Raw genomic sequence first — 125,590 nt, 5'->3', positions numbered from 1 at the left:
TGTACGGGCCATACTTTTGTTTACAGTCAATCAGCTGTAGTAGTCGTGAGGAAAAGAAAGGAAGGAAGTGGTTAAAGCTGGTTTGTTGTCTTCCTGAGAGTTGGTGAAACCTGGAAGAGTTGCCACAGGCTAACAAAGGTTCACCAAGAGCCAGACTCCCCCAGCAATACCCCCCCCCCCACCTCCTTACCCAGCAGCCTTTTTCTGCCTCTGCGTAGACCAATACTTAAACCAATCACATTTTCCATTCAGTCACGTCTATAACTTTTATAATTCTTTGTTTTCTATTTGATTGTTTCTCTGTTTAAAGCTGTGTGTTTATGATGCTATTTTTAACTAGGTCCTCATTATAAACTTTTTTTTCCCCCTGAGGTCAAGTTTTCTGGATTAAGACTGTTGTTAAAAAAAAAAAAGAAAAAAAAAAAAGAAGACGAAGCTCATAGACGATGAACGCATCAATGCTTAACCTGCTAAGCAAACAGGCACTGACGTCAAACACACCGTCTCTACACAATGAGCTTGTCTTTTCTCCTCTGGAGTGTCACTGTTTCTTGATTATGTGCTAAGATGTGTTTAGAGTGCTTTCAGACACACAGGACAGAAACAAAAAGAAATGAATGGGTCTTAAAGAACTCATACGTCTTGAAATAGAGTATTTTTCCTAAGTCACGGCATTGTTACATAGTAATAGTGCTTTGCTAACGGAGGCCCTTTGTGTGCAAATAGTGCAGAACATGCAACAAATGTATGATTCCTCTAAATTTGTCCTTTACAATCCAACAAACCAACTGTAAACATTTCCCCCGTTAATCTGAAGGGAACCACTATATGCTTAACGATAATCCTGATAATATACGGTATTTATATATTTTTTCAGATATGAGAGAAAGTTACACAAAGGATGATATAATCCGAGCAGTAAAATGTATAGTTCTTTGCAAAGACAAAGAAATTGTCTTCCCCCAAAATAGAGAGAATATATTTGCTTATAGCAAGTGAGTTTATTGACATTTGCCAAAGAAAAGGGAAAGATATATTCAAATGGAAATCCTGCTCAAAAAAAAGAAAAAAAAGAAGGAAAGCTTAGAATAAACAGTTGCACTGCATTTTCAAGGTGTATAAAATCTTCAGGTAACAATATCAGCACAATTCATCCTGTGTATCTAATGGGATTTCCTTGGTGTTTGAATCCAGAGTTGGAATGATGTGCAACAAAAGGGCGCTCACTCAATGCCTCTTTTAATATACAGTATTTGCACCTTATGACCCAAACCAAAATGATCATGGTCTTTGAAGAAAATATATAATTTTTACCCTCTCTACGGAAATTATGCATTTTAAACTATTATATATGCGAGAATCCAGTCAATAACAAATCTACACATCTATAAAACAGCCATAATACTGTCATCTCCTCATCCCCTCACTTTTTCTATCTAGAAAATGCTTCTATAAAGTTGAAATTCCTATATTAGTTACCTAAATGACTATAATACCCTTTTGTGCTAGTACTGTCTTCTTGAATGTAATCATTTTGTACCTGTATTTTTCTAATTCAGTCTTGATTGTACTGTATGTATGCTATGATGGTATACTGTTCCTTAGGTGCATAGTTCGTTAACAACCAACAGTTCTCACAACAAGATAGCTGCTGAGCTGCGAACTCAATGGAAACACGTGTGGAGGCTTTCTGTACCATATGAGCATCCATTAGACTGAGAGCTTGAGAGATTCTTGCATTCTGAGTGATGGGACAATAGCTAAACCTGCTATTTCTTTTTTTTTTCTTTTTCTTTTTTTTCCCTTTGCAGTAAAAGTGAAAGTCTGTTCAGGACAGTTTATAAAACAGGGACGCTCCTGCAATCAGATAGAACAATTGAATGCTTGAGTTTCAACTTATTTATTACTGTTCCTTTTTTATAGGTTTAGTCAAATAAAGAAAACTGAATATACAACTGAATATGCATCCATTTATACATGAACATGTATAAGAATATCTACCCTTTACTGGAATGTAGATCATGGCTTCCTTTTGGGTTGTTTTTTCTTTGTTTTTTTTGTTTTTTTTTGTGAAGAAGAGTTGATGCCAGATCTTTTAAAGTCTCTTTCCTCTGATAGTTTGTGCTTAATCTAATTTATGTTCATGGTAATCGTCATGACAGATCTGTTTTTTGATTGTTACAGCCCAGTTGTTAAATGCAGCCTTGCCTTACTGGAACCCCTGCTTAGTGAGGGATCCCTCAGCCACCACCCCCGCCCCCTCCCCCCTCCATCTCCCTGCCCCCCCCCTCCCACAACTCCTATGTCATAACACTGTTTGCTGATGCAACTATTATTCCTTTTACACTTTCTGCTGACGCAACTATTACTTCTTGAACACCTATTAAAATAACATCTATTACATCTGTGCATCTGTGTCAAAGGATTTGTTGTTGATTTGCTAAACAGTGTTCCTGTCGTTGAACATCTGTATGCACCTGCAGTTATACTCTAAGTGGCTCATTATTTCAGGGGGTGCACTGATCCCGATACTGATATCTGGGCGTTGGGTATGGGCTAATAACAGTGTTTAATGAATAAGTTGCATGTCTCACTGTGTGGAAGAGAATGGGGTCATTCTTAAATGTGTAATCAGGCTTGACATAAACACTGTCACCTTTTAAACAAAATATAATAAATACATACATTCAATACCTGATACAGCTATTTGAATCAGTATCAGACAGATATCCAATATGCATCTCTAATTATTTCCTCAGTTTTTGGGCAGCCCCTCAAATGGTCTGACAAGCTTCCACAATGTAAGTAAGTTATATGTTAATAATTAATACTATTGATGATGATGGTTATATTTTGAATCAGCTGTTGTAATAACAAAAACTAACAAAGAAATCAGCTCATACAAGAAGATCTCATTTTGCTACAATCTATGGATGGATGGATGGATGGATGGATAGATGGATAGATAGATAGATAGATAGATAGATATTACTACAGTAAAGAGAACTCCCCATGCACAGTGTTATTGATCAGGTGCTGGTTGGTTGCAGTAACATCTTAAGTCAAGGGTGTCAAACATATGGCCCACAGGCCAGAACTGGCCTGCTAAGGGTCCAATCCAGCCCACTGGATAACTTTGCAAAGTATGAAAATCACAGAAAAGTAATTCCAATTTTTCAATAAAATGCACCTCTAATGCTATTCTCACTTATTTTTGCTCACCATTCATAGTCAAGAACATCTGACTTGAGATAACTGACTTGCAATGTGATTCAGATTTGAAAGACAAATGTGCCTCGATGGCTTGGACGCATTTATCAGTATCTCTTATCAGCTTGACAGCCCTGGCTGCAAAGATTTGTGCATGTTTGGGATGATTTATCTATTTTGAACAAGCTTTTTCTGTGATGAGCATCAATACAACAAAACTAAGTTCACACACAAGCACCTGAATGATACTGAAAATGGCAGGTTTCAGGATTTGACACATAATATTGATGCACTTGTGAAGGCTGAGATTGTTGAAATTGGACTCATTCTTAAGACATCTGTCATCTGTTTTATGAATAGATGGTTAACTATAGTAAAGTTATATATAATATTATATAATATAGGATATTAAGCAATGGTTTTACTGGTTCAGCCCACTTGAGATTAAATTGGTGTATGTGATCCTTAAATATAAAGAGTTTGACACCTCTGACTTTAGCAAAAAGAACTGAACTGACTATAAATTGCAGCATGAGCATCCACAGGTGTGATAGGGCTTAAATACACATGGGTTACATGACCAATAAAGCAAGCCATCATTTTACAAAGGACACAACAACAAGAGGCTATAATACAAAATACATCCCTGAAAACATTATAAGGTAAATATTACACAGTTCTAAGAATTACATCATTTTACATAATATAAACTCCATTAAAAAAAACATAATAGACTCCTGTTAACATAACTGAACAGGGTAAGCTCAATTTCCTCACTAGAATAAACTATAGGTATGACAGCTGTCTCTCAACACCACTAAATGTGAAGAGCAGAGTACCAGCAGACCTAGTGGCTCATCTCGTCCAAATGATCTGTTAATATTTACATATGATATCACACACAAGAACTCAAATCATGTGTTTTCATTCATCATCAAGTGTCATTCATTAATTTTCATTATATAGCCCATATTATTACATTTGGCTCTGATCTGACATTTAATGGCACAATCAGATTAACAAGGAATAAGAGGCAAACACATAGTTAAAAAGAAGTAATACATTTGTGAAAGTAACTGTTTACTAATGAAATGTGAGGTTTAACAAATCCACTACGATCATGGATGGTACAATATGTGATATAGGCTTCCGGTTTGCTCATGTGACCATAGTGTCACATGACAGCGATCTAGTCGCTTGCTAACGCTAATACAATGGCAGCGTTTCTACAGTGGAGAAAATTCGTGTTCTTTGACAAAGACACGGTGAAGGATCCTGGAGATAATGGGAAAAACTTTGCTCTTCCAAACGGAATATCTGCATGTGACTCAGGACGGGGTCACATTGTTCTGGGAGATATCCTTTAACACAGTCAGCAGCTAGCTCTGCTAATGACAGCTGATGCTAACCAGACTCAGCAAAGGTGAAAACAAACAGTCAACTGTAGAAATGTGTTTATTAATGAAGACGTTTATATGAACAGTAAATGAGCAGACAGAGACAGGCTATGTTCTGGTATATGGGACACACGGGCTAATGTTAGTCTTGTTGTGTCTTTATAGTTGCAACCAGTTCGGCTAACATGTAATACACTGAAGAATAGTTAGTTTAATAACTACTATTAATAAGTGTACACCCCTCCTTAATAAAGTTACTATAGAAAACGTAAACAGTGGAGCATGAGGAGACTGTACTGAGTGTTTCTAAAAGAGCAGTGGGATTAAATAATATCTGTTATTATTGAGAAGCAAGCCAATTAAATGAATATGTGACTGGAGTTTGGTACAGCACCACACCTAAAACTAACTGTTTACATGCTTCTGTCATATCATAACTGTTTTTGAATTTGTCAAAATGAATACTATTATTTATAATATATACAGTATGTTAAAAGACGTACTATAATACATTAATTAATAGCAATATATTAGCAATATAAGTAGCATTATATCATATTTATATGTACTGTCACTTCATGTACAGACACTGCTTGTGTGTGTGTGTGTGTGTGTGTGTGTGTGCGTGTGTGTGCGCGCGCGCGCGCGTGTGTGTGTGTGTGTGTGTGTGTGTGTGAGAGAAAGAGAGTGAGTGTGTGTATAATGTACTACTCTCTGTAATTATATTAGGTTTTACTTGTGACCTGCCAAGGGACTGCAGATGTAAATTAGCTTTAAGCTAACTCTGGTGCAATACATCAAATGGCAACATTTATGTTTAATATTGTACATGGTCCCTTTACAAATAAATTAAAATAAATACGTTAATAAGGCAAACTATTAAATAATGAAACATGTTCTATTAAAACGACTATACCAATGTTCACTGTTGAATTTCCACACATAGCATATGTGTGCAGCTTGCTCTAATTGTATATAACTGTCCTTAACTCCCATAATGTTACATATGGAAGGCAAAATCTGGCTTTTGACACGCTCCCTGCAGTTGGCGTCTTTTCAGGCCTATAAGTTGCGGGTGACACATCTCTACCAGCTGAAGCAGCACAGCATCCTGGTATCAGTGGGGCAGGATGAACATGGAATAAACCCTCTAGTAAGTGTGAAGTCATCCAGTCCTCCTAAAACACAGAGCAGTTGTTTTCACTACCACTATACTGAGTCTGTATTCATTCCACAGGTGAAGGTTTGGAACCTGGACAAGAGAGACAGTGGGAATCCTCTCTGCACTAGGATTTTTCCTGCAATTCCTGGCAACAAACCGACTGAAGTGTCTTGCCTCAGCGTGCATGAGAATCTCAACTTCATGGCTATTGGTAAGACTCAGGGAAAGGTTTGCTCTCTGTATGTTGGTCCAGGTATCACAGTGTATCACAGTAACACACAGTGTTTCTCAACAGGCTTCACAGACGGCAGTGTGGTTCTGACTAAAGGTGACATCACCAGAGATCGTCACAGTAAAACTCTGACTCTGCACGAGGGGACCATCCCTGTCACAGGCCTCGCCTTCCGCCAGGTGGCAAAGGTCACACATCTATTTGTTGCCACTCTGGAGAAAGTCCATGTAAGTGTGGAAGAACACATGGGATGCATGGAGAAAACCTTTCAACTTTACAGCAGCCTTACATTTATTTTTAGCTAACATGTCAGTTTATGGAGTTCTATTCTCTGACCTTGCTTCCTCTGCCTTGACTCTCTCCTCTCTCAGTGCTACACGCTGTCCATCAAGGAGTATCCCAAAGTAGAGCTGGATACACATGGCTGTGGGCTGCGCTGCTCCTCCCTCGCAGATCCCTCTCAGGATTCCCAGTTCATTGTGGCCGGAGACGAATGCGTGTACCTGTACCAGCCCGATGAACGAGGGCCCTGCTTTGCCTTCGACGGAACCAAACTGTTGGCTCACTGGCATCGAGGATATCTGTTCTTACTGATTAAAGATGCAAAGTCACCCAACAAGTAAGGACAGCGCTGAGTAGGTTAGATGAAGGTGCAGCGATCGTTGTGAGGATGGCGTCAGGGTTGATCAATAACAGGGCTTAGGCTGTGTTCAGCTGTGCTCTGTAGGTGATCACAGGCTCAAAGTGACACTTACAAAAACACATCTTGAACATTAAGTTTTAAAGGCATGTGTTACTGTGTGTTATAATGTTACAAAACACAAGTAGAGCAAATGAGTCTTTTTCTGAAATGTCCAGTTATTATAATGTAATGAGAGCTGAATCTCATGTATATGTACTTTATTATACTCAAGATGTTCAGCCATTATTTAATGTCAGCTATGTTTCAAACAGAGCATGGTTACGTTAGTGATGGTCATGTTTTTGTTGACAGTATTGAGAATGATGTGAAGGGTTATGATTATAGGTTATTAGAATCACTTCTGCTGCTCCTTGGTTTGAAGGACTTATAATTAATAATCAACTTTCCCAGTCTAGAGAATTATAAGATTATTTTCAGTATCATTATTTTATTATCTTATTTAATAATGTCCATTTATTTTTCTTCATTAATTGATTCAGTTCTTTGTTCAAGTTTAAGTCCAAGTTTATGTATTTGTCATATATCTATTTAATACATACAGTGGAACAAGAGTACATAAGACATAGAATAAATAACAAAACATAGAAAAGGAACACATAAGAACAATTAAAGATAATAAAGCAGCAGCAGTTAAAAAAGACCGTTGCTATACTAAAATAAAGTGCCTAATAATATCTTAATAAATTAGAATTTAAAAGGTAGCTGTTGTGTAGATGTGCAAAAGTGCAGTATTATGCATTTAAAAGTATTATATATACTTGTGACTTGGTCTATAAAGTGTTAAAAAATGTTGGTCACTGTTTCCCAAAGCCAAGGGGATGTCCTCTAAGGTTGTTTTGTCTCTATCAGCATTAAACAACCCAAAGATATTCAGTTAACTGTCATAGAGAACTAAGAAAAACTGAATATATTCACATTGAATGAGTTGGATTTGTTCTTAAAAATGACTCAACAAGTATTTGATCATCAAAATGTTTGGTGATTAATTTTCTGATTGATTATTTGTCTTCATTAATTGTTGTAGCTCTACTGAAGTCTCACAGACAGATGCATGTTGACAGTGTTGATTTTGTGTTCAGGACAGCGTTTGGCAGCAGGGAGAGCTCTCCATCAGACAAACAGCTTCTGACCATCTATGACCTAGACAACAAGTTCATCGCCTACAGTGCCTCTTTTGATGATGTCATCGATGTGGTGGCGGAGTGGGGATCTTTCTACATCCTCACCAGAGACGGGAAAATGTTTGTTCTTCAGGAGAAAGACACACAGACCAAACTGGAGGTGAGTGTAAAACCTACCAGCTCTGTATCTGAAAGGACAGGTTCACAATTTTCATATCAAGTGATATCTGACACATTTAAAGTCTTTTTAGCATCAAATTCCCTCTTAGTGTTTCCTATTGAGCTGTGGTGGAAGTATAGTAACAAAAAGACTTTACTAAAAACACTGTAATGTTGAAACATAGAAGATGAAGATTTGACTCATTTGGACGCTGAAGCTTCATATTAGCTTCACATCAACTTTTAAATACATTTTTACACAGAAAGAGGACTGTGGATTTAGTCAAGAAGATCTCATCAGTGGCATCACTTATATTATAAAGCGATTAAGTGAATTTTTAACCTGGATTAGGATTAATGAATGATTATCTCCACCTTTGATGAACAATAATGTATTTTCACAGTTTCTTTAGTTTAGTATTTTCCACTGCTGCCCTCACACATGAGTATCTTTAGGGAGGTAAAATAATGATGTTTTAAGGTGTGATGCTGTGGTTAATGTCTAGTTTACTTGATTAGAACTATGTAAAGATCATGGTTTGGGTTAAAATGATCACTGGAGACAAGTGTTCAAATTCCTTAAAGATATGCAACCTTTGCTGTCATGGCAACAGTGAACACCACCATTAATTAACATGAGCAAGATTAAGTTGATTAGAGTTTCTAAATGTCGGTTTCGATTATTTTTCGATTAATTGCCCAGCACTAGTTGTAGTGTGTATGGAACTGCAACTGTGGTCCACATACAAGTCCACAGATGCTCATGTGGTTCCACACATAGTGCAAGTGGGGGTCTGCAGACATGTGTGCCGTCTGTTAGTACTACAAACTGCTGTTTAAATGCAATAATCTGTTACTCCAACTTGACTTAGAGGATCATATTTCATTGTCTCACCTGTCTCATTTTAAACATCACACCCATCACATGACCACAGCCCCTCGTATACTTTTACAAATACCTGTTTTCATGCTGTGAGGTTTTCCTGTATATAAAGCCTAAAAAAGGAATGAAAATGAAATCAGAAATACAGTACTTTCATACATGGTCACATATGGTCCCAAATTTTGGTACTGCAAGTGTGAAGGAATCTTCTAATAGTCAGTATGAACAGGAGGAATGATTCATCAGTTTCATTTTAAATCAGACTTGAAAAATGGCGTCCTTTTAAAATGATAACTAGTTACTAGCAAGTACAGTGTGATTCTACAGGCTGCAGAATGTAGGGACATCACACAATGTTCAGCATTTTATATCAGAAATACAACACAAGAGCAGCTGGTGTGTTTGTTGTGTCTGTTTCTTTTGATTAAGAAGTCAGTCACTTATCTTTTTCCATCTTTTTACATGCGAGTCATTTTCCATACAACAGCAGCACACAGTGAAGAATTGTCCACCTTGCTGAGGAGTTGGAGGTGTGCAACCTGTCACCTGCAGCTCCTGAATGTTCCATTATCCCCCTATAAAACAAAGACTGATTGGCTGATAAAAAAAAATACAGAAAATAATTGTTGTCTCATGTTGTAGACTCAAAAACAGGATTTTTGATTTCATGAAACTCATAAGACTTTTGCTGATGCATAACTTGTTGATGAACAGTAATAAAGTGTTGGATCCCTTCTAAATCAACCTGGTGACTGTTTGTTTTTGAAGATGTTGTTTAAGAAGAACCTGTTTGTGATGGCCATAAACCTTGCTAAGAGCCAGCACCTGGACAGTGATGGACTGTCAGAGATCTTCAGACAGTATGGTGACCACCTCTACCTGAAGGGAGACCATGACGGTGCCATCCAGCAGTACATCCGGTAATTACATCATGTCAGAGATTGATTTTGAATGTAGCACTGGTTGCTGATCAGTCTCCCATCAACAAACTTCACATTGTTTTCCCACAGCACTATTGGGAAACTGGAGCCATCTTACGTCATCAGGAAGTTTCTGGATGCTCAGAGGATCCACAACCTGACAGCGTATCTGCAAGCTCTGCACAGACAGTCTCTGGCCAACGCAGACCACACTACACTGCTGCTCAACTGTTACACCAAGCTGAAGGACAGCTCCAAACTGGAAGAGTTCATTAAGGTGAGTGCTGAGGACAAATACATCCTAAAAAAAAACGGTTGGACTTTATTAAAGCCAATATGTGTTCTGAGTTTGACATACCACAGAAAAGTGTGTTGTTAACCACCCTGCCAAATTTGAATGATTAAAAAAATCACCAAATATATGAAATTAGGCTTCAAAGTTGTGTAAAACTCAGTCTCTTTCTCTGCTCCCAAACGCTGTGGGAGTGCCTGCCGAGTTCACTGAAACCCCGCCCCCTACCAAGTGTCATCTGTCAATCAAAGTCACCACCTCTACCAGAAACATGGACGCTATGTCTGAGACCTTTCGGCAGCTAGCTCGGCGGCTAACTGGCTAACTGTAGACTGTAGTCGTAGTAGTGTGTGCTGAATGTATACCTCTACAGCAGCAGGGGCAGGTTTATGCTAATCACGCAGCTGTGATTTTTCAGACCCGCCCACTAAATCCTGAACACAGATATCTTGAAACACAGTTTGTGAAGCCTAGCTCCACAATTCAAATCTAAATGGTTGAAATGCTTTTTACACCTTTTTTAGAAATACATTTATGACCTATTTAATGTGTTTAGAAGAAAATGTCTGAATTCACTTTACACTGTCTTCAATGAACAGATCATTCATGGCTTCTGTACAGTATTTTAACACCTTCATCTTCATATTTACTGTATGTTCAACAGAGCAGTGAGAGCGAAGTCCACTTTGATGTTGAAATTGCCATCAAGGTTCTCCGGCAGGCGAGCTACCACAGCCACGCCGTCTTCCTGGCTGAGAAGCACATGCACCATGAGTGGTACCTGAAGATCCAGCTGGAAGACCTCAAGGTAAAAACCATGACAGTAGATGTACAAACCTTCATTAGAGAAATGTATGGAGATTCACCTGTCTGTGTTTAGATGTTCTTGTCCACTCTGTGACCAGCTGACATTAGTGACAGCTTTTTTGGTTAGTATGTCTGATCCAGTGATGCTGAAGCTCTTCCTTGTTTCTCCATTACCCTATAAATAAGGAATCACTATGAATATTTCACTCAGATATAAAGAGATAATGCACTCTGATGAGATGTAAACAGCATCCAGATATGCTGCCAGAACATCATTTATTCTCTGAGTCATACACCAGTCAGATCAAATCACACAGACACTGCTACAGTCAACTTTAAGAACGAAGCGTAAAAGCATTTCTCAGCTCAGGAATCACTCTTATCCTGGTTGATATTTAGGAAAGCTCCAGATGTGTCCTAACCTGTTCGCTTGATGAGAATAAATATATTGAAAGATTGATTTTTACAAAAAAATTGTAGCAGGGAACATGCAGCTTTGCAACAGTGATGAATAACGGTTTGATGACTCTTATACAGATGTTGTGCATGTGAGAGTGAACTGAAATCTCTGGATAGGCAGGTTAATCTCTGAAATTCATTACAACTATGGCCTGACTGATACTGGATTTTAAGGGCAGATGCCAATAACGATATTAGGGAGCAAAATAATTCTGATATTAATATACATGTACAGAATATATACATAAACACACATTTTCTTTGCAATGATCCCTCCAATGTGGTTATCAAACACTTGTGACACAGATATGTAATGGATATTGATATTACAGTTTAATAATACACCTTATTGTATAAAGTGACATCCTTATACTGAAACAGGAAACTACACTGCTAATTTAATGACAATAATTAAACACAGAACAAAAAAACATGCATATATTAAACTTGAATTAGGAAATAAATAAATCTTATACTTAAAATTCTGCCTATATAACCTAAAAATGTTTTTTTTTAAATATTGGCACACATCAGACAACATATTTCAACTCCATTATATATTTTATATACTGATTTCTCACAACTGAGTCACATTAGACCTGCTTTTATTTTAATTCATATAATTATTACAATTATTATTTATTTATTATACATTATTATTGGATCACAACCTGTCAACAGTCCTACAGGATCCCAACATGGACAAAAGTCTTGAGTTTACAATACATTTACAAGTAAAAAAAGAGTAGTAGCCTACATATGTTTATCACCTTACTGTTCCCCTCCTAAACTCAGAACTACCATGAAGGCCTGCGTTACATTGGACGTTTACCTTTTGAACAAGCTGAGAGCAACATGAAGCGTTACGGTAAGACTCTGATGCACCACGTTCCTGAAGGCACCACGCTGCTGCTGAAGGGTTTATGTACCAACTACCAACCAAGTGGAGACACTGCTGAGAGAGAAAGCCTGGACAGACACCGACTCAATAAGGTCTGTGTGCAGTACTTTTATGTTTAATATTTAACTCCTGTTATATTCACATGATGGTCCTGAAATAACCATCCTATTACCTAAACATCCTATACTGTACATCCTACTACCTAAACATCATATACTGTACATCCTACTACCTATACATCCTATACATTCAAAACCTGCCTGTTCAGCCTGGCTCTTGATTAAGAATAGTTTATGTCTGTTTATGTATATTTATTCTATTTTTATTTAATTTGTTTTGATGTTTTCAAATGTTCTACTTTTTATTTTATGTTACTTTGTTATGATTATGATCATTCTACAAGTTTCTATCTTTTTATTTAACCTTCATTTAATCTAGCTTTTATTAAACTTTATCTTTTTTATTTTATTTTTACTTTTGTCTTTTTATTCTATTTTAACCTTGTTTTTACTCTAACTTTTAATTAACTTTTTTGTCTTCTTCCCTCTTATTTTTATTTATTCATTTTAGTTTTTTAAAATTCTTTATTGAAGTGAGCAAGGACACAATACAAATAACCTTCTAACCTTCCTTAGAAATTAAATGACATACATTTGATAATATTATCCTCACCCACTCAATTATATACACACACACTTTATAAAAATAGTATGCATTTATTTTTCTATTTATTTAACATTTATATCATTTTTACTTTCTCTTGTATGTATTTGTCTCAAATTGGTCCCTTTTTTTCTTTTTAATTTTTTTTTGTTCCTTCATCATTTATCATTTTTATTTTTTTCTTAATGTAGTCCTCAGTCTACACTTGTTCTGTCTTGTTATCAACTGTGAAGCACATTGAACTACATTCACCTGTATGAAAGCTGCTGTATATATAAAAAAATATTTAATATAAATACAGTTATTGTGTGTGAGACATTTCTCTGAGTTTTCTACAAAGACTGTCCTTTTTCTTTTGTCTTCAGGCCAACTCTGAGGAATTCATACCGATTTTTGCAAACAACCCTCGAGAGCTGAAAGCATTCTTGGAGCACATGATCGAGGTGGACCCCCACTCTCCACAGGGTGTTTATGACACACTGCTGGAGCTCCGACTGCAAGACTGGGCACACGAACAAGATCCTGAGGTCAGTGCAAAACACACACACACACAGAGTAGTCACAAAGAGCAAAAAGATGCAAAAATGGTGTTTAACAGCTGGATCTAAACATAATTCAGTTGCTAATGATCTCATTTTCTTTGGCAGAGAAAAAAGGTCCTGCAGGTGGAAGCTGTGTCGCTGCTGAGGAGTGACAACACAGTGTTCGATAAGGCTCTGGTCCTCTGCCAGATGCACAACTTCAAAGAAGGTGTCCTTTACCTTTATGAGAAGGGCAAGCTGTAAGTGAAGGAGAAGCAGAGCAACACCTGAATATGCATGAACGGATGTGTATGAATGAATATGTATGAAGCCATTAATGTGCTAGTGAAGCACATCATAGCATCTCTTAACTTCTGTCATCACTCACTGCTTCTATGTGGCAATTAATACTGAATGACAAACCTAGAGGTGTGCCAGTAATACATTACATTTAAAGACCGTGTAAAGTGAATTCAGACATTTTCTTCTAAACACATTAAATAGGTCATAAATGTATTTCTAAAAAAGGTGTAAAAAACATTTCAACCATTTAGATTTGAATTGTGGAGCTAGGCTTCACAAACTGTTTCAACATTTCTGTGTTCAGGATTTAGTGATTAGCATAAACCCGCCCCTGCTGCTGTAGAGGTATAAATACATTCAGCACACACTACTACTACTACAGTCTACAGTTAGCCGCCGAGCTAGCTGTCGAGCTAGCCGCAGAGCTAGCCGCAGGAAACTCTCAGAAGTAGCGTCCATGTTTCTGGTAGAGGTGGTGACTTTGATTGACAGGTGACACTTGGTAGGGGGCGGGGTTTCAACGGGCACTCCCACAGCGTTTGGGAGCAGAGAAAGAGACTGAATTTTACCTTATACAACACACTTTTCTGTGGTATGTCAAACTCAGAACACTTATTTATTCTTACTTTACACAGACTTTAACTCAAAGCTGTGTTTGTTAGACATTTCTCTACCTGTTACTTTACTGATCATTACTAATGATACATTATATATATTTGCATTCATGTGCAGGTACCAGCAGATTATGCACTACCACATGCAGAATGAGGAGTATGGGAAAGTGGTGGAGGCTTGCAAGCGCTACGGAGACCAAGAGGGATGCCTCTGGGAGCAGGCACTGGGATACTTTGCTAGAAAAGAAGAAGACTGTAAGGCCTACATCAGCGAGGTCCTGCATCACATCGACCAAAACAACCTGATGCCTCCGTTACTCGGTGAGACAATGAGAATTAGATTTCATACTTAAATGCGTATTTGTTTGGATTGTGATCAGAATGTCACATTAGGGAGTGCCCTCGTTGTTGAGTGGTTACAGCACATATTATATACTCACAATGTCCCTGGTTTACATCCAGCAAGGGATATTTGTTGCATGTCATACTCATTTCTCTGCCACCAATAAAGGCAAAAAAGCTCCAAAAATAATATTAAAAAAAAAGAGTTCAAAAGAAAGTCACATTAGATTCAATTCAGGTTAAAATTATCAGTTGTTTGTTCTATAACATGTCAGAAAATGGTGAGAAGTATCAATCATTGTTTCCCAAAGTAAAAGGTGTTATCCTCAAATGTCTTGTTCTGTCCCTTCCAACAGTCCACAACCCAGAAATATTCACTTTACTGTCAAAGAAAAATCACATTAAAGAAGCTGGAAGCAGAATTTAATAATTTTCCTCTTAAAAATGTCTTTCAATGAATCATCAGAATAAATGGAGATAAATTTAATAGTTGGAAACTAATCAATGAATCGTTGCAGCTCTACTTTGCACAGTAGATGGGAGATAACTGTGTGTGTGTGTGTGTGTGTGTGTGTGTGTGTAGTGGTGCAGACACTGGCACACAACTCGACGGCCACTCTGTCCGTCATCAAGGACTACCTCATCAACAAGCTGCAGAGGGAAAGCCAGCAGATCGAGGACGATGAACGCAAAATCCGACAATACCGTGAGGAGACGGCTCATCTCCGCTCAGAGATCCAGGAACTCAAAACCAGGTGGAATTTACAGGAATCTTACTTTTGTACTGCAAGGATGAATGTTTATTATTTATTCAAGCTTTTTTTCTGTGGTAGTGAACAGTTCTATGACCCTCACTGCAGTGACTATACTGTTGTCAGTTACAGTCCCTATAGCTCAGAGAGGTGGGATTGGTGACCGGTGATGGTTGCCAAACATCTTGTGCTGATGTCATCAAAAAAGAGTCATGGGTTGCCTAATACAACTGTAAATCTTAACCTCAATATTTCCACACAGTGCCAAGATATTCCAGAAGACCAAGTGTAACATGTGCAACAGCCCTCTGGAGCTGCCCTCCGTTCACTTCCTGTGCAGCCACTCCTTCCACCAACACTGCTTCGAAAGCTACGCAGAGAGTGAGGCGGAGTGCCCAACGTGCACGCCAGAGAACCGCAAAGTCATGGACATGCTGCGTGCACAGGACCAGAAAAGAGACCTGCACGATCACTTCAACAGACAGGTAACAGTACATGAACCTGGAACTCGTTTCATTCATCATCAGTTGTCTTCTGTAGTTTTAGAAAACAAATTAATCCACAAGGGTTGAAATGAGTTTATAGTGTAATTACATTTCAGTTCAGCAGTTGACAGTGGTGCAGTGTCACATACAAACACAGCAATGTTTGAACAAATGCAGCTTCATGTTTCTTTTCTCTGTTTTTCAGTTACGGAGCTCTAATGACGGTTTCTCAGTCGTGGCTGACTATTTTGGTCGAGGAGTGTTTAACAAACTGACTCTGGTCACTGACCCGCCTGGCAGCAAAACAGTTGGGAGTCTAGAGGTGAACCTGCAGAGAGACCTCCTCATCCACACCAAGAGAAACTGCTAGAAATCCAGCTTGTGATTATGGTGTGAATACCTGAGAAGGCATTTTGTGTCCAGCTACACATCACTGATCACATGCTCTGCTGCATGAGATGCCACTTTATTTAGCAGCAGTTGCTGCTGCCTGCTTTTAGTACCTGTGATGGACTAACTTGCATAAACGCTCCTAGTGTGAGTCATGATTTATTGAGGACGTGCAAAAAACCTTCTTTAGGTTCAAATGTGTAATTCTGTCTTAAACCCTTTCTGAAACACATCTTGGAGAGTTTTGCTTTGGTGTGTTTGCTTGTATGTCATCTTGCACACAACACTGAAAAATCATTCAGTCATCTGTCACTAATGAAATAGTTAATATCTGTCAATCTAAACTGATGAATAAAATTGTGAATAGTCTCATCCTTCTGTGTGTTTCTTTCATACAGTCTTGTCTCTTTGTTAGACTTCTGGGGTTTGCAGTTTGTTCAATCTGTTCTAAAAATACACATAACTTGTCATATGATGACATCATTCACTTTATTACATCCATTATATGATTATCATATATCAGTTCACATGACATTACATAAGTGTCATTTGTCACTAGGTTACACTGCTGTAATGCTCTCTGTTCTGAATCAAACTGGTTGTTCAGGTTCTGACTTGTGTGTAGGACGTTTGGATCACAGGAAACCAGCCTACAGGCTTTTTATTGACCTTTCAGGAGCTTCTCTCCATCAAACCTGATTCACAACTTGTCCTTTCATCCTCTTTTCCATATTATGGAAAAGCCACGCTTATTGTTGCAAATGAGCTCTGTTTTACATTTCAAAGTGTGAGTTTACATGAATGTACATGTTTAACACAGTCAGTGCAGTTCTTTGTTTTCTACATGTGTTGGAGAGAGATGCACCAAGCTTGTGGAACAGCCTTCTTAACCATCTGAGACACTTTTAAAATAGACCTAAAAACCATTTTATTCAGAAAGACTTTTACATCTTAACTCTTGTTTCTATTACTATCACTTATCGATTTTAGTTTCACTATGATTGAAAAGTGTGTTATTAATCACATTTTCGTTACTAAAGTTGCACGTGTACATAAGCTGATGAAATAAACAATTCAATCAGTTAACTTCTAATGTAACTTGCATGTGGTTTCCTCAGACTTACCTGGAAATGTCGTCATTCGGTTTACGCCTACTATCTGAACGTGGACCAATTGGGTACAGTCAGAAATCGTTTCACAACGTCACTCACCTCACGTGGACCAATCATAGGGCAGTGCGTGGAGCGTTGTGGGCGTGTTTTAGATTGGAGGGTCAGTGCTGGTTGTTGCATTTGACGTCAAAGAACGCGGCTTAACTACCGGATGCGAGTGGTCTGCCTTTCAAAACAAGACCATATAACTTGTCACAGCTAGAACAAGAACAACCCAAAATAAGTGTGATTTGATTATGAATTGATATTATTTTGTAAGCTGTAAGATATAAGACACTGGGTAGTTACTTACCACCCTGTCTTCCCTCGAAATGTTGATTGTAAGGCTGTTTATTCAAGTTATAGTCTTGTGAAATACTTTGATTATGATTATGATTAAGGCTAATGGAGTCTATGATAACAACAGTTTATTGTGATTAAAAACATAATAATAATTTTGTTATTTATAAGTCATTCCCAATTCACATCATTTCTTCATTTCCAGTCTGGAATCTTGTTTTCCTCAAAATAAATCTTAATCGAAAACACCTGCACGTTTACAATGTATTTTACTCTGAAATGCTAACCGGAAATACTATGTCGTGTTGCGTTGAACTTGACGATAGTTTTCGTCCCAGCAGCGGCTTCAGTGGATCCAATGAGGTGACGCCGCGTTCCGGGCCCGACTGCTGAGAGCAAGCCGGTGATAAGAGGAACTAAAAACTACCAAGTGTGACAACAAAGAGGCTCACAAGCAGCGCTGAAAAAACGGAAACTAATCTCACAGGCCGCCCGGAGGAGTACACGCTGTCGGTAGTCCCTTCACACTTTCATTTGTCCCGGCGGAGTGAAGGTAAGTTCCTCCCACAGCAGAGTGTGTCAATCATGCTTTCTTATTGATGGTGTCAGACATGCAGCTAGCTAACAGTAGCTGTCAATTTCTCTTCTCGATATTTCCTCCAGCTGAACACAGCTGCTTGTGTGTGTGTGCAGAGGTTTGCAGATGCTCAACGATGTCTCTGAATGAGAAGGGTTAACGGTTAAAGGTGTAAAGCTAAACACTAATCGTTGTGTTTGTCAGTATAATACAGAGCAGTAAGTTGTCCTGTGGTTAGCCTGTGTATGCACTGGTTTCTAGAAGCCGGCACAATGCTCCTGCTGCTTATTAATCAGGAGGATTTCACTCCTGCATCCATTTTGCATTCGTGCGTCACAGCCTCACCGGTGGGCTAGAAGTTTCCGTGCAGATTGCCTGTTGTTTGCTCCCTAAAACACAACCCTAATGTTAAGCTCTGGCTACAGTGTGTAGTGGATCTGCACCCTTGAACTTGAAGCACACACTGTCCTGTTGAGTGCAGAGTGCAGACACACTGTGACTCCTTGTAGATATGAAAGCGTTAACCAGCCCTAAAGCCTGACAATGGCATTAATGCCACGTGTTTGCCAAGTGTCTACACCTTTGTAGGTGGGGCCAGGTTCATTGGATGCTTTGCATATTCTTGGATAAAGGCCATGTCACTACTTGGCAGTGGCACACTGATCTCACTTAAAGTTAATCTTAACCTCATTAGCATCTGTGAGGGAACATACACAGAGATTGGATATTTCTCAGAGTAATGAATGATGAAACTGGCCTTTTTTAAACTACAAACTTGCATGTACAAGTAAAAAGAGAGAGAGCAAGTTGGACGTCATCCTGTTGACCCCCACCTCACCTGCTCACACTTTATGAATGGAGCGACAGATCTGGACAGAAGGTGGATGAACAAAGAGAGAAGCAGGAGATGAAAGGTGGTGTGTGATGAGGTTTCTGAGCTGAAGCTGAAGCTTTAGCACAAAGGGCAATTATGGACGAACAAGCATCTGTTAATATCCACTCACTTGATCTCACATGAATGTTTGATTTGTTCATCTTCACAGCTCATCATGGCGGGGAGGAAGCTGCCACTGGTTGCTCTCTTCTGCCTTGTTCTGGCGATGTTGCCTTCACACACAGGTAATCTGATCCATCAGCATACATGAAACACTGTCGGTAGATTTCTCTGCTAATCACACACTGTGCCGACTTTAGCTACAGCACAGTTTTACAGTGTCGGCGCAGCAGCGAATACACAAAGCTTTTATTGATCAGTGTTTGGAAATAGATAAGCTGGATCGTTGCTGCCACTCTGCTGCTGTCCTTCAGGATGTCTTACACATGTATTTGTGTCTGCAGATACTGTAGCTGTCATGTCAGTCGACCTGGGCAGCGAGTGGATGAAGATGGCCATCGTGAAACCCGGTGTGCCGATGGAGATCGTTCTCAACAAGTGAGTATGACTTTGTGCAGCTGTGCAGTGAGTGTGCACAGCTGGGTTTGCTTGTTGAGGAAATGTAAGTTTTCAATTTCACTTACATGCAAGCTAAATGAATGTACAGAGGAAGTAAAATGAAGGTAGTGTGGTCATGTCATGTTTGTTGTGTTTTATCTTCAGGGAGTCGAGGAGGAAAACACCCAATGTTGTATGTCTGAAAGAAAATGAAAGACTTTTTGGAGATTCTGCATTAGGAGTGGTATGACATGTTCTCAAATCCACCCCCCCACACCCCCCCAAAAAAAATCTGATCACTCATGTCAAAATCATATGAGTCTTCTTCTTGTATGTTATTAATTGTTGTGTGTGTTGCATGTGTTTCAGTCTGTGAAGAACCCCAAAACTGTCTTCAGACACCTGCAAAGCCTCCTGGGCAAGAAGCACAACAACCTGCAGGTGGAGCTCTACCAGAAACACTTCCCTGAGCACCAGCTGCAGGAGGACCCGGTCCGAGATACTGTCTACTTTAAAAACTCAGAGTAAGAAGAAGATGATGAACTGTTCTCTATCTATCTGTTGTAATGTAGTGTCACACTGTGCTATCCTACAGAGTCCTTATTTGTTTTCACCTCCATTACAGATGTTTCTAATAACATGACCGATCAGGGGATGCTGGTCAGGGTTACAATAAAGTTGTCATGGAAACATCAGGAGCAGATTATAGACAGGAATATAATCTTTCTGCTTTTTTTCCTGTCAGAGAGCTGCAGTACACACCTGAGGAGCTTCTCGGGATGATGCTCAATTACTCTCGTGGACTGGCTCAGGACTTCGCAGGTCAGTTCAGTTTGCTTGTGAATACAAAGCATCACTGTACGTATATGACATGAAGTGTATTCATTTGTCTTTTTTTTGTCACTCCTCCTGATTTAAAACTCACAGAACAACCGATCAAAGACGCAGTGATCACCGTCCCAGCCTTCTTCAACCAGGCAGAGCGCAGGGCCATCCTGCAGGCTGCACAGATGGCAGGTCTAAAGGTCCTCCAGCTCATCAACGACAACACGGCCGTGGCCTTGAACTACGGGGTTTTCAGGAGGAAAGATATCGACAACACGGTCAAGGTGCAGAGTCAGCGTTACTCCCAAATTACACACTGTAGAGGACGAGTCTTTTTTTTCCTTATGTCAACAAATGAATGAATGAGCATATGCAGACTAGAACCCCAAGCTGCACTGGGCTACATGTTTCATCATTACATCAAAATAGTCTCCTCCTGTGTGAGTATGTACTATAATGTACAGCTAATATAGGAAATGATGAACTATACTCTCACTGAGCACTTTATTAGGAACACCTGTGCATTCTACTTGATCTAATATAACAGCTCTGTCATTAATTCTGCTTTTATGAAGCTTCTACATTTGCTTCTACAAGTTTTTGTTCAACATGAGGGGGACAATATATTACAAACACCTTTCAATATAATGCAGTCCAGTCCACCACCACCACCACCACCACCACCACCACCCACTATAGCTTCAGTAACCACTGGCAACCACTTTTTCATCTTAACTCTTGTTATTTTCATTGCTATATATTTTTAATACTGTAGCACTTTGAGGTTCATTGCGAATGAAAATTCATGTGAACAGTTTTACAAAATGTACAAATGTTCAGTAGGAAACAAAATATAATAATATAGACTCACCAGCTTGATCATTTCCAGGATGAGTACTTGATAAGAATCTGTCAGTCTGCTGACAACAGCTTTATATCGAGGTCATGTTGGCATGAATGTCTCTGTGTTTAACAGTGTGTGAACACAAGCTGCACTGAGAAGTGACTACCAGTGTGTGACAGTGTGATGTGGTTGTTTTTCAGAATGTCATGTTCTATGATATGGGCTCAGGCAGCACCACGGCAACCATTGTCACATATCAGACAGTTAAAACCAAAGAGACTGGCACCCAGCCGCAGCTGCAGATCCGAGGAGTCGGGTGAGTCCACTGATACACACTCATACAAGCACAGTGTTGATTGTGTCTCATGTACAGAGGGAGAAGTCTGTTGTATTAAAGAGGGGTTGAAATTTAGAAAAGTGAGGTGATGAAACATTTATTTAAAATCATAAGATAAGATATTCCTTTATTAGTCCCACGATGGAAACATTTGCGTTATTACAGCAGCAAAGTGAACATTAAAATAGAAGAGCAGCAATAAGAAAGAATAAAGAGACTAGTAAAGGGACTACTTTCTTCATCTTCTAGAAGATTTGACATCTTTTTAAGACAGAACAGTTTGGTGTGAAAGTGGAACTCTGAAATGTTCAGTATTAAATAAATAAATGTTCTTTGTTAATAATAAATGTTATGATTTACCTCTTAAAAATTGAAATGCTTTGTCATCATTCAATGTTATTTTGACCCCCATTATCTACATAATAGACATGTTTCTAAAAGGTTTCCCGTCACATGGTCTCAGTCTTCACCTGCTGCCAAATGTGGCTGCAGTAGCTGCTGTTAGTTACATCAACAACAATGAAGAAGTCATTCAAACAGCTGGAGGCTGCTTCACGTTAACACAGTACAGATGTTCACACAAGACAAACAGCACTGAAAAGTAAAGGCACACTTTCTCTGTGGTTATTGGAGTTAACAGGAGCTAGCTGGAGATAGGACGGGGCATGTGATACAGAACTGAATTTTCCTGATTATAATTTTAGTTGTAATTCACTAGTTCTTACTTATACTGTATATTTAATGTTCTTTATTTATGTGATTTTTATTTTATATTGAATACTTTGTGGCTTTATGTGGAGAAATGAAAATGCAGGAGTAGTCAGCAGTCAGTAGCTTCAGCTGTAAACATGGAAAGATAAGAACTCTACAGGATGATGTTCTTTAGTCTATCTCAGCCTCCTCATCCTTTCTGAAACTTTAAAAACAGGAAGACACATCCAGATAAGAGTCCACACACACACACACACACACACACACACACACATACCATGCAGAGATATCGACTTCCAGCTGAAGTGTAGCTGCAGATCAATATCTTGTAGATCAAGATCTTGATATCTTGTAGCAACAGTACAAGTGTGATGTGTACTCCAGACAGCTGTGACTGAGTGTGTGCTGTGTGACTGTGTCAGTGTGTCAGGATGTTTCTGTCCACTGCAGATGTTAACATGTGGTCTGTGGAGAGACAAAGATGAAAATAAATGTATTTTCTGAAAGGTGAAGGAAGGAAAAACTTTGAGTGGTTCCAGAGAAAAGGAAGTACAAATGAAAACCACAGATAGTGTGCTGTTTGTATCTTACCTGCTTCACTATGCTCACACTGGTTCCTAAGTACAATCAATAACTCATCATAACCATGACAGCAATACTTATTATGACATGAAATATTACAAATCTTTCTAATATAAGCTACAGAGTGATGATGACTATATAAATAATACGATAAGGTGTCACCTGGTGATGCAACATAATAACAATGAATTCCAGCTGCTAGTACCTCCCACTCCCACTAATAACACTGAACTGTCCTTACTGTTTAATCCCAGGGACATTGCACATCAGGAATGTATGTGTATTGTAGATTTATATAATTAGATCATTTTACATAGATTAGATTTTTTATTGTATATAATATTTAATTTAAATTAAATTAAACTTAAATTTTTTAGATCACTTTCACCATTATGCTGGTGTGAATTTTGAATTTCTCCCTTGGGGGAATCAATAATACCTTCCATCCTATAGCAATTAAAGTACATCAATAACAATATTTACAGTACAGATTTAACTCATTAAAGTATATTGTGGTCATTTTTAATTGATAGAAAACTCATAGATTAAAAATATATAATTTTTCATTTCAAAATCTCTCAAATAATACGTGATAAACGTATACACAGTGCAAAGTCTGACTGTAGATAAAGCAGGGTATGTATAATGTTACATTCATTTTGAGTAGACTTAACATCTGCCAGCAGCTGTAGCAGTGTGATAATATAAATCATTTCTAAATGAACACTGAGCTTTAAGTGACACAATCAGGATTTTGTTAGAGATTTCTTGACATGTGTCTGGCTGCCTGGCTGAGCCATTAAAACTCTTAATGAATATCTACACACATGGGATTATTAGAGATGCTTCATGTGGGTGTTTGATTATTGTGGGGCTTCTTTAAATATAAATATTGTAAAGGCAAACCTCCCAAATTACATTTCACTTTCTCAGAATATAACTTCACAAGCATCCATGCCAACTGAAGCGTTGTCTTGTTCTGGCTCTAGATTCGACCGTGGGTTGGGGGGCTTTGAGATGGACCTGAGACTCCGGGACCACTTGGCCAAGCTGTTCAACGAGCAGAAGAAGAGTCAGAAGGATGTGAGGGAGAACCACCGAGCCATGGCTAAGCTCCTCAAAGAGGCTCAGAGGCTCAAGACGGTGCTCAGTGCAAACGCTGAGTTCATGGCTCAGGTGAGACGAGTGATGTGATCTTAAAGTCAAGTTTGAGGAGCTTCGATGCATGTCGATGATTTTAAAATGATGCGATGATCATTGTAGTGAAAGAATCAATGTGTTTTCAGGTAGAAGGTCTGATGGATGACATTGACTTCAAAGCTAAAGTGACCAGAGCAGAGTTTGAAAAGCTGTGTTCAGATCTGTTTGAAAGAGTTCCTCGACCGGTGCAGGACGCCCTCACTTCTGCAGAGATGAAGCTGGTCAGTATTCTCACTGCATGCACCACAGTCTGTGTGTAACAGGTCTGATGTTAGTCATATCAACATATAGACCCCTGTATACTCTACATATGGTGTTTATGAGGGGATGACATAACCTTTTAAGATTGTTAAACTCCTCAGTCACTGTCACAATGAAGTGTTGTACCAGATGTTAGAGCTAACTTTATGTTGTTGGGTGGTATTTGGGTTTATAGAGGGAGCAGCTTTTCCCTATTCATTTTGATGTATTAATGTATAACTAATATTATAAAGTACAATATATCATTCTAACCTTATCAGGATAGATTGATAAAGTCCTGGTCCTATTTCCATCATTGCCCCTGATGATTTTTAAATGTTTATACTGACTCTATAATCCTCAGAGGTTTTAATGATATACACTGTAATACACTGTAATATACACATGTATATACAGTAGAGCCACTTACAGGTGTTTCCTGTTTGGTGGAGATGTAATGTACTGCCTGCTTCATTTGCTGTATTATTATTATTATTATTATTTTTATTTATTTTATTTTTTTTAAAGTTTTAATTTAAAAACTGGTCATGAAAAACATATTTAGGCAATAGTTTTAGTAATTAGAAAACACATTAGGTGAATAGAAAATGGAAATGTGTGATTAAAACCATGGTAATGAATGTCTGTTTCTTTTAAATATAAATCCATCCATCAGCTGAATATATCTAACCTCACTGTGACAAAGTGATAAGTAGCACAAAAACAAATGATGGCTGTTTGCCATCTAAAAATGTGGACTGATGAAATGTCTATGTAGGCACTGAGTGAGCTAGAAGTTAAGTATATAAGGTAATCTGATCTCCTCTTTCTGCCAACAGGATGAAATCGAGCAGGTGATTTTAGTAGGCGGCTCCACCCGTGTCCCCAAGGTTCAGGAAGTGCTGCTCAAAGCTGTGGAGAAGTGAGTGTTAACCACAGAGACGTTACTCTCATTTGAATGACTTAATTTTAAACCATGTAAATAAAGATTTCCAGTCCTCCGCGTGGCTGTAGTTGTAACTGTGTGTGTGTGTGTGCGCGTGTGTGTGTGCGCGTGTGTGTGTGCGCGTGTGTGTGTGCGCGCGTGCGTGTGCGTGCGTGTGCATGTGTGTGCGTGTGCGTGCGTGCGTGTGTGTGTGTGTGTGTGTGTGTGTGTGTGTGTGTGTGCGTGTATATAGAGAGGAGCTGGGGAAGAACATCAATGCAGATGAGGCAGCAGCCATGGGTGCAGTGTACCAAGCTGCTGCACTCAGCAAGGCCTTCAAAGTCAAACCTTTCCTGGTCCGAGACGCAGCTGTGTTCCCCATTCAGGTCAGTGAGGTCATCACTGCTTCATGATCAATGTCAATTACATCAGCTTACAAACAATGGATTCATCTCACTGTGACCATTAGTCATATTTGAAGCAGATCCTATTCATTGTTCACTGTTGCAAACTTGAATGTAAAAAGATCTCCTGAATGCAGGTGGAGTTTAACCGTGAGACGGAGGAAGAAGGGACCAAAACAGTGAAACACAACAAGCGTATCCTCTTCCAGAGGATGGCGCCCTACCCTCAGCGTAAGGTCATCACATTCAACCGCTACAGCGATGACTTTGCTTTTGACATCAACTACGGAGATCTCAGCTTCCTCTCACAGGAAGACCTCAGGTTGGATAGCTGCTTGTTCAGCACTTTTTGCTTCCTGAATGACAATACTGCACAGAGATTAGATCATTTCAACTGTATTCAGGACAGTTTGAGCTAGAAATGGAAATTAAAAAAAGAATAATAATAAAAAAACAGATTTAGATTTAAGTATATTTGATTGTAATCCTTGTTGTTGTCATGTGTTGCAGTGTATTTGGCTCTCTGAACCTGACCACAGTCAGACTGTCTGGAGTGGGAAGCAGCTTTCAGAAGCACACAGACGCTGAGTCTAAAGGCATCAAAGCTCATTTCAACATGGATGAAAGTGGTGTTCTCTTGCTGGACCGGGTCAGTGACACGTTTTCATCCATTCAGCTCGTTGAACATTCACACAAGCAAACTGAGAGAAACAGTTACTACATGCTCCACTGGGGGGAAAAAAGCATTCAGCATTCTGTGGTTAAACAACAGCACACACCAGTATCACATGCTGCAGGTATGAAAGAACAACGTTGTATGTGGATAACGGGCACAACTCCCTTTTGTCTGTAACAGCTCTCATGTCAGACATATTGGTTTAGACTTGGTTGCCATGGTGTTTGTGAGGCTTATTAAAATTAAAGCCAAACACACTTGACTTCAAGAAATGAGATTAACTCAAAAGTAGATTAATTTAAAAAAAGAAAAAACATCAGAAGATTTATGCGTACATAATCGTATAAATCAACAAGTGAGTAAACACAAACACAAACACAGGCACAGCACATGTACACATCATGCACTATGAAGCCAGGCTTTATACACATGCTCTCAGCAACAACTTCTCTGGGCTGTAATTATGGAGTTAATTCACAGAATCTAATATTTATAGTTGCATTAATCAGTCAAGTAATATTTTTTCATGGTTGTGATTTTCGTCCACAGGTGGAGTCTGTCTTTGAAACCATTGTGGAGGAGAAAGAAGAGGAGTCTACATTAACCAGTAGGTTTTGGAATGTAACATCTGTAACATCTGTAACCTCAGCTGTGCAGAATGTACAGTTAGTGACATTTCTGGACTTATTTTCATGGTGGTACAACTCCCACATTTCCTGACTTTGAAGCTTGTTTTTCCGTATGTGTGATAAATATGGTTAAAGCAGTGTGTGTTATCTATAAATGAACATGATTGATTCTTACAGTATCAGTTCATTAAATCTCTGCAGCATGTGAAGGCAGCAGGACTGTTCTGTTCTGATCCTGCAGCACAGAGTCATTACACACAGCTGTCCACAATGTTTACTTTCATTAAATATTACTCTGACACCAGGCTGCAGAATACACACACACACACACACACACATATACTCACCTGTCTGCCTGCTTTTGTAGAAGATGTCAGATTGCTTTCATTGCCTCCTTTCCAACTTCCAACTAGTTTCATGTGTTATTCTTGAAATGCATTACAGTGCACATACATTGTCTGTATTATTATTATTATTATTATTAGTATTATTATTATTATTATTATATGATGTGACCTTAACTCTGACATACTGTTCATATACTCAACAACAATTCACATTCATAAATTCTTATGGAAAAAAGACATTCACAATCACTATTTTATGATGAATACAGCAACATGTTTGAATGCTTATTTTTGACCTTTTTTTATAAACACAGGTCAAATTTGTACATTTGCATAATAAAAATGCATATCAGCTGCACAAAAGTATAAAAATGATGCATTTTATTTATATTTCTGTATATTGGGGGTAACAGGAAAATTCCAGCTAAAAGAAATGTCCATAGGTTGTTTTACAGTTCTAAAATGTAAAAAAAGAAAAGAAAACTCAGTATGTAATATAATGGTAAATGCAATAATATTACAACATAAACATTGTTCGATTCATGTGATTATATAAACAGCTTCACCAAACTATCATTCTGTTATTTTTAAATTTTATTTAAAGTTCAAATATTATACCATCTATCAACTGAATGCAGCTAAGAGCTGTTTGTATATTACAATATTATTTAGAGAACAGCTGTTAATCCACTATGATCAACCACTATTCTTCTGTTACCTGATTTATCTAGAAACAGCAGTTGGGTGATCAGCAGTGATAAGATACAGGACTAACACATTGTAACACAACATCCTGTATTACTGTGTATGACTGAGCCAACACTGTGTTGTCTTTCAGAACTGGGAAACACAATCTCCACCTTATTTGGAGGAGGATCCTCAGAACCCGCCTCCAATGGAACTGAACCTGTCCAGGTAAGTGCTGAGCTGTAAAAGACACAGTTTATCATAGAGATGTTTACTAGGATTATAAAAAAACACACAATACTATATTTATCACTACTGTACTTCCATGCAGTAGCTTTTACATCATCATTTCCCAACTTATCAATGAACACATGCTCCCTGATCGATTCCAGGATGAAGAGGAAGTGCCTCCAGAGTCTGGAAGCGAAGGCAAGGACGAGGACAGCAAGGACAAGGGTCAGAAGGAAGAGGCTCCCAAAGAGAAGCAGGAACAAACAGAGAAAAGTGAACCAGAGGAGAAAAGCCAGGAGAAGAAGGATGACGCAGGCAGCAACACTGATGACAAGGTAAGATCCTGTCACATCATCTGTGCTGCACACTTGATTATACCTTTTGTTTGAGAGACACTAGGTATTGAAAGTAAGCATTCATCTGTTTTGGTAAAGGAGGAAAAGGACGGAGAGAAACCTGCAAATGCCGAGGCAGAGAAGGAAGCCGAGAAGAAGGCAAAACCTCAGAAGAAGAGCAAGATCTCTGAAGACATCGCAGTGGAACTCATCATCAACGACATCCTCAACCCCACCGCTGATGATCTGTCTTCCTCCAAAAAGAAGTAAAGCAGCTTTTTTTCTCCATTCATTTTCAGCTCTTATCTGCCCTCTTGTCTGTCTTATCAGCTGTAAACAAGTCTGTGTATGTTTTCAGGCTGCAGGATCTGACAGACAGAGACTTGGCCAAACATGAAAGAGAAAAGACGCTCAACAGTCTGGAAGCTTTTATCTTTGAGACTCAGGTGAGCAACAAAATCTGAATAATTGTCTGTAAGTTTAGGAAGTTGCGGTTAAGCTTAGATGTTAGATGTAAAAAAAACAATACAGCCAGTAAAATCAGAACGTAGGCAGCAAGAGGAGAACATGCACCTCACCAAAAGCCTCCGCACTTCTTCTTCTCCCTCCAGGACAAGATGTACCAGGATGAGTACCTACTGGTGGTGTCGGAGGAGGACAAGGAACAGATCTCCGCCAAGCTTCGCGAGGCATCTGAGTGGATGGACGAGGATGGCTACACTGCTACCACCAAGCAGCTGAGAGAGAGGCTGTCTCAGCTGAGGAGCCTGTGTAAGGACATGTTCTTCAGGGTGGAGGAGAGGCGCAAGTGGCCCGACCGCCTGGCCGCCCTGGAGAGCATGCTCAACACCTCCAGCTTCTTCCTGAGGTGAGCAGCACGTGCGAGGAGGGCAGATGTAATTTGGTGGTTGTTGTTGTTTTTTTCTTCTGTGGACTGATTTTTATGTATTTTCATTCAAAGGAGCGCCAAACTGATTCCAGAAGACGACCAAATCTTCACAGAAGTCGAGCTGAATATGTTAGAAAAAGTGATCAATGAGACGACGGTAGGTGGTGAAGTTTTCCCAGCTGTGGTTGTTGTCCATTCATTTGTTGTTTTTTAAAGGGGTAATCCGGAAATCTGTTTCTCTATAACATAAAGTTGCATCACGTGAGACGCAATGGTTCAAATAGAAGCAGCAGAGGCTGAGAGACCCAACCTTTCAGTCTATAAGATGGGTCAAACTCCAAAAACAATGGATCCTACATTTCCCATAATGCAGTTGAATAGTGTCTCAAACCTCCAGAGGCCTGTACTACGAAGCTGGATTTTCTCTTATCGAGGTAACTTCAGGGTTTCAGGACATTCAGACTATCCCTCATGTGCAACCAGGCTTATTTTTCAAATATATATTTTCGTCTATCTTTTACATGTACAATAAATAAATAACCTCCAGTTTCAGAACTTGTGTCAGGAAACCTGACAAAAAGTCTCAATAAGAACATCTTGAGAGTAATCGCTGCAAAAGTGCACAAAAGCAGCATTCCTTCCTGGCTTTTGCTGCAGCATCAGTGTTGCTTTTGGCCTGGATGATGTGAATTCTTCATATAGTTGAAGAATAATTGTCTGCTCCTCCATGGTAAAGTAGTCTGCTCTGCAGGGTTTCTCCATGTTTGTGATTGGTCAGACGCTGCAAACACCTCCCCTTTATGTGAGCGCTCAGTGATCCAGATTGGAAAACCCTGGGTTCAATTACCGAGTTGATAACCAGCTTCATAGTACAGTTTATCCTAGATTGTGAATGTCTGGATAAGTCAACCCAGGTAACGGAGAGATATCCTGGGTATGTTAATCCAGCTTCGTAGTACAGGCCTCTGGTCATATTGCACGTTGTCAGTTGTATATTTGAAGCCTGCATGCTCAAGTTGAGAAAAGAAATAACCCAGATGACATCACTGGGTTTAGAAAGCTCCTCTTGAACCGTAGAGGAGATCTAAAAACTTATCGAGCTCCGTAGTATTCCTGTAACAGATCTATAAAATTTGAAGGAGTGCCCCTTTTTAAACCTCCAAATGAACCCACACACTCCCTCACACACTCTGTCTGCTCCAGACGTGGAAGAACGAGACCATAGCCGAACAGGAGAAACGCTCCCCGAAGGAGCGTCCCATCCTGCTGTCCAAAGACATCGAGTCCAAACTGTCCCTCCTGGATCGAGAGGTCAACTACCTGCTCAACAAGGCCAAGTTCGCCAAGCCAAAGGCTAAAGCCAAAGCCAAGAACAGCACGAGCTCTGAGAAAAGCAGCAAGACCAACAGCACAGCCGAGGAGAAAGTCATCCCTCCCACAGAGGAGACAGACAAAAACAAAGGTGGGTCATCATGCATGTCATAAAAGTTTATTGTTCTATTATAAAGTGTAATAAAGCATAACATCCCTTCTAATATATTTCTTTATTCAAATACAGAAACTGCAGAGGAAGTGCTGCCAGGTGAAGCCCCGCCCACTGAGGAGAGCCCCAAACAGACAGATTCAGATAGCCAATCACAACCCACAGAAGAAACAACAACTACAGGTCGGTCCGCCAAACCAGCAGGTGATGATGCTGGAGAACTTTAGGGTATGGACAAAATAATTGAAACACATTAAACGCAATACAATACTAAACTTAGAGGCTCATAACTCATGTGTTTCTTAATCCAATAATAATAAGATCCAGTCAGTGAGTTTATTAATCCTTCAGGGTGCCAACTGCTTGTTTTTTAACATGATCTTTAATAAACTACAGCTGCTGCAATAAGTAAGTAAGTGAAGTCAATTTAAAATAACAGCTTTCACAGAGCAAGTGCTTCACAAGAGTAAAACTGTATAGGACCATAAAAATAGCACAATATAAGATACAATATAACTTAAAACACACAAACTACAAGCACTAGACACTATGAGGTGAGACAAAACTGCAGACTCATTTATTCAAACTGGCCTGTCTTTTAAAGATGTCAGCAGAGATCATAGATAATGTCTACAGGAAGACTTCCACAGTTTTAAAGTCACAATCACATTTAGAGAGTGAGGGACAATCAGGAAGCTACGCGGCTCAAACAATGACGCTGCAATGAATTTATGGATTTTTCCCGGTTTCACAAGCTTTGTTGAAATCTTGCGCGATATTTTGACGATGTTTACAACTTTAGCAGTAGCAGCAGAGTAAAAGTGTTTATTTTAATAAATTCCTGGTGTACTTACAAACTTTCCAATGCATCGATTTATGAGTAAAGACCCTATTTATACTACTGTAGATAGATATATACTTTATTGTCCCCGAAGGGAAATTTGTCTTGGGCTCGGCTGAGACCACTGCCGCCATAGTTAAAAGAACAAAGAAAGAAAATAAAAGTAAAGTTGTACATTTGCACAACAATAAATGATATAATGCTACCTGTTGACTCAATAAATACATACATATAATAAGTACACATATTGCACATTCCCACAGGGGATTACACCAATCATAGCAGCATCAACATGACAGTAATGCATACCTCACACTGTTTACAAAGTCTTACTTATTATTCTAATGGACGTAGGGATGAATGAATATTTAAATATGTAGAAGTTTGATAACAATCCAGGCATTATTAGTGGGGTCATTTACCAGATACACTGGTGGTCCTGTTAGCGCCTGTACTAAGACATTCAGCTGCTGGCTCTAACTCCACTATTTTATATTAGATAGACCTCATGGTGCATATGACGCTAGGTCGAAATTACGCCGAGCCATCGCTTTAAAGCCTGTGTAAAGTTCTTTTGTTTCAATGTAGGCACCTGCGGCTTTTAGACATGTGCAGTGTATTTATGTTCAAAATAAATATTTTTTTAAAAATTCAGTGGGTGCAGCTTATATTTAGGTGTGCTTAATAGTCCGGAAATTACGGTAATAATGGTGCAGGTTAGAGATGCACACAGTTGCCTGACCATGCACTGAAGTACATGTGAAAACAAGAACCTTAACATGAATTCTAAACCTGATAGGAAGCCAATGTAAGAAAGATCAGATAGATGTGATGTGAGTCATGCTGCTGGATCTTGCAGTAATGTGATGAACGGGCTTATGATAGGTTGCATTGAGGTGCATTGTCTGATCAAATATAACAGGTTTGTAAGATTAGACTGTACAGCTGAAGAAAGGGACTCAATACACCGAGCAACCTTAGAAGGGATGCTATCTGAAACAATGATCAGGACTTAGATTTATAGGTTATATAGGAATACACTGATCTGCACGGTAACTGCAGTAACTATCTGCACATGAAAATTGTTGATTTTCTTAAATAAGGGATATGAAACTATCAGAAATGAAATGTGATCACTTGTGGATAATGAGTAAAAAGAAAAACCAAAGTGTCAGAACACCAAATTATGATAGATTGTGTTTCTGTTTTTAAATCTGTTCAAAAGTAATAAAACATCACAACAGCAAAGCATTGAATTATATTCACATCTCATCCAAAAGAGACTTTTTAATTTGACATTTTAACAAGTTCTTACATCATTTACCAGACCAAAAAGAAATAAAAACAGGAACTGATGAAACATGCATTACTTTGGTGCAGAAAGTGATGAACACAAAGCTGAAGCTCATTGTCCTCTCTCTGTTATGACAGATGTAATGTAGCTGCCCAGCTGTGGCTTCATAATAAAAAGTTACAATTCATTTCGTAGATTAAATTCTAAACCTGATACTAATGCATTTGAAAGTATTTGTCACAGTCACAATGAGATGAGTGTAACATCAGCAGAGAGGGCAAAGCCTCTTCTCATGTCACACTGGTTCAGGCTCAGCTAAAAGGTATCACCATAGCAACAGCTTCTGGATTGGCTGTGTTAAATCAGTAAGCATAGGATTGAGTTACTCAGCAGAACTTGTGCTTTTCTGTAAATATGAATGCAGTCGATGTAATCTCACATCTCTCTCACACACACACACACACACACACACACACACACACACACACACACACACACACAGAGTGTTGATTTTTTTCCTTTCCTGTCCTCTCTTCCAGGACCAACGGAGAAGGCCGAACCTGAGAACCACATAGGGGATGAATTATAACAGCTGGAACTGAGAAAAAAAAATCACTATATTTATTGACAGTGTATAAATGTTCAAGTTCCCCCTCACTCTTTTATCTGTTGGGTTTTTTTTCCTTTTTTTTTTTTTTTTGTCTTTATGCCCCTGTTTGTTGAACTGCTGAAAGCTGATTGGATAAGGATTGGAGACCACTCATCTTGCCCCCCCGGCCCCCTCCCCACACACACACACATACACACACCTCTCCCCCTCCTCCTTCACTTCCTGTGCTGTCCATCTCCCCTTCTGTCTTTAATGGACTCTTATACAGCGAGAAGAAGCAGTTTATCAAATAGAAAGCAGAGACTGATAGATGCTGGGGGGGTCAAGACAAAATCACTTCCCTCCTATAACATATGACGGCGTCAGTGCTGATACGGTGAGGTGTGAGCAGTGTTCGGCTGCACTGAAATAGCTAAATGAACACTTGATAAATAGATGAGTGCTCTTATACTCATTCATGAACAATTCATGTATCTGAATCTTTGACCACAGTGTGTTTTCAGGTTCATATTTGTCCTAACGCCTGCATTCTTTATTCATAGCCGCTGAGTAAGTGCGCAACTTGTTGGGGGTTTGGTGGCTTTGGAGCTGATTTAGGGTCCTTTGGAAGATTTTGTTGCTTCATTTGAAAATGAATTTGGCCATTGGACAAAAAGTGTACACATACATTCTAAATATTGAAAACTTAAAGTACAGTTGATAAGAATGAAAAGCTTCTTTCATCTGGTGAATCAAAGCATTAACTATAATCTGTCTTCATCATAATTATTAATGCTGTGGCATGGTACGATTTGCCATGTCATACTGCAGTAACTCAACAGTGACTGTCAGATTAGAAAGACTAAACTCTACTAATAATATCTTACATCTTATGTAAAAGTTTGGAAAGTGTCTGTTCCTCAGTCAGAAGCCACTTTCACTTCTTTTTCTGGTATGTTTACTTGATGGAACTGATGATCCCCCAACTTTATAAACCTGCTGAAGTGTAACTACCACACCACCAGCATTTACAGTTTCTAATGACTTAATGGAAGCATTGTTACTGTTCCCTACAGTGCAAAGAAGCAGCAGATGCTCAGGTGCATCATCTAGCAGGTAGTGTTGGAGATGCACGCTGAGAATGAATTATAAAAACCCAGCTGCCAAACCGTGGTGTTTAAACATTTAAAAACCAAGTCTTCACATTTCATCTTTCACCACTCCTCTGACCCGGCTGAATGAACTAGATGTAATTCATGAGTTAGTTGTTTTTTGTTTTTTTTTCTACTGATGCCAATTCAATCCTTTGAAAAGTGCTTGAATGTGTTTCATACTCCATGTTTTCAAAGACTCATAAGCTGCTAAACGTTGTAGAAGAGGTGGTGCGTTAGTGTTGGTCACTGCTCTTTACCTCCATTTACCCTGTGGTGCAGATTCTCGCTCAGATGTTCAGGGCTTTTATTTTCCCTCACCAGGGCAGGAGGAGGAGGGGTGGAGGGATTTGGATCAGGACTTTGTGTCAGCTGTGTGCTTGGGTGTGTGCAGCACTCTGGATCATTTTGAGGGGGGAGGGGGGGGGTTGATGAAAACAAAAAGTCAGGAATGGGAGATGCAAACAATGTTGTGTTTCTAAACTGTTAATAAAAAAAAAAACTTTTTTTGTTTTTAATTTGATGTATTAACATGATAATGTGACTTTACTTTGGTGTTGGTGGAGGGAAGCAGACACAAAACCCACAATCATGATCACACGTTTTTACAGACAACCCACCCCATTGAAGTGCAGCTGTTCCTTAGAGGTACCCCACCCCTTTATATGAATAGTTCATCATCTGTAGCTTCTCAGTGGTTCACTTTGCTCCAGAAATAATTAGCAGAGAAATTTGCAGTCATTAGATATATTAGATGTATTTCACACACAACAATATATTCCTCCATTGCTGTCCTAATGTAATAGTTAGTTTGTGTGCCATTTTAATATTATTCATACTTTATCCTCAGTTTCCAGTAACATTAGTAAGATATGTTATCAGGAGGTTTATGCTACCTTGCATGGGACATTTCAGTGCGGGCTAACTTTGTGCTAGGTTTTGTAGAGTTTTACCTTTACATACAGTATCTGCACCCCTAAAGCTAAAATATGGGTCTGTACTGTGTGTACATTTTCATCCCACTAAGTGCAAATTCAGAGAAAAGGAAAAGTTGCTGTGGAAAATGTTACTGTATTATACAGTGTATACAGTCTGTGTTCTCAATGGTAAAATCATTTGGATTTTATTCCTGCTATCAGGAGATTATTCAATTGAAATCTCTATTCCGTTAATACCTATATTGTCCCAGTTTGTGTTCATGGATGCTCCAGTATGTAAGAATGAGTCACTGATTGACAACCAGTAAATGAAGGGCCCTATTTTAATGATCTATAACGCATGGCGTGAAGCGTGTGGCGCAAGTGCCTTTGGGGAGTGTCCAAATCCACTTTAGCTATTTTAACAGAGGAAAAATGTTCACTGCGCCAGGCGCATGGTCTAAAAGGGATGGACTTAAGTCCCCTCATTAATCATAGGCATGTTTTGGGCGTAACACGCGGTAAACCAATCAGAGTGTCATCTCTCATTCCCTTTAATATCCAGGAGCGCTGTCACATTGGTGGATTGCTATTATAACAGCGCATTTACCCAGCAATGTTTCAACAATATAACATGACTTACTTTTGCTGAAAGGAAAGTTGGCTGATGAGCTGCTAACCTCACATTTAATTCATATAAAGGAAGAATATGGAGATATGATGAGTGTAGAGGTGTGTGTAGTTATACTGCAGCAGCCTGGTGTCATCAGCTGATTTAATAAACAGTGATCACCTGTGTGTAATAGCACTGTGCTCTGTGAGCATCAGAGGCTACAGACTTTCATAGGTTGTTAGGACTGTCCACAACGGCGCTCTCCATTTTTTACAATTAATTAAATCTGATAAATATTATTATTTATTATTTTAATTATTATTTATTATTAACTAATATCACATGTATTTTTAATATGTTAATGTACATCATAATACAAACTTTTATTTGTAATGTTTTGCATGTTTGTGTGCTGCTGTGCGTCTGTGTGGTAACAAGCACAGTGTCTGCTCCTATATATCCACCTATATAGGAGCATATAGGACTCTTGATGATGCTCCCTTAAATAACAGTAACATATGCACCAGCGACTTTAGACATGTTTGTTTTTGGTCAGTAGCTCAATCACTTTCCTCTGCCTAAAAATAGCAACGCACCACCAACGTGCCTGACCACACCTCATCTAGAGACCAACACGCCCATAGACGCACAGACTGGTGTAAGTGCATTTGCTATTTAGACAACGTGGGCGCAGGAAGAGAAAATGACAACTGCGCCGGGGGAAAGACACATGTGCCACGGTCTCGCCGACCGCAAGATGGGGCCCGAAGGATGAAATCTGACCTGAAACTAATAAGAGCAAATCTTCACAAAAACTGAATAAAAGTAGTTATACTGCACTCTGTTTTCCAGTAGAGGCACACAAATGACACATGACAGGAAGGTTTGTGACACTTTTTTGGGGGGCTTGGTGGTCAGTTTTACAATCTGTGGATCATGGATTTGTAAATAAGTCTACTTCCAGATGTTGACTTCATGTGTGCTTTATAGAGATCCTCAGCATTCTGTACAGCAGGTTCTCTGCACTGAACTGTCTCAGATCATTATAATGTCAAATGCAGCTGCAAGAGTGAGAGCCAATAATGCTAGTAAAATAATAAACCCACTTTTATTAAAAATAGCAATATAAAAGCACAGGACTGCAGCCTTATCATTATTGTAAAAGGATTATTAAAAAACACCCAGAAAATGCACCATAATCCTTACCAGTTATTTTATTAGAGATACAATTCAATTAAAAAAAACTCCTGAAGCTTTAATAGTTACAAAAGTATATAAAAAATCCCTGAATGTGAGATACCTGCCTATTTGCTTTAATAACACAAATAATCACAGCCCTTTTTCCAATACCAAATATTACATTATAAAAGGAATACATACACCTGCAGCAGTGTGCAAGGGTTCAACTGTACAGTGCATGTGCATGTTTAGTACTGTTAACTGAACCACTGAAGCATGCACATAACACTCTATATGTATATATATATATATATGTTATGTCTGTTCTTCCAGGCTACATAAAGTTTTATTGGAAATACTTGTTTCAATGAACCTGCATCTGCAAAAATGCTTTATCACAATGCTTCCATGGTATTATAAACAAACTTAATGAGTAAATACAGGACAGAGCCTTTGCAAGCTGTCTTGACCTTCTGTCACCCTTGTGTGAACAGACTTCTGTTGTTGAAACTGATGTTGGAGTAGTGAATGTGGTAAACAATGAAAGCCACCAGAGAAAAGCAGAGAGCTCCAACAATGGCTGCCACGACTGAAACAGCCAGCACAGCACTGTCCACATTAGTCTTCTGAACACCTGGGAAGAAAAATGACAGTAATTATTAGATCATGTAAAAGCATTAGAGTTTATACTGATGACTAGAATGGAAATATTTATATTCAACATTTATGTATTGAACTGCCAAGACAACTGGATCACTGATCATACACACTGGAGTATACAGACAACATAATCAACTTTTCAACTTTTTCATTTCTGGATTCTTTGATTGGTAACTACTATGGTATGAATACCATAGTTTCCTGAGAGAATAAATAGAAACATAAATAATAATATTTGACAGCTGCTTCTCCCTTTTTTTTACCACTTACACTTAAACTGTCATGATTGCAACTGCCTTTTTCTGTTTACATAAGCAAAATTAAGGTTTCACAAATCTGAAAGTGGGTTTTCAGTTTTTACTATGATATTTGACACATTTTCATAAGTGTCAGTGGTAAAAATGGCCAAAACTGAGAATCAGCTGCTAAATATGATTCCATTTGTTCTCTAAGACAACTGCCTGTCTTCAACTGTCAAACCAAACAGCAAATCAAAGGTCACTGCCAGTGTATTAGCATTGGTCAACCTCCTTTAATCATTGGCAATGGTGCCACCTGGTAATAGTCAGCACCTGAGGTCTTGGAAGGAGAACAGCAGAGGATGGTACTAATCTGCCTGCCAAGGATGAGAATCTCTCTTAAAAAGGACCAATACTGAGCAGACAGGGAGAAGGCTGGGAAGTGTGTTCTGGGTTATAAATGGTAAGTGACTGTTAGGCTACGTTCACACCGCAGTTAAAAGTGACCTGAATCCGATTTGTTCGCTCAAATGTGACCCACATCTGATTTGTTTCTGACAATGTGAACAGTACAAGTCGCATTGAATCTGACACTTTCAAATCCGATTCAGGCCACTTTCAAATGTGGTACTGAATCAGATACATATCGGATTTTTTTGAATGCGATTGCAGTCGCAGGTGGCATTTAATGTGACTTTGACGGCGTTATTCTGGAGCAGCAGACATCATCACACAGCTAATGCTCCGCTTCCTTTTTAACATCACTCGCTCACAAACACACTGTTTTTAACATTAGACCATGAATGGGACCACCAGTAACTTCACCAGCTGTTGCTGTTGCCATGTTCGCTTCCCTAAACACCTTTCTGTGTGTGACGTCATGAATGATCAACTGAGCATGCGGGTCACTTCAGGAGTGTGAGCTGTTCACATCGCAGTCCGCAGACAGGCCACATTTAAAAGTGTAATATGAACAGCCAAAGAAAAATCGGATTTAGCCTATGACTGTAGTGTTGAGAAAACAGGAGGGAGTGGATTTGTGGATGCCCCTAACTCCTCTCCTTTCTGCTTACCTGAGTAAACCCAGGTCCAGCAGGGATTTCAGTTCTTTAAACCCCTATTTCATCAACCCCTCCCCATAAGTCAATAATGTTATGTTGTTTGAGCCTTATACTTATGTCAGATTATACTTGTGATTTGTTTGGTTTAAAAGCCCTGAATCAACACAACAGCCTAAGGCAAAAATCTTTATAGCTGCTCAGAATGGACAGCTACTAAAACTGGCATGTCCGATTGATGGTTTCAAATCAGTCTGACATGTCCCAGACAAACCTTTCCTTAATGAACAGGTTTGAGTGTGGCCATTCAGGACTGGTATTAACACTTTTTCCTTTGTTGTGCTAAAAATGACAGAATGATTCACTGCTGAATCTGGGGTTTCTTGGCCTTTGGGCTTAAGGTCCTCCTTACCACAAAAGTCTGGTACAACACCTGTATTTGTGCAACCCATATACCAATGACTTTGGGCTCTAGTGTACCCTCTCTTTGGGACAAGAACATGAGACAACTAGAAAAAAAGGAACATGACAGTGGCAGAAAGCAGTGATGCACTCCTGGACAACAAACCATACACCAGGAAATCAAATCTCGTAAATCACAAGTAGAAAAGCTGACAAAGCTTAACCTCACCAAGCCCACAGAGAATGTTCTTCTCTGTTCTCTTGCTTACCTGCTACTTCCCTCCCAAGGGCCTGCTGCAGAAAGGGGACCCTGTTTCTCTTTAGCAGGTGAGCACTGTTTATCTGGCCCTTCACTTTGGACACATTTCCCTGGAAGCCTTTAGTAACTCATCTTTCTATTTGTTCCACTTGCGTCTACAGTGTCTGATCAGAGAAACCAGTTGGCATTGTTGTCCAATGTTCTTGCCATCTGTTTTGCTTGATTAAAAAATGCAGGAATACAAAATATGAACTCATGTTGTAATTACTGTGTGCTTACCTCCAGGTACTGTCAGATGCCCTATGAGAAAGCAATAGACACCCTTAGTTCAATCTTGACTAATAGAAACCTCCAGAAATGTCATGCACTATTGACATGTGACAGGTATAATTCAAAACATGTGTTACTTACTCTGCCTTCATTATCTTAATGCTGTGCATTAGAATAAACTGATGTAATACTGAATGCTTGAGCATCTCAGATTTCTGACCTTTCTCACCTTTATTTAGCCGGATAGTGATGGGGCCTGAACTGACAGTGGCCATGTCACTCACTGTGGTGTCCTGGTTGTCACTGACACTGCGGCGCCTCCTTGAGTTGGTGTTGGTAGTGCAGTTCTGCAGGTCAATTAAATGATTTTGATTTTGGTTAGAGCAGTTTTCAAGCAGAAGTAACCTAAGCTGTTTTGGTGTAATAGAGTATTTGAAAGGTGGTTATAGAGATAAAGAATATTCCTAATTTCCTTCACCACTTTCCTTGGAAATACAGAAACTACTGTACATCAGAACTTTATATCTACATCCATAACATGATGTTATTTGTACAACAGAGCATCCCTAGGAATTATGTCCATAATGGACGATTCCACATGTCATAATTTACAGCCAATGTTCAATGCCACTACATGGGTAGCTCAACCAATTGTTTATGTTGCCTAACCTCAACCACACCTTCACTATAGTTTATTTACTATGACCAAAACCTCTCTCTAACTTTCACCACACTGTAGCTGCCATGCCCAAATTCTGTAGTTAGTGAGAGTGAGTAGGGCCACATTTGTGATGTGTGGTGTTGCACCTTGAGGAGGAGTCTGACCTGAATGAGGCTGGGGCAGATGGATGTCACACAGAGCCTGGTGGCACAGTGAACGTAGTAGGTGGAGTGAGAATCAACTGCGTGTTCAATGAAGCGGAAAGTTTCGAAGGAGAAACGAGCTTCCTGCTGCACTCCATTGACTCCCAATATTGTCTGGTCATCCCGGTTACAACTTGAAGAGAACAAATGCTAAATTCAAAGATTCTGATCAACAGTCAGGATACCATTTCATTCAGCGTAGCCCCCGGTTCACAGTGTGACTTTTAAAGGTTTAGACAACTTCATTTCCAAACATTAACTCTGTGTCAAAAGTCTGTAAATTAACTCAGTCATGTTGTTTCACTTTTCATATCTCGAAGCTGATAACTCACCCAACAAAGAGATCATAAGATGCGGTGCTGACGTGGAGAGGTGAGGTTGTAGCATAACATCGGTCCAGGACAACATTGAATCTGCAACACAAAGTTTTGGTGTCAGAGAGAGAGATAATCCTATTTCAAATGTTCAGCTGAGATTTGATGTATTGAGACTGAAGGATTTTCATCTAAGATATTTGCACAGGTAGAAAATGTACCAAACGCTGTAATATTCAAGCAGTGATTAAAAAAACCAAACATCTAACATGTAAAATCAATAAAGATATACAGCAGCATACCTTAACCTCAGTTGTTAAAAGTGTAAAATACCTGTTGGTGAGATTAGATGCCTTCACTTCTACAAAGATCCTAGTCTTTAGCTCTAGGCCTCCTTGAGGAATCCGCAGAATGGAGGAGTATCCATGATCCTTGAGATAGAAAAACAGGAGAGAGGAGAAGATGATGCTTAAAGATGACACACTGCACCTTTATGTTTACTGTGCATCAGATGCCTGCAGGGTATGTGCAGACAGGGGAGTGGTCATGCTAAAGTTGTTGTGCATCAGACAGAGTCAAAGTTTTTTGTATGTCATGTTCATCATTAGTTTAAAAAGAGAGGTGGGAGATGGAATATGACATGCACTGTAGCAAAGGTTCATGTTTAAATCCAGCAAGCCAACATTGATATCAAGAGTCTCAGCCAACTGAGCTAATCATCTAATCAATTCTTTTTGATATGGTCATTTCATGGTTTTTATGGTTATTTATTCTTTCTGTTTAGTCATCAGAATTGTTTATGTGTATGTGAGAAATATCACTTCATGCATGAAAATAATAACCATGGTTATTTGAAGGGGACTCGTTTTCAGACATTCTGAAGTCGGGCAATATACTGAAAGCCAAGAGATACAAAGAGTGCTGATTAATTCAAACTATTCTATATTGTGAACAAAATGCCATTTTGACAGAAATAGACACCTGATACCAGGTCTTACAGTTAATGTGTCTTGTGCCATGCAGTCCAGATGACAATGTTTGCTATAGTTCATTACTTAATTGTTTTTGTACCAATGAAGACTTGGGATGAATGTGGATTAACTGGAATCTGTAACAACAAAGCTCTTTGCCACTTTGGTCCTAAACACCATTGATCTTTTGCTGACAGCTCTCTGTTCTTACCGAGAAAAGGTGCATGCTCAGTGTGCTGACAAAACTGCCATTATTGTCTTTGACTGCCAGACTGACCCCGGCCCTGTTGGGGGGAACAAAACGTCAGCAGCTGGAAATCTTTATGGGAAAAACCCAAGTTGACAAGAACCAGGTCATCATTCATTTGATACACGAGGGAACAACACACCAAGGTGAGATTCTTACCCTGTTGAAACGAGACACCTCTAATTGCACCATGAAGCATAACCAAATATGATACTTGATCCTTTCTTACATATAGTCAAGCTGAGGGTCATTCATTCACAGCTAACTTCTCAAAATGCTTTACACAAGCATGTTTTAATATGATAATTAAAGTACAGCCATCATATTGTGATTAGTTGAATTCACTTTTGAAATTGAGAATTCAAGCTATCATCAGGGATTGGCAAACAAATTGTCCAGTGTAAAAGGATTTCTAAAACATTCCTTGCAGCCAGGTGAAACACAGAACACATAATAAACATAATAAAATACATAACTTATGTTTAAAATATTAAATGTGCTAAAACCTACCATACAAAGTCAAATAATCAAGTGACAGCACACCATAAAACCCACAGAACACCTAATGCATCATCATTGTTAAATCGGTTAAAACAATATCTCCATAATTACTCATCACTTTTATATGGATAACCAGTTATGGATATAACTACAGTTTCATGTTTTCTGGATAACTGCCAGACTGAAATACCTGGATATCCACCACATGTATGCATGTACAGGAGGTTGAGACACAATACCAATAAAGTCACACATGTGACCTGAGTAATGCCAGCAGACTAATTAAATGGGCCTGGCACCCAGCAGTCATCTCCTGTAGAGTCCTCATCAAGAGTCCAAGTGACAGTGAACTCTGTTAAGTCTGTAGAAGAAGGCAAAGTTGCTGCCACACGGATGTCACTCAGTGGAACACCTATCAATGTGGCCCAAGAAGTGGATACACTGCTTGTTGAATGCCATCCCACTGGGGCGGACCTGGAGGCTCTTGAGCATGTATACTTGAGATCAACAACCCAATTTGAGAGCCTCTGCTTAGATAGTCAAGGATGCATGAGCACTGATTATGGTCTGGACCACAACCTGTTTACAAGAATTCCATAGTAAGGCTGGACCTTCAGGGGCCAAACATGCAGCTGAAGGCAATCTATGTGGGAATGCCAAATGTGCCTCTCCAACTGTGACAGAAGGTCTTGTCTCATTGGGAAAGGCCAAGACAGTTCACAGAGAAACCGACAGATCACACAAAACCATATCCTACCTGGTCAGTATGGAGCCATGAGCAGCACTGTGCAGTTGCACATGTTAATTCTGTGTAGTGTCAGCATGGATACAACCACAGTGGACAGTGTATTGAGTTTTCCAAAGCAACCAAATGCATTGCCCTGAGATATGCAAGGTGAGGTGGGGTCCACATAATAAATTGTTGAAGTGTTGTCTGATCAAACAAGGAAGGAAGAAAATGCTCAAGGGTGAAATGTATTGCATAAAGCTTTAGCAGAATTATGGTAAGTTAAGTGGAGCCCTCTCAATCAAACCGAATTTTCAACGCCTTTCTCTAGAAGCAGCAAAATCTCGTGTCTGAGAGCAAGAATCCTCAGAGGGTCACTGATAACAGTCATTCTGACACTGTTGAACTTTGGGGGCCCATGCCTGACCTGAATACTGCATCCCATGGAAAGGGTTGATAACACCCAAGGGTCAGAAATCAAGGCCATCCAGTGGTTGGAATGTAGCGGAGAGAAATGGCTGGTGCCTGGATTCTGGGAGTCAACTCCCATGTCTACTCTTATGGTTTTAGGGGGGCTTCAGTGATCGGTTGGCTTCAGGGGCCCCACCCAGGTCACATGTGTGACTTTGTTGGTATCGTGCCTTGATTATGAGAACACAGTGTAGGAGCGTAAAATTAGCAACGAGTTTAAAAGTAGAATTTCTTTGGCTTGCCTTTGCTAATAACAGCAACTAAAATTTAAAATATACTCTGTGTTTGTACTTTTTCACTGTGACGGCCACTTACACGCTCATCTGAGTATTGTTGACCAGGTACTGCAGTGGGTAGCGGCAGGAGAACTTGTACATCACCTCCTGGTGATAGGTGATGGCTCCATCACTGGGGTCCTTTGAGCAGACCATGCCTGAGATGTTGACGTGCTGGACACTGGAGAAGTCAGCAAACGCTCCGGTTCCCGTCTCCTGAGTGACCTTTGAGGAAAAGAGATCAGTTCTATCTTCAAATCAAGAGATTAAGTAAGTTGAGTAAATATCAATAGATTTGACTCCGATTTTAGATGAACCCCTCATGTGACAACATCTATTGTAGCTGCATCAGGCTTCAATAACTTACTATCATCGTGCTGGAACAGGCATTGATGGCTTCCTCTGTGATGGAGAAGTTGAATTTGACAACAGGTGGGTTTGCTGACCAATCAGGAGTACCTTTACATTCGTGTTTGGAGTGTTGTGAGTTGAGGGACAGCAGCGACTCGTTGTATCCATTGAAGTAGATGGGACACAAGAGGATCTGCATTTCCACCCTCTGAGGGCCACAGAGGACTTCGATGTCTGAGTTTGCTGCAGAGACAGGATGAGACCAGAGTTAGGATTCTGAGCATGAATTAATTTCTTTCTGAGGAGCAGACTGTTCTGACTTGTTCAGATTTTAAACATATTCAGTTTGTGGTGAGATTAGGAAGTAGGCACATTCTTACATTGGCCTCAAGACTTAATCAAAAAAGTGGTGGGGTTTGAAAAAAGTGGGCAGGAAGAGAGTTTTTTGCAGGTTGGGGGGGGGGGGGGGGGCACAGCTGGTGTCACTGACCTGGACTTCTGAATGTGGAGTGTCCAGTGCAGGCATTCTGAGCTTGGGCCAGAAGGATCAAGGCAAGTTGATGAATAAGAAGAGTCAGCCACATTGTCCTCAAACTGCTGGTGAGACAAAGAAATGCAGTAATGCATATGATCTGTTCACTACAGCACAAAGTATCATGTTAAAGATCACAAAAAGGCAAAGAAATGTACAAATTTGACCTCAAACTCTGTTATTGATTATGCCAGAATTGTAGAAGTGCTTGATTTTAAAAACATGAGCAAGTCAAACTGATATAATGTATACGAAATATATACACTAACATTAAATTGGCAACATTTGCATATATCCTTAAGCCAGTCCTCAAATACAGGATGACTCAGTCTGATGAGTAAATATAGCAGCTACAGTTATACCTGAATGACTCTTACAAGTGATTAAACATTAACCGAATGTCTCAAAAACCTGGAGCGTCTAATTGTTCATCTGTATATTATAACTAGTGATCATTTTCCCTCAGTCTGTAGCATCATGAAGTGTATCACACTGTACAGACTAAACCACACTGAAGAGGAGATGGTGTGCCTTCAGTGAAAACAGTATTCTTCCTGTTTGGTCAGAATTTTTGTTTTAAGATGAGGAAACTAAAATGTAGTGATAGTAGTCAGCAGCAGTGCAGAATTTAGCAGCATCACTGTGTAATCCATCAAATTCCAATTACAGTTAGAGCTGGCGAGCAAAACACAATCATCTTATCTTGTAAACAATAAAAAAACAATCTTGTACATTGTGAAATATTACTTAGAAAGTTTAGAAAAGTTGTTACCTTGTGTGGATAGCCACACCTCTTTCCCTCAGTGTGTCTTTTCTGTCTTTGCTTGTACCTTCATGACTTCTCAGCCATTTATACTGGCCTCCTTTTTAGCTAAATAGGGTTCACAGGAAGCTCACTGAGGAGAAAGGGAAAGGTAAGGTTGCCCGCAACCGGATCATCTGACAGACATGAAACAATAGATGAACCTATATGGAGCACCTTTAGTGTAGTGGAAACATTATGTCAAGTAGCTATAAATTTAACTTGTCATTGTAGCAGTGACGTCAACTGCTATTAGTTTTTTCTATTTTTAATCTAAGTGTCCTGATATGATCTTAGTCACATCTCTACAGATGGATTCAATATTAAGAAAAATTAGATTAAACACAAAATCTTGATATTTTAAATTGCTGTCCTTTTTGGAATTACTATTATTACTTTAAACCAATCAATAAAAGGGAGATTATTTATAGATTTCTGAGCTAAATTGCTCAAAGACACAATACAATTGAATTTTGATAAATATCATCACATGTATGTACATACAATACAGAACATCATCCATAGGAAACTGAAAAAAAACAAAAACAAAAGCATATATGTCAGCAAAAACCTAAAGTAACTTCTAGTAACTTTTAGTTACATAACTAAACTGCCGCATTGTTTTATGTAAAAGCCCATGTTATGAATTCTGCTCCACTAAATTGATGGGTTTTTTTTTCACATCCCCTCACTTTTGCCAGGGGCGAGCACCCTTTGTCAAGAAATTAGGTCTCCTGCACACTATGTCTGATTTGGAGAGCGAGGCACACCCTGCCAAACAAAACCTACAACTGTCACCTGAACCACGAATCCCCCCAAATCCCCTCCAGGAACCCTCAGACCACATCTGAACAATAGACTGGAGATGAGCTTACATGAAGCTTAGCATTAAATAGGTGTCCTGTCTGCCCTTTTCTCCATTCAGCCACCATATGTGTATCTGAGTGGGTTATTAGCCACTGGTAACCTCCTAGATTAGCTTTTTCTTAGTCCTGGCTGCTGAAGCTTATGGGGTGAAATCATGTTAAGGTGGATGTTTCTATGTCAGGTGAATTTCCTCTCTCATAAATCATGTTTGGCTCACTCAAAACTGGAGCAGCTGCTACATTCATACCTCATATCACTCTCAGTGTTTGTAACTGTAAATCAATCCAGACTTTTGTGTTGCAACATTTTATCCATTTTTGGAAAAATGACATTATTGTGATGTAGAAAAGAGTTGCATGCTAACAGCAGATTTTTTTCTGCATACTGAACCTGCCTAAGTATATGTTATTTATTGACTGTATGGACGGAAGAAGTTAAGGTTTTTTCCCCCATCCAACATCCTTTCTTGTTGGTATCTGTTTTCATCACCTAGGGGCAAAACATCTCTTAATATCCAGTGAATTCCTGATTGAAGCTGCTCATTTCTTATCATGCAGATCTTGTTACTGCAAAGTATCGCAAAGATGTCACTCTCCTTATGTTGATTAGCCTTCAATTAATGCCACCCCTACTTCATTGAATTGCATCATTGTTAAGGTGTACACATAATGCTTTTACATATTGACACATTCAGTACAGTGATGGTTATGTCATATGGGCATATTGTTTGGTTTCTGTCTTGTTGCAACCTGTTGCTGCTGACAGTTTATAGGTTGTGACATCATCAGCTAAGCTGAACAATCAGCTGGCACACCTACTACTTATTATCCAATGATTGTTTCTCAAGTCAAACTTAAGTCTTTTCAAGACAGTGTTACTGTGCCCCTGTCATTTTATGGAGTAACTTCACTCTTTACATGGCTGGTGTCTGTACTAATTTATCTGCAGTTTGTGTGATATGTTGTATTTATGGAGCATCCTGTGTATGTGGACCGTGGACTGATGTCTGTAGAACCTCCTTTTTCCATGCTTGATGACTTTGAACTTGTTGGTGTTGTGTCATGAGTTCAGTGATACTCTCAAAAGACTGAGTGTTGAGTGACCTGGTTGCTATGTATGCTACCTGGTAATTGATAAATTGATAAGTAGCTCATGATCAATAAATAACTCATATTAGGAGGGGAAAACTTGATTTACCAACTAGCAGGTAGTTCCTGATTCAATCCTCACTTGTTGCTTAGTAACATACAATTGTGTGTACCTTAATGTAAAGTGTTAGGCTACCATATTATTTCATGCATATCACTTGTTCCTCTGCTTTATAACTGCAGATTTCAATGTTAACAAAAAAACATGATTAAGTTATAAAATAAAATGCATTGAACACTGATGTTCAACCCAGCAAAGGTCAGCATGTTAGAATATGTATTCGATTCCACAACTCATTCAATTAATTGTCATTTTTATTCCCATTAAATGTGAAAGATGTTTACAGAAAATAGAATTTCCAGTCAACAGGAGCTGCTGTTATTTGAGTCCAGATTCACTGCTCAGATTTGAGTTTAATTGGCAAACAGCTCAGGGTACCAGCTCTGCAATAACGGAGTGAAAGTGAGATATGAAGTGATTTCTCCAGCTGCCATGTGGTGTCGCCCTATTCCACCTCTTCCAAGCACTGTCACCAATTAATGAAAAACATGATCCATCATCAGACCACAGGTAAAAAGCAAATACTCACTGGTAGTAAGTCACAGCTTTAATCTCACAATATTGGCTTCCATTGTGCCATCACATACAATTGGGAGTCTTTAGTGGATATTTTAAGGTGCACGTATACAAATCTGTATTAAAAATGGTGCAAAGCAGGTTTCCACAGTTTAAGAACACCTTACATTCCTTCTGAATTTATTAAATTAGTTAAAAATGTCACAGCTGAAAAAATAACCACTGTTAAAACAAAATGGCAGGCTACAGTTCCAATGAATATGGAGACATTCAACATAAGTCCTGGGTTACATTGGCATTCAATCTCAAAACAGGCAATGGTGCAAAAACACAAACAGCCGACACAGTGGAGGGGGGGGGTGTGGTGGTGGTGATTTAGTGACTGTTGCTCCCCCTGTGCCAAGCCTCTGTCTGCCTCTATTTGGAGCTGGTGTACTTGGTGACGGCCTTGGTGCCCTCAGACACGGCGTGTTTGGCCAGCTCACCGGGCAGCAGCAGGCGGACAGCGGTCTGGATCTCTCTGGAGGTGATGGTGGAGCGCTTGTTGTAGTGCGCCAGCCGAGACGCTTCTCCGGCGATGCGCTCAAAGATGTCGTTGACAAACGAGTTCATGATGCCCATGGCCTTGGAGGAGATCCCCGTGTCTGGATGCACCTGCTTCAGCACCTTATACACGTAAATGGCGTAGCTTTCTTTTCTGGTCTTGCGACGCTTTTTATCTCCTTTCTTCTGGGTTTTGGTCACGGCCTTTTTGGAGCCCTTCTTAGGCGCAGGGGCTGATTTCGCAGGATCAGGCATTTTTCGCTTTCGTACAAAACGTCAATGAGAGAGCAAGAAGACACACTGCTCAGCATACCGACCCATCATTGGTGTCTTATTTATAACGTGGCTGTGCAAATGAGTGTGTGCCATTGCTTATCTGTGATTGGAGCACCCTCCACCAGAGGACAGCCATTACTGGAAGAAGCGGTGCACGATTGGTTCGTGCGTTTCAGTTTCACCCGACCAATAGGAGAAGACTGTGTGCTTTATATCCCTTTACGCTCACGTACATTACGTAAAGCTCCAAGCTCGTTCATCCACGATTCGTGCACTGTTTCCTAGATCTCATACTTACATTTAACGATCATGTCTGGCAGAGGGAAAACCGGAGGAAAAGCCAGGGCTAAGGCCAAGTCCCGCTCCTCCAGAGCCGGACTCCAGTTCCCAGTGGGTCGAGTCCACAGGCTACTGCGCAAGGGTAACTATGCGGAGCGCGTCGGCGCCGGGGCCCCGGTATATCTGGCGGCCGTGCTGGAGTATCTGACCGCTGAGATTCTGGAGCTGGCAGGAAACGCAGCCAGAGACAACAAGAAGACCAGGATCATCCCCCGGCATTTGCAGCTGGCTGTGCGCAACGACGAGGAGCTGAACAAGCTGCTGGGAGGAGTGACCATCGCGCAGGGAGGAGTGCTGCCCAACATCCAGGCTGTGCTGCTGCCTAAGAAGACGGAGAAACCGGCCAAGAGCAAGTAAAAAGACTACAGGCCAGCAAACATCCGGGACAAAAGGCTCACCTCAAAGCCAGCCACTTTTTCATACCAGTGTTCGTTTTTTTGGATAAACAATTAGGGGACCGTGTTTGGTGTTTGCTGTTTCTACAATGAAAACATTCGCTTCTCATCGGGACTATTCATAGACTGCTCCGTCGCCACTGTTGTATTCTTGGCTCTGGAAAATGGAGGCGCTATCTGAAGGCTGGAGATGATGAAGGCCGTGGATAAAAAAGATCACTTCTCAGTATGGACCAATTCTAGAAAGAGGGAGGGGGGGTTATTTTATTTTTTCGCTGCTACAAAACGTGCAACAATTTGTGTATTGTTTATGTCATGTTGTTTCAATAAATGCGCTGCTGCCTTCTGGCACAGGGCGAATACATCAGTCTGTATTTGTGTTGTTGACATCCGGGGATTTGGCAGTGGGTCTTTGTGAGAGCATAGACTGCACAGAGGCGCATGATCGGCCTGTCTAGGATTTGGAGTGGTGCTGTTTAGTATTTAAATAACAGCTAATCTTATTTTTGCACTTGAAGATTTAGTTAGTCTGGATTAAATTCGGTTAATCTGTATTAGGAAGAATGCATTTTCATTCAGTGTAATGTTTCACTGACGTTAGGGATTTGAGACCTTTAATGGTGTTTCCAATTCTGTTTGACAGCTACAGCAGATGTCAGGAGCCCTTGGGAAACTGGTAGAGCTAGTTTGAAAATAACCCTAACCGCACTTCATCTAGGCTACATTATGCATCAATGGCTACAGGTTAGTTTTGTTTACCTTTCTCAGTTTTTTTAAACTGAAGTTTGTGGTTTGGTCAAATATAATTGCAATATCCAGTCTAAACAAATTCCTGTGTCAGCATGTTTTATTGCTTTCCAATGACATAAGAAAACATTTCTGTTGGTACAGTTCTTCACTAGCTCCTCTAGGGTGTGATGGTGTCAACACTTTTCATTTTATACATATTCATGCACCGTTGAACTTTTTTTTGCCTTTCAAGTTTGAAACCAACACATCTGTAGACAAGTAGATGACAATGCTAAAGCTTTAAAGTGGGTACTGTATAAACACACAATATTTAGACACTTAAAGGAAGACACAATAAATATTCATGCTTCATAGTTCAGAGCACAGCCTTCAGTGCTGATGGGAAATTCAATACCAGAAGACCTTTTTCAACCTTATGGCTTTGTTGCAGCAGTCTCTTTGCTGACATGATCTGCAGTAAAGACAGCTCTTTCACATATCTACTAATTTATCAAGATATTAACATCAATTTCAAATTATATCAAAATAATGGAGTCACTCAAATCCTGTAAAGTTATTCTGTGATACATTGTGGCAATAGACAGATATGTGGTAATGGAAATTCTGCGGTTAATGTATATAAATATAAGATGCAAAAATAGAGCATTTATTTGTTGTGAAACAGTATGTTACTGATAGAGTATGCTGTATGTTTCCTCGTTAATTTATTAATGTGTTGTTGCCAAAAACCTCAGTCATGTGATACTGCAGCAAAATTGAAACTCATTGATATTACAATAAAATATTCACATTACTAGATTCAAATTCTGAACACGTATCACCTCAAAAGGTTTTTTCCTGATCCAAAGATGTGATCCCCAGTGAACTAAAATCCATCTGACATCTATGAGTGTTCACTACATGAGCTCAAGGAAGCAGCAGACTTTGCCACGATTCATGGTTCAGATATGATTTATTATTCTGGGTTCAGACATGACATACAACACATGTACAGTCTTCATATTAAATGTTAAGTCTATGGAAATGTTCATGCTGGGTTATTATTCAGGGGTATGAAGGGGCCACAGACAAAGTGATTAATCCACTTCCTCGATGGTTGGTCCAGAAGATCCTCCGCCGCCAGGAGCTCCGCCAGCTCCGGGGAAGCCGCCTGGCATCCCACCAGGCATCCCACCTGGCATCCCACCAGGCATCCCACCTGGCATCCCACCAGTACTCTGGTACAGTTTGGTGATGATGGGGTTGCACACCTTCTCCAGTTCCTGTTGCTGATGCTCATATTCATCCTTCTCTGCAGTCTAGTACAAATAAATTAAATCATTTATTTTCATATTCTGTAGGAATTATTTTGACAGTTTAAATGTTATATGAATTAATTCTAATTCTAATCTAATCTGTTAGTGTTGCACCACATTTGTGGATAATACAGCCAGATGAAGCACTAGTGTTTACAAATGACATCATCATTCTCTGATGACATGAATGACAATATCCCTATTGTTTAGCTGATGTGTAATCTGACAATACCCCAAACCCACTAATATTTGGAAATACAAATCAGACTGTATGTAATGTAAAGGAGTGTGATAACACACCCTCATACTGCAGTCTGAATGTGATCACATCTGCTGGATCCATCTATGGATCTCTTACTTTTACTATAATCAGATCACAGACAGTCAGATGTAAATACAATCTGTAGTGCTTATGTCCTGCTTAATTATATGCTTACACTTAACAACAGTTAACCATTTCAGTGATTGAAGAAATTAAGATAATGACTGCAATTTAAAGCAAATACTAGCAACAAATCAATGAAATCCTCTTTCACAGAAACTTATTTATGTATGAACCACCAATACATATGTTTAATTCATAACAGGAAAGTGGAAGGGAAACATACTAATCATACTTTTCTCTATAAATAAACTGCTTTCATAGAACATTCATTCTTACCTGGTTCTTGTCGAGCCAGCTGATAACCTCGTTGCACTTGTCCAAAATCTTCTGCTTGTCGTCGTCACTGATTTTGCCAGCGAGCTTCTCATCCTCCACTGTGGACTTCATGTTGAAAGCATAAGACTCCAGGCCATTCTTAGCAGACACCTTGTCACGCTGGACGTCATCCTCTGCCTTGTAATTCTCGGCTTCCTGAACCATGCGTTCAATATCCTCCTTGCTGAGGCGACCTATCATAAAACAGACGACATTAGTATTTAGTCATCCACTTTTTGAATAAGACTGTTGCTTGAGTTGTCGTTATTTAAGTTGAGCAGCATTTTTTAAAAATTTTCATACCCTTGTCATTGGTGATGGTAATTTTGTTCTCCTTGCCAGTGCTCTTGTCAACAGCAGAGACATTCAGGATTCCGTTGGCGTCAATATCAAATGTCACCTCAATCTGGGGAACGCCACGAGGAGCAGGAGGGATGCCTGTCAGCTCAAACTTGCCCAACAGGTTGTTATCCTTTGTCATGGCACGCTCACCTTCATAAACCTGTTGGGTAAAGCATGCAATATCACTTCAGCTACTCAAACATCCAAGAAATGCAACGGATGACGTTGTGACCTCTGCTAAAACAGTTTACTGCACAAAAATCGATCATCAATCATCCTCCATGTCCTCACCTGGATGAGCACACCAGGTTGGTTGTCAGAGTAGGTGGTGAAAGTCTGGGTCTGCTTGGTAGGAATGGTGGTGTTACGCTTAATCAGGACGGTCATGACACCTCCAGCTGTCTCGATACCCAGGGACAGAGGAGTGACGTCCAGAAGCAGCAAGTCCTGGACATTTTCAGACTTGTCACCACACAGGATGGCAGCCTGCACAGCTGTAAATATAGTAGCAGTCAAAACTTTGGACACACTTTCTCATTAAAAGGCTAGACTTTGAATGGGACAGACAGTGGACATTTGTAATTTTAGCCATTTAATAAAAAAAGCATTCTCAGTAGAAAATTATATCCAGCAGGGAGATATGCTTGGTTGAGAAACTAAACACCTACCAGCTCCGTAGGCAACAGCCTCATCAGGGTTGATGCTCTTGTTGAGCTCCTTGCCATTGAAGAAGTCCTGCAGCAGCTTCTGGATCTTTGGGATACGGGTGGAGCCACCGACCAAGACAATGTCATGGATCTGAGACTTGTCCATCTTGGCATCACGGAGCGACTTCTCTACTGGGTCGAGGGTGCCACGGAAGAGGTCAGCGTTGAGCTCCTCAAAGCGAGCCCTGGTGATGGAGGTGTAGAAGTCAACTCCCTCATACAGAGAGTCGATTTCGATGCTGGCCTGGGTGCTGGAAGACAGGGTGCGCTTTGCCCTCTCACAGGCGGTGCGGAGACGACGGACAGCTCTCTTGTTGTCGCTGATGTCCTTCTTGTACTTGCGCTTGAACTCTGCGATGAAGTGGTTGACCATGCGGTTGTCGAAGTCTTCTCCACCAAGATGAGTATCACCAGCAGTGGATTTGACCTCAAAGATACCATCCTCAATGGTCAAAATGGACACATCGAAGGTGCCACCACCCAGATCAAAGATCAGCACATTCCTCTCAGCTCCAACCTGGAAACAAGAAAGGTTTGAGCACAGTTGTACTGGTGGGTTTAAAATATGATACAACCACGACTGACTTGCATCTCACCTTCTTATCCAGGCCATAAGCAATAGCTGCTGCAGTGGGCTCATTAATTATTCTCAACACATTTAGACCAGAGATAGTTCCAGAATCCTTGGTTGCTTGACGTTGTGAGTCATTGAAGTATGCAGGTACAGTGATAACAGCATTGGACACAGACTAAAAAACATGAAAAGAGGAGTTTTATCGTACTGTATAATTCTGTAGTTAGTCAAAATGTTGTTAAGTGAACTTACCTTGCCGAGGTAGGCTTCAGCAATCTCCTTCATCTTTGTCAACACCATGGAAGAGATTTCCTCTGGGTAGAAGGTTTTGGTTTCACCTTTGTATTCAACTTCCACTTTGGGGCGCCCACTATCACTGATTACATTGAATGGCCAGTGCTTCATGTCAGACTGAACTACTGTGTCCTCAAATCGTCTGCCAATCAAACGTTTAGCATCTGCAATCCCCAGGAAAAAATAAAATACATAATTGTATCTGCTGTTTGTTCAGGTCCAAGTTCATTTTCCCATCATATTAACACATGACACAAATTCATTTTTTCTGTCAGTTGTCTGGCAGAGACAGCACAAGACCATGTGGATAAATGAATATTCATGACAAAATCACATAACACGTTGTTGTAACCTTACCAAATACTGTGTTGGTGGGGTTCATGGCAACCTGGTTCTTGGCTGCATCTCCGATCAGCCTCTCAGAATCTGTGAAGGCCACATAGCTGGGTGTGGTCCTGTTACCCTGGTCGTTGGCAATAATTTCAACTTTGCCATGCTGGAACACACCAACACAGGAGTAGGTGGTCCCAAGATCAATGCCAACTGCTGGTCCTTTCGACATGATTTCTCTGAGAAAGTAAAACAATTCATAGTTAATATTATTCCAGCAGGGGGCAATAATCACCAAAATAAACAGGCCTGAACTGTCTGCATATGTTAATCAGTTTTAGGTTTAATCATTTCTTACAATGTGTCAAATGCCAATATCAGAATGAACATAATTATTATTGTAGGAGTGTCACTGTTAAATACTTTATACTTTACAATTTAGAGAGCCTGCATTTCCTTCCTCTCTAGCTGTGATGGCCTGTGTCAGCTTTCAGGTGTCGATTTTCACAGGATAAACAAATGTCTACCACATATCACGTGTCACTGGGCAGCAGTCATGTTAAGATATACTGTTTAATATATAAATATAATATAAAATAATAAAATAATATCATAGATAATTAATTCTACATGCATCATATATTATGCATTTGTTTGCTGAATTCTTTTAATACACGGTATTTGTTGTACAGCAGCAGGATGGCGCAGCCTGCAGGATCTGGCACCACACCACGTTCTGCAGCATCAGGCTGAAAAGTGCTAGTCAAGCTGCTGATCTCTGGACCATCTGGGCAAGACAGCCCCCCCCCCTCCCCACTCCCCCACATTGCCTGTGACTGACAGTCTGACAGTATCCAGCTGCTCCCCCATCTATGAGCAGGTACATGCTTTGGTAAGACTGACAGCCTGAGCTAAGTACTCTCAGTCATTGCAGGTATGAAAATCATACATACATTCAATTCTGTGATAAGAATATGAACATAAACACTACTTAAGAAAGACCAATAAATACAGACCATAGGAAATACTGTACCATTTGTTATGACAAATAGACATAAAATGTGCCCAGTGTTTTGCAATATGGCTGCACAAGGAATACTTAACTGTGAATAATGTAGGCTATAAGACATTTGATAAATATCCTCATCTTACCTGGAGATGATGCTGTGGCCTACGGGGCTGCTGCAAGATGACTCTCTCCTCTAACATAGAAATACAGGCGGATGATGCCGGCTGCACTGCTTCTGGTTAAGCCTCTTACTGACATATAAGCCAATCAGCTGGCAGAACAGCAGTGAGTTTCCAGCACATTCTGGATCGGGGCTCCTCTGATTGGCCAAAACAACAACTCTCAGAATAAAAGAGATAAGAGTCGGAAATAGCCGAAGAGACTTCGAGGGCTTTTGTCGGTGGACAGGCGGAGTTTAGATAAGAAGTGGAGGCAGATCATTGTCATTGTTTGCTTGACTCATTAATAAATTTGCTTCTTATCAAATTGACTGTATATTAAACAGTGATGCAGAGTAGCAGGACTGGTAAACTCAATGTGAGCATTATCATTAGTAGTGTTGGGTACATTACATTACAACATTACTGACATTAAAAAGTCGCTGGTTCGAATCCGGATAGAGACCTATATGCTGCAAGTCACCCCCCCCCTCTCTCTCCTTGTTTCCTGTCGGTGTCGGTGACTGTATAATTAAAGGCAAAAAAAGCCCAAAATAAACATTTTAAGAGAGTAACTCATTATGTTACAACATTAAATACTGAGAAAAGTAATTAATTAGGTTACTTTAGTGTCAAAAGTGAAAAACCCCTTTAGTGTTTCCTTGCCGAATAACACCAACATTCTTACACACAAAGGCTGTCCTTTCTATCATCTCATCTCACTAGTTGACCTGCATACACGCACTGACGCAACTGCAGAAGTAAAACTCTTCCACTAGGAGGCGACAGTATACCCGCCATAGAGCAGGGTTACAACAGGAAATACAGTAAGGCTGTTAGAGGACAGGTGGGCGAATGTTTCCCACATGCGGTGAGACTATGTGTTTATAATCCATACATTTAGGTTACATTGCGTTTTAAATCATCACATATGTTAATTAGTACACATTCATTATGTAACTGGCCTCCACGTTGTTTCAACAGTTCACTGTTTGCTGTTGTGAAAGAATGTATTTAGTTTAGTACCATCAGTCAAGTTCGGCGCAGTAAGGCCAGTGTGGTTACTAGAGGGCGCTGCAGTGTTGAAGATAGACTACTTCCACCTTTTCATTTCTGTCATTGTGACCAATAAACATTGACAGATATGTATTCCAAATATGGTCGTATATCAAGGCACAGGAATATGATTGTAAAAAATGTATGTAGGCCTATAAGTGCATACATACTTAGAAAGAACAGTTTAAAAATAAATTATGTTGAGATAAATCAATTGTAAATGTTATGTTAATGTCTAAAGAACTATTTTATTTTCGTACAGTTTGACAGTTTAATGACTTGTTTGAGAGTCTTAACACATTCTTATATGTAAAATTGACCACATGTCAAGAACTGCACATATACAGTATGTATCATTTAAAACATCCCAATCCATCCATCCATCCATCCTTCCATCCATTTCTTTACAGTTTATCCTCGAGACTAGAGGGTCATGGGGGGAGGTGCAGCCAATCTCTACTGACATTGGGTGAGAGGCGGGGTATACCCTGGACATGGTAAACATATATAGAGACAGGTAACCATTCACACCTACAGACAATGTAGAGTCACCAGTTAACCTAACCTGCATGCTTTGGTCTGTGGGAGGAAGTAGTACCCAGAGAGAACCCAAACTCCACACAGAAAGGCCCAAACTCCACACTGAATACCTGCAGCGAAAAGTCTCTGCCTGCTTCTGACATCTTCTTTCTGCTTAAGTTCCTACCACAGCAAACACCAAACTTGCTTCAATACATTAACAGTAACAGATTGCTTATTTAAAAATGTAACTAAATAAGTGATTATTTGAACTGTCAAATGAACATGTTACATCAAAACAATTCTAACGTGTCTTCAACACTGATCATTAGGCACAGTTTGACCAATATAAACAAACATCGTATAGTCACAAAATCATTATTGACCATGTGCTTTTATTGTCGACATCATGTGATGTAATGATAAGATTAGCATAGAAATAGTGAAGGTTTACTTCAAAATAAAGAGGTGGAACACTAAATCTGGGGAATTCCATTAAATAGTTTGTTGTTCATGTACAAAAATACAGTAATGCTACATCTACAGAAGGGCTGTATATAAAGTTTATTTACACATTGTTTGATAATTCTGGTAAGTAAGTCACATTTGGCGGTCTTTAATACAACAAGAACTTGTTAGCCACTGTTAGTCAGGTTAATCCATTATGTATGGCCTATAATAAGTGTGAGTCACATAATGTGTGAACATGACCCCACCTTCACATATGAAACTACTGCTGCACAGTGCTGCTACATTCAGAGCATTGCATAATATGTTGTAGTCTTTTACAATATAAACAGGCAACCATTCACACATTAGGCCTTGGCTGACTGATAGGTCAAGTCCAGAACCCTCTTGCTGTGAGGCGACAGTGCTGACCACTGCACCACTGTACCACTGATTAAGCCAATTAAAACTATAAGGAATAAATCAATTGAATTGTTTAAATCCAGACAGAAACTTCACAAGTGAAGCTTAACTGAGATTGAACCATAGAAGTAGTTTACGGCCTTCCAGTAGTTGATTCTGAAACATGTCTGCGCTCCTATTGGCTAGTTTTACTGCCTCTGCCAATGTTCTTTTCTCCTGTGTGCCCTCGTTCTCCTCTCTTGGACAGTTTAACTGCGCAAGGTACATCCCTTTGTCCTGCTCAACTGGTCAGAGTCCAGAAGCCCCACCCTGCTGTGATGTGATGGTGGTGGTTATATCAAACTGCCCCTGCTGCACTCAGACAGATTATATTATTCAAAGTTTATTAAACATGTCACATGTCCAAACAACTTTTCCCTTAACACTGCACTTCGCTAGGTCTAAAGCAGTACACCTGTCGAGTGTGAGGTCAAAGTCAATGAATGAACAGTTGTTGGAATGCATGAAGGACACACCTACATAGAGACAGACAGTCAAGATTCCTTTCTTTAGTTACTCAGAATAAATGAATCTACTATGAATTCAATGTTATATTTATCTTTATAAGATCCAAATATCTAATGACATTTTGACACCCAACTATGATAGTTTTACATAGTATTCTTCCATTTGAGTCCAAACAGTAACTGAATGAATACAATGGTAAAACAAATGTGTTATAGATTCTAATTCATCATTACAAAAATTAATACTTGTTTTCAAATTCTAAATATTGGGAGAAATATATATTGTTGGATATATATTGTGTGATGTTTTGATGTGTACTTCTTTAATCTTGGTCAGACAGAATTTATATGGTTATAGACATGTCCTCTGCCAATCAGTGAAAATGTCCCAAAAAGCTTTTCCTCTAATTTTATTTCTTCTCCTTCTATCCTTATCATTTATCATCTATCCTTATTGTTAGAGATTTTAATTATGCAGCCCATACGTAAATGGAGAGAGTAGACAGGAGCCAAGGATGTCTTGCATTGAAAAGGTTTATTTACTTGATCAAGGAGAAGTAAATGAATGATCAGTTATGTTCTGATGCTCCCTTCAATTCTGAAGGTTCTGTCCTCCAGGGATAGACTTTCCCCTCCCCCCATCTTGGGCGGTCTTGGCCGGTCTGATCACATCAGTCTGCACTTAACCCCTGCATACAGACCCCTCATTGCAAGGACAAAGCCGACAGTTCGCACCATCATGGTCTGGCCAGACGGAGCCATGGACAGGCTACAGAACTGCTTCAAAAGTACTGACTGGGACATTTTTAAACAGGCTGCCACTCACAACAACCACACAGATCTCAACACCTACACCACATCCGTATTGGACTACATCACCTTCTGTATGAACAGTGTCAAAACACAGAGGACAACATTGCCACTCCCCAACCATAAGCCATGGATGAAGGGTGCTGTGATTGGTTTGCTGAAGGCTCGGTATGCAGCTTTCCACTCAGGCGACGCAGAGGCCTACAGAACAGCAAGGTCCAGACTGAGGAAAGGCATCAAGGAAGCTAAGCACTGCTACAAGAAGCGTATCGAGGAGCACTTTAACAGCTCAGACTCTCGATGAGTGTGGCAGGGCATCAAAACCATCACTGGCTACAACAGCAACAGCTCCACACACGCACAAAGCTCATTCCTCCCTGACAACCTGAACCGCTTGTTTGCCAGGTTTGACTGCACTGCCAGCAGCAACAACACGCGGGCACAGCAGGGACCTTCAACACTGGTGCTGACACTGAGTCCCCATGACGTGAGACGGACCCTGCAGCACATCAACCCCAACAAGGCCACCGGACCTGATGGAGTGCCAGGGCGGGTTCTGAAGTACTGCGCAGGGGAGCTGACAGCAGTGCTCACAGACCTGTTTAACATCTCCCTGCTGCTCCCCACGTGCCTCAAGACAGCCACAATCATCCCTGTGCCAAAACAATCAGCCATCTGGTCCCTCAGTGACTATCGGCCGGTGGCTCTGACACCGGTGGTGATGAAATGCTTTGAGCATCTTGCACTAGGACGCTTAAAGAACAGCACCCCCCCCCCCCCCTCCTTAGACCACCACCAATTTGCCTATAGGGCAAACAGGTTGACTGAGGACGCAGTGTCACTAACCCTCCACACCGCCCTGACACACCTGGACCAGCGGGACAGTTATGTGTGGATGCTATTCATAGACTATAGCTCCGCCTTTAACACCCCCCCCCCCCCCCCCCCCATAAACTGGCCACCAAGCTGGACCACCTGGGCCTCAATACACACCTGAGCAGCTGGGTCCTGGACTTCCTCACTGGCCGACCACAGACTGTGCGCATGGGGAGACAGGTCTCCTCTAGCATCACCCTGAACATTGGTGCACCACAGTGCAGAGCCCCTTCCTCTTTTCCCTCTACACTCTGGACTGCAAAGCCACCCACGGGGCCAACACCATCTTGAAGTTTGCAGACGACACCATTGTGGTAGGCTGAATCACGTCAAACGACGAGGCCACCTACAGGACAGAAGGTAGAAAACCTGGTGAGCTGGAGCCGAGAAAACAACCTGATCCTCAATGTAGCAAAGACAAAGGAGATGATTCTGGACTTCAGGAGGAAAAAGAAACCCTTTGTCCATCACCCCATCACCACTAATGGTGAGACAGTGGAGGTTGTGCAGAACATCATGTACCTCGGGGTCAACATCAGCCATGACCTGACCTGGACTGTCAACACCATGGTGACAGCCAAGAAGGGACTTCAAAGGCTTAACTTCCAGAGGTGCTTGAAGAGGGCACGCCTCCCACAATAGCTGCTGGTGAGCTTCTACAGGTCAGCCATTGAGTCAATCCTCACATACTGCATCACAGTATGGTACTCTGGTTGCACCGCAGAGAACAGGAAAGCTCTCCAGCGCATCCTCAAGACTGCAGAGAGCATCATCGGCACTCAGCTCCCCAGACTAGAGGACATCATTCAGACCCGCTGCATCCAGAAGGCAAAGAGTATTACCAGAGAAAGCACACACCCTGGACACAGCTACTTTGCCCCCCTGCCCTCAGGAAGGCGCTACAGAACACTGACCGCCCGCACAACAAGACTAAAAAACACCTTTTACCACAGAGCTGTCACACTCCTGAACTCCACCTCCCTCCCACACTGCCCCCCCCCCCCCCCCTCATCAACACACACATTGCACTACTGGCCCCTTTAAGGCTTGGACTTCTTTGCACGTTTTAATTATGTTGATTGTGCCCATTGTATATATTGTTAATTGTTTGCTTTTATATTTTTATATTTATATTTATTTATATGTACAAGGCAGCTGGAGGACTGCTCCAACAAAATTTCATTGTCCTGACAATGACAATAAAGACTATTCTATTCTATTCTATTCTATACTATTCTATTCTATTCTATTCTATTCTTAAACCACACAGATGATGCCACAGGTTGAGCCATCTATAGACAAAAACATTGCTAGACGACACTCAGGACCTTTGTCCTACATCAAACACTACAGTATATCAAACCTCTGACTCCAGTTACCTCTACCCCGTTCAGGGAAAACAGTCAAACACATATCTGACCTTGGCTGCTATAGCAACACTATCAGAATGCCTCCTGTTTTAATCAAAAGGAGCAGACTCACTGCTTACCACTATCTCAAAGGGAGACAGTGTCTAAACCCAACATTTGGTGTGGCCTTGCTATGACCGCAAAGCCTAGTTTGATCCAGTGCATTTTAATGATGGAAAATTCCCTAACACTTATCATTTATCATCCATCCTTATCATTTATCATATATCCTTATCATTTATCATTTATCCTCATCATTTATCATCTATCCTCATCATTTATCATATATCCTCATCATTTATCATCTATCCTCATCATTTATCATCTATCCTCATCATTTATCATCTTCCCTTATCATTTATCATCTATCCTCATCATTTATCATCTTCCCTTATCATTTATCATCTATCCTCATCATTTATCATCTTCCCTTATCATTTATCATCTATCCTCATCATTTATCATCTTCCCTTATCATTTATCATCTATCCTTATCATTTATCATATGTCCTTATCATTTATCATCTATCCTTATCATTTACAGTACCATATATCCTCAGTACTGCTTGAAAGTGATGTCTCCGTTATTCTATTTGATTGTTTTGTGTGGGGAAAAGTTATGTATGTAACATCATTTCTATGCTTGGAGGTCCTGTTGATAACATTTAAATAATTGTATAGGCAAGATGGTAGTGTTGAACTTACAAGTAAGTAGAAAAAAAGACTAACCAGTTTTCTAAAGATATTGCTTGGAATGAAATACCAAATAGAATTTGAGGCATTAAAACTTTCCTTAATCCATTTTACTCATATGTATTATTTAAATCAATAAAAACATAATAATTCAAATTCACCTTCTTTTCTGAATACCTGCAGTGAAAAGTCTCTGCCTGCTTCTGACATCTTCTTTCTGCTTAAGTTCCTACCACAGCAAACACCAAGCTTGCTTCAATACATTAACAGTAACAGATTGCTTATTTAAAAATGTAACTAAATAAGTGATTATTTGAACTGTCAAATGAACATGTTACATCAAAACAATTCTAACGTGTCTTCAACACTGATCATTAGGCACAGTTTGACCAATATAAACAAACATCGTATAGTCACAAAATCATTATTGACCATGTGCTTTTATTGTCGACATCATGTGATGTAATGATAAGATTAGCATAGAAATAGTGAAGGTTTACTTCAAAATAAAGAGGTGGAACACTAAATCTGGGGAATTCCATTAAATAGTTCGTTGTTCATGTACAAAAATACAGTAATGCTACATCTACAGAAGGGCTGTATATAAAGTTTATTTACACATTGTTTGATAATTCTGGTAAGTAAGTCACATTTGGCGGTCTTTAATACAACAAGAACTTGTTAGCCACTGTTAGTCAGGTTAATCCATTATGTATGGCCTATATAATAAGTGTGAGTCACATAATGTGTGAACATGACCCCACCTTCACATATGAAACTACTGCTGCACAGTGCTGCTACATTCAGAGCATTGCATAATATGTTGTAGTCTTTTACAATATACGCATGTACTGTACATATGATTTGATCTGATGACAAAACTCATGACATGTGTTAAGAGGGAGCAACTATATTAGTTTAAGAAACCTTAATATACAATATGATGATACCTAAGTTCAGATAAAAAATGTACTTTTCTAGGTTGTCTTCTATGTTATATAGCCAAACCAAAATACAACTTGAATCCAACGCTCAAAGAAAAGATTACTGGAAGTTAATGATAGAGGCTGATCCCCCAGTCCAACTTGAAAAGCTCAAAGAAGTACAGAATGGGAAAATTGTAGGGCCACATCTGTTAAATATGTTCACTACTAATTAGTGTTTTTGATACCTGTCTGAATATCTGTCTGTGTTCAAGTGTGTTGAGATAAAAACCCAAATGACTCAAAATGCATTTTCCATTGAGTTTACATTACAGAGTCAACACTGACGCGTCTGTGTATGATCTGATGCACTTTGATATGTATGGAAACTGTATTTTCAGTCAGCTTCAGGTGAACAGTTCAGCGTTCTTGTGGGTTAATCTCCTTTAACTAGTGCCACAAATTTTCACTTTTTCAAATATAGAGAATATTTCAAATATTAAAGTTGGTTTAATGTTGGTTTCTTTGGTTCATTGTATGTTTAATGGGAAGTCAAGATTAGAACATATCAATAGACTGTGGGCTGTGGTTTATAAGACAAGATCAAATCTCAACATAGAAAGCATTTATTAATGTCAGGGTCTCCTTTCAAGAGTACAGCAAGAATATTTGTACCAAGTACTACCAAGTTTTCAGATATTTCTTCTAATAAATTCATTGTGGTGGGGTAACGTAATTAATTGATTGTTATTTTTATTCTATTTTTATGAGTAGAGGTACAGTATTGTTATGCTATTCAGGGTCATCATTATTCTATATTTTCGTTGATTTACGCTATTTTATGTTCTCTACTTTGTATGTGTGTGCATGTGTGTTAATGTTCTAGGTCTAGTGTGTTAAGTGCCCGTGTCTTTTTTTGCTCAGTATCAGCTGAGATAGTCTCCGGGACTCTGATGAGTATCTATAACTGACTGATGAATGGATGTTGAATATTCATCCCACAGCTCACATTGAGAAAAATCTAAGAGCGCTCACTTTAATTTTGAGCCATTACTGTCTGAATGAAGTTTGTTCCTTTAGATATGTGCCTTCACACCTCTGCTTTGACACAATGCTGCTCACACATGTGATGTTTTGATGAGCAGATCGCTCCACAGGAAACCAGAGACCTGTGACATGGTGGCTTGGTGGTTAGAATTACAGCCCCCAACCTGAAGTTGATGAATTGAAAGCCCACTATGACAAACGTATAGCTCTTACAAATTAAGAGTTGGATGACCTCAGTTGACCTGTATCATAAACCCACCAAAGAGTTGATTTGAGACCTTTAGTCTCACTGATCTGCACTGAAGCATTATCCTATTTTACTATCTTACTTTCACTCAAAAGAGCATTTTTAATTTATGATAGATAGAAAGAGCATAGCTGGAATGACAACAGCTTTGCTCTCTAAAAAGTAAAATTCTGAGGGGAATACCACCTATGTATTTTGGGGATTTTTTTCTTGAAAATTGCTAAATAAAAATATGAAATATTAAGCTTCTAATTGTTTTTATTAAATCATTATGAGGGATGGTTGAGTGATAATTACTGGCACAAAATACTTTCATTTAAGAAACAGTCTATAGGACATTTACAGAGGCATATTGCATTCACTTGAAAAATGATGATATACTTCAAAATTCTGCGAGAAGCACCCACCTGCAAGTAACGTTAACCTACTGTCATGCCAGAAAAAGAAAAAAAAGCATCAGACATGAACATCTTATCATGTTATAACGTGAAATGCTATTATAACATAAAAGTTAGTCACAGTCACAGTTGCTCTCAGAGGTGTGATGATCTCCTACACTTACACTACAGCATCATGAAATGGTGCACTACTGGTGAGTGGAGACGGGCACACATCAAACCCTCTATCTGATGTCATTATTTACCTTCAGCTGGTAGAAGTGAGGCCCTATCTGTGGTTAAAACATGCTTGAAAACATGCTGTTTGTATAGTTTTTTATTTTGCTTTAATCTTTCATTGGATGTGTCATGAGTGTGTATGTAGCCTACGTGTACGTCTTTAGTTGTTATATGTATTTTATGTGTATTTATTGTCTGTAAGGGCAGCTACTACTATGCACTATGCACTTTGAGTCCATGACAAATTTCCCCTAGAAGACAATAAAGTATATTCTATTCTATTCGATTTCATGATGCCGTGGTACATGAAAGTGTAGGAGTAGGCTACATGACTGGGGAGGCCTCTGCTTGAGACCAACTATGACTTTCACAATATACTCAATAACAGCTTAAAAATAAAACAAAAAATTCAGATGAATGCAATACACTTCTGTACCAATCTATAGGAATCCATAACTATTCTTGTATTTTTAAGTTAAGTATCAATCACATGACAATACCATGAATAAAAAAAGTCTGTGGAAACCACAGGGCTGTGATGTCACGGAAGGTCCCTCTCTACTGTACAAATAGAGCTCATGATGAGGAAACGCTGCAGAGTTGAAGTGAGTTGTGTGACTGAGTGACTGACTGACAAACATGGAACTGAAGCTGCAGCTCGTCGTCTTCGTGTTATTCATACAGGGTGAGTACCTATACCTTCTATACTTGTTGACTGGCACACTGTTATGACAAGAAGATGATGCTGAAATGAGATAATACACTGGATATGATTATGAAACACACAGGCTTTGATTATGAATTCTTAACATATGTTATGATATTGGTCTTTCTGTGGCAGCGTGTGATGTTTTGAAATCGAATGCTTCATTGGGGAAATTTAGAAGCTTCTGATAAATCAGATGATTTCTTGAGTTTGTTTTTAGGCATTAGGTTGTGTGTGTTAAGGTTTTGATGAACTGTGTCCACATTTGTATTTGTATTTTTATTTCATTTTATTATATTAAATTCAACAATTTTGCATTTTCATTCTGCCTCATTCTCCCATTAACAGTGCTTCAATGCTAATATTGAATGCACACAGATACAGTATGTTCCCTTCATGCTGTGAAATAACTGTATACTGCACATTATGTACAAACATATGCATAATGTGTCTGTACAGTAGTATGTATGCTTTTGACTGACTTTGCTTTCATTTAAATCATAATACACTGTATAGATACATTGCATGTAGAATATGTATCCTGTGGGCTGACATGTACTTTATAAGTCATCATTTAAAAAAGTAAAAGGGTGTCATACTGTATGACTAATGTCTAGAGAAAACAGATCAAAAGCATGCTGCCACTCAGTAAAAAGTTATTTTCTGTGGTTATATTGTTCTGTAGTGAATTTATATGTTAATGTCATATTCCGTACTCGACCCACTCGTGTGAAAACGTCTTGTTGACCTCTGTTCCTTTAAGCCCACTGTCCTCACTACTGGCAACAGTATGCCCCCACAAATGTAATTTCCAAACAGTTCGTCATTCTCACCAATATAGGAAAAAAAAGTACCAGAAGCCCCCATAAGCAACCCACCACAAATTCATAATGTGCCTTTACATCCGCCCATACTTTCTCTTTCACCAAGAAATGACTGACCACATTACTTCCTGCCAGAACAGAAATGCATTAGATGTGCACCAAGGGGGAGGGGTACTTATTTTGTAGGTGCAGTACAATGTTTTTTCCCCCTGTTCACACCACCTCCACGTACAAACACACACACATACACACACACGCACGCACACACACACACACACACACACACACACACACACACGCACACACACACACAAGTCCCAAGTCGGAGGTACCAACAGGAATAGCTGAGTCAACCTGTGTCAAACAGGGTGTTAACTTCGGACAGCTCTGTGTGTGAGGGAGGGAGACATACTGTCATTGCTCTTGACTTTTTTTATGTGTTTGTGAAGAGTAGTAACGTAGCTGCCTGCAATTGGTGTCAATTTATGAAAAATACATGTATTATCAAAATGTGTGGAAATTACTTTTTGCCCTCAGTATGAATTTTCAACAAAAACATTGTTCCTATTTTATGTGATTGCAGGTTCACTTGCGGTGTGGCAGCGTACTGTGATACAAGGTCAGACACTCCACTTAAACTGCCCCATTACAAACGCTCACAAGAACAATGTGGAGTGGCGTAACCCTGAAGGACAGATCATGTTTTTCAATCGGAATAAAGGTGAATGTCATATCTTAATTTTTTTTCATACCATCAAATATATAACAGCAGCACAGTCTCAGACTTTTAAATCAGGGATATTTAACCTCATTGTTTTATTTGCCCTCACTCATCTCCAGCTTTGAAGGACAAGCGGTACAGCATTGACAAACTTTCCCACACTGAATTCAGTGTCAGTGTTTCCGATGTCACCTTCAGAGATGGAGGCAACTACACATGCTCACAGTACAGCCACCCCACAATAGAGAAGAAAGTAGAGGTGACAGTGTTTGGTGAGTATAATTAAACTAACTATATTTGCACTGCATTCAAACAGTGGTAGTCTATAGATTATAAAATTGACATGAAAGCAATTCAGCAACAAGACTCACCATGAAAACAACTTTAGCTGTTTGGATGATTATGTCCTCATATTATAACATATTATTATATTATTTATCATATTATTTGCTCTTCTGATGATTCTTTTAAAGGTCTCCCCAAAATGTCAAAATCAAATCACGATGGGAAAACTATCATCAAATGCACTGCTGAAGAGAGCGACAGATTTCCCCAGATCTACTGGCAAATAGATAACGGGCATGAAATTCATGGTAAGTTGGTTAATTAGTTATGAACTCAGAAAACAAGTTATTACCAACATTAAATAGTGAACTACATTTGAGTTAAGAAGTGGAGCAAAGTGAGCCACATCATTAATTTAAGCCACATAGGCACATCACCTACCTTCTTTAGCTGCTTCCACTGCTATTCTGAACCTCTAAGCCAAAAGTCTTCCAAATTACAGGAGCTGGAATACACTCTGTTCTCTATTTGATGTGATATGTTTATCATGGCACAGCAGTATGAGAGATATGAAAGATATAAAACTATTTCACCCAATAGTTTTGTGCACATAAATGAACAGAATGGCAGGTAGGCTTTTCTTCCAATACTCAGTACTTTGAACTGGTTATTGCAGCTGCTCTTGTGTGGGTGTGACAAAATTAATGAGACCACTGAGTGGGCTCATCATCTCCTGATGACACTACCTGGCACACTTACCGTAAATTGAACCCATATTTGGTAGGTTTGCTGACAGCTGTAAACTTTAAATTTCCTTTTCAACTGTCTGTTAAACACAGTTCTCATTTCTACAAACATGTCAAACTATTCATTTTAGATGAGAGTCATAGATTAGTAGTTGTTGCTGGTACACCTAGTAATAAATAGAAACTAATGATATCTGTCCCTTTCCACAGCTCATCATGCCCAAACTGTACTCGAAGGTAAAAAGTATGTCACCATAGGTATGTTACATGTCGTGTCTTCGAAGAACAGAGCCATCGTGAAATGCATTGTTCGACATCCATCTCTGTCCTCACCCCTGATGAACCATGTCAAAATTGGACGTAAGTATAATTAGTAGAAATTAGTACTTACCGTAGCTATACCTGCTCATATTTTAGTATGTATAGTATCAACACTGCCTACCAAATATTCAGCAACAGAAAAATAGGTACAACTATATTTGTGTTAAACAGAAAATGTTTACTTTAAAGTACTTCTGCATAAAGCGTGATGTTTGAGGAACAGTGAAAGCGTAGCTGTGTCGTCACAGAAGAGGGAAAGCACTGGGAAGTGTTTTTTCTCATGAGTTTCTCCATGACACTGTCCAAAGCATCACACTGTGAAACTTGACCAACCAAACAGCGCTATGCAATTTCCTCTTTTGGTGGGTCGTAAATAGTCTGGTTTCTTTTAGTCTAGTTATGAAAAACAGATGTGAGATTGGCAAATTGTTCAAATGTCAGCATGAATTTTCACTTTGATTTTCCGTGAATTGAGGGCTGTTAATGTGAAGATAACGTAAAACCCCTCTCTGTCACAGCGAAAAAGCCCACGGCCGTGACAAGTCCACCCACATCTCACCCTCAAGGGTCAACGACAACGACCCGCTGGATCTCACATGGGGGAACAACAGCATATCTCACAACCAGAGATGAGCATGGGCCTTCATCAGAGAGCTCTGCAATGTTATCAACTGTTCCTTCCAATGAGACAGTTACAGAACCCACACATGTCACCAGTACTGGTGGTGAGTGTTTTTCCTTTCTAAGCTATTTAAGGTGCACAGGTTCTGAATGACCAAACATTCCACATCAGATGATGCGCTATATGCAAAGATGTCGCCAGGAAACAACATAAAAATGTTCTTTTAATGTCACATGACAGTATAAATGTCACATAAGTTCAAATAGTAAATTATGACAAGGCTAAAAGACTCAACATTTAGACCACATATTGCATAACAATGTTTACAATGAATATAACAAAAGGAAACTTCATTGTGTATTGTTGTATAACACAAACTGTCAGTATGTGGGATGGAAACAACAGATATCTCACTTTTCACATTTATATCACTCGCTTAAACCACTGTAGTTGTAGTAGTGCTAGACCTGTTTCCTGTGACGGAAATCTCACAGCGCAGTATGAAACTCAGCTAGGTTAAATGTATTCATAAATTCTGAAGATGGCACAGTGATACTCCATGTGGGGGAAATGCAGTTCTGACATATAGAGCATCTTCAAAGATCTGACACTCTAGCTTAAAGAAACACTTTCTTAAATATTTGAATCCAAAGAATACCAAACAAGAATATGGATAAATCAGTTTTGACATGAAAAATCACACTGTTTTCTATTCTTGTATTAATCACAATGTATATATTTATTGTAGATGTCTCAAGAACTTCTGTATTTTCTAACACAACAAAGACTGGAAATGAAAGCAGCAGTAATGCAACAAGCACAACAGGTACAGTACACTGCACTATATCTTCCGCATATGCAAAATAATTGTTGTCTGTATGTTGCCATCTAGTGGTAATTCTGAGTAACTACAACTGAGTATTTCATTCAGAAAACAAGGTTGACTGGGGTTGCAGCAGCTTACTTGAGTCTTTTAATTAATGTATCTCCCTTCTCCATGATTCCTTAAAGGTTGGACATATGAGACAACAGAGGAGACCCCGTTCTATAATGATACAGAGGGAAACAAAACAGGTAAATACACAGTTAACACATCAGTGTCTGCATATGAGACTCCGGTTTGAAAATGATAGTGAGGTAACTGTTTGGTCTTGTTGAAGTTGAATAAATCGCCAGCATTCTGTGTGTTTCCAGTGAGTGCTAATGACCTAGAGAAGCGGACAGCTAATAAAGGAAACTCCTCATTACTGGTCTTCCTCGTGACAAGCCTGATCTTCGCTTTGCTGATTGTGGTCATTTTTTTTGGCATCAAGTTAAGAAGAGCACACATCACCTGGAAGAGAGGTAAGAACACTAGTCCTCACATCATATAATAGCATCAAGGCTGCAGCTGTTGTTATTTTGAACTTCAGTCAGTGGCCATAAATTTATGAAGCAACTCCTTTGTGCTGGTTTCATTCTGGCTTCTGCTTGATGTGTGTCCAGAAATATCGTCCCACTTATGTCTGCTGTATAGCATGCCTATCTAATTGTGGGCTTGTGGTTACAACACAAAAAGTCAAGTACTTTCTTTTTGATATGTAAGTTTAAAAAAAACATATGACAGTGTTTATTGTTACAGAGAATGAAGACTCTGTTCCTTCAGAGGACAGCAACAAATCAAAATCAAGCCACGAAGAGAAGAACTCCCAAGGACAGAGGTGGAGAGGTATGTAGATGATTCAGCATTTCTTTCATGGCTTCTAACCAAAAGAAATGAGGAAGTGGACTGAAAAATATGAGCAGCAGCAGAGATTTGATTTTCTCTTTCTCTCATGACATGCTGTTAATTAAAGCTTAGATCATTTACAAACTGACATGGGTGTATTTTTTTCAGGAACACATTGAAAAATGGTCTAAAATCATGGTCTAAAATTGGTCTAAAATTGGTCTAAAATTGAATGCAATTATTATTGAATTTAACTTTAGGCTTTAGGCTTAATTAGCTTTAGCAAGTTAAGAAAGTTCAGTAACACTTATGTGGATGGTATTGACTGATAGCAAACAGGGAAAAAATTATTAGAAATAATTTTTTATTTTTAGTTTAATTCAACACTTGTCAGTAATTGAATTGTCTCAATAGTATTTTCAAACTTTGAACTATATTAAAAAGTTCTTTCGAAGCCTACTAAATCAATTTCTTCAACAAATGTCACTGTCACAATTGATTTCACTGTAACATCAGCGTGACATAGAATTGTATGCAGTTCAAGGAGCACAGACTCTTGTGACACACTTCTTATTCCACAGAAACAGAACTGATGACTAATAATGTAATGACTGACTGTGAAATGTTCTCTCTCACACAGGACTCTCCAACATGGCATTCACACAGTATGTCTCTGAAGAGCCAAAAGGGATAACTTCAGTGATAAATACAGGAGCGATGACGGCAGCAGAGAGGACAAATATAGGCCAGACTTCTCAGCCTCAAACCCAGGCACAAACTCCAGCCATAAGTAACATCAAGGAGACAGAACTGTAGAAATCCCATACAGACTCTCTAATGGCAGCAAGACCATTAGCAACATTATCGTGCTCTCAGAATATGCTGATTAGGTTGTTTTATTGCACTTATGACATAGAATGTAGATTTACATGGAAAAGAATGTGTTAGCATATTGCTTAACTGTAACTTTAGTACTGTACTGTATAAATACTGTGAATACTGTAAAAATTGTGTGTATCCAAGTAGCAATAAATTATGTTTTTCAAGAAAATATCAGCTTCCTTTTAAGGAAAGTATTAGTATCTTTTTGAATATTATCTGTATCTTTTGTGCCCTGTTTCACCGTGTCATCATCATACGTAATGTCACATTTCAAGTATCATGCCTACAACAGTAATTCCAAACCAAGACACTTTTATGCAGGAGGTATGTGAAAGGATTATGGAGTTAGCTCAACTAATTTGAAAAGATATAAATTATTAATTGATTTAAAAAAGGTTAGGTTCAAAATGTTTCAAGTTGTATTTAAAAGTTGATGTGAAGCTAATATGAAGCTTCAGTCGCCCAAATGAGTCACATCTTCATCTTCTATGTTTCAACATTACAGTGTTTTTAGTACCAAAGTTCCTCTTTTTGTTACTATACTTCCACCACAGCTCAATAGGGAAACACTAAGAGGGAATTTAATGCTAAAAAGTCTTTAAATGTGTCAGATATCACTTGATATGATACTAACTATAAGACTAACTGCTGAAGCTCAATAGAAGCTGATCATCTACTTTGAAATGACTGTGTGGACACACTGTGGATTTTTTCCTCCATCACTTCCATTGAAAGCACAATTGAAAGAGATCTTTTAATTGTCAATATGTGAATGTATTGTTGCAATAACCAGTAAGCTACCAGCTATAATGGGCTGACTGTACAGTACACACATGTACTACTATATAAGATCTTATAGGGTGGATTAGGGTAATGTGGTACAACTATAGACTCCAGTGCATTTATCACTTTTTCTATTCAGTTATTTTCAAGCTAACTAGTATATGCAAACTGTGTACGTTATATTGTGTAAAATAACTATATGAACATACAGGCTACACGTTTTTTAACCTTTCTGATTATAAAGCAAAAAAACAACAACATACAGGCAGTACGGAGCCCGTAAAGGGACATGGTAGAAAGAAAAAAAAACTTTGGTTTCCCATGTTCACGAGAAATGTTTCTCGTGAGCACAAGACACTTTCTGGTGAGCACAAGACACTTTCTGGTGAGCACAAGATACTTTTTGGTGAGCGCGAGATACTTTCTGGTGAGCACGAGATACTATTTGGTGAGCACGAGATACTTTTCTCGTGAGCACAAGATACATTTCTCCTGCTCACGACATGAACTACAGTATAGAACTTGAGGAACTACAGTATAGAACTAGAGGAACTACAGTATAGAACAACATGAACTCCAGTATAGAACAGGAACTACAGTAGGCCTACACAACAACATGAACTACAGTATAGAACAAGATGAACTACAGTATAGAACAACAGGAACTACAGTATTGAACAAGATGAACTACAGTACAGAACATGAACTACTACAGTATAGAACAACAGGAACTACAGAACATAACAAGATGAACTACAGTAGGCTATAGAACAAGATGAACTACAGTACAGAACATGAACTACTACAGTATAGAACAACAGGAACTACAGAACATAACAAGATGAACTACAGTAGCCTATAGAACAAGATGAACTACAGTACAGAACATGAACTACTACAGTATAGAACAACAGGAACTACAGAACATAACAAGATGAACTACAGTAGCCTATAGAACAAGATTAACTACAGTACAGAACATGAACTACTACAGTATAGAACAACAGGAACTACAGAACATAACAAGATGAACTACAGTAGAATATAGAACAAGATGAACTACAGTATAGAACAAGATGAACTACAGTAGCCTATAGAACAAGATGAACTACAGTATAGAACAAGATGAACTACAGTAGCCTATAGAACAAGATGAACTACAGAATAGAACAACATAAACTACAGCACAACATGAACTACAGTATAGAACAAGAGGAACGAGAGAATTGTGCTTCACTAATTCAATAGCATAGCTGTGTTATATAATTTATATCCATACTGGAACAATACTACAGCTTCCTTTCGTAAGGTCAGTGTAATACAAACATAAACTCATTCAACTGTCCAACTATATGCGTGATATTGAATAGAGATCAGGAGTATAGCTTCTATCTCCAGACAAAGCTAACGTCTAAAGCCATGCGGCCATTCAAAGACATTACGAAATACAGATAACGGAAAAGGAAGTAAGGTTGACGGCTGTAAGCGTCATCAGAGATACTAACTGTCATTGGCGGACGGTTGAGGTTACGTCAAAGACTCGAGGTCTGATTGGCTGTTTTGCCGGTTATATATAAAGTTCCGTCAACCGTCCGTCTTCCTTTCCCTTCTCACACCGGCAAGGTCATCTCTGCCGACACCTCAAGTCATCCTCGGTTCAATCATCAATTCGGTAAGTTATTCTTGATCCACTTACAAACAAAGAGATTTATTTAAAAATATAAAACTCTCCACATCCTCCTGGATTGCTTCAATGGCGGTAATAGCCGGCAGTATTTTTGCTCGCTCATTGTCTTGATTCGCAAACCACGTCAAAACGTACCATTGGTTGTACATTGATGGTGCAGAATGTGAAATATCATCTGTTGGTTTGTAACTGGCTGTAATCACCAACAGAATGGACGCATTAGCTAATGTTAGCCATTAAGCTAGCAGAGTGGTGTGGGTGGGGGAGGGGAATGTTCCAGAATGTTCTCTGCTTTTATTGTGAAACGGACTTCCGGTCTCCAGAACAAGAGCTGTCTTGTCGCCATGCGGTATGCTGCTGTATTAGTCACTGCTGCTCAGCTGCCTGCCTTGTGCTCGACTGCTGTATGATTGAGCAGCTTTAGGCTAGTTTTTGTAAAGTGTTTAGCGCCTGTATGGTAAAAAAAAGAAGTTACCTTTGTCAATTTCATGACTTACTGCAGTATTGTGTTAAAGTTGCCGCCTCATGGTCACATGGTCAGACTCAACCCATACCTCACGCATTCAACTACCCAAGATTCAAGTCAATATTTGTTAAACCCAATGTCACAAATTAGCCTCAGGGCGCTTCAGTCTGTACTGTAACTGAACATCCTCTGTTCTTACACCCTGGATTCAAGTGAGGAAAAACTATTCTCAAAAAACCCTTTTAATAGAGGGACATCAGGAAGGGTAGAAGAGAATCCCTCTCCTAAGACAAATATATGTTAAAGAAATACAGCTTGAATTGGATAACAAAATATAAAATGGATTTGTAATATATGAATAATGCTACTTTGAGGTTCCATAGTAGCACATTCATTAGTAGAAAAGCAGGATATTGGACCTCTGCCACTATGCTGAGATATCCTCATTTTGGCAGATTGCCGGGTATATGCTGCACCTTTTCCCTCTTAACTGCAGACATCAAGTCTGTCCTGTAGTGGAATTAAAATATGAATAATATATTAATGATGCCATATCCTTATTGCACATTGGCAGTTCCAGACATAAAAAACAATACTTTTCGAAATGTACACATTTACTGGGCAAAACAGGAAAACTACTTAAACTTAGGTTTCATATAAAACATACCAAATGTATTAACATTTTCAAATGATTATGGTTAGGGATTCCTCCTAATGGCCACAACCAGGGCAAATATGGCAAATAGAAAAACAAGTATGTAAAGGTGATCTCTGTCCACAGGGATCATGTGGGTGCAATTATAGACCTATTATATCAGTAGGAGCTAAACAGAACTTTCACTTTCCTTTTCATGGAAATTAAAAGCTGATAATACTGAGGTACTTTTACTTTAATGCAGGGCGTTTCTTGTTATGGAGTATCAGTATTACTGTATTGGAACTTTTACTTCAATAATGGATGTGAATATTTCTTAAATGCAATAAAGCTGGATAAGATCTAGAGACGGTTAGTGATACTGCTCCTCAGTACTGCTGCTGCCTTTTTTATTTAACAGTTCTAAGGTGAAATGGCTTAAAATAATGAAAAGGCCTCTTTAAGTTCAATGGTACTTTGACTGAAATATAATTTAAGTATCTGACTGGCATGCTTTAGACTTGAGTTTTTCTTAAACAACAAAAATAACTAACACCCCCCCTGTTTTTTTTCTCTCCAGGAAACATGTCTAAGGGACCAGCAGTTGGTATTGATCTCGGGACCACCTACTCCTGTGTTGGTGTGTTCCAGCATGGCAAAGTTGAAATTATTGCCAACGACCAGGGTAACAGGACCACACCCAGCTATGTGGCCTTCACAGATTCTGAGAGGCTGATCGGAGATGCAGCCAAGAACCAGGTCGCCATGAACCCCACCAACACAGTTTTCGGTAAGTTTTCAGCTTAGAGCAATGGTTATACTGTGGTCTTTCATTCTTGTCACACGAACTGTGAAATCGAATGTTTTTACTGAGTTTATCACAACCAAGCACCGCTAAGTGCAGCCAGACATGCTGTTTATAAATTGTCTGGCACCATTGTCAAACATTAAGGTCTACCAGTCCTTTTGGACTTGTGGCAAGAATGACAGACCAACCTATTGGTCCCAAGAGACCCTGTTAAAGCACACATCACTGTGATGACGATTTTCCTGCCATTCGTAGTTTCCACCAGAGGTCGAAAGACCAAAGATGGCTCTGACCTTCCTTGGATGTCTGAGTGATTTTTCTTTATGAAAATCCACAATGGAGTCAGTTACAATACAATAAAATAAAATGTCTGTTGCAGATGCCAAGAGATTGATTGGCCGCAGGTTTGACGACGCAGTTGTGCAGTCAGACATGAAGCACTGGCCATTCAACGTCATCAACGACAACACCCGCCCCAAGGTTCAAGTTGAGTACAAGGGCGAGTCCAAGTGCTTCTACCCAGAGGAAGTCTCTTCCATGGTGCTGACCAAGATGAAGGAGATTGCTGAAGCCTACCTCGGAAAAGTAAGGTCTTTCCTGACAACGCTCTAGACATAGTCAGCTTTTGAGGTTGAATGGATGCTAATGTTTGACTTGTTCTTCCTCACAGACTGTCAACAACGCTGTAATTACTGTACCCGCCTACTTCAACGACTCTCAGCGCCAGGCCACTAAGGATGCTGGAACCATCTCTGGCCTCAATGTCCTGCGTATCATCAATGAGCCAACTGCTGCTGCCATCGCCTATGGGTTGGACAAGAAGGCATGTAGAACAATTCAAATTATACTTGAATAATGTCCAAAATGTGATTAAACTCAGTCAAATATGACTTTTTAAATGTCTAACAAAAATTTCATAACAGGTTGGAGCTGAGAGGAACGTGCTGATCTTTGATCTGGGTGGTGGCACCTTCGATGTGTCCATTTTGACCATTGAGGATGGTATCTTTGAGGTCAAATCCACTGCTGGTGATACTCATCTTGGTGGAGAAGATTTCGACAACCGCATGGTCAACCACTTCATCGCAGAGTTCAAGCGCAAGTACAAGAAGGACATCAGCGACAACAAGAGAGCTGTCCGTCGTCTCCGCACCGCCTGTGAGAGGGCAAAGCGCACCCTGTCTTCCAGCACCCAGGCCAGCATCGAAATCGACTCTCTGTATGAGGGAGTTGACTTCTACACCTCCATCACCAGGGCTCGCTTTGAGGAGCTCAACGCTGACCTCTTCCGTGGCACCCTCGACCCAGTAGAGAAGTCACTCCGTGATGCCAAGATGGACAAGGGGCAGATCCATGACATCGTCCTGGTCGGTGGCTCCACCCGTATCCCAAAGATCCAGAAGCTGCTGCAGGACTTCTTCAACGGCAAGGAGCTCAACAAGAGCATCAACCCTGATGAGGCTGTTGCCTACGGAGCTGGTAGGTGTCTTTTTTAAAAGATGCACAAATCCTTAATTTCTTAATAATGAAAACACTCAGTCTAACCAGATGTTTCTGTTTACAGCTGTGCAGGCTGCCATCCTCTCTGGTGACAAGTCTGAGAATGTCCAAGACTTGCTGCTTCTGGACGTCACCCCTCTGTCCCTGGGTATCGAGACAGCTGGAGGCGTCATGACTGTCCTGATCAAGCGTAACACCACCATTCCTACCAAGCAGACCCAGACCTTCACCACCTACTCTGACAACCAGCCTGGTGTGCTTATCCAGGTAAGGGCAACATCATTTATACCCACCTCACAATGTTTCGCTGTGATGAAGTTGATTCCAGCCATTCGTAGTTTCCACCAGAGGTCGCAAGACCAAAGATGGCCCTGACCTTCCTTGGATGTCTGAGCGATATCAAGTTAGCAGATCTATAGATGCACAGTGCAAAAATGTTCTAACACTACTTTGTTTCAACAGGTTTATGAAGGTGAGCGTGCCATGACAAAGGATAACAACCTGCTGGGCAAGTTTGAGCTGACAGGCATCCCTCCTGCTCCTCGTGGCGTTCCCCAGATTGAGGTGACATTTGATATTGACGCCAACGGTATCATGAATGTCTCTGCTGTTGACAAGAGCACTGGCAAGGAGAACAAGATCACCATCACCAATGACAAGGGTATGAAAATAAATTTAAAAATGGTGCTGAACTCAAACACAGCAACGGTTTTAATCAAACAATGATAAAATACTAATGTTGTCTGTTTTATGATAGGTCGCCTCAGCAAGGAGGATATTGAACGCATGGTTCAGGAAGCTGAGAAGTACAAGGCAGAGGATGACGTCCAGCGTGACAAGGTGTCTGCTAAGAATGGCCTGGAGTCTTATGCTTTCAACATGAAGTCCACAGTGGAGGATGAGAAGCTCGCTGGCAAAATCAGTGACGACGACAAGCAGAAGATTTTAGACAAGTGCAACGAGGTTATCAGCTGGCTCGACAAGAACCAGGTAAAAACTGATTCTATGAAGGCAGTTTATCTATTGAGAAAAGCATGATTAGCATATTCTTAAATGCACATTCACAAGCTTTTCTGAACACCATAATCTCCTTGTTTTGCAGACTGCTGAGAGGGATGAATATGAGCATCAACAGAAGGAGCTTGAGAAGGTGTGCAACCCCATCATCACAAAGCTGTACCAGAGCGCTGGTGGCATGCCAGGAGGTATGCCTGAGGGCATGCCCGGTGGCTTCCCCGGAGCCGGCGGTGCAGCTCCCGGTGGCGGTGGATCCTCTGGCCCTACCATCGAGGAGGTCGACTAAACATTCCATCTTCTCAGCCGCAACTTCCAAGAGATGTTTTCCAAGAAAGAAACCCTCTTATAGCACAAGTGACAACAAGCTAAAGAGCGTAAAATAAAAACTGGGTTCAGGGATCACTTATATTGCATTGTTTGCGACACAACTGGGAACAACCTCGGTAGTTGGCACAACTGAGCTGTGACTTATGTTAAAGTATTTTGTATACTGAGATGTCACTTACTTGACAATAAAAAAAAATCTTGTGACCCTCTGACTGCCTTATTTTTTGCACTGCAGAGCTCCGCCTCAATCTGAAAATAGTCACCCCAGTAGCTGTGAAATCAGATCATGTTAGGTTTGTGTTGTGGATGTTATGCTCTGGCTTATTGGCTTTAGTAACATTTTAACTTGATTGTGTTTATGAAACTGTTTTTAATGCTTCTGATGAAGGAATATCCAGGGAAGTTAAACAATGTATAAGGCTATATTATAGAAACGTTTAAACTAAGTGATAGGAGTTAATGACAATGTAACTCAAAGACAGTACTGCAATATAGATGCAATTGGGGGAAATTAACTGTCAGGTGTGTCTAGACTAGGATGGATAGATGCCATTGGGGAAATTAATGTATCCAATGCTTCATACATCTACACAAATGTGTAGATGAGAAATATAATAAACCTAAAATAAGAATTGAGGATGAAAGGTAATTGTAGTTCCAGTCACTCTTGTGATATTGTGAAGTCTGATGGCTACAGATACAAAGGACTTCCTGAACCACTGTCTAGTGTATGGATTAGTGTAGGTGCTCTCAGATTATTAGTGGGATGTTTGCTCATAATAGGTGCTACATCAACAGGAATACATTTACTAAGAAAAGCCATATGATGGCCCTGTCGCATTTGGGTGTTTTGTTTCCAGGTCCTTGCTTCTGGTAGTGTGCTTGCTGGAACAATTCCCCTGAGCCATTATTTTTAGGTTCACCTACAGGACCAGTCAAAAGTTTGGACACTTTCTCAAGCGTGTCCAAACCTTTCACTGTTTTTATGCACGTTGAGACAAAATGTCTGCTGCGATCTCAGCAGTTGAAAGTCGGAGTTTATATACGGACCCATGAAGGCAGCATGTGTGCGTCGCCGTTTCTATGGTTTCAGAGCAGGAGCTCACTAACGGAGGAAAACAGGTGAGTGTCTGACCGACTTCTCTCAGCCTTACTATGAATATGAACGACGAATTTACACCGCTGAGCTTTATTTTTTTTGTCTATTGTTACTATAAATACAATACATATAGTAGATATTTTATGTGGTTGAATTTATTTTGTACGTTTACCTCTTTGCAGGCGTCGTTTGGCTAAAATATAGCTGCAAAGCTAGCTGCCAGCTTTTAAAGTAACATTGGTAGTTAAGCGATACAAAATATAGAGACATAACTTACAAAACGGTATACAACAGCTTTTCTGAAGTTTTCATCAATTTGGAAATCTCAACGGGATTAAAAATGAGACTGTGTTTGTTTCTATTTCACTTGGCTGCCAGGCCAGTGCTTTGCAAGAGGGAAATCCGTTTCCTTTGAACGTCTTTTAGCTGTTTGCTTGTGAAAGCAGGTGTAATATATAACATGAATGATGGCTGCAGTCCATTGATAGTGAGTCAGTTCCTGGGCTACATGCTGCCTCACTGGTCTAACAGAGACACTTCATCTACATGAACCTGAGTCATCATTGTGCACAAGTCCACATGTCAGCTGTGATAAAGGGTCTCTTCATGCCTCCACTCATTCACCCATTTAATCTAACTGTGTTGTTAACTTTTAATCAGTCACACAAGCATTTGGATCATCCAAACATTTTCTCTGTGGTTTTCCAGCCTCTGAATAGACTCATTTGTTAGAATGCTGACTAGAGAGCAGGGTAAGCAGAGACCATAGAACCAATAATTCTGGCACAGCTGCAGAAATGAAGCTGGTTAAACAAGCAATCTGAATATCATATAGAGTATAGTGGACAGCCTACTGCTTTTTGACTTTAAAAACTTATCAGAAGCACCTTTTGAGGGTCTAGGACTTACAGGACATCAAATCATGTATAGTAGCAGATTTGATGCTCTTTGTCTTTTTCTACTCATCACCCAGACAGATATGTGTGGTTCAAAGCATACAAAATACATGAATCTTATTTGCTATTACGTCCTGCTGTCTATTTTGTAACATAAACCTTTCTGTTTCTAAGTTACCACCCTGCTGCAACCCTCTCCTCCTAACATTCAACACCTGCATAGATGGTGAAGCATGGATAAAAGACTCAAACATACAGCAATGTATCGAGTGCTGAAGAGTGAGAAAAAGAAGCCTCCTGAGAATCAGAGACGAGCAGCTCCGAACCCCCGTTGGCATTCTCTGGAGTCGGACACAGAGAGTTTGGCCCAGGAGAGAGACTACCAACAGCAGCTACAATTGCGTATTGGCCACCAGGATCCAAACAAATACATACTCCCACAAAAGGAAAATACTGACATGTTACAGCAGGGAGATGAGGAGGATGACGATGTAAGTGATGATGAAAGTAAGGATCGTTTAGTTCATGATAGCCTGGAAGTAGCAGCACACTCCCGTATCAAGAGGAATCCCACCTTGTTACAGACTGAATACCTGGATACACAAAGAGAAGAAAGAGAGGAAATAAGGTAAGTCCCACAATTTTAATTGTATAGCATTTTATGGTTAAAATTGAGTAATGTTGTAAAATTGTAAAATGATTGCATATACTGTACACACACAGCTTCGCTTAGTTGTGCTCAGAGATGTCTTCTGTTGCACACTAAACTACATCTAACAATGATTTCAGGCAGTAATGAACACACACTGATTACTCTTGTATATAATGTTGCAATGTTAAAACTTCATTATTGAAGGGGTGCAGTTAAATGCACTTTGTGAAGTTGCAAGACAGTTAAAATAGTGCCAATAGGTATGAAGTTACCGCCATACACTTAGCCCAAAGCCACAGTTGGCATTCTAATAGACAGCATTTCAGTTCGAGTTGTTTCTTAATCAGGTCAAAAAATGTGTTAAGTTAAAAACTTCAACCAGACCAGCAAAACAAGCATCTGGCCTGGTGGTAAAAGATAAGGCCGGTCATACTCTATATATTTCCCCATGCTATTTCCCCACTGCTCCCTAGGGATGTAAATCTTTAAAATCAGCTCACAGATATATTCTTTTAGTTTAGAAAAGTTTACTAAAAGGTTCTTACTTTTACTAAAACAGCTGGACACTGTGGTCTCAGCAGCAGAATTGTTGCCCCAGCAGGTATTTAAGGCAGCAGGATGGTTTATGTGGGACTGACTCAAAATAAACTACATTTCCTTTTTACATGTTTACTGTCATGAAGGAACATGTGATCCAGTACAATAGTGTGGTTCAATAATGTTTTGGAAAAAGCTGTATCAGGTACTTGGTATAGGATCATCTGGTTTGGGTCACTGTTTGGCTGTTTACAGGATTTATTTTTATTTATTGTTTATGAGAAAAGTAGACTATTGCTACAATTATACTTTAAATTACTCTAAAATTACTATCAGGGCTTCTTACTGTCATTAGTAACATCTGTGCTTTTCCTCTTGTGACAGTATAAAATGTCTGCTGGGAAACTGCTGGGGACTATTCTTATGTAGTTATTCAGTCTGGCCAGGAGATGGCAGTCATTGATGATTGTAAATGACTGTTAAACAAGAACTTGTAGACTTTGTATTATGGTGTAAATAGTATTAAAAAGTATTTGTTACATTTTTATAAAAAATAAAATTGATAGGTGTTTATTGAGGTTTATAATGGTATAAACATTGTTGTGAAAAATCTGACTACTCAGTTGATTATGTAGCCTTGTGTATCACAATAATTCTATGAATGTGCCACTATATAAACTACTGAGATGTGTGCCTGACCTTGTTCAATTTACCTATTGAACTGAACTGTCACTTTAACAGTCTGTGACAAATTAATGAAAATTAAGCAGATAATGGTACTGCTTAGATGGAATATAACAGGGAGAACGGCAGCAACAATTAAACCTTTTACTTTTAAACAGCACATTGATGATAAAAGATAAATAGCCTTCATTCATCACTCAACAATGAAACAGTGTCATTCATGTAATGAGATGCATGAATCGGTACATTGTAGTGAGAAAGGCCTAATTCAGGTGCTTCCAGCAGCTTTCATTTGAGGGAAATGAGATTTTTGTTTTGTTAGGATGGATCACAATAAGTGGTCACTCGTGGTCCATTAACAAGGATCATTCTTGCTGTAAAGGAGATCTCTCTTTCTCTCCTTTGAGTGAGCGGAGGTAGGCGTCTACGGCAAGGACAACACACCACATCTGTGTCTGCACTCTTGTAGACTCATACTGTTGTTTTCCTTCACACACTGCCTGATAGTAATTTCCCTCCAAAATAGAAAAGGGGCATTGTTCATTTTCCTGTCATTAACCTGCGGAGATTGATGCCTGCCAAGTGTGGGTCCGCTTCCAAAGTACATTGTTTCAGAGGAAAATGACCATGACATATTCTCACAAAAGGCTCCATTTCATAGAGGCGAGGCAGTGGACACAGTCCCATTCCCATCATGTTCTCATAGTCCTCTCCACTGCCTCCTCAAAGTGGGTAAAGCCTTTTCACACAATGCCATTGCATAGTTTACAAACCCAATGGGCATTCCTCATTCAAGCAAAAGATTCCTATTTAAACAACTCCATTCATCCCTCTGCACTATTTTTTGCAGCCATCTCGCTCCAAATATTGCCAAAGGATATTTGAGTAGAGTCCGTATGTCCGTTTTTTGTTTGTTTGGTTGTTTTTTTTTTCCATTTTCCCAGTTAGTGTTTGTCACAGTATTTCACTGGCTTTTGTATTTTGGTGTCTGTATTCCTGGCAGGAAAATAATAGACTGTGGTGCTTTGCCAGTGTTGGAGGCATCACACCCAGCTGCATGTTGTCTATAATGCATTCTCTAACTTGTTTGAGTCTGAGTCATTAGAGAGACATCCCTTACCCTTTTGGCCTCATTGAAGTGAAGGGCCCTACACCTAGGCAACCCCTCCCACCCCCCCTCGACGCACAACATCACGGCAGGAGAATTAGGCTCCCCTCGTCCTCCCAGTAAGCACAACAAAGAGGCTCTCTGCTATTTATTTTAATGAGATCTTTTCATCACCATCAGAAAGAGCATTTTAGCCTGCAATTTTCAAGCCATTTCATAAGCTGAAAATTGCCGTTTGTGAACCATTCCCCCGCTAGTAGCTCTCAAATACACTCTCATTAGTGAGCCTGGAGGTGAAAATATGAAAATTATCTGTAAATACAGGCTCATAATCTCCCTCATCTATTTCAATTTCAGGAGTCTCTGATAAGGCCTTGCTGTCTTTGTTTGAGGACATCATCATTCTAATAATGGTGTAATGCCTCTTGTTCCTTTGACCTCTCAGCACAGGCCTGTGTGGGATTCAGGCGTCTGTCAAACGTTGGATATGGAAATATCATTGATAACCTTGCCTACTAACAATTAAATCTAATTTGAATAATAGTATAATTAAAAATGTACTATGTTTCTTATTTGAACAATAAAGCTATAATTTATTGATGCTGTTGTCTGTCTTTAACCACACAGCCAGCTGCTTTCTGATGATGCTTATTCAGACCTGCGCTACGACCCCAATTGGAGGACCAACCTGATAGGAGCTGACTGCTTCAACAACAGTCCGCAGAGCTCCTTCGATGAGTATTACCAAATCCCTAAAGAGAAATCAAGCCGGTTAGGTGAAGACAAACAGGAAGTGGTCATAAAAGGAGGATACAGATACATCTGCAACACGAATCCAGCTGTTGTGGCGACCCCTCACATGGCTGGTAATGAGTGTGACCAGCCGTACCGCCTACACCCACAAGACGGTCAGATTAGCTTTGTACAGTCTCCCCACCGTCACAAGCATGCTGTACAGCTGAGATCACCAGAAGTTGACCTTTCAAAGCCGACCGACATTTCTACAAAAAATGACAGGGGGGGATTTGAAGAGAAGCATCAGAACAGTTATGACAAAGCTGGGGTAGATATTAGCAGATCTCCTGAGCTGACAGAGAACTCAGAGGATATAAATGATGTGTACATCCAAGAATTTCAGAGCGACTACCACCATGAACTGAGACGCACACAAGGAGGATCCATTCAAACACAGCAAACGAGCTCATCCACGCTGAAGAGTTCAAAGGTTTTATCAAATAAAAAGCAAGAAAGACTGAACAAAGACATAGTGGAACGCAACAAAATCACCCTGGGGCGTCACACATCCAAATATGGCTCCTATGCGAGGGTGCACGCAGTTAAGCAGGAGATGCCTCAGAATTTGAATAAGGTATGTACAGCAGCCTGTAGCATCTGCTTATGATGAATATCACTGAATGAGTTTGATGTTTGAAACTGTCTCTGTCTGTTCTCTCTTTTAACAAAAACAGACTGCAATTACAAAAAACTGACACCAGGAGCTGCACTAGCACTGATAATGACTCATGGGCCTCACAGCTATTGTTACACACTTTCTTGGACTGGCGTTACATGGCAAGATCCACAAACATGTCAGATTAGGTTATGTAGATTTGACATGTGTGAATATTAGAGCAAACTGTAAGGTCTAATTTTTTAGAATTCCAATCTAAACTGTGTCACTGTTTATTATAAATTGTTTGGTAACATCCTGTGACCTTACTTACATTGTTTGGTGATGGACAGAGTTATTACTGACTATTACTATTTCCACTGACCTCTATGAATGATCTTCTCTTATTTTATAGTTAAAGCATTTTTTCTTTTAAATAAACAAAGTACTGTAGATTCTGGTTGTAGGTATTGAGAGGTTTTACTCTATGCCTGAACAGCAACTGGCACCTTTGTGGTGTTACGTACTTAGGTATCTAAATCTAGCTTTTGTAGTGTTAGTATGTGACAATAGTGACAGCAGTGCTGTGGTATGTTTTGCAATGACTGAATCAAGTAAACCCTGGAGATTAATATATTCACTAACAGTGTTAGGGTGTCAGTTCTAGGGCTTTTTAGTGCACATGCACAACATGTGATACTCATGTTTGTTTATATTTTAGATATCTGTATTGGTCGTGCACTCAGGTGACAGGAAAAGTAGCCAAGTGTCAGTATATTTACTTTTGAAGGCTCAGTCTAATCTTAGAGATTCTATTAATGTGCAGTAGCTTGAATGCAGCTTTTCTCATGAGGCCAAAATTACCCCCCCCCCCCCCCCCCCCCAGCAGCATCAGCCAAGCTTATGCTCATTTACTGGTTTTATTTGTATCTATATGCTTTTTATTGTCATCTCGCACAAAAACCAAGAGAATATCCTATGATGCTTGCTCTGACCCAGTCTGGGAAATTAATTTGGCAAGAGGAGCATGGCTGTTTTCATCTGCCTTCTCCTCCACCATATGAAAAGAGCCATGTCTGGCTATGCAGTGCTTATTATGACTTGATGTGTACAACAAGAACATCAGAGACGCATGGTTACCAATAGGCTCTTAGATATCCCTGCACCTGGCACAGTGGCATAATTGGTTGGGATGGCCCGCATTCCCCATTTGTCGGGCCACAAGACTGTTCGCTGGCTATAATACCCCCAACCTTGTTCACCCATCTGAGCCCCAGCCCTCTACAATGTCTCGTATCATCACCATTTACATAGTCAAGAGCCGTTAGCTTTGTGCAATAGTAAACAGAGCCAGAGCCTTTCCCTCTCCTGACCCTTGTGTTTTGTCATTTTCTCTCTGAATTAGTTTTCCATTGGCCCGTCTCCCCAAAGACGAGTCTTACTTAATGGGGGACATAGGGCATAAAAGAAGGAGGGACCAATTTGCATGTAGTCTATTTCCTGTCTCATCATAGGATTAATGGAAACATTATAACATATCAACAAAGCCATTCAGATACAAGCCTAAACCATATTTTAGAAATAGGCTCAGTGTGAATTGTTAACTGCAGTTCCTTGCAGCAGTTCAATTTAATCTTTATTTATATGGAGCCAAATCACAACAAAAGTTATTGCAAGGCTCTTTTCATATAGAGCAGGTCAGTTGTGATCAACATGCTTGCACACTAGATTAACAAATGAATTTTGTATGAACCTGAAGAGTACATTCCTGATTTGTTGACATGTGAACATGAGCAGCTTTCTCAGAAACTAAAGATCCAGAACTCTTTAAAAGACATCTGCACAGGATCTAATGTTTGACTTGCATCATTGAATAATTATAGAGTTAATTAAATGCACCGACACTGTACTGTGTGTACAGAGTCACAGTTTGTAGTCATATTAACATCTTCTGATTATGTCTCCTGCTCAGATTGTACTTTTGTTCTTTTGTTCTTTGGTTTTGGAACAGAGTTGGCTATTTTCACAAACACTTAATGAAATATTGAACATCAAAGAAGTGACATATGAGATTTTTGTTTTATCTTCTATCTTCATTTTAGATTTTGCGAAATGTAATATTGAAGGTTACAGAGAAAGACATCTTTAAAAGCCAAAAGCAAGTTTCATAATTAGAATGATTGCGCATCTTTTATCAATCAGCTTGCTCTGCTGCTTCTCACCCTTCCTGATCCTCACTCCTTGCAAAAGATAGCAACTCTCCAAGTACAAATCGCATCAGTTTCCCCAATCAGTATGAATCCAGAAAGGCTAATTGTTACAGGGCTCGTTTTAAAAGACCCCATTTGGTCTTTTGAAGAGAGCGGCCATCTAAGGGCAGCTTGTTATAATTAGACGTGTTATTAAATGTACACAATTTCCTAATGCAGCAAATGTTTAGCCCGGCCAAGTGGCAGAGTGGCGGTAGCAATGATTGGCTTCATCGGGGCTCGGGCCTCCTTTGATAAAGACAGAAGTAGCAGATCAATCTTCTGCTATTGCACTCAGCCCTCAGAGTCCCTTCTCCTCTTGCAGGCCCTCACTTCAAAGCCAGGGGAACATAATGTACAATCTTTTAATAGCTTTAGACCAAAGCTCTGGGGAGCTCTCTGCCACTGTATACCCTGCCTCAGTCTAAACACCTAATCAAGATTACCTGGGCCAGCCACAATAGCAGCTAAATGCAATTCAAGATCCACAGCCTCCTTTGAAGTCTTCATTGCGAAAAGCAGATGTTTCCCGGGTACAGGAGGTAATACAGCAAGCTGCAATTGCTCGACTTTGTTGTGACATCGTCTCGCAGAGAAGCAATTACGGTACCTCCCAATTTAGGAGAAAAGATATTACACAGCTTACCATGCTCAAAATGCAATACAAGCTTGATCATTTGCTCCAACTGATTGGGATTTTTAAAATGGGTGACAAAAGGCTACGGCAGGGGGAATGGGTAAAGGTGAGAGGTGCAAAGTATTTGTGTGTATGTGTGTGTGTGTGTGTGATTCTGTACACTGCCAGCAATACAGTAGTCATTCACACCTGCTCCTGATCTTCAAACAACTGCTCCGGCAGCGCTGTGTTCATTGCTCATCTGTAACAGCACCTAAATGTCTAAAAGCCTCTGTCGCTTAAAAAAAGATTCCCATAATGGGTTTGTGAGTTTATGTAGGAGCTGATTCAGTTAATTATCAAGATCAAAATAGCTTGAACTTAACATAGAAAGAGCATTGGGTCTGTGACAATGTTCTCTCAGCTATAACAGCAGCTTCTCAGCCTATTAGATGCAATCACAAACACACTTATTGATGGATCTGGATCCACTCATTCCTTGTGACCTTCACCTATTCAAGCCTGCAGAATTAGTAGCATTCAGTGAACAAGTCTTCAGCCCGTCAATATCATCGATCCACTCAGATGGTCCTCTGATGCTGCGGGGAGTCCTGAAGTTAACTAAATGATTTTCATTACAGCATTACCAGAACATAGTTCCATGCCACCAACGGGTGCATTAGGAACAAGTGAAACAGTAAATTGATGTAATACGACATGGTTGAAGAAGACAGACATTGATAGTAATGGATTCAGTATTGATACACCAGAGTAGGTTTAGGTGTGTGTGGGTTTCAGTGAGCTTTAGTAAAGATGTAAAGACAGGAAAACTGTAAATATTTCAAAATTCCTCTGTATACACATGTTTCTTTGTCTTGTACTGTCTAAAGGTGCATGAAACTCGTAAGGAGGCGACCACTGCAGAGAGTCAAGAGGACAGTTCAGACCCAGAGCAGAGGTGGCTCCAGAAAACACAGCAGTTGAGGGTAGGAACACAGGGGTGTTCTTTTCACTTGGTTGACACTGACAGCACAAACAGTGGATGGTGAAAATCTAGTCAACTTTAGATTGTTTTGCAGTATGTGTGGAAGCTCCTGCATGGGCCACCTCACTGCACAGTAGGGACGCTGTCAGCCTGACATTTAATAGTCTGTTGGGAATGTAGACACAAGCGCTGATTGCGTTGTTGCAGCAGCACTTGCCAGAGAGCGAGTGTTGGAGTGAAAAAGGACAGGATTGGACAAGCATTATTATTTTGAGCACTTGAACGACCACCTTAAAGCTGCCAAGCAGAGGAGTGTGAATGTTTTCCCACTGGAATGAGCAAAGCTGGTGTTTTCTAAACCAGCAACATTAGATGCATGAGACACACGCTCATAGACCCCCTGCTTAGTAATTCAGTCAGATCATACAAAGATGAGCACCAGTCCTTCTTACACTTTGTGAAAGAATTGTGCCTTTTACTCGGGGCTCATGTTTGTCTGTCAATGTTTTTTTTAGAACAAATGAGTAGATTTAGAGGTGATCATTTATGCCTCATACCACCATCAGATATAGGCCAGCTTATCTCACAGAAATGCAAATTAGGTAAACATATAAACCAATGAAAAAATTGTTGTTGAAGAAGTATTCAGATCTTAAACTTAAGTAAAGGTATGAATACAGCAATGTAAAAATACTCCATTACAAGTGAATGAAAAATGACAAACATGAAAAATCCTACTTAGGTAAAATTAGTATTATCATCTTGATGTAGTTAAAGTATTACAGTAAAAGTACATGAGTATTATGAGCTTGATGTCGTTAAAGTATTACAGTTAAAGTACATAAGCAATAAAACAGCACTGATGGATTGATTTATAGGAAATATATAATGGTGTTAATTCATTAAACCCAAACACACAGCAAAATATGAGAATATAAAATCTTTTTCCACAAAAACATTAATACATAAAAAGACACCAGGCACAAGGTAGCGACAGTTGACTGACAAGGTCCACAATCATAGTCTCATCATACTGAAATACAGTGTTTTAATGCCAGCAAACAACCTTAGTTTAGTCCAGTGGTTCCCAGCCTAGGGGTGGGGCCCCTCCAAAGGGTCAGCAGATAAATGTGAGGGCTGGTGAGATGATTAATGGGAGGGGAGAAAAAAAAAACAAAGTTCTGATACACAAATGTGTTTTCAGTTTTGGGGCTTTTTCTCTCTCCTTTGATTTTTGCTGAAATATTGGATCATTTGAACATTTATTGACATGAAAGCATGTGAGAAGTTTAGAGGGAAAAATCAGTATTTGGTGGAGCTGTTAAGAACTCATAGACATCTGAAATGTGAGCCGACTACACACTGCTGACTGGTTTCATCTTTAACAATGTGTTGTATTTTAAAAGCTTGTTATATTATCCATTGTGTCAAATCTGCATCTGAAAAGTAACTAAAGCTGTTAAATAAATGTAGTGGAGTAGAAAGTACAATATTTCCCTCTGAAATGTAGCGGTAACTTTATTGTCATATTGAGGGTTAGACTATATAATGAAATTTAGATAGCACTCACTGAACAACAAGGACATTAAAGGCAATCAAAAACAATTTATGACATAAAAAACATATAATAATATATATAAGTTTGTACCTTTTTATATGCAATATAAAAAGGTACAAACACAGCGGACAGCAACAATGCTTGTTATAACAGTAGGCCATACGTAAACAATTGAAAGAATTTAAGGTCCATGGTTATATTATTACACTAAAAGAGTTTTGATTTGTAGTTTTCCAGTGAGGATGGAAATATCCAAGTAAAGTACAAGTATCTGAAAAATATATATTTTAGTACTTGACTTAATGTACTTAGTTACTTTCCACCACATTTAGATTTTGTTTGCTGGCATTAAAACACTGTATTTCAGTATGATGAGACTATGATTGTGGACCTTGTCAGTCAACTGTCACTACTTTGTGCCTGGTGTCTTTTTATGTATGAATGTTTTTGTGGAAAAAGATTTTATATTCTCATATTTTGCTGTGTGTTTGGGTTTAATGAATTAACACTGTTATAGATTTCCTATAAATCAATCCATCAGTGCTGTTTTATTGCTCTGACATTCTTCATCAATGACAAAACGTTATCCTCAAACTGTTAATCCGACTGTCACCCCAGGTCACCCAGATCAGCAAAGAGAAGAAAGCTCAGCGGAAGGAAACCTCCAGCCCCTCACGGCAGCAGCAACCCCCTGCCACGGGGGTCAAAGCTGAGTGGGGAGACTGTCTGAGCTCCCCATTAGCAAGTCCAGCCGCTGTAACACAGCCAAAACCTCAGAAGATGACCTCATCACAGCCTTTGCCTCCAACCATTCAGTTCAACATCAACTTGAACACTACATCCCAGCTCCTTCCCTTCCTCCAGCAGAACAGTGATGATGCCATCATGAACTTAGCATCTCCTCATGAATCTGAAATTCAGTATGCCATGTCCCCTTTATATCAACAAAGAAAGTCTGGAAAATCCACCCACATGTGCCCAGAAGGACTACATACAGAACTTCACCACAGACATCAGGAGAATAGACATGAACAATGGCAAAGGTGAATCATTCAACCAGTTTTTTTAATGACCAAAGAGAAGAAATATATTACATGAAGGATCTCATTACAAAAAATGAATCACTGTATCAGCTAATAGCAAAAAAAGCATATAGAAAAATCAACAACAAAATACTGGACACACCACAGCAATTGAACACAACAGTGAAATAATATGCCTGCAAAAATGTGTCTGATACACAATCTAAACATGAATTAACATATAGTCTTAAGTAATGTGTAATATATATATATATATATAATGTATATATATAGTTTTCTTTTGCAATCTATTATCATGATCCCTCTCACTATTAATCCACCAATAATTCTGTGTTTCAGCACAACTGCATTAAAGTGGCCATTATACTGTGAAGAGGAGGACCAGAAGTGGAGCCCAAATAAGCCATTTCCACAAAACCTCTCCAGGACTCCCACCAGCACCTGGTCACAGGGCTCAGGCTCTTACACAGTGCTGCCCCCTATAGGAAAGCAAATGATGGTTAAAGAGACTGAGCTTTGCCCTCCTCAGAGTGTGAACACAACCTATCCTATCTATACACACAGCTCTGGTGGCTACCTGGTGCAGATGGAGAAACAGAAGCAGCAGAGGGAGAGAGTCACATACAAGGTTGGCGAGCTTTCATCAGTGTAGTATTGTATTTCTGAAATAGTCTATAGGTAGATAAGTATTCAAAATTGACACAACAGTATTCTTAAGTGATAAAAAAAATAGTCATCTAATCTGGGATGCATGGATAAAAAAACAACCTCCACTGGTACTTGTTTGGAATGATAGACACTGTGATCACACCTGAGGCCTGTACTACGAAGCTGGATTTTCTCTTATCGAGGTAACTTCAGGGTTAACTCTGGGTTTTCCGTCCTACGACGCTGGTTCACTTCTTACCGGGGTAAATCACCATGGTAACTTATGCTGAACGGCTAACCTGCTCCGGACCAGGTTATGTTCTGGATAAGAGATCAATGAGTATAAAAGCACCACCTCCTGACCAATCAGTTCTCTTAGAAAATGACCTGCCCATTCTTAAAAGATCCTGTCAACATTGGTGCGCGGATCGTGAGAGGAGCGCTTAGGAGAGAATGAGCTTTTAGGGATATATGCAATTTTTTAATTGACCAAAATATATATTTAAAAAATAATCCTTGAGGCACATGAGGGATATTATTCTGTATGTTATACAGTTGGTTTGACATCATTCACTCAAATGGTTGAAGCGCATAATAGGTTTGTATTTTGAATGTTGAATATTAAACTAACTTAATGTCGCAACAAAAGGAAGGGCACTGAGGAAGCACTCTGCCCGAAACGTCTGTGCCGTAATAAAATAACATTGTGTGATCAGAGTGCTGTCCGATAAATTAATATTGTATGATCTCATAAATTTACGCATTAACAAAGTCGGCTTTTTTCTACCAGCATTCCTTCCTGGCTTTTGCTGCAGCAACAGTGTTGCTTTTGGCCTGGATGATGTGAATTCTTCATATTGTTGAAGAATAATTGTCTGCTCCTCCATGGTAAAGTAGTCTGCTCTGCAGGGTTTCTCCATGTTTGTGATTGGTCAGACGCTGCAAACACCTCCCCTTTATGTGAGCGTGCAGTGATCCAGATTGGAAAACCCTGGGTTCAATTACCGAGTTGATAACCAGCTTCATAGTACAGTTTATCCTAGATTGTGAATGTCTGGGTAAGTCAACCCAGGTAACGGAGAGATATCCTGGGTATGTTAATCCAGCTTCGTAGTACAGGCCTCTGGTGTTATTGGTGCATTTGATGAGCTTACAATTAGTGTACATGTGATACATTGTCTACAGAATGGCTGGCATTGATCTTAATGAAAAGACGTCGTCCCAAATCACCATTAAAACATGTTCTGTCTTTACTCTATTAGTGGCTGATAGTCAATTAAAAGCTGGCTCTCTGATAATGGCGGGGCCAAATGGCCAAATAAAGGCTGGCCCCAAAAACAGGCCAGGGAAAAAACAAAGGTGGATAAACTCCATGTGCCTGTTGAGCATTAATAGTAGTCACCTGTATATAATTCCGGTCCTAACTGACCGTCACAGAGAGGGGAATGGGACAGAGGAGACACAGTACTGTTTAAATACACGGGTTAATAGCTCATATTTTAATAATAATGACCTCTCTGTGACAATTGGCTTTTCACTCCATGTTTGAATGAAGCCATTCAACAATGATAAATATTTGATTTCTGATGTTGTCAGACAGCAGTTGTGTAAGAGAAACATGTAGTTAAAGTATTACAGTAAAAGTACTGCAGTATTATGAGTGATGTAGTATGCAGTATTACTGTAAAAGTACTGCAGTATTATGAGTGATGTAGTATGCAGTATTACAGTAAAAGTACTGCAGTATTATAGTGATGTAGTATGCAATATTACAGTAAAAGTACTGCAGTATTATAGTGATGTAGTATGCAGTATTACAGTAAAAGTACTGCAGTATTATAGTGATGTAGTATGCAGTATTACAGTAAAAGTACTGCAGTATTATAGTGATGTAGTATGCAGTATTACTGTAAAAGTACTGCAGTATTATGAGTGATGTAGTATGCAGTATTACAGTAAAAGTACTGCAGTATTATAGTGATGTAGTATGCAATATTACAGTAAAAGTACTGCAGTATTATAGTGATGTAGTATGCAGTATTACAGTAAAAGTACTGCAGTATTATAGTGATGTAGTATGCAGTATTACAGTAAAAGTACTGCAGTATTATAGTGATGTAGTATGCAGTATTACTGTAAAAGTAGTGCAGTATTATAGTGATGTAGTATGCAGTATTACAGTAAAAGTACTGCAGTATTATAGTGATGTAGTATGCAGTATTACAGTAAAAGTACTGCAGTATTATGAGTGATGTAGTATGCAGTATTACAGTAAAAGTACTGCAGTATTATAGTGATGTAGTATGCAGTATTACAGTAAAAGTACTGCAGTATTATAGTGATGTAGTATGCAGTATTACAGTAAAAGTACTGCAGTATTATAGTGATGTAGTATGCAGTATTACAGTAAAAGTACTGCAGTATTATAGTGATGTAGTATGCAGTATTACAGTAAAAGTACTGCAGTATTATAGTGATGTAGTATGCAGTATTACAGTAAAAGTACTGCAGTATTATAGTGATGTAGTATGCAGTATTACAGTAAAAGTACTGCAGTATTATGAGTGATGTAGTATGCAGTATTACAGTAAAAGTACTGCAGTATTATAGTGATGTAGTATGCAGTATTACAGTAAAAGTACTGCAGTATTATAGTGATGTAGTATGCAGTATTACAGTAAAAGTACTGCAGTATTATAGTGATGTAGTATGCAGTATTACAGTAAAAGTACTGCAGTATTATAGTGATGTAGTATGCAGTATTACAGTAAAAGTACTGCAGTATTATAGTGATGTAGTATGCAGTATTACAGTAAAAGTACTGCAGTATTATAGTGATGTAGTATGCAGTATTACAGTAAAAGTAGTGATATATTATATGACATCATTAGATTATTAATAGTGAAGCATGTTACTGTTGTAGCTGCTGGAGGTGGAGCTAGTTTACACTGCTTTATATACAGTTAAACCATAAATCGTCGTAAAACAGTTGTCAGCAAATTTACTGGAAGCCACAGAAAGGTTGTTTTCCTTCTTCACTGCAGCACAACCAAACTGTTTCATTGATAGTTTGGCCAATATGCAATTGTTGGACATTTTTCAAACTGAAAAACCAAAATCTGACTTCACCCTTTGCATAGAAAGTCAAATTACAAAACTAAGTTCCTTTTTTTCTGCTGTACTGAAAATGTACCAAACCATGAATTTGATGTACTGTTAAACCACTATCCACTAATACAGTATAAGCCTACTTCCAATAAAGGCCTGGTACCTTCGTAGTTCAGGTAAATGAAGGCCCCAACCACCATTTGAGGAAACACAGTACTCCCATCATGAACAAATCATGTCATTATGCAGCCCCTCCTCGTAGTTGTAGTAATAAATAGTGACATATACTTTGATGTCATATCACAATGCTCAATAATTGAGCATTGCTTCTAGGTGCTAACCATGTATGCATAAAAGTTTAAACAGGGTTCAAGGGTCAAACAATTCACTCAACACATACTAAGGGATCATGTTCAAGTTAGAAAAATAAGATCACATTATTCAGTTTCACCTAACAAAAGTGACACATGAATTCTTAAATTGAGTGGCATTCTCCTTTAATCCCCACATACACAAGAGGTTACACAAATAAATGCCCCTTTGAAGTCCTAAATAATCCCCTCAGCTGTCTCCATGCAGGACTGCTTAATCCAGCAGGAGTGTTCTGGTGACTAAGGGCACAAAACATCAGGTTAATTGTGTAGCTCCGCTAAGATACACTTAATTGCTATAAGATGATGACTATATAAACCACAGAGCTGCAGGCTCTGAAAAGCCATTTGAAGATGTGTTAGAGGATAAGGTGATTAGATGGGAGAGAGTCTGTGAAGCGCAGGGCCACTAAAGATGCATTTGCATTTAATGATTTGGCTGCTGTTGTGTTTTTTTCTTTCTTCCTTTGGTTTGTCAGGCTGAGCTGTGCAGGTGGGTCCTGAGTAGAAAATGACGCAGCCAACAAGTTTAAACAACTTAAAACAAACTTTAAAATATAGATGCTTTTAACACAGCTCTGTATAATTCATTTATTCTGAAATGAGTACTACTTACCATAGCTATACCTGCTCATATTTTAGTAAGTATAGTATCAACATATGGCCTTGTTATATGTGCCATAATACAGGAAAATGGTGTAACCTCTGTGTACTGAGACTCCTCACTTCACCTGATAGTAACAACTCAACAACACTGCACACTTAAATCATGCCCAACATTATTAGGAAACCAACTGTTGTCAAACAGGAAAATTAAGGCATGAACACATATTGATTATATGTTTAATATATCATGTGGAAATTAAAAACATTGATTTAATTGGTAACTACAAAATACAGTACACTTTTAATATCCGCTAACAACCAACAATTAAGTGAGGAGGACTCAAAAAGGCTAGAAAGTATGATTAAGTGCTTTGAGTTATATTCTTACTGGAGCCTTCACATAGTCCTCCTGTGGTGTCCACCACTCGTCACCCTTTGACCTCACGTCTCTCCCACCATGTTAGCCATCATGTCTGACGAGATTACAGGCTCAATTTGTAAAGCAGTCTGGCTGCAGTGCCTGGGCATAAAAGCAGATGAGCGTGACTTCGGGGTAGGGGAGAGAGGGCTTGAGAAGAAAAGTACCCTGTTGTGTTCATGCGTGATGGCTAAAGCAAACTAAAATCCTCCTTCCAAAAAGCAGCCAGTACAATCTGGAATGATTAGCTCCCTTTTGTCTGAGGCATCTTGTTTGTGGATCACGCACACACACACACACACACACACACACACACACACACACACACACACACTCACTCACACACACTCACACACACACACACACACTCTCTCACACACACACACACACACACACTCTCACACACACACACACACACACACACAATCATCATTTTTTCATCATTGTCATCACCAGTACCTGCAAAGGAACAGGTACACATCTCTTTCTGTGTTTGCCCATATCACTCGTGTCTCAACTTTAGCTCACTATCGACATCTTTGAGAAGAGCACTATGTATGTTACACACTGTATGGTGTCAGCTTACGTACTGTTTCTACAGTTACTGTCGTGTTCCTGAATCATAGGGAAATAAAGTGCTCACAAACCAACGTAAAGTAGTATTAAGCTTCTGGTTCATTGGGAATACATTGGGTAGTTAGTATGCTGGTTGGATGATTGACAGTCACTATGGTTTAGCAGACAACAAGAGCATCACATGGAGACACAGATTGACTAGAATGTACATAATGTTTGACAGACACATATCAACAAAAACAAGGATTATGTGTATTATCACTTCAGTCATGTTTAGTCTCTCTGTGCACTGTGGAGCTTTGAGATAAAGAACTAGCATACTCACAGTGAAAATACTAGCAGGCTATTTAGCAGGTTTACCGCATTCACTGTCCTAGTTTAGCACTTACATACTGTTCATATTCTAGGGCATCATCAGAGTCAGCAAAATTCATGGTGATATATAATAGTTGAGATATGTCCGTTTGGACCAAAGTGGTGGACCGACCAACACTGCTACGTTGACAGCATGGCAAAAAAACATGAACACAGTCACAGGTTTTATCTTTGTGTGTTACTGAGCAGGAAGAAGAATCAGGTTTTATCATGTCAAGAACGCCCCAAATAGATTCACATGAGGTCACTGTACCCAATGTGATCTGCTTAATTTGTCCCAAGGAATGCCACCTGAGACTTTGTTTTGGTTAGATGTCATGTATAACATATCAGTAAATCTGTGTTAAAGTTAAAAGTGTTGAGGTTTTTGTGCTACTCTCTCTGCAATGTCCACTAAATGTTTTTGCATGGTAAAGACAGTGTAGACAGTGTCAGGCTCCGTCTCGCCGTGTCGTCTGTCAGGCATTTGTCTGTGTTTAGGCAATTCAATGAGAGACAAAATGGATCAAAATTGCAGTTTCCAATTTATTGTTTTGCCATGGTGCTATTTCAACATCCATCACAACAAATTGAGTTCAGTTCAACAGAAGTGCATTTCAAATTAACTAATCAAACATGTCACTTGATGTTTGATTGCACAGATAGGGTCCAGCTATTGTCAACTTTCAAAACATGAAAATCTCTCTCTCTCTCTCTCTCTCTCTGTCTCTCTCTCTCTCTCTCTCTCTCTCTCTCTCTCTCTCTCTCTCTCTCTCTCTCTCTCTCTCTCTCTCTCTCTCTCTCTCTCTCTCTCTCTCTCTCCCTGTCTCCCTCTCTCTCTCAGGCATATAGTCTGAAAGACTACAGGCAGTTGAAGCCAGTTGTGAGTCTGCAAGGCCTGGGTCCTGACTACACAGCCACTGAAAAAACAGTAAGTATCAACCCTCAACTGCATATCTCCACCAATGTATTTATCCATAGACTATGTGAATTGTATTGGTGAATACAACTTGGTTATACTGGTCTTGGAGCATGATACTGTTTCCTTTAGTATGATTACTGATAACTCAGACTTGTGGTATTTTCCCTAAAATAATATTCTAATTTCTTTTAATTGTAAGATCCTAAGCAATTCAGGGGTTTCCCATAAACATCAAGTGTATAAATAATTTCATTCAATAATATGGATCCAATCAAACTGTAACAACATCTTGAAGATTGATCAACAAGTAGCAAGCATTTTGCACCAATGGATATTTGGGTATTTCTTCCCTTGACAGCCCATCTTACATTCTCCAAACTCTCTTCTTATTCCCATCATGTGTAGAAAGCTGATCAATTTTCCCCTTTAGAAATGTTTCTCTCGACAAACATTAAATGAGATCAAAACAGAAAGCTAAAACAATCTGATGTATTGATAATAATAGAGAGAGAGAAAGAGGGAGCCAGAGAGAGAGAACGAGATAAATAGAACAAAGTGGAGTCACTCTCTGTTCCCACTGAGCAGAGAGAAGCTAATAAGACACATATATGAGCCTGCAGCTTCCATTCTACATGCATTTATCTTCATCAATCTTGCATTTATCAATCTGTTATTTACAGTATGTAACATCCAGATTCTTCTGCTCTCAATATCTGAGTGTCTCTCCAGCCTTTATTATTATTTTTCCAGCCAAAAGAGAAAAGATGATTATGAACACAGTATAAAAGCTGCCCTATACACCAGGATGTTGTATTAATCTGTTGATGGGTAATATCAGTTGTAAGGAACAACTCATATGAGAAAAAAGCCATTATTATGGGTATTGGCAAACATTATTAGCTGTCTTTCAGTCGATCTCCTGTGCCTAAATCCTGATGTCCACTAGTGTCATGGTGTGACCCTCTTCTAATTGTCCCAGTTCAAAGGCTCCCTTGCTGTTCCACAGATAATATTACATTTACAAAGCAAATGAGAGTACCTCTAAGAAGTTAAGTGCTCTTTGTACTTTGATATATCTTTTGTTAATCCCTTCGTTGTAAAAAGTGAGCATGTTTGGCCAATTTAGCCTAGATTGAGCCCTGTGCATCTCTAGGGCCAAGCCTATTAGTGAATGATATGTGTAAATGTTGATAGGCCCAGTGAATGGCTCACTGTGTTTGGTTTTGTTGGGGCTGTGTGGAGAGGCTCTGCCGAGGGGAAACACAAAGACAAGAGCCTTAAGGGAGAAATGGCTCAGTTAATTAAAGCCCCTTTCATAATCTGCTTCTGTTTCTCTCTCCCTGTACTTCTCTTCTCCCTTTCTCCCCCCATCTCTCTCTCTCTCTCTCCCTCTCTCTCACTCTTTCACCATCATCATGCTGAGAAAATGAAACAACAGAAGCTGTATTCAAATGTGATCCGCGAGCAGAACAAAAAGATAAGTAGGATTCCCTTTCTACTGGCCAAGGACCCGGAAGGCAATGGCAAGAAAGTTCCCAGGATGAAGGTGTGTGTGTGTGTGTGTGTGTGTGTGTGTGTGTGTGTGCGCGTGTGTGTACAAGTGTGAACCCGAACACATGTCTCTTTCAGAACAGCCATGTGTGATTGTGGTTGTTTGACAGAGACAAGTTGTGAGCAAACACTGACAAAGAATGAGTATGAGATTAAGGAGAATGTCACTGCATGGTTCCAGCCTGGTACCTGTGACACACACACACACACACACACACACACACACACACACACACACACACACACACACACACACTGCCTTTACCAGAGCAGAACACAGTTGATCCTGAATAACTGCTCTCACACTGCTGTTAAGAAAACCATGATATAAAATTGGGGTAAAATATGTGCAATAATGACAAAAACAAAAATATTAGTGGCAACATTTTTAACCTGCTAGTTTAGATTATTAGATTGTTAATGTCAAGAAAAGCATAATTTAACATTGATGCTCTTACTGTATGTGCATTTTATAATAAACTAGTATTAATGAATGAATTTGAGCAACATGAAGCATTACAACAGTTAAAAATAAAGAATCTGTTTGATGCTGTACAGACATAAAGTGATTAGTGTTTAATAAACCCAAGGTGTTCAAAAACCTAAAGTCTGTGTGACTGAAACCTAATATCCTTTTTTTTATTATTATTTTTCATCAATATGTCATCAAGTGTGTATTTTTATTCATACAGTCACTATTTATTCATAAGATTGCCTCATAATTTGATTGAATTGAATAGCAATGGATTTAACAGGTACTATCAGGAATACAGTGTAATAATTTCACCAACATTAATATAAAACATAATGCTCATCATCAATACCTACATCATCTTGGTCAGCTGTCATCAACTAACCTGCCACCTGTTACTTGTTAGAAGTCCTATTTTATATTCATGTCAGGGTCATGTGGAAGTGATGTCATCCTTCCAGACAGTGGATTGGTTAGGAGGTCGACTGTTTGCTCATTTTGATTAAATCGTATTAACTTCAGCAGCTTTAGTGCAGGTTTAGCCAGGCACTGTAGGTTACCATGGTGACCCACCTTAATACAAAATCTATGAATCCTGTTCACTCTCTAGTCCACTAGTCTCACTTTATGAAACAGAACCAATGTTTTTAAATGTATCACAAAATAAAAGTCATGCTGTCAGCAATTTATTTGAATATTTTTTGAATGCAGATTGTATACAGTAATTAGTGAGTACATCAACATACATTGATCTCTCTCTTTCTCCTTCTATAGGCCTTGGAGTATGCTAAGACCATAGCCAGACCCCCCGTACAGTCTCAACCCAAGCTGAGACAGAAACACCAGTCTGAGGGCTTCACTGAGCACACTCCTCACATGGAGGGCCTGGACGTGTCCCAGCTTGCCACGCTGGAGCTTCTTAGAAAAAGGCATGAAGAAGAAAAGCAGGCTGTTGCGCTCTTCAGAAAAATGCATGCTGTATGAGGCAAGGTGCACTTCACATAAGCAATCCATGGACCCCATGATATCCCAGGTATCAGCTCTCCAAGATGTGAGACACAACATGCTGCCTCATTAAATTTGCCATGCTTAGGGTCACATCAAAAACTCCTTCTGACATATGAAAAGATTGGCATCTTCAAACAGTGTCTGCTTTGCTTTTTGTGTGTCATCAAATATGATTTCACAAGAGATGAATTTGATTGGTACACTGATGCTCACTGCTGAACTTAAGAACCTGCAAACTTCCTGTTCATGTTTCCCAAAAACAAAAAACAAAAGGTGTATTCTACAACAGGAAGTTATATACATTAAAGAAAAGACACCAGCAGTAGCTCAGCAGTAACAGCCTAGTTGGGATAGCAACTACTAATCACTATGGATCAATGTGTTTAAGATAACTGCACAGATATTACAGTTAATACACATTGATCTTTAAAAAAAACTATACAAATGCCACTTATTACAAGATATAAATGTAACTATTCACATTGTTTCCTTTTTTTGTCGCTGGGTTTTTGTACCAGTGTTGTTATTGTGTCATGGCTTTGTAGAGATATTAGCTTGTGAACACCTCAAATCAAAGAAAACAGTTTGATTCCTCTTGTGTGCTGCTTGCTGTATTTTGAGTGCCTAAGCATGGCAGGTAGCAGGCCTTATCTGATGTCGCACTTTAACAAAACTCGAGTTAGCCATTGGAAATTGATTGTCACAAAATGTTCAGTTTTTTACCCATATTCTGAAAGAGACAATATTCCTACTAAGCTATTTTCACGGCTAATGAAATAGAGTATTCCATTAATATTCCCATTTACATGCAGAGCATTTTCAGGGTTACCCTCTGCTTCAGTGGAAACAGGAATCATGAGGTAAACCAGCGAGGTGAAAACCATTAGTGAGTGATATGGATATGACTGATAATATAAATGTATAGTTACAGGCACATCCAGTACCACGGTAGTCCCATGGTGTTTACTACACTGTTGTCTGCATGCCAGCATAATAACCAATCCCTTGTGTCCCCATCGTAGAGAAGGAGCGCTCTGTTTTCCCAACCAACCCTAAACAGTACTTCACTCTCCTCTCATTCCTCTCCTCTGTTTGCCTTCTTGTTGTCATTTTGCCTGCGTAGGGGTAAACAGGCAAGAAAAAAACATTTTCCAAATGTATTGTTTACATGTTCAAAGAATGCTCACAAAAGCTGAATGTTAACGTCATATCCCATATTTTTTTCTGATCCATGTGTACCCTCTGTGATGTCACCTGTAGGTTTACAGTAGTCATTTTGAAGCTTAGGTTTGAGAAAACATCTGTTTGTGCGACGCCTGAGTGGAACTGAGCCTAAAAAGACAAGGTCTGCTCCATCAGATTTTCGGAGGCATCATTTATTGGCTGTTCAAGGAAGTGCAGCTTTTTTTTCTCCTTCCTTTTATTTTTTAAATGTATTTTTCTTTTTTGGTTTAGTGTAGAAAATCCTCCTCACACACAGAATGATACTTTGAAGCTCACCTGATCTGATCCCAGTCCTACTTTTTGATAGCCATGTTCTAAATAGTTACTCCTCCCTAACACGAAACACTCTCAAGCAGCTCATTTTACTAATTGAACCCTCAGATCATTATCAAAGCACTATTTACCTCAGTGCAATATTTTAATTAGATTATAGTCTCTATTTAACCCATCATGGACTCTTTGAAGCTCTGTGTTTTTAGTGTTAAGTCCTCAGATGCGCGGTTGGAAACAAATGACGGAGGCCTTTTTAATTTAATGAGAAACGCTGCCTATCCAGACTGAGTCTCTTTGCATCTTTTTTTGGTCCCACCTACTCGTTTTTTGCCATTGAAATCCAGTTAATTGAAGGAGTCTTTCACCGCTATACATGAAGGGGGCCAAATTAGCATCCCTTTCTGCCCATTGGGAAGCTAAGGCAGACGTGGATGCTTTGATGTGAGAAGCACGCTTTCAGTAGGCGGCAGGCTTCCTGCAAATGAGCTGATGGCCCTGCTATTAAGCCCAAATGCAGATGCGTCCATGTGTTGCAAAACGCTTAATCTTTTAATTGATCACCTTCTGCATGGCCTATTCTCCACATAGTTTTTTTCCCTCCTGCCTGTTAATCAGAATCACATTTTGAAGATGACATAAATTGCTGTTTAAAAGGCACAGCGAACCCAGTGTAAAGGACGAGAGGATGCTTGTTATTTTGCAAATACACATGATGCTGCTTGTGATTAACAAAAAAAACCAAAAAAAGGTCTTATCCAACTGATAATTAGACAACAAATGATTAATGAACCTATCTCCCTATGTTATTTGTGTTTTATAACATAAATAACTTCCACAGTCTTTGCTTTGTCTCCAGACCATTGGACACAGTGGCTGATCAGTCAGTCAGCATCTGGACATTAGGCAAGATTATTTAAATGAGATCCTGTGTGCTTTCCACACCATATTGACACAAGTATCACTGCTGCAGTAAATTCCACCTCCTAATGATAAACTTCCCAAATGTCACAAACACATACAGGAGAAAGAGATGATTGGCTTAAATTCATTAAAGTGTTCATTTAGGATAAAATGCCAAAAAATATACTGTAAAAATTATGTGAAATATTGATCTGAAATAGATGTTTTCCTGTTTGTTTTCCCACAAACACTGCTCAAAAAGCTGACTCTTAACAGTAGCAACATCAATGTGTATTAATAAATATATGTTTATTCCTGCAACATCATATTTGGACTACTGCTGATATTTTTTTAAATATTTCTGTGAAAATTCAGAGAAGATACTGTAAAAATGTCATTATCTACAGACAATTAACAGTCAGAAACAAATTACTACCATTCATTTGTTTATATTTGATTGTGTAACATTCCACATTTCTTTTTATGGTCAGAACAAACTGTACATATTTCCATCTGACTGCTGTCATGAGCAGTAAACCCATCAAGCCTTTACCACTGTGAAGAAGCTCCATTACTGCCTTCATTGCGCCACAAGAAGAATATATTCACCTTGCTTCTCTCTTCTTGCTCAGCATAGAATATATATGCGCAGCTATCTGCTTTTTACTAACGGATCATGTCATTTTAGAAATGAACCTAGAACACTGAAGCTGCATGACTTTTGGAGGCTGTTTAATACTAAGCCTGTGTAGAAAATACAAAACATTCCGACATGAATAAGCGTTTGCAGTGTGAGGAGCTGCTGACTATCAGTCATTTCTTGCCTTGTCTTCTTCTCAGTCTTCAGCGTTTGTGTTTGTTGGCTTAAAGCTCAGCAGGCTGCAGGCCACCACGCAGGAGACCCAGTAAAGAACAAGCTGCCCCCCCCCCACCCCCCATTCACTACTGAGCTCCATGCTGAGGAGACAGGCTCCTAATGCAAGCGCTCACAACAGCGCAGGACAGAGCCGTTTGAACTCACTTCAACACCTGACCCCATGCGCTTGTGCAGCTTAAACCATAATCCTCCATTAATGTCAATTAACGTTCTTATTTTATTTTGTAAATCATTGCCCCCCAGCTGGAAACGTAAACGAACAAAATCAAACCGACTTTCCGGTAAGAATACAAATAGAAAAAGGTGAAACAAAACAAACGGAGCCTAGTTCCGATTATTTATATATATATATATACACACACACACACACATATGTATATATATATATATATATATATATATATATATATATATATATATATATATATTCACAGACATAAAAAAACAGTGAAATAGACCAAAAAATGATTTATAAAAATTCCAACAACATGAACAAACTGCAGATAAAATATCAAAAGTAGGCAAATTGAAAAATTTTTAAATTAAAAAATAAAGAGTAGCTTGGAAAATGTTTTGATTGGGATAAAAGTGCAAAAGGATGGGGTAGCATGCGTCTATGTTACATATTTATCATCATCTGTACTGTACACACAAGACATGAGTGGAACATTTAAAAAAAATGTCTTGACTATTAAAGCAATAATAATAATAATAATAGTAATATCGAGATAATAATAATAATAATAAAAAATAATGACGATGATAGCGTTTCGTCAGACATGGACATGTTCATAAATGATAAGGGGCAATTATAAAAAACCAACAGGCCCACTTTGCATGTTTGAATAAATATCAGCATCGTATTGTATTATTTAAAACAGTAACTTATATATTTGTAATGGAAGGAGAGAAAGTGTTATTTACAGTACATGTACAGTGCTTGTAAAACAGCTCTGCAGCCTACTATAGTAGATGATCCGGAGAGCAAATATCATCCTCGATGTCCACGTCGTCATCGTTTTCCTCCAGCAGGTACGAGTCCGGCTGCAGTCCGTGTTTCAGCTCCTCTGCGCTCTTGTCGTTTAGTTCACTCTCGCTGGAGTTATCCGCGGATCTCTCCATCTCTCCTGGTGTTTTCCTGTCATCCTGCGCTTTTCTCAGCTGCTTCTTGTGCTTCATCCGTCGGTTCTGAAACCACGTTTTTACCTGCGGTGGAGCACGCGCGAGGTAAGAAACATATGGATTACAAGGAGGCCTGGTATTTAAACGATCACTAAATCTGTCCTCATGAAGCCAACAAATAGATGTCATTTTTTTTAAATTATTGTGGACATTTCATTACAATATCATTTTTGATGCAGTAAAACAGCTTGTATATATTTATACATATATTAGATTTTGTACTCTAAAAGAATGATTTGTATAGGTTGATATTCGAAATATTCCCTGCATGTTTTTTTTTTAAATGAAAGAAGATCAAACTTTTTTGAATTGAGCACATAAATTCTTCAGTTGTGAATTAGTTGTGTGCGTTCATTCTTCATCTTGTTGTTTATGGATTCATGTTCCGACTGTTTGTTATCTTTAACTGTAAATGATCAGTAAATACACAACATCCAGAAACACACACTCCCCTTAGTAGACTGCCTGACATTTCCTAAATGTCATACTCCAACTGTCGTGCGTGTGCGTGTGTGTGTGTGTGTGTACCTGTGTCTCGGACAGGCTGAGCGCCGTGGCCAGCTCCACTCTCTCCGGTGTGGAAAGGTACCGCTGGATTTCAAACCTCTTCTCCAGGCCTGATAACTGAGAGTCAGAGAAAACCGTCCTGGCCTTCCTGCGTCTGCAGTGCTTCCCTGGTAACTCTGCGTGGTGCTGGAACAAGGCCGGCATCTGCATCCCTACAGGTGAGAGGAAACCGTCAGCTTTCTCCACATATCACTTCAACTCATGATTTGTACTTTGATAACATGATGCTTCTAAAAATGACTCGTTTTTACAAGATAATAATAATAATAATAATTTTAAAAGTATATATTCTTAAAGGTGGACAATAAATACCGTGATAAATAATAAACATTGTAATGAAGTGAAAAATAAATACATACAGTTTTAAAAATAAAAAAATAGGCACAGCTGAATATAGTTATGAGATGCTCAACAAATGTTCATCTACACATTTTGTATGTAATCTTAATTTCAACCACTGTAAAATATTTGATATATTTTTCCAAACTCGTGAGTATTAAAATTCTAATTCTAAATTCTAAAAGTAATATTGACAATGTTCTTATAGTTTAAACAGATGAAATATTTATTTTTCTAATAAAGTGTTTACAGCTTCGGAGTGTCTGAATGCTCAGGTCCAGTATTTCTGTCTTTTTATCAGCTCTGCTACAAGTCTCCTTATCATTGCAGGCCTCACAGATGTGCTTACCAGATGTGAAGAAGTACTGGTGATGCTCTGGCTTGTGGAGAGGATGGTGAGGATGTGGTGCCAGTATTGGCGTTGGCATCAGTGGGTATCCATACTCCAGGATGGGCATCCGGGAGGCCAGCGAGCTGCAGAACGGCGAGGGGATGACCTCTCTCAGCGGCTTAGGTTTGTGCAATAAGATGTCCTCAATAAAAAACGACGTGGACCTCTGCGTGGGAGCCGCAGACGCGTAGTTATTCATACTGATGGTTTTAGTTAGTTTGGGTATTATTCTCCTGTCTTAAACCTGCAGCAGCATCTGCTCCTTTTCTACAAGTCTCCCAGGCTTAAATGCAGCCCCTGTGTGTGTGATCTGTGAATGGCACAACGCCCAGCATCACATTCATGTCAGTAGGAGGGCAGATTCCCAACAACTATTTATTCGGATGGAGTAGCGGATTGGGGGAAATTGATTTGCGCATCAGCCAATTAGAGCATGGGATGGGCGGAGGGAGTTGGAGACGCGAGGGGTCGGTTCTTTATTCTGATTGGCTGAGACGCATTGGAAGCTGCTGAAAAAAGCAAAGAGATTCCAGATAAGCAGCGCACCTGTGACCGCATCACCGTTCATTTGAAAAGCAACTGAAAACCCAACCGAGCACCACTCTTAACGGTGCTTATGTGGTCGCCTAGCAACCGCGCCGTTTTAGCCGATTTCGCGAGCAGTAGCCTGCAAGAGCTGTTCTTTATTTAGTCTAAATAGGACTAAAGATAAAGTTTGAAAACACATGTTAAATGTAGTGGATGACAAAAGATGGACTCTATGAATCATAGTTAGTGCTCCTCATGTAGTGAATTAGGATGACAAAAGATGAATCATAGTTAGTGCTCCTCATGTAGTGAATTAAGATGACAAAATATGGACTCGAGGGGCGCTCGCCATGGTGCTGAAATATTCCCGTTCATTCTCTGTGATACTTTTTCTGTTTACATGATTGTATGAAACATGTAAGATATAAACAAAATGTTTGAACATTGCGATTGAGAATTTCTAGCATCCCTGTGTGACATATTTGGATATTTCTACACCAGTTTATAACTCATCTTTACCTAGAAATGCGCTTTATGTACAACTCAACTCTTTACCTATTACGTTGTGCTGATAGAAGTAAAACACTGCATTGGTTACATGCACTAGTGGAATAATAGTGACTTTGTCCTATAGAAAAATATAAATTAACTTTTTATATGTGTGTGAGCTGCTGGTAAAATACAACACATAGTGAATGTATTTCACACATTGCCTGCATGTGTATTTGTGAAAATGATTTCTTTTGGCATGGCTCTAATATTTCTATAATGACTTGACGCATGGAATTCATTAATTGTATGTAACGCTGATAATTAGTATGTTTCTTTAATGACTTTCTTTAAGTCATCCGTGCAGATAAAGAGACTTTGACACTAAACTTTAGATTGGTTTGGCATGAAACTTGAACATGCGACCACATCCAGCGCTTTTAATTGTTCAGGAAATTCTCTTGAATAACTTCTGCACTTCCTTCCATGTTAGTAGGTTTTGAATCAAGTGATGTAGCCTGTGTCACTGGAGGATTAAGCTGCTACAGGTCTGTCAAGTAATTCCGCCCAAATTGGCTGTAATTGTTGGTATTAAAATCTGGGAGAGTACAAGTGCCGCTCCTGTGCCCATTTGCGAAAGAAAGCGGTGCGCTGTAATTTGTTGATATGGTGTTGTCATCACATTTCCAATCAGGCCGCTTAATGTGAAAGTGTCTTAATGTAGGCAGAATTCACGCTGCAATGCTATTAGGCAATTAAGGGAGATGTTAGAGCGGAAGTTGTAATCCTTGGGCTGGAGGACAGGATTTCCATTTGATGAGATGGAGGGAGAACAAATGAATTACTGGGAATCAGTTAGGCTGGAAAAGCGCCGTTCTGCTTACATTAGTTTGCATATAGGTTTGTGTTAAACGGACACGTGCGTTGTAAATGTAAATGATCACTGTAGGATGATTAATACATATAATAAGTCATAATAATTCGATTCAGTTAGAACTCCTATCTATGATCTAAACTGCTGCAAAAAAAGTGTTCCTAAAAAGTCATTATATTCATATTGTGTCACTGTCGCTTTCCACCATCTGAAAAGTAATTATGGAACCAAATGAAATCAATGAAATCAAAACAAAACAAGATTCCACGAGTCAAAACTACATTGGAAAAGAAAAGAGCCTTTAAAGACATGGCCAGCCAGAGCAGATGGAGGTAACTCTGCTGCACCTGGCTGTGCGTCAATCCCTTTTATGGAGCGCTCCGGGATAACAAGTTGCTTTTAGGGGAAAATTAGAAAGTAAATGAAACAAATGGTGATGAAATCGCCTTTAGGGCCCGTTCTTAAGGCTCGGTTAAGCAGCTTTCTGTGGCCATTTCATTAAGTAAAAATTTTGAGCAGGCAGTGCGTCACTCCTTTAAGTGGCACGTTTGGATAAGAGGTTTGCAGTGCAGCGGGTAATACTGGGCTTATAGTCAGAACAGCCGGGCTGCCGATCGATAGAGCAAATGAATAAAGGGATTTACCTAAATGTATATGAAGAAATAGTATATCAACATTTTTTGGTCTAACCCTTATATTTATTTATTTTACCCTTACAACATTTCCATAATATCATAGAAATAATAATTATGGTACTTTTTATTTTATTTTATTTACAGTATATTAACATAATAATAATAATAATAATAATATAATGCATCCATCAATTTTAAACATAATTGTTTCTATAGAATCTCTGTATTTTATTTTACAGTGCAATAGTTTCCCAAAAAGGATATTGCATGCCTTTTTGTGTGCATTTGTTTGTATTTTTCCACACACTCAGAGTTATTCAGAACTTTTCTATGCAGGCATAATTATATATTGATAACTATACCGCTGTGTAGACACTATGCTTTCCAATGCATTGTCATAAAGCTAAGGAGTGGCTGATGCACTGTATGGCTCACTCATCTATAGAAACAAAATAACCTGGTTAGTTCCACAAACATTATTACATAACTATAACTGAGCACAATAAACAGCAGTTTATTCAATTAAACAACTTTAAAGAAACAGACAATGGAACAAAATATGTATTTGTGAATGAAAACAAAGAGTCACATTTTCCTCAATCTTTTTATTGAAATCATTTCAACTTAGATCATTCATGTTCCAGAGGTAAACTCTAAGTCCATGTTGGTGGTGAAAATCTACACACAGCCTTGATGCAGCTCTCAGGATCAGAATCCATGGCTTATTTCTGGATGATGGTTAAAGTCTTCTAATGAGAGTTAGCGCTTCTGGGGCATTCATGCATCCGATAGGCACACAGATAGAATATACCTGAAAAAACAGAGACGTTATGATCATTATCATATTCATTATGACCATTATCATATTCATTATGACTTCACTTATATGTAGCCTACATCATCAGATGGATTATTAACACATTAAATAAAAGTAGAAGCATTGTGTGTAGTTTAGTACATTTTTAAAAATGTGTATGCTTATGTTTAAACTTACAATACATAACATTTTACATTTATTATCTATAATGTAACTTGACACAATTTTCACCCTATGTGTGATTAGTGTCATTTTAATTAACAGCATAAAATAAAAAAGAGTCTTTTTGATCCTCTCCCAGATTAGACATATTTGAGACATTAAAAAAATAGTCTTCCTCTTTTTATTCTTAGCATGTGAGATGATGGAACATTTAGTTTTCTGTTTGTTTCAGTCCAGTGAAGCTTTATCATATCACAGTCATCACACTTACTGATTAGGACACATATGTGGTTTTTTATACATATCCATACAGTACTGACTTCCCATAATACTAATTGAATGTGTGTCATGTTCATGTCTCTACTTTGTCATTTAGCTGCTGTCTACAGTCTCTGTAAAACAGTTTAACTTCATGGTATTATCAGCATATGGATGCTTTTTCCCATGAAACCATTTTCATATTCAGTATAGTGAAAAGCCTGCTGATCAGCAGGTACTGCACAGCATGGTGGAGGATTCAGAGATGAGCACTTACTAAAAGCATCACTTACTGATAATGTCACATCATTGATTTTGAGGCTTGGCTATGTGTTGACCCATGTACGGTTTGACGCTGAGGAAGTGAGTCATTGCAATGTGTAGTATCACACATGCTCTGCACTTTTTATTGTCTTTATTACACATAACACATGCAATATAAACACCATTGGCTAGGCGTGTATATAACAACATGTAGAGCTGAATACAGTTTTACTTGCTATGCTATTGTATGTTCATTTAATCATGTATATATATATATATATATATATATATATATATATATATATATATATATATATATAAAGTATTTTGAGCCTGTTGTTAGCCATGACATCTCAAGCAACACTTGATGAAATGACACTTCACTGAGTGCATCATAATGTGGCTTATCATATACGTACATATTTAGCAGAAAATGATAAATATAAATATCACAGAATTCCAAACTGATCATACTGCAAGTTAATGACAGCTATTCCAGTTTAGTTTGTTTGGCTGCATGTTTACCTGAAAAGAAGGTGAGCACCACTGAAACCCAGCCAATGATATAGGACCAGGAGAACCTCCAGTTTCCATAGCGTTTCCCGTAGTAGTTAATTGTCACACCAGTGTACACTGCCATTGCTAGAAACACTAAAAAGCCTGGACAGGAGAAAAAGGAACATGTAAAGAAAGTGGATCTGCAAGACTGTACAAGGCCAATATCACTACTGGCAGTTAAACAACTGAAATTATGCTTTTTTTAGGCATTTCATTTGTGACCATGGATTCACTTTTTGTTGTAGAATAACACCTAATTACCTCACTTCACTGAATAGAGGCCACTAGAAATTATGCAAAACAAAGCATTTAAAACAGGAGCATAATGAACCCTCTCTGTCATGAATGAGGCTTTTCATAAAAGTAACAAGCGGCTGTGCTTTGTTGTGAAAGTGCGCTGATAATGGAATAATTAAAAAGCCATTAGTTCATGATGAGTACATTATTATTATTGTTATTATTAATACTATTATATGTTAAAAACCTGCCTTGAGTCTAAATGTTTAGTTGGTAACAATCAATTAAGTTCATAACAAATGCAAACCCACAAAGTATAAAAAGAATAAAGTTGGACTTACATGAGATGAAAAACAATATGCCTGCAGCAAAGGTTTTGTCAAACCTGTCGAAGGAGGAGTAATGGATGAAAGCCATAATGCCAATGATGATGCCAATGAAACAGGCCAAAAGAGAGAGGATCATGAGGGCGCGGGTGGCGTCTAAGTGGGCTGTGGACAAGATCAAAGGTCAATAGAAGTCACTGGTGGAGTCACTGCAAGTCAGCAGAGGTTAATGATCTGAGACGTGACCCTGTTCATGTCAGGCCATGATAACAAGCCAGTATGATGAAGAAGAGGAAATAGAAAGTATCTTTAGAGAAAAAGGGAAAAAATAGACTCAATTACTCATTTCAATCAATCCCAAAGGTTGAGTTAAAATTCAATGAGAGGAGTCCTCAGTAGAGCTTTATCTTCTAGACATATGTTGATGCAAAAATAATTCGTTTTTCTTCTAATGTGGATGAAAAGGAACAGACTATATGAACAATAAATGAAGAGTAAATATGACCAGAACCATTTAATCAACCTGAAATCATTCAGACTGAAAAATCAGATATGGCAGCATTTTATTTCAGATTTAAGTTCACATTCTCTGTGAAATAAAAGTTCCATTTTTGTAGAATGTTACATGAAAATGTGTAGATATGACAGATTTCTGTGACAACCTGTCAGTAAAAGTAAGATTATACTAAAATCCAGTGAAATAACCTCACATGATGAAGCCTATATGATGCTGTGATTTGGAATATTTCTTATACTACTTCCACTTCTATCTAACTGTATGGATAGTCCAGCTTCCCCTCCATGTTCAGACCAGCCATACAAACATTCATACAGGCTTCATTATTTGCAATCCAGATTTTATTATGAGTTTATAGTGCTTGTTGAGTCAGAATACTGTTTATGCAACTGACAAAAAACATAAAAACTCTCATTAGCTGGCTTCACTCACCAATGCTGATGTTGTGTGGGAAGCATTTCCCCGGCATACAGTAGCGCCACAGGCCCTGGTGCATGTAGTTGCCGGACTGCCGATACTGCATCCAGTAATCGGTTGCTGTGGAAACGATCAGGAGGATGTTCCCCACTCCTGCACAGAACAACCCTCCACCCATAAAGCTGTACATCCTGCACCTGCAGAGACACCAAAATACACACACAGAGGAACATAAGGTCACTTAGCATCAGTGGTCAGTAGCGGGGGCCCCCTTCCTCTCCACTTCACACACACACGCACACACACACACACACAGACACACACATACACACACACACACACAGACACACACATACACACACACACACACACACACACACACACACACACACACACACACACACACACACACACACTCTTCAGGCAGAGCAGAGAGGGTCTAAGTGTCAGTAATTGCGTTGTAATGAACATATTATTTCCACTAGATTGAGCTGTGGGGTTGCCTGTGTGTGTATGCTCCACTTTGTTCTCTAGGAGATCAGTCCCTGAAGATGGGCTTTACATACACCCCCCCATCCCCTCACCCCTATCCCTCCACCCCCAATGCACACACATGCACCCAGCCTCTGCCGAGTGCAGCGATGCTTTGATACTTGATACATCTATTGCTTATTGTTCCACCTGGATGCAATATCCAGTAGCAGCCACCCTCCTTCTCATGGAGAGTTTTCAGGGAGTTAAATTTTTTTTTTTATTAGATACTAGATACTAGATAGATATATTTCATTATGTCTGAAGCCTGAACGGGATGCTTGTTGAAGAGCTCTGTGTATTCATTGAAAAGCTCTGTATTTCCGCTGAATTGCATTTCTGCCTGAGCATCCTCTCTGGCAAGTTCCAGCAGCTGTCTCAATCCAAACCAAAGCACTTAAAAAAACAACAACATCCATTTGTAAAACATTTGTAACAACATGTAAAACAAATCAAATATCTCAGAATGTTAGTGTTATGTGCTATATAGACAACTGTACTAATCTAATTTCTGATGCATTTAATATTCTTCTATGTAGTCATTTTCTTCCAAGCCAGGATAGAAACTCCTGAAACAAGCAGTTGATTTTCTTTCAATGCTCACAGGCCTTGGTGGAGGCTTCACTGACCTTGTGAGTTTCCTCTCAGTCACATCACTCAACCCCACCTCCCAAAAAAAGTTCTTCAGCTCTCAAAGAAATACTGTGTATATTTACTGTCAATCATTTCATATTTCATCAATGATACAACCTTTGCACTACAGCACATATGTGGTGATCAGTTTAGAATGAGGCTTCCATTCCTCCATCTGAGGGAGGAAACCTCTAGAGGAGAGGAGTTTTATCTCTGTTTATTCACTGCACTACACTGACATTGACACATATTCATATATGTGCATTTGTACCTAATTGGCTGCAGAGTGAAAATGTTTGTCCTTCTTGAAATGAATCAGACTGCTGTGTGAAGATTCTCTAAAAGACGATAAACGGAGATAAAAGCGTGTCTGTACATTTTCTGATAAGTTGAGAGCTAATATTTGCAACATTCCCTGCAGAGCTCTGACTCCACATGGGGGAATAAAAAAGCACAAAGAAGTAAAAAAACAAATAAAAACACAAATAACTAAACGAACACCAACAGTTATTACACAAAATTCAATATTATCTTACCTTAATCAATCCCTTTTTTGAAGGCGTTTATGAAGACAGGCTTGCCTGACAAAATACAACAAGATCCTATAATGCCAAGACAGGCAGATTTCCAGCAGGCTAATAGCACTAGCGTTTGACGGGGTGAATAGGGGGAAACTGGGGCTACAACAAACACGGCACTGAGACAATAGGCCAGGCCGACTGCCGGCCAATCAGCACCCACCAGTTTTGTGGTTTGGGAATCTGCTGAAAAAACAGAAATGGCGAAAGCTTGGCAAGCTGAAGCAATAGTGATGACTGCATGGTTTTGATTGAAAGTAGAGGGCTGAACTGGCTTTAGTGGAGGGCAAGCCAGGCATTAAATCAGAGTCTTTAGCTGCACCGCTTCTGATTTTTGTCTCATTTCAAAAGCAAACATTGTTACACTGTTGAAAAAGTATTATATACTCATTTAGTTTGAAAATATATCACTTTTCACAAATTGTACTAGTGAATTTTAATTACATTTGCAGTACATAGTAAGTAAGTAATATTACCACATGCAGTAATATTACCACATACACTGTGTGATAAATATTTAGATACACTGATTGTTGTGAGAGCTATAAACTTATAGAACTACAACAGTTTGACAAGACACATTTCAAACAAATTTGACATAGAAAATCATATTTGGCATGAAAAACAAAAGCAGAACTGTAAAAGGAAACATTTTCATTGAAACACTTGTATTGTAAAAAGTTGTTTTGGCACTGAAAGTTCCACTGAAGAATAAAACAGACATTAAAAATATTATCTCATGTTATTTAAATATGTTTACAATATGATGTTTTTATTCAGTATCAGCATATTCAAGTTTGTCTTATTTTCAGTTTTTTATTTCAGTGTCACTAGTTTTCAGTTTCCACTTTCTGTTTTTCAATTTCAACTTGTATTGGTATAGAGAGGAAGGCCTTTGTTAGGCCTACATTACCCAGTATGCCTTGCAGTTCGATGAAGACATCTGAGAGTGATTACATCAGGTGGAGATTTTGATCCACACTGTTATCATTTTTGCTCTAGCACTGTTAGTACGTCACTTTATTAAGCCTTATTCATTTTTATGGTGAGAAAGTAACCGTTTAGGTTCTCAATAGTCAGTCTATAATAATCAGTTGATCTAAATAACACCTGTCTGTAAATCTGCTGCCATGGTTTCTGAGCTGCAGGCCAAATGAAACTAGCCAGCAGCAGTAGTCAGTGGGGGAGTTATATCTGAATTGCGTTTCCTAAACTATCATTTACCTTTGATATTTCTTCTGCATTTATCAGTACTACAAAATACTGTGTATTTAAGAGTCTGTGTAGTAAGTGAGAGTTTGTGCTGTGTGAAACAAGTAGTAAGACACTGACTAAAGTTAATATAAACTGTGATAATCAGGTTCAATGTTTGGTGTCAGCACTGGTGATCTGGTGTCAGGACCAGTGGTCTGGTGTCAGGACTGGTGATCTGGTGTCAGGACCAGTGGTCTGGTGTCAGGACTGGTAGTCTGGTGTCAGGACTGGTGGTCTGGTGTCAGGACTGGTAGTCTGGTGTCAGGACTGGTGGTCTGGTGTCAGGACTGGTAGTCTGGTGTCAGGACTGGTAGTCTGGTGTCAGGACTGGTGGTCTGGTGTCAGGACTGGTAGTCTGGTGTCAGGACTGGTGGTCTGGTGTCAGGACTGGTAGTCTGATGTAGTTTAGTGTACTTTTACCATGTGTGGGTAATGTATTGTACTGCTGCTGATGGTTTCTCTTTCTCTCTTAGTGTGCTTTTATTGTGCGTGTTCAATGTTGTGCACACACTGCAAACCACTTTCTCTCTGGGATAATAATGAAGTTAATCTAAGTTACGGTGGCCCTGAGGGTCACACTGACAAATCACATATTTTTGTGTCTGTGTTTGTGTATGCAGCTCATTGATGCTTTTTTCATGTGTTTGTGTTAAATAAATAAGGGTTATAATGGATAAATACTGGCAGATAATATGACATTCTTAGTTAAACACTCCATATTCTATATTATCAGAATATCAATTTAGAATCAATTTGAAATTATCGCAGAGAGACAGACAGATAGATAGATGGATTTTATTTGTCAATCAGACCATCAGAACCAGATTCCGTTACAATGGCTCAAAAATAGATTAAAAACTGCAACAAGTGCTGTATATTAAGTCTACAGTCTAACACACACAGCAAGTTGTATTATTTGCAGGATTATTAGCAGCAGGAACATTAGCTGGAGTGCACAGCTAGCCAGCTAGATGAACCTGAGCCTCCTGAGTTCATTCTGTTATTGACTGCTTTCTGTAATCTGAATCTGAAATATGATTGTGTTTTGTAAAATGTCGTATTTTGACCCTCAGGGCCACCATACTAAGTAGACAGAATCCAGATGTCTGTCAGGTGTCAGGTGTAAAGGATGGCACTGATCCTTTCTCAGTGATAACTCAGGAACATAGAGCATTCATTTTCATGTATTTGTTACAATGCTGTGTATAATAATATTCTCCTGTAAATCCACTTTGAGAATGGTTGTCAGATATTTGTAGAAGCAGCTCACTAGTCCAGATCCCTTCACTGTGCTCTGACGTGATGTTTACTTCATTCTGATCATCATCTGTCTGTATTTCCTCCTGTTGTGCCTCTTTGCCATATCCAGCCAGGCCTCCCTTTGCTTTGACATACACACGAACACACACACACACACACACACACACACACACACACACACACACACACACGCACAAACCCCGAAGATGAAAGGAGAAGAGTAGCTCCATTACGTGCATTACAGCAAGTTGCTCAGACCAATTGACAACAACAAAATGCCCAGAAAAAGCATTTTTTCTCCCAGAGATTTGAGTGCAGTACTTACATCTAACTTCATTTTTATAGACCACAGCCTATTTTCTTCCATCTGGAGTGTGGCAGCCAGGAGGGCATTTGATATCCTCCCATGCACCATCAAAGTGGACAATATGCCTTCTGTGACAGAAGAGCAAATCCATGTTTTCTTGAATCCATCCAGCTTTTGAGAGATTAATTTTGTTATGGAAAGTCTACATTTATGTGGCATCATCGGTGGGTAAGGAGCTCACGCAGCATTCAGAGAGGTAATGTAACAAGAGTAATTACAAAAAGTGTGTGGCCCATGCAGTGTGCCGGCATTGTAAAAGTCACTAAGCTCAGGCATGTCTGAAATCCTCCTGCACATGGTCTCATGTACACCTGCTTTCTAAAGCGAGATGATCCACACACTGTCACGCCACTTTTTGTCTTGCTGTCTTAGCTGTCCTAAAGCTGTGTCTCATTCACACTCACTTTTATAGTTACATGATTAAAGGCTATGCTGCTTAAGGACAAATAACTGCTGGGTTTATCTAAATACAGCAAAAATGATTGTTTAGCTACATTTTATTCATGGTTCAGTGATAAATAAGGGTTGGCAAGGTAAGTGATTCAAAAATATCTTTAAAAACAGCATCAGGTTTGTTAAAATGTACATTTAGTATTTTTGTTGGTTTTATATAATTTGAAATGACATTTGCACCGTTTTTTACCAAAAGTAAGACTGAATGCTCCTGAAAATGTCAAATGGTGTAACCACAAAAGAATGGTACATATGAAATAGTTTATCTACCTACAGTGGATTTATATTAATAATTAATATAACTAATAAATGTATTTCTACATTTACATTTTAAAGCATTTTGTCAATACTGAGCAGAACATATCCTAAAAACAACCATTTTTTCTAAATAAGTTTTGACAAATGAGGTAAAATGTATTAAATAACATAGTGTTGCATTGTCTATATTATATATAATCAGATTTTTATGAAATAATACTGCTTACACCAATTGACTGGGTTGCATCATGTCATTGGCTCTCATATCAATGTATCTGTTGACTTTTTATAGATGTTAGTTTCATTCTGGGTCATAATGCAGTTGCTGTGAATGTGATTGGATGTAGGCTGTTGGTGGAATTCATAGCAACAAGGAAAAACAAGGGATGCAAACTGAAAGGAAGAAAGCACAGAAACAGATGCAAAGACATGATGCAAATGATTGTTTCATTTCAGATTAAAAGGAGACAAACTGTTTACCACAGATTTAAAGCTGGTACAGATTTCATGGAGATGAGATTAGAATAAATATGACCATTGAATGTGAACTGAGTGGTGAAAAATGAAAAGTTGGACACATTTTCATGAACTGCAGGTTGATTCAATATTGTGTTCTATGTCGTGTATGAGCAAGTGAGAGATTAGCAGAACATAGATGTGTTCATGAAGAGTTATGATACAGCAATAACTGGCTTATTGAAGCATTTTTCTTTCTTTTTTTTTTTACATTTTTTAAAATGTTATTTTTAGTCACAGATATCAATACACCTTCAGGTACAATCATACAGATGTGTATGTAGGTACCGAGAAAAGCAGAAAAAAATGATGTATATATATTTATATACATGTTACTTATATGATACCAAAGTCCAAAATAGAAACGAAAAAAGTTTATCAGCTTTATAGTGTTTGAGTCACAGGAGGAGAGGAAACAATAACTGAAAATGATTGTAACGGTTTGGTTTCATATCATTTCATAAATGTTACAGTTAAGTATTAGCAGGGATACAGTAACTGACTAATCAGTAAACATTTCATTCAATTCAGTATCTTAATAAAATCTGGTTGTAGAGGTTTGACATATTGCACCTAGTGTTCCCAGTGCTCTATCCATCTTATAAATATGTTTTCACATCTATCCAGTTCTTTATAGTTGGTCCTGCCTGCATCATCCAAAGCCTTTTTCAGCCATTAAATATATATATGTACGTTTTACTTCCGGGGCATTTTTCTAATAACTGCAAATATTCATAATTGGTTCTTGAAAACTGTCTAACACACACATAATATCATCAGGATTCATGACAGTCAGGATTTGGTGGCAAATATTATTTATTGTGTTTTCACTATTTCCAAATTGTCTATATCATTATATCATTTTCTATATGTTTCTATATATCTATTTTCAAATATGTGTTGTGATAAGCATCCTTACATTTACAGTCACATAATAAAAGCTCATTATCAGATAGACATGTTTATTTATTGTGTAGCCACATTTTTCAACTCTAATCCTTGAACTTTTCATCTTAGGTTTTTTTTCTTTTTTCTTTGACTCTCTACATTCACTAAATTCAATGCTGTACTCCATCTCTCCTCGTATACTGTCCCTGTCAAATATTGCCCACTAACACATCCTATCACATCAAACAGAAGCTTCAATCTTCCATCTCTGTGCTAATGGAACAAGTGACTGGGCATCAGATGACCTTTCATTACAGACAAAATGTCTAAATCACAACAACAACAACAACAAAGCTGTGCAGGGAAACAGCCTATACATCATGTATGAATAGAGGTGCCAAGGTTCCGGAAACAAGCCAAAAAAAAAAGTGAGAAAGGCTGGTATTTTCCAGCTGTGCCGTTCACAAGGCACAAGGCCACACAAACCTATAATGGCCCCTGAAAGTTATTGACATTATTGGGCAAAATGCTTCTAAATCTTTACGTTCCAGCCACGCTTTGCCTAAATGCTTAAATCAACTCCTCGGAATTGAATTTTCAAGCCTTCAAATGGCTAATTTGTGCAGCAAGTGCTTTCAGCGTTTCCTCAGCAAATGAACGGCGGCTCTAATCATAAGAGCATGTGGATGGCGCTGCCTACTCCACACACACCCATGAGACAGCAGCGTTGACGGGGAGAGAAACCTTTCCACTTAACCACTTAAATGAATATATCAAGAAACTAATTTGCCATTTTAATTGCGTGATTTAGGAAGACGCTACTTCACTTGCCCCTCTTCCATCTTGGTTGATTTCCAATGTGAGCGCACATTAGATTGATCTATGAAAGACTGCAGAAATCACAACACTTAAGTCTTTTCATTTTCCCTCCCTAATTAAATAATTGAAATTCCTGTCAGTGTCTGCACTTAAGCCACAGACAAACATTGCAGGCATGCTGTGTGGCTGAATGAATCGTGAAAGGCTTGTTTTTACCTTTTCTTGTTTGTAGCTTGTTCTTTTCTTCCCCTACTACCTTTTTTTTCTTTTTCCTTTTTGTCTTCCAAGAGCCACAGATTCATTCCATCTGCAAAGCCCAGAAATAGATCAGTACATCCATTTTGTTGAGATTTGCCCGTCCCATTAAGTGATTGCTTGCAGAAATGGCAGGGGACATTTCTTCTGATACGTTCCCTGAAACAGCGCTGGCAGACATTAAGGACACATTATTGAGTCCCATTTTCTCCCAGCCACAAGGATATCCATTAGAGTGGCACACAGCCCTAAATTTTTCCATTTTCTCCCTCACCAAACTTGACTTTACACATTATTCCTGCCTCTGTTTTGTAATTTGCAGCCACAAATTATATCAGGGAAAAGCCATCTCGTAGTATGTGGCTCCTCATCCCAGGGCTATTTGCCAAGACTTTATTCTGAAGTGTCAAAATGGACCCATCGTTACAGCTAATCATGACTGACAGCAGGGTGCTTTAAAGTCCATACAAGTTGGCCCACACTGGAAACTTTTTCCTCTGTGTGTGTGTATGTGTGTGTGTGTGTGAGACACCTGCACTTTAAAAAAAAAAAATTCCTGTCATGCACATCTTATACACACTGATGTTGCCTTTGTCTCTTTGTGTCTGTATTTTCTGAAGCACAACCCTGCTGTTTCACCTAAATATGGATCCAAATATCTGGTCAATTATATCCTCTATTCCTTAAAAATGACATGTAATAATTAAAGATAAAAAAGGACAAAAATTGTCTTGATTTCTGTAGGCTAGACTCAAGTTAGGTAAGATGTAAATGTTATCTAATCAGTAAGTGAGCAATAGCAAAGTCATTCATTGAGTCAAACTGTGCTGTGTCTGCTGGTGTTGAAGATTAGATTATTTGAATTTTCCCAAATGATCCAATCATTAGCTTTAAATGACTGTTGTTAATACAGTCAGTATTAAATGTGTCTTTATATTTTGAATCTCTTCCACAGTCTTTGCATCTACAGATGCATCATACGTGTGTGTGTACACGTTATCTGTATATAGTGAAAAGATTTTTCAACATTTTTGTGAAGGAGTGTTTCAGGGAGAGTTCACGTTGGCTTTATTGTTGCTGTTTGGTGTAGTTGAAGCCTTCATGTGGTGTCAGTGTGTGAAACTTGTTAGATGGTCGGTGGTCTTGCTTGTGGAAAGGCATGTTCAGCTCTTTTTCATGTTATTGCCTCATTGTTTGAGGAACTTGACATTTAACTTGAGTTTCTACATTTTTCAGGATTTATGATGTCAGGTTATAGTTGTTTTATATTTAAGATACAAATTTGGATTGGTTTTGACTTTTTTTTTGGAACCTGTTTCTTCATACATGTCTTGAATTGTATGCCATTATCTGCATCTGTCTTCTCAATCGCGACCTCATTGCGTCAACTCTCGAGTTATTGCGCTGTGATAAGCACAAGCATAATGCATTTAAGAGCAGATCCACCAACAAACGGGTCAAGCCTTTTTCATGGTGTTGTGGGGAGCACAATCACAGAGGTGTCAGAAGGCAGCTCAAAGGCCACAGTGGCCCCCTGCTGAGCTGACATTCTCATCGTGCCTTGCCCATTAATTCTGTCATTGTTGCTGCCCCGGCCTCCTGGAGTCCTATCAAAGACTCAATAACCACTGCTTAACTAAAGTCCATTGCCAATTCCCCCCATCTCCCTCTCTCTCCTCACTCTCTCCCGGCTCTGTGCTATAAACCATCTGACAGCATGCGGGTGCGCAGAGCGACTGCCTTTCACTTCGACGTGGCTGGATTGAAAAGACCATTATTACCCTGTAATTGTGGGAGTCAAACCCAATTAAGCAAATCTGTATGGGGGCAGATGCCACCTCCTCCCCACCTCCCCACTTCGTTTACCCTTTTCTCTCACTTGCTGTCACTTCACTCAGGCCGGCTTGATCTCCGATGCGGGCGAAACAAGCGGCGCCTCGGAACCCCTCCCAACCAGGCAGGGACATGTTGCTAATTGAGTTCTTGCTGGTCATTAGCTTCTGCCAAGTGAGCAAGAAGAAAACCAGAAAACTGCCCCCTCATCTGCTGAGGCCATGGGAAGAAGAAGTGAAATGCCACTCTTGTTGGTAGCAAGCAAAAGGAAAAAGAGGCGAACTAAAGCCATTTAATCCACAGGGAGGGTAGAGAGAACAGAGGGGCTTAGGCCTGCTCGGCTGCTGCAGCAGGGTTCCACGCAGCAGCGAGGGACTCTTACTCCAGGAGCAAACGCTCCCATTCAAGCAGCACGCCACCCTCTGAGCCCGCCACTTCCTGTGTCTGGCAGGTTTGGCTCTGAAATTAGGAGAGTAGAACTAAGGCAATGTTCACGCTTACATGGGTAAATCTGAAAATGCATCTTGTTCTCTGTGCCTTTTTTTTTTTTTTGCCTCTCTGCCCACTCAGCAGGTGTTTTTCACAACTGACCCTGAACCATTTTCAAAAGAATTTGCAAAGTCGATGAAAACAGCTTTCTGTGGTTGTAGGGAAATAGCCTGATAATCATATTGAACTGCCACTTGTCACTTTACAT

The 125,590-nt window shown here is 39.3% G+C and overlaps 11 protein-coding genes and 2 non-coding genes across 16 annotated transcripts; 8 read left to right on the top strand and 5 right to left on the bottom strand.

Moving 5' to 3' along the window:
- The first annotated feature begins 4,396 nt into the window (after positions 1 to 4,396).
- On the top strand, positions 4,397 to 16,685 carry vps11 (VPS11 core subunit of CORVET and HOPS complexes). Its single transcript, XM_053332062.1, has 16 exons — positions 4,397 to 4,566; positions 5,612 to 5,760; positions 5,845 to 5,980; positions 6,065 to 6,228; positions 6,373 to 6,620; positions 7,784 to 7,985; positions 9,636 to 9,787; positions 9,878 to 10,064; positions 10,744 to 10,887; positions 12,141 to 12,338; positions 13,275 to 13,436; positions 13,557 to 13,690; positions 14,466 to 14,668; positions 15,273 to 15,444; positions 15,704 to 15,926; positions 16,132 to 16,685. The coding sequence occupies exons 1-16, from the start codon at positions 4,425 to 4,427 to the stop codon at positions 16,294 to 16,296; spliced, it is 2,781 nt and encodes a 926-aa protein (XP_053188037.1). The 5' UTR covers positions 4,397 to 4,424; the 3' UTR covers positions 16,297 to 16,685.
- Positions 16,686 to 18,131: 1,446 nt separating this feature from the next.
- Positions 18,132 to 35,514, top strand: hyou1 (hypoxia up-regulated 1). Of its 3 annotated transcripts, none has more exons than XM_053332036.1 (24): positions 18,132 to 18,320; positions 19,388 to 19,463; positions 19,683 to 19,776; positions 19,942 to 20,020; positions 20,146 to 20,300; positions 20,522 to 20,598; positions 20,704 to 20,885; positions 21,646 to 21,761; positions 24,065 to 24,251; positions 24,362 to 24,496; positions 25,355 to 25,437; positions 25,694 to 25,826; positions 25,982 to 26,166; positions 26,355 to 26,493; positions 27,070 to 27,127; positions 28,335 to 28,411; positions 28,576 to 28,749; positions 28,849 to 29,015; positions 29,108 to 29,195; positions 29,361 to 29,617; positions 29,711 to 29,795; positions 30,842 to 31,100; positions 31,197 to 31,304; positions 33,796 to 35,514. In XM_053332036.1, the coding sequence occupies exons 2-24, from the start codon at positions 19,394 to 19,396 to the stop codon at positions 33,843 to 33,845; spliced, it is 2,958 nt and encodes a 985-aa protein (XP_053188011.1). In that variant the 5' UTR covers positions 18,132 to 18,320; positions 19,388 to 19,393; the 3' UTR covers positions 33,846 to 35,514. The 3 variants fall into 3 exon arrangements, with proteins under 3 accessions (XP_053188011.1, XP_053188010.1, XP_053188012.1); XM_053332035.1 differs by having other exon boundaries at positions 31,197 to 31,325; XM_053332037.1 differs by having other exon boundaries at positions 31,197 to 31,349.
- Positions 35,515 to 38,181: 2,667 nt separating this feature from the next.
- si:ch73-261i21.5 (zona pellucida-like domain-containing protein 1) lies at positions 38,182 to 45,898 on the bottom strand. The gene is made up of 10 exons (XM_053331147.1): positions 45,805 to 45,898; positions 45,331 to 45,557; positions 45,004 to 45,188; positions 42,954 to 43,026; positions 42,105 to 42,202; positions 41,790 to 41,870; positions 41,419 to 41,590; positions 40,823 to 40,940; positions 40,603 to 40,623; positions 38,182 to 38,339 (listed from the first exon to the last, which is right to left on the bottom strand). Exons 1-10 carry the CDS (start codon positions 45,896 to 45,898, stop codon positions 38,182 to 38,184), a joined length of 1,227 nt encoding a protein of 408 aa, XP_053187122.1.
- Positions 45,899 to 49,558: 3,660 nt separating this feature from the next.
- Positions 49,559 to 50,072, bottom strand: LOC128371682 (histone H2B 3). Its single transcript, XM_053332061.1, has one exon. The coding sequence runs from the start codon at positions 50,036 to 50,038 to the stop codon at positions 49,658 to 49,660; it is 381 nt and encodes a 126-aa protein (XP_053188036.1). The 5' UTR covers positions 50,039 to 50,072; the 3' UTR covers positions 49,559 to 49,657.
- A 239-nt stretch (positions 50,073 to 50,311) lies between these two features.
- Positions 50,312 to 51,160, top strand: LOC128371681 (histone H2A). The gene has a single exon (XM_053332060.1). The coding sequence runs from the start codon at positions 50,369 to 50,371 to the stop codon at positions 50,753 to 50,755; it is 387 nt and encodes a 128-aa protein (XP_053188035.1). The 5' UTR covers positions 50,312 to 50,368; the 3' UTR covers positions 50,756 to 51,160.
- A 1,459-nt stretch (positions 51,161 to 52,619) lies between these two features.
- LOC128371675 (heat shock cognate 71 kDa protein-like) lies at positions 52,620 to 56,017 on the bottom strand. The gene is made up of 7 exons (XM_053332053.1): positions 55,813 to 56,017; positions 55,414 to 55,619; positions 55,184 to 55,336; positions 54,549 to 55,104; positions 54,172 to 54,374; positions 53,977 to 54,040; positions 52,620 to 52,717 (listed from the first exon to the last, which is right to left on the bottom strand). Exons 1-7 carry the CDS (start codon positions 56,015 to 56,017, stop codon positions 52,620 to 52,622), a joined length of 1,485 nt encoding a protein of 494 aa, XP_053188028.1.
- An 11,120-nt stretch (positions 56,018 to 67,137) lies between these two features.
- On the top strand, positions 67,138 to 73,475 carry LOC128371677 (cytotoxic and regulatory T-cell molecule). Of its 2 annotated transcripts, none has more exons than XM_053332055.1 (11): positions 67,138 to 67,210; positions 68,639 to 68,776; positions 68,896 to 69,048; positions 69,250 to 69,369; positions 70,018 to 70,167; positions 70,647 to 70,853; positions 71,499 to 71,576; positions 71,762 to 71,824; positions 71,945 to 72,094; positions 72,372 to 72,458; positions 73,099 to 73,475. In XM_053332055.1, the coding sequence occupies exons 1-11, from the start codon at positions 67,165 to 67,167 to the stop codon at positions 73,272 to 73,274; spliced, it is 1,368 nt and encodes a 455-aa protein (XP_053188030.1). In that variant the 5' UTR covers positions 67,138 to 67,164; the 3' UTR covers positions 73,275 to 73,475. The 2 variants fall into 2 exon arrangements, with proteins under 2 accessions (XP_053188030.1, XP_053188029.1); XM_053332054.1 differs by having other exon boundaries at positions 72,357 to 72,458.
- A 2,236-nt stretch (positions 73,476 to 75,711) lies between these two features.
- LOC128371672 (heat shock cognate 70 kDa protein) lies at positions 75,712 to 80,771 on the top strand. The gene is made up of 9 exons (XM_053332043.1): positions 75,712 to 75,795; positions 77,491 to 77,700; positions 78,098 to 78,303; positions 78,389 to 78,541; positions 78,642 to 79,197; positions 79,283 to 79,485; positions 79,681 to 79,879; positions 79,976 to 80,208; positions 80,321 to 80,771. Exons 2-9 carry the CDS (start codon positions 77,496 to 77,498, stop codon positions 80,519 to 80,521), a joined length of 1,956 nt encoding a protein of 651 aa, XP_053188018.1. The 5' UTR covers positions 75,712 to 75,795; positions 77,491 to 77,495; the 3' UTR covers positions 80,522 to 80,771.
- LOC128371987 (small nucleolar RNA SNORD14) lies at positions 77,941 to 78,032 on the top strand. Its single transcript, XR_008322839.1, has one exon. It is a non-coding gene; the product is annotated as a small nucleolar RNA SNORD14 (small nucleolar RNA).
- LOC128371988 (small nucleolar RNA SNORD14) lies at positions 79,523 to 79,615 on the top strand. The gene has a single exon (XR_008322840.1). It is a non-coding gene; the product is annotated as a small nucleolar RNA SNORD14 (small nucleolar RNA).
- A 2,046-nt stretch (positions 80,772 to 82,817) lies between the features above and the next one.
- Positions 82,818 to 103,389, top strand: jhy (junctional cadherin complex regulator). The gene is made up of 8 exons (XM_053331146.1): positions 82,818 to 83,185; positions 86,166 to 86,907; positions 90,684 to 90,779; positions 92,955 to 93,256; positions 93,719 to 94,007; positions 100,305 to 100,391; positions 101,806 to 101,928; positions 103,180 to 103,389. Exons 1-8 carry the CDS (start codon positions 82,818 to 82,820, stop codon positions 103,387 to 103,389), a joined length of 2,217 nt encoding a protein of 738 aa, XP_053187121.1.
- Positions 103,390 to 107,650: 4,261 nt separating this feature from the next.
- bsx (brain-specific homeobox) lies at positions 107,651 to 109,365 on the bottom strand. The gene is made up of 3 exons (XM_053332058.1): positions 109,125 to 109,365; positions 108,398 to 108,588; positions 107,651 to 107,893 (listed from the first exon to the last, which is right to left on the bottom strand). The coding sequence occupies exons 1-3, from the start codon at positions 109,363 to 109,365 to the stop codon at positions 107,651 to 107,653; spliced, it is 675 nt and encodes a 224-aa protein (XP_053188033.1).
- A 3,076-nt stretch (positions 109,366 to 112,441) lies between these two features.
- Positions 112,442 to 115,438, bottom strand: lim2.1 (lens intrinsic membrane protein 2.1). The gene is made up of 4 exons (XM_053332059.1): positions 115,264 to 115,438; positions 114,330 to 114,479; positions 113,719 to 113,853; positions 112,442 to 112,503 (listed from the first exon to the last, which is right to left on the bottom strand). The coding sequence occupies exons 1-4, from the start codon at positions 115,436 to 115,438 to the stop codon at positions 112,442 to 112,444; spliced, it is 522 nt and encodes a 173-aa protein (XP_053188034.1).
- Between the last annotated feature and the right edge of the window lie 10,152 nt (positions 115,439 to 125,590).

This window comes from Scomber japonicus, chromosome 13 (assembly GCF_027409825.1).
Source record: "Scomber japonicus isolate fScoJap1 chromosome 13, fScoJap1.pri, whole genome shotgun sequence".
NCBI lineage: Eukaryota > Metazoa > Chordata > Actinopteri > Scombriformes > Scombridae > Scomber > Scomber japonicus.
Note: the sequence above shows the minus strand (reverse complement) of the source record. Positions and strands in the feature narration are given on the sequence as shown.

What these genes read in the sequence shown, in the direction of transcription:
- jhy (XM_053331146.1), top strand. Translation starts at nt 82,818, where the DNA reads ATGTATCGAGTGCTGAAGAGTGAGAAAAAGAAGCCTCCTGAGAATCAG. An exon ending in AGAAAACACAGCAGTTGAGG is followed by an intron (nt 90,780 to 92,954) that starts GTAGGAACACAG and finishes CTGTCACCCCAG; the next exon opens with GTCACCCAGATCAGCAAAGA. An exon ending in GGGAGAGAGTCACATACAAG is followed by an intron (nt 94,008 to 100,304) that starts GTTGGCGAGCTT and finishes TCTCTCTCTCAG; the next exon opens with GCATATAGTCTGAAAGACTA.
- LOC128371675 (XM_053332053.1), bottom strand. Translation starts at nt 56,017, where the DNA reads ATGTCGAAAGGACCAGCAGTTGGCATTGATCTTGGGACCACCTACTCC. An exon ending in CCCCACCAACACAGTATTTG is followed by an intron (nt 55,620 to 55,812) that starts GTAAGGTTACAA and finishes TGGGGATTGCAG; the next exon opens with ATGCTAAACGTTTGATTGGC. An exon ending in CTTATGGCCTGGATAAGAAG is followed by an intron (nt 55,105 to 55,183) that starts GTGAGATGCAAG and finishes TCTTGTTTCCAG; the next exon opens with GTTGGAGCTGAGAGGAATGT.
- lim2.1 (XM_053332059.1), bottom strand. Translation starts at nt 115,438, where the DNA reads ATGTACAGCTTTATGGGTGGAGGGTTGTTCTGTGCAGGAGTGGGGAAC. An exon ending in CATATTGTTTTTCATCTCAT is followed by an intron (nt 113,854 to 114,329) that starts GTAAGTCCAACT and finishes TCTCCTGTCCAG; the next exon opens with GCTTTTTAGTGTTTCTAGCA. An exon ending in GGTGCTCACCTTCTTTTCAG is followed by an intron (nt 112,504 to 113,718) that starts GTAAACATGCAG and finishes CTGTTTTTTCAG; the next exon opens with GTATATTCTATCTGTGTGCC.
- bsx (XM_053332058.1), bottom strand. Translation starts at nt 109,365, where the DNA reads ATGAATAACTACGCGTCTGCGGCTCCCACGCAGAGGTCCACGTCGTTT. An exon ending in CCAGTACTTCTTCACATCTG is followed by an intron (nt 108,589 to 109,124) that starts GTAAGCACATCT and finishes TCTCACCTGTAG; the next exon opens with GGATGCAGATGCCGGCCTTG. An exon ending in TCAGCCTGTCCGAGACACAG is followed by an intron (nt 107,894 to 108,397) that starts GTACACACACAC and finishes GCTCCACCGCAG; the next exon opens with GTAAAAACGTGGTTTCAGAA.
- LOC128371677 (XM_053332054.1), top strand. Translation starts at nt 67,165, where the DNA reads ATGGAACTGAAGCTGCAGCTCGTCGTCTTCGTGTTATTCATACAGG. An exon ending in CTTCGTGTTATTCATACAGG is followed by an intron (nt 67,211 to 68,638) that starts GTGAGTACCTAT and finishes ATGTGATTGCAG; the next exon opens with GTTCACTTGCGGTGTGGCAG. An exon ending in GAACCATGTCAAAATTGGAC is followed by an intron (nt 70,168 to 70,646) that starts GTAAGTATAATT and finishes TCTCTGTCACAG; the next exon opens with CGAAAAAGCCCACGGCCGTG.
- si:ch73-261i21.5 (XM_053331147.1), bottom strand. Translation starts at nt 45,898, where the DNA reads ATGTGGCTGACTCTTCTTATTCATCAACTTGCCTTGATCCTTCTGGCC. An exon ending in GCATCTAATCTCACCAACAG is followed by an intron (nt 41,871 to 42,104) that starts GTATTTTACACT and finishes TTTGTGTTGCAG; the next exon opens with ATTCAATGTTGTCCTGGACC. An exon ending in CACTATCCGGCTAAATAAAG is followed by an intron (nt 40,624 to 40,822) that starts GTGAGAAAGGTC and finishes GCTTTCTCATAG; the next exon opens with GGCATCTGACAGTACCTGGA.
- hyou1 (XM_053332035.1), top strand. Translation starts at nt 19,394, where the DNA reads ATGGCGGGGAGGAAGCTGCCACTGGTTGCTCTCTTCTGCCTTGTTCTG. An exon ending in GATGTTGCCTTCACACACAG is followed by an intron (nt 19,464 to 19,682) that starts GTAATCTGATCC and finishes TTGTGTCTGCAG; the next exon opens with ATACTGTAGCTGTCATGTCA. An exon ending in ATGGAGATCGTTCTCAACAA is followed by an intron (nt 19,777 to 19,941) that starts GTGAGTATGACT and finishes TTTTATCTTCAG; the next exon opens with GGAGTCGAGGAGGAAAACAC.
- vps11 (XM_053332062.1), top strand. Translation starts at nt 4,425, where the DNA reads ATGGCAGCGTTTCTACAGTGGAGAAAATTCGTGTTCTTTGACAAAGAC. An exon ending in GATGCAAAGTCACCCAACAA is followed by an intron (nt 6,621 to 7,783) that starts GTAAGGACAGCG and finishes TTTTGTGTTCAG; the next exon opens with GACAGCGTTTGGCAGCAGGG. An exon ending in CTTTATGAGAAGGGCAAGCT is followed by an intron (nt 13,691 to 14,465) that starts GTAAGTGAAGGA and finishes ATTCATGTGCAG; the next exon opens with GTACCAGCAGATTATGCACT.
- LOC128371682 (XM_053332061.1), bottom strand. Translation starts at nt 50,038, where the DNA reads ATGCCTGATCCTGCGAAATCAGCCCCTGCGCCTAAGAAGGGCTCCAAA.
- LOC128371681 (XM_053332060.1), top strand. Translation starts at nt 50,369, where the DNA reads ATGTCTGGCAGAGGGAAAACCGGAGGAAAAGCCAGGGCTAAGGCCAAG.
- LOC128371672 (XM_053332043.1), top strand. Translation starts at nt 77,496, where the DNA reads ATGTCTAAGGGACCAGCAGTTGGTATTGATCTCGGGACCACCTACTCC. An exon ending in CCCCACCAACACAGTTTTCG is followed by an intron (nt 77,701 to 78,097) that starts GTAAGTTTTCAG and finishes TGTCTGTTGCAG; the next exon opens with ATGCCAAGAGATTGATTGGC. An exon ending in CTGAAGCCTACCTCGGAAAA is followed by an intron (nt 78,304 to 78,388) that starts GTAAGGTCTTTC and finishes TCTTCCTCACAG; the next exon opens with ACTGTCAACAACGCTGTAAT.